Below are 144,179 nucleotides of genomic sequence, written 5' to 3' on the forward strand. Positions count from 1 at the left end.
AGGCCATACTTTTAATTTAAGAGTTGGAGCTTAATTTCTGTGTGATTAAATCTTTTTACTCGAGGCTCCCCATAAAAATTGGTATCGACAATTTTATTTTGTGTTTTAGATTAAACTGTTACGCAATACTTTGAGGTTTCATTTAGAAAAATATTTGGTAAAATGAATTCCCTGCGATCGTTTTGCGTAATGGCTATCACTTTGAAATTTGTCTCTGTTTCAGCTGGAGGCAAAAAGACATAATTTATACAAAATTAACAAATACATGTAAGAAAAAAAAAACAACAACGACACGGTAAAGTATTTAAAGATGAATCACAGTGCGAAAATATGTTAACTTCAGGACTGTTTCATATGGTGGCATATTTCTGCCAACCACATATCCACTTTTTCATCTCGAAATTTTTCTTTAAAATGTCACTTATTCAGTTATTATCTGGCAAGTGACAAAACTGCTTGTTATCCACTTAAACAGGATAAAACTGCTTGTTAGTGCCCACTACTGCCATCCACATATTCACTTACGTAAACTAGGTATCTTCATTTTTGTCAGTTAGTCATTTTTATTTTATGTTTTTCGGTGGTTTATCGAAATATAACGGTGAATTATATCCTGATAAACTCACTGGCCACTCAGTGAAAATTATCAAATCTGATACCCGGATTAACGTCAAAAAGTTTACCGAGCGTACTGAAAGCCGGAAACAATATGACGATGACGTCGTTGAAATGACGTCATCTTTGCGATGCTTCCTGATAAAATTTCCCGCAAATTTCGACATTTTATTGAAATAAACACAACAAAAGTAGAGTTTTAGACATAAAATAAACAGAAAAATTGTTGGTATCGATGTAATATCACGGTAATTTCACTCGTGAACACCAAAAGTTGTTATTTTCACTCGTGGCTGCGCCACTCGTGAAAATATCACTTTTGGTGCCCACTCGGTGAAATTATAACGTGATATTACACCGAAACCAACAATTATCCTCTATATGATTGGCAATATCCCGTAATCGTCCCTTATCATTACGACATAACTGAAAATACATAAAGGGGCATAACAAAACTCCGGGGCCTCGGAATACCGTTCCGATAATCTACGGACTGAGCTACCCGACCACCTACACATTTTCTCCTCGTTTCAATATTCAAGTTCTATACCGTGACATAATTCCCCACCATTTTGAAATTCGTCCTCGAATTTCAGCGGGTACTTTATAAATCAAGCAATTACAGGCGTCAGAGACTAATCAGTGTAATGCCGTCAGGGCCCCACGTAGGGCGCCAAATGTCACAGGATGAGAAAAATGTGCAGCCAGAACGGGACTCGAACCCGGGGCTTCGGAATACCGTTCCAATGCTGTACCGACTGAGCTACGCGGCCGACTACATTTTCTCCCCGTTTCCATATTCAAGTTCTATACAAGTGACAATTCCGTATAGGGGACGAAAAGTCTAACCGTTAATCGCCAATTTGGGTACGAATATTAACTGGATATCAAGAAAACTTTCACAATAACCACTTATTTATGTGAATATGTGGATGGCAGAAGTGGGCACTAACAGGCAGTTTTGTCCTGTTAACATAATTATCTGGATAACACGAAATTTTGCTACTTGCCAGATAATAACTGGATATGTGACATTTTTAGAGAAAACTGTCTACATAAATAAGTGGATATGTGGTTGGCAGAAATATGCCACCACAGTATCAAGTTAATGCGATTGTTAAACATTACCAATACCACTATCTTAATATATATCCTGAAAACAGTTGAAAACGTGTGTTTAAACAAAACTCACTTACATCTACGCCCCCATCCTTTAAGCACTTTTCACATTATATCTTTCAGTATTCGTCAGAATATTTAAAAGGAATTTAGTATAAAAATAGCCTATAAAAGGTATAATGTGGTCATTTGTTTCTTCTCACGTTACTGTGGCAATTCCACGCAGCGATTACGTCTCGTAGTACCTATAGCAAATGATCTGAAAGAAAAGATTCTTAAAACTTAAACCCTAAATATAAGACCTGACATAACTGATATCACTTTAAGTTCATTCTAATTGATATTTCATATTTCTTATTTTCCATGTTATGTCAGGTCGTCGAATAATGCGCAGTATAACTCATATCGACGATTGTTTCTCGGACCAGCGTTTGTTTAATTAGCTACTTATAGACCGGGGTCATAATCTATAACGAAGCGGTCAACAGTGTTGAGTTACGAAAAAGTTCCACTCATGCGGACATTTCATTCATAGAGGCGAATTAATTTACTATCATTATGTAATATTTTCTAATGTTATCTTTCAAGTATTTACCGTTAGAAAAAAAACAAAACATTATTATAATATGTTTGAGCAAATACATCTCTTGAAACAGGTAAGTTTAACAATCTTTATACAACTCTATGGCAAAACTGATAAACGTGGCGGACTATTTGAATTGCGCATGAAATTATTTTTTTGTGTTGTCAGTCTCGGCACCTGTTGAACTTTTTGGAAACTCGATATATGGTTATAATAGTCTGGCGAATATCGCCAGCCTAAAAATTCCAAACGCTTTGAAATACAGAAATATACTTCTAAAATACCCTGAAAAGATAAAACACGAAAAAGCCATATCTAATTTTGTGAAAAATGGCACGGCAGATCATTTTTGTTTTGTGTCAAGATGGCTGACGTGTTAGCAGATCTTCCTTAATGGTAATTTATACCCATTTTTAGCTAGAGATATATTCATTGACACACCCGATATTTCCACTGCATCAGGTGGCTCTACCTATCGTGTTGATACCCGCGCCAGAACGACAACACGGCAAATTATTTGTCGTGTTATGCCCCCGCTATCACAACAGCACGAAAACACAACATCACAAAGACATGACTAAATTAGAGCGACGTCGCAACAACTTTTTTTGTCGTGTTGGTGCCCTATTTTGCCGTGTCCTCGTGTCGGTGGAGGAGGGGGATGTTTGCTATGCGGCAACATTATGACATATCAAAATAGCTTTCTGTCGTTTTGTCGGTCTGTTGGGCTGGCGGGAAAACACAAGGACACAACAATTAATTCTAGTATCTTTGCGCCTTTAAGAAGCAAATACTCAGCTAATTAATTCTTCAGGCGTACAGCTCTATATTCATTTGCGTTTAAGGATTCACGTGAAGTTCAGAACCGTGCAAAGTGTTCCGTATCTTATCTGACTAGCTATAACTTTTGACTACTGCCAAATACATTGCAAGTTCAGAATACAAAAAAAATGTCACGGGGGTAGGTCTTCAGATAAGAAAGTTCACATACTAGACAGTGTGCGGTACCTCCACCATGAAACTTCAGCTTTTGCAATGCATCTTATTTGGATATACGATAGCTTTCACAGCCGCAAACTTTGATCAACGCAAAATTGATTACTTTCTAAATGCTGTAAGTAAATACTCAAATTTTCTTCTTTCCCATCAACTGACAGTGCCCCAACTCAAAAAGAAAATGTTTAGATATCAGAAAATTATTGCTATATTTCCTAAGAAGGCCTTGTAAATTAGTCACTGACAGATTATTTTTCCATTCAAAATTGAAAAGTGTTTGTAAGTGGGTACAAGATGTAAACTGCCCTTGTCATAAAATTTTATATTGTAGTTTATAAATGACGACCGTGTATAGAGACTTACCCTAAGGTAGCAAGGTACACTTAGATATGAAAATGTTGGGCACGGACGGTCTTACATGTAGCGAGTCGCAATATTGCACTTCCCCTATGAGCAAAATTTGGGTGGCTATTTTATAAATTGCGTGCATGTTTTGTGCTTTTAATTAATGGCAAGATCAGGATTCTCATACAAGAATAAAGAAAGTTATCAAAGCGAAAGGTTTACATCATCCATGAAAAATAGCGTGCCAAAATCATCAATTTTGCACCTTTTGAACAGTCTACAATGAACCCGCTGCAAGATTACTGTCCAATTTTATTGCATTTCTTAATTTAATAGTCCTTACTGAACGTCAGGACATAAACGGAATGGGGGCCCATCCAGCTCGTTTTTTCGGAAAATAACGAAAATGTTCCTGAGTATCAATCAACAAGCACAGAACCCTTCCGTGAATTGAATTTTTCCGCGAAATGGTGTCTCATTGACCATACAAAGCTACCAGCAGTTAGTTTTCCAACTGACATCAGAATTTTACATGTATCGGCTGTATAAATTTTCTAAAGAATTAATAATCATTATCTCTCACCTTAATTTACAGACATCCAAAATCACGATGTTCTCTTTATAACAAATATTGAAGGGGGCCAAAATTCGAAAGTGTACCCTGCTACCTAAGCCCTCTTTACACAAGGGAAACAATCTGTTTATATAGTGAAATTGTTGAGTGAACACCGTTTGTTAATCCTAATCCTGTCCATGTTATATCAGTGCAATGGAAAAGTAATCTATCTATGTTAATTGCTATGCATGATAAGACAGTCATGCATCTAACAGTGCTGAAATTGATTTCTTTGATTTTCTCATATTTCTAGATGTTTTTCCCATACTTTGACGCATATATAATTATGGATAGCAGAGATTGTTCTCTTTCCAGCAGTAGCCTTTTCAACATATTTTACTTTGTGAAATTCTGTGGGTTTTGACTTTTCAAAATAATCGTCTGTTTGTTGACAAATTTCACCACAGAAAATGTCACACTTTCCCCAGGGCATTAACTTATTTGATCTTTACACAGTTTCCTATTCAGATTGTTAATCTTTGTGACAATTATGCATAATTATGCATGCTTTTTCCCTGCGTAGAGATAAAAAGTGCTTAGTTTGCATGGGGTACTAGGTCAATAGCCACCTAAGCCTACAGTAAAGTCATAACGGAGTTGTCTCCATTTTTTTCCAAATATTTTACCCGGGATCATTTTTATGCCCCCAGCATCTACTGATGCGGGAGGCATATAGTGATTGTCCTGTCCGTTCGTTCGTCCGTTCGTCCGTCCGTCCGTACGAGGTTAACCAAATGGGACTGTTTCGTCTAGCATCAATACCCCTTACTAGAATGACGTGATACTAATGCAGATGTCACCTGTGACCATTCCTCATCTTCAGACATCACCTGACCTCAGTTTGACCTTGACCTCATTTTGGACTTAGGGTGCTTTATATGGGTCATCTCTTGGTTAACCAAATGGGACCGTTTCGTCTAGCATCAATACCCCTTACAAGAATGAATTGATACTAATACAGATGTAAACTGTGACCATTCCTCATCTTCAAACATCACCTGACCTCAGTTTGACCTTGACCTTGACCTCGTTTTGGACTTAGGTGCAAAATCTATCGACAAGGATGCCACTGGGAGCATCAAGCGTTTATTGAACGCAGCTCCTTGTTTTTAGCTCAAATAACTTTTTTTCCGAAAATGATATCTAAAATATTTTTTTTCGGTCTAAATACTTTGATGCAGTTGGCTACACATATATCTAGAATAGATAGTTCCTACTTGAAGTTTGTATTTTTAGTTACACTGCGTACCTTGTAGAACGTTTTCCTCCGTGGTGTCGCTGCGTTCCCGACTCGGTCATGTCTTTTTTCTTTTATTTATTATTTATATTTTTATTTGATTTGGCATTTTTTAAGAATTGTTCATAATATGACCAAACTTCAATTTTAAAGAAAGATCATTTTAGCCAAAGTCTTAGGTCAGTCTATTACGAAAGAAAAACGTTGAACAGCAGTATTTTATAATGTTAAAAAATTCTTAAGTTGCATTTTCTTTTAACACATGTTTTACTGGCCCTTTTTGAATCTAAAGACGTACATAATTTGCGACCTATACTTTCAGTAAACAAGATAAGGGAACCTCCGCGAGAATTACGTTCTGAAAACAAAATCGTTTTATTTAGGTATATACATAAATGACAATGCAATATTTTATTTCTATTTAAGCTTTGTTAATGAAATTCATCAATGTGGAAATATCACGAATTCCTTTTTATGTTTTGGGAGGTTGGATTCCTAGTAGTACGTGGTCTGGCTTGTAATAACTATCATAAAACTGAACAAGCTCGAAATATTCTTAAATTATATTTATTATTATTGTTTGTTTGTTTGTTTGTTTGTTTGATTGATTGATTGATTGACTGTTTGTTTGTTTGTTTGTTTGATTGTTTGAATGATTGATTGATTGATTGATTGATGGAGGATGGATGGTTCGTTCGTTTGTTTTAAGGAAAACAATTTTGTTTGATTAGAAGGTACAATGTCTACATGTCAAGATCAAGCTTAGGCTTGAAAACGTCTCTATTGACGTAGCATTTCATTTTCTTCTATTGGTACCGAATGCCCAAAAGAAAAAAGTATGTACACTTTCTATAAAAGGATTGTAACAGAGCTGCTTCAAATCTTAAGCTGTTTACTACATTTATGAATTTCTAGGCTCTAAGTAGTATATAACGAGGCGTTTCACAGAGTTGGGGCAATGGTGCAATGGTGCAATGGGGCAATAATCCGACTTAATCCCTAAGCCGACATAATCCCTAATCCGGTTTAATCCCCTCCTATTCGGGGCATTGGGGCAGCAGGGGCAGCGGTGCAGCGCTGCATTTTAATCCGACTTAATTCCTAAGCCGACGACCCTATTACGGTCTTTATTTATAAGCAAACCGTATTGACAGCGAGGAGCATTCTGCAAAACGTTTCCGAGACGAAAAGATAAACCATTTTCCTTTTAATTTATATCGTGATTTATTGAGGACTTAAATTATGAAGACAACGCGGTCTTGAAAAAAGTACAACACGGATTATTTTGTATAATACAAACGAAAGCGGTAAGCACATTTTACTTTGTTATTATTTGCACGTTTATCATTATCTTATTTATTTCCCATAATTTTAAATAACTGAAAGAAAAACATACTCCGACGGACCGTCTGCGATTTTCTTTTTAGGTTTTCCTGTCTAAGAACTTATAAAATCTAACACAAAATTACAAAGTCATTTACTGCATAATATAGTACAAACAATAGCAGTCAAAATGAAATAATTAACAATAATCTGTAACATTAGAAGACGAAAACATTTTATATTATGGCGCTGTTCAAGGTTATTACGTACGATATTTTCAGCGTTTAGAAAGCTTACTTAAAACATAACACCCTCAGCCGGTTTTACAAATAAAAGGTGATGTTTATATCATTTTCTTTTCATTTTACGACTATGATACAGAGAACTACCATACGCACTTATTCTTCAACAATATCGAATCAACCGGTGCAAATTTAAAAATTAATTCGAAAGTTGAATGTTCAAAACTCAGATAAAGCAAATGTCTGTTTAGATGAAATACATAATTACACTAACAGAAAATCTCTACCCACAATATCACGCATGAACGTTTTAGTTATAGCGATAAAGGGAGGTAATCACAAAAATAGATTCACTAATATTTTCCACTCTGAAAACAACATTCAGATCTTTGGCAGCTTCATCAGAAAAGGTTGGTTCTGTTCCGTTCCGTTAAGTAAACATTTGACTTTCCATGTACATATTTTTCATTATTTTCAACCAGCACTTTATTCATCTTTCTGTGGCTATAGTAGACAACGGAAATATTCCTAATTCACCATAAACTGCACAAGTCGGCGTTTGTTTCCGGTCCCCTCGTACATATTTGTAAAATCTTAAATGTAGTTTAACAACATCTTTATAATTATAGATAACCAATATTTCAGATCCGTACAATAACAAGGAACATCCAGAGAATCAAACAATAAAAGTTTTGTTTTCATATTCTATTTTATAAATACAAGGGCTTTTGTTTTATTTGCATTTATTTTAAGATACTTGATCAACTTCAATGCGCAATCGTTGACAATCGGGATTGTAAAGTAAAAAGCGCCACCTGAGTAACGAAAACCAACCTGTACTGTAGAAAAACAATAAGTGACATTCTATTATAGGATGATGCACTACCTCTATTGTAACGTTAATCGCAAGTAATAACACCAACATATATGGGAGAACGAAATTATGTATTAGTATTACACTAACACAAAACGAAAACATTAAATAATAATTACGAAATATTCTGTATTATACAAACGAGATATAGCGATAAGCGCATTTTACTTTATTATTATTTACACGTTTATCATTATCTTATTTATTCCCCATAATTTTAAGTAGCTGAAAAGAACCTACCTCCGATTGACCTATGTTTTTTTTTTTTCTTGGTTTTCCTGTCTAAGAATTTATAAAATCTAACACAAAGTTTCAAAGTCATTTAATGCATAATATAGTACAAATGATAACAGTTAAATACCTATATGAAATCTTAAATATAGTTTAACAACATCTTTATACTTATAGGTAACCAATATCTCTGATCCGTACAATAATACGATAACCACCAGAGAATCAAACAATAAAAGTTTTGTTTTCATATTCTATTTTATAAATACACGGGTTTTTGTTTTATTTGCTTTTATTCTAAGATACTTAGTCAACTTCAATGCGCAATCGTTGACAAACGGGATTAAAGTAAAAAGTGCCACCGGAGTAACGTAAAACTAATCTCTATTATAGGAAAAACAACAATAAGTAACATTCTATTATAGGATGATACACTACCAATGTCGTAACGTTAATCGTAAAGAATAACACCAACGTTAATATATAATATAGTGTAACTGCAACATTAAAACACGAATGGTGGATAGGATAATCTTGTTAGGCATTTAATCTAGTAAACGAAGATATATTTTGACTTGTTCGTCTCATAGAGGGGAGCAAAGTGTAAATGCGAGTAAAAAACTTTACAAAGTTATTACTGTAGAACAAAATTATGTATGTATTAGTATTATACTAAAACAAAACGAAAAGTTTTAATAATAAAAGCGTTGAAGAGTACTAGATTAACTGAAAATGTAATACGTTAAAAAATCAAAGCGCTAAACGTACTGAAGTAATTTAAAGGTACGTTAAAATTAATGTTCTTAAAATTGTAAAACTAAAACGTTGACTGGTTGTAATCAAAGCGTTGAAAGTACTTTTATCATTTCAGTCGGGGAAGTCTATCCTCGTTATTCATGGGAAGATCATTTTAATCAGCTCGGTGCCCTTCGTCGCCCTAATTGTAATCCCGAATACCGGTAGAATTGCCTAAACTATTGACTGGTTTTAAAAACATGGAATCCGTAATTCACGCTCTGCTACGGGAGGGTGTAAGCGTAGATGAATTTTACAGTTTCGTCACCGAGAACGGAATCCAAGAAGACCCCTTTATTCAGGAGATACTCCATCAGTTGTTGATTGAACAAGTAACCTTAAATCCCGGATCTCCCAGACAATGGACTACGGATGACGCAGATGATTTATTGGAATTATTAAAATCCCCAGAAAAGTCTTCTGATCGTCAAAATGAACGCGCTTTGTAAGTTCATTCATTCATTCATTCGTTCGTTCGTTCGTTCGTTCGTTCATTCATTCATTTAAATCATAAACTGAATCGTTTACGTTAAGTTTATAACATCATTTATCTATTTCAGGAGGGAGATACACTCCAATGTTCTGCCTGGAAGTTCGGGAGGACAAATCGGGGCGGGTAAACAAACCCCTTTTATTTGCGTCCAGTGCGGAAAACAGTTTAGCCAACAATACAATTTAAATCAGCACATGAAAGGCGTACACGAAAAAGCGTTACTTTCGTGCCGCAAATGCGGTAAAACCTTTACCAGAAACACCAAGCGACTAGAGCACGAGTCGAAATGTCAAGGGTCTGTGGCCTTCTCTAGCGGCAAGTGTCCCGAAGTATTGTCCGGAACTCCCTTCTGATCACCAAAATAAACGCGCTTTGTAAGTTCATTCATTCATTCATTCATTCATTCATTCATTCATTTTATTTTCTAAGCATAAAACTTAATCTTTTCCCTCAAGTTTATAACATCATTTATCTATTTCAGGAGTGAGATAGACCCCAATATTCTGTCTGGAACTTCGGGAGGTCAAATTGGTGCGGGTAAACAAACCCCCTTTATCTGTGTCTGCGTAAAACCTTTACCAGAAACACTAAGCGCCTAGAGCATGAGTCAAAATGTCGCGGGTCTGTGGCCTTCCCTTGCGACAAGTGTTCCGAAGTATTGAACACGGCCAGGCAACTAGAGTTTCACCAAAAACTTAAACATAAAGTCAAACCGACCGCTCGAAAAACAACAACAACTGGAAGCCCTCAGACGGGAGCTTCTACTTACAACTGTCGGCGCTGCGACGCCAAATTCCAGCACAAGAAACAATTACAAGCGCATAACGCCAGGCAGCACGGCGGCGGTCCATCAGCTGGTGGCTCGAATCCCAAAGCCGGACCCAGTACCTATAAATGCCGTCGATGTCCCGCCCAGTTTCCGGATCGTCGGGCCTTGCACGCTCATACGATGGAACGACATTACCAAGTTGGCGCCGGCTTGCACCCGGAACCGTTTGCCGAAGGTCGGGAACCCTGGATACACGAGGACGGGAGTATCGACGAAGGGCTTCGGGACTGCTACCGTACCAATAGAGCACTAATCTTGGAGCGGTACAGGGAAGGTCCCGTGGACTCCGTCTACAATATACCCATGTTTCCCGGGATGTCCATGGGTGATATCGGTGAGGCCCTGCAGGGAATCTACGACCGTCAACGGCACTCCTTTAAAGTCAACCTGTCCTTCGGATTCATTATGAGGCACGTGGAGACGGGACGTCACAGGTACTTCCGGCCGTACGACAACGTCAACGTGTTCGACGCCCCGATTTTGATTTCACGCCGATCCGATATTGGCAAAATATTGAAAAAATTAAAAGCGTTAGATATTATGGCGGAAATGTCGAAAAATAGATCCGATACCAAATGGAGACTCGTACTCCTGACCAATATTAGGGTCAAAGTCTTCAACACCAACTTTCCACTGGGCGCCATTAAAAATGCTGCGATTCCGGTTTATATTACCAGAAACATGTCAATCGTCCCACTAGACAAGGACCCCGTCACATTTCACCCCTACACAGACAACTTATGCCTTTTCCGGTGTCTGTGTCTACACCGCTACGGGTCAATGGACAAAGCCAAAGTGTTAGAGCTTTATAACCAGTGGGAAAAGTTGCATAATCAAAGAGAATACCAAGAATTTCTAGGAGGTCGAACTTCGGTCCAGATAACTCCGGCCTCACAATTTAAAGGATTTCAACTTCGAGACCTACCTGAGTTCGAGCAGCGTTTCGAGTTGAACGTACACATGTACTGTTTGCACGAAGACGGGGTCGTAGTGCCAGTGTTCAAGTCTACGGATAGGTACGCGGACACGATGTACGTGAACCAGTACGAAAACCACTGCTCGTACGTTACGCAATTCGCCAACTATGCCAAGACATTTCAGTGCGAATTGTGCGACCGGATGTTTGATGATAATTGGAATTTCAAGTGACATGCCAAATTATGCGACAAAAAGACTGAGTTCGAATACCCTGGTGGGTTTTACAAGGAACAGCGCACCGTGTTCGATGAACTGGCGGAGATCGGTATCAACGTACCCCAAGACGATCGTACGTATCCGTGGTTCGCCGTATTCGATTTCGAATCCATGCTACTTAAACTAAAAGGTGACGCCACGGAGAAACTTGAATGGACCCACCAGCATGTTCCCATCAGTGTCAGCGTCTGCTCCAACGTCCCCTTTCACAAGGAACCCGTGTGTATCGTCAACGCGGAGCAAGATGAATTACTAAATGAAATGGTGGACACCTTAACCAGAATACAAACAGCGGCCGCTACGTACGCCGGTGAAAAATGGGGCCAGTATTTAGAAAAACTGAAAAAGTATTTGGATTCTCTGAATGAAGACGGCGAGGAATGCACAAAAGAAGTCGAAAAGACAAAACTTCTTTATGGCAAATTGAAAGCGTACATGTCGACGTTGCCCGTACTCAGCTTTAACAGGTAACTATTCATTAGCTTAATTAAAGTACTGAAAACATTTTTTAAATTCAATCGTAAAAGTCGCCAGAAACCGAAAATTTTATAAATTTTTACTATATAATCAAAGTACCGAAAGTACTTAAAACATGTAGGTCTTTAATTCTAAAAATCAAAGTACCGAAAGTACTTATACCACGTAGGTCTTTATTTAAAAACCAAAGCACCGAAAGCATTTGTAAAATTATTTACTAGTTGTAACATTTAGGACTATAATTACTCAACTGATTATTTTCAGCGCCAAATACGACTTGAATTTAGTAAAACAAAAGCTGGCCAAACATCTGCGCATGCATGAGCAACAGTACGGGTTCGTGGTCAAAAAAGCCAATTCGTATGCCTGTCTGACGACCGACCGCTTCCGGTTTCTGGATATTAGCCACTTTTTGGCTCCTGGGACATCTTACGCCGGGTTCCTGAAAGCCTATAGGGTCGAGGAAACTAAAGGTTTCTTCCCCTACGAATGGCTCGATGACCCGGCCAAGCTAGAGCATACGAAGTTACCTCCTCACGAGGCCTTTTACAGCGCCCTTAAAAATGAGAATATCTCAGAGGAGGCATATACCTTTTGCCAGAAAGTGTGGACGGAACTAAACATGTCCACATTTAAAGATTTTGTTGTCTGGTATAATAACCTGGATGTGGGTCCCTTCGTCACGGCAGTGGAACGTCTACAGAAGTTTTATTTCGATAAAGGCATCGACGTGCTCAAGACGGCCATTAGCGTGCCAGGTATAGCCCGACAGCTGCTTTTTAAATCGGCGACAGAAAAGGGTGCCGAATTTTCATTGATCGATCGGAAGAACGCCGACCTCCATGCCACCATCAAAGATAACATCGTCGGAGGTAGGTTTATTTATTTATTCATTTATTTATTTATTTATTTATCTATTTATTTATTTATTTATTTATTTATTTATTTATTTATTTATTTTCTATTATTGTTGTTGGTATTCTTTCTTGTTTAATAATATATTTATTGTATCATTCTAGGTCCTTCCATCATTTTCACCCGTCACCACCAGTCAGGAAAGACGAAAATCAGGGGAGGTAAGACTTGTGAAAAGGTGGTGGGGTACGACGCTAATGCCTTGTACCTGTGGGCAATTGGACAGGCTATGCCAGAAGGCGCGTTCGTGCGTCGTAGAGTCGAAAACGCTTTCAAACCGGAACATAGGGATCAGTATATGCAGGCGTTTAACTGGTTGAATTATTTAAACAAGTACGAAGGGACCCATATCCTCCACCAAAGGAATCACGGCAAGGAGATCCGCTTCGGAAAATACCCAGTAGATGGTTATGACTCCGAGACCAAGACCATCTACGAATTTCAGGTAAATACCCTTTATTATTATTATCTCTATTATAATAATTATTTATATTACCATGCATAGTAATAACACTTTTCATTATCATAATTATCTCCCCTCTAATTACCTCCCCTCTTATCTCCCCTTAGGGGTGTTATCACCACGGACACCAATGCGTCGTCACCAAAAACGTCACCAACGAAAGGTGGCATCAAATCAAAGACGCCCTGATGGAGAGGACGGAAGAAAAGGTGGCTCAACTGCGCCGTATGGGCTTCAACGTCGTGGAGATGTGGGAGTGCGAGTTCCGGGACTATTGTAAAACCCATCCCAAAATCTACTGGATTCGGGATCAGTGTCGCCCTATATTTTGTCAAAAACACCGCGGCAAAGTGACCGAAAACCAAATTTTAAACGGGGTTCGAACTGGTGAGCTTTTTGGCATGGTAGAGTGCGACATCGAGGTCCCGGAAGAATGGGGTTGCGAAAAGTCTCACATATCTTTATCTCCCCAGCAATATTTCGAGGAAATGTGCCCCATTTTCTGCAATACGGAAGTTGGGTTTGACGATATCGGGGAGCATATGAGAGCCCACGTCTGGGAATACCAGTTGAGTGACAAACCAAGACGACTTCTTGTGGGTGGTACTAAAGCTCGCCAAATCCTGCTCGCAACACCTCTCCTTAAATGGTACTTGGATCATGGACTTTAAGTGACTAAAATCTATCAGGTGGTTGAGTACAGAAAGAAAGCTTGCTTCGAGAGTTTCGTGGAGGAAGTCAGCGACGCCAGACGTGCCGGGGATGCTTGTAAAGACATGGCCATCATCGCCGACACCATGAAGCTCATAGGCAATAGCGGGTAAGTGTATCTATTTATTCCTTTATTTTGTTTGCTAGTTACTTTTCAAGGTAATTTATTTGTATTTTTATCTATATAATTTTAATGATTTTTATTATTATTATTTATTTAAAACTTTATTTACATATTATTTTCTAATCATTTATTTAATGTTTTCAGTTATGGTTCAATGATAATGGATAAAACCAAACACCGCAATGTGTTTTACGTGGAAGGGGAGAACAGGGCGTGCTTTGAGGTCAACAAACCGCAGTTCAGACAAACCATGTGTCTGGACGATGACGATCAATATTACGAAGTGGAGGCGGCTAAACAAAGAATCAAACTCGACCTTCCTGTGCAATTGGGTTTCTTTATTCTGCAGTACGCCAAACTAAGGATGCTGCAGTTTTATTACGACCTTTTGGACAAATACGTGGACCGCTCCGACTTTGAATATATGGAGATGGACACGGTGAGTTAATGTTTCGTTTTAAATTATAAAAAAATTTCAATCGATACGATTCGTTAGGTATATGAACGCAAAATGTTATTGTTTCGATTCGTTTCACGGATAATTATTTTCTCATTTCAGGACTCTGCGTACATGGCTATATCAGCGTCGAGTCTCCAGGAGGTCGTAAAGTCCGAAAAGCTGGCGGAATACTGGCATGGACTCACGGGACTGTGCTACGATAAGTACAATCCCGTTGGAGACCGCTGGTTTCCCCGCGAATGCTGCGACAAGCACGCCAAATATGACAAAAGAGTGCCCGGACTCTTCAAAACGGAATATGAAGGCGAGGAGATGATAGGTCTCTGCTCTAAGACCTACATCGTAAAAAGCACAGAACAGGATTATAAATTCAGTTCTAAGGGTGTGTCTAAGCGCCTGGTTGAAGAACCTCTAAATATCTTTAAAGAGGTGCTGCGTACCGCAAAGCCCGCATCCGGTAAAAACAAGGGGTTCCGCGTAAGAAATAACGGGGTGTATTCTTATCAACAGACCAGGTGCGGATTCTCGTACTTTTATTGTAAGCGGAGAGTCCTTGACGATGGTATTCACACAGTACCTTTAGACATTGTTCTGTGCCCTAGAAAAGAGAAAACGTCTAACGGTCCAGAACCCATGGAGGTAGAGGATTTGATAGACGAACTTTCGGAACAGGATTTAGGGGACATGTTATCATAAAATGTATAGTGAAATTTGTATTTCAGTTTGGATATGTGTATTTCATTCAAAATGTTGTATAAAGTTTAAAACTTATTTTGGAAAGGTTTTGAATTCATTTTGAAAATTTATATTTGACAATTATCTGGTTCGAACCACAGTTTTGAAAAAAAAATGTTTATTTTGAACTTTGTGCTTTGTATCATTTTTGATTTTGTATTTCTTTTTTATATTTTTTAATTTGTATATTTGAAATAATTTGTTAATTATTTTAAAGATTGTAAATGTTTTATCGCTTGAAATGTTTTGTAAATATATATGAAATGTTTTGTATTAATTTGGAAACTTTATTTATTTGACGCGTATAATAAACATGAATACCTTTATCTGAATTCTCGTCTTATTATTATTATTATTATTTTTATTATTATTATTATTATTATTGCAATATATCAGTTCTATATAAGAAACGGATTTAAGGTAATTTCTAAAAGATCCAAAATATAAAAAAAGTTTCAAACCGTGCTGAAAAAAAGTCAGGCGTATCATCAACTTAGTATCCATATAATTATATCTAAGAGCCAAATGTATGTTTTTTTTTGTTTTGTTAAGGTAATAAGCATTTTCTGTGGCGTTCGGGTAAGTTTTTGTAAACGCTAATCAACTTTTTGTATAACCTAAGTAAGTTTTTGTAAAGACTAATGATGTTTTTGCGCGAACAGCTTCAAAAAATGTTAAATCCCGTTAAATTATATAGTGTTAAAAATCGAGTTTTTGTTTAGTTCGGGTAAGTTTTTGTCAGTGTCGATCGATTTTTTGTATTAACCGAATCAATTTTTGTAAACTCTCAGGAAGTTTTTGTTAAAGGTAATGGCATATTTTGTTGCTTTCGGATAAGTTTTTGTAAACGCTAATCAACTTTTTGTATAACCTAAGTAGGTTTTGGTAAAGACTAATGATATTTTTGCGCGAACACCCACAAGAAATGTTAAACCCCGTTAAATTATATAGTGTTAAAAATCGAGTTTTTGTTTAGTTCGGGTAAGTTTTTGTCAATGTCGATCGATTTTTTGTATTAACCGAATCAATTTTTGTAAACTCTCAGGAAGTTTTTGTTAAAGGTAATGGCATATTTTGTTGCATTCGGGTTTTTGTAGTTTAAATACAGCGTTCTTACACTATATGTGCTTGATATAAATGCGTAAGAAGGCACTCTGACCCACTTGAAATTCATCATAATGACTGACATGGAAAGAAATGTCGCTGAAAGGGATAGTTTAATTGATTTTCCCAAATCTGATTCTGATATTCGCTCAAACGGAGACAAATGGAACTTATTAGGTACTAAAGTACCACAAGCGGAAATCGTCTTTTTTTCTCAAATGATTATAGTGTACGCCATCATACTTACGTCTATCATCAACTTGTCAATACAAAACGGATCAACGGAGCTGTGGATTAGTCTTCTCAGCAGTTGTATTGGACTCGCACTTCCTTCACCGAAACTAAGGAAGAAGTAATGTCCTTACTACCTTTTGAACCATGTTCTTCCATATGCGTATGCGCGCAGACGGGTGCTGGAAAGAGCAGATGGGTGTACAGATTCTTGACGCACGTGCACGACATGTATTCCAGAGAGCCTCCGGAACACGTGCTGTATTGCTACGGTATATATCAACCTCTATACGATGAGATGGAACGGACAATACCTAACTTAACATGTAAATTTGGACTACCTACGACCGAGGAATTGGACGACTTTACCAGGGATCGCAAACACAAGCTCATCATCATAGATGATTTGATACACGAGGTCGTGCAGCATAAAGAGATGGAGCTGCTCTTCAGCCAGGGAACGCATCATAGACGCATAAGCGTGATACTGCTTTCGCAAAACCTCTACCCAAGGGGTAAACATGCGCGAACAATAGCCTTAAATACGTGGTACCTCGTCCTGATGAAAAATCTAAGAGACGTTTCCCAAGTCAACGTTTTAGCGAGACAGCTGTACCCCGGTAAATCTCAGGGTTTCAACAAAGCCTATCAGGACGCATTATCCCAAAGATTCGGTTACCTAGTCGTGGATATGAGCCCTCATTCGGACGACAAATATCGTTTGAGAACCTGTGTATTTCCCGGAGAGGACCCCGTTGTTTATAAACTAACGTAAGAGAGACAGACAGACAGAGAGTTGTAAGAGCGAGTGAAGAGTCATGGATCTAATGAAGAGACAGCGTTATTTTCTACATCTTTATTTGCGAACGTCACCGGCGCAGAGGAAGGCTTTACTAAACACTATCAGTGACCAGCAAATCAAGGCGCTCAGTCAAATAGCCTACAACGTAATTAAGTCAACCATTCGTATCCAGGAAGACGAAAAGAGGAGGCTTAAAAGGGACAAGAGAATTGTGCATTTACTGGGGACTAAACGAGTTAGCTACGACAAGAAAAGGGAGATAATTCGTAATAAACCTAAACTGGTGCTGACCCTCGTGTCTTTGGCTCTGAGCTACTTTAAACAGACGCTAAATTAGATGGAGAAATCCATTCTCGTACCGTACGATAAATATCGACGTATGTTGGAAGCCATGAAACAAAATGGCGGTAGCGGCGGCGAAAGTGATGGAGAGAAGACTCCGGCAAAATCCGAGCATCAAACTATCGAACGGGCGGACGAAGGTGAAACTCAAAAGCGTGAGACCGATAATGTTACCCGAAGTAAAAAAGGGATAAAGCGAAAGAAGAAATCGTATCCACAACCCCCGGGACAACGCCTTCAAAAAGGTGGTGGTGGTAGAAAGAAAACATGTGACACTGAACAGACGTTAGAATTGAAGTGGCTGACCTTTTAGCAAGATTTCTATGGACATTATACTTACAACAAAAATATTTCTTTTGAAATACAAAATTTTATTAACTTCATACAAAATATTCAATTACGTTCACTGTACACTTGTTGAATAAATTTTACTAAAATGAACATTTATTTATCTTGAATATATAGCTTAAAAGTCTGTCGTTTATTTCCCGGTCAATCGCGTCAAATGGCCGCACAATATTGTCCATAGTCTCTCCCGAGTGTCTATACACGACATAATAAATGCAATACATTCCGCACAATTCAGATTCAGAGTGTTGAATTTGATCTCGGAGCATTATGTACGACTTCGATGTCAAACTTCTCGGAAATCCGTAGTAAGCCGGCGTATGTCCCATTGAATCAAAAAATTCGTTCGGGCCTCTTCTTGGAAAGTAGAATGTTACCCAGTGTTTTCCCGGTGCTCCGGTAACGTCCGTGTTTGCAACGTAAAACCAATTTTGCTGATTTCCCACGGTGTCCGCCGAACATACGGTCGCTGGTAGTTCCCTTAATATGATTGATAATTGAAGATTATTCATTGAAGATTTACGCTTCTGGTCTTGTCTATGTACATAACCTCTGGAAAGCTGGCGTATATAATGAGATTCAAACTCTCTGGCACGGCTTTGGCAAATTTCAAGTCCAAACGGCAGTGTCCTCTTCTTTTGACGTCAAAAGTGACGTAGGGGTTGACGTCTATAACGTACAAACAATATCCTTTGGTATAATCGTTTAGATCTATGTCCAAGTCTTCGCCAAATGTTCCAAGCGTCCTGTAACAGCTCACGTAGTTCTTTTGGTCGTAATTGGGCTGCAGCGGTTTGCTAGGTATCGACTGACCGTCAACGTAAAGGGCAACGAAGTTGCAATCGAACGGGAGAAAATTCAAGGGATTCTTCTTATGATCTCCGGAAAAGGCGCTACTTTTTACCAAACCGAGAACGAGTCGATTAGGAACGAGGCCCTGGAAAACGTCATCGGCCGTTACGTTATAATTTCCCTGCGGTACGGATAACGTTTTGATGACGCTACGTTGATACGGGTATAGGGCGTGTCTGTCCGAAAAAAGCTTTTCGTGAGCCACGATTATGGCCGGATTTAAGCGTTGAACGCAGAGTTTGAAGCTGGCGTCCACTATCTGTAGTTTCACTGACGCGTCCTCGGACATGATGCGGAAGGCGTCGTAATTTGGCCATAGTTTTAGCGTGAGTGCCACACCGTTGACGATAAGTCTCTGTTGTTGAAAAATGTCTAATAGCAGCGGTCCTTCCATGTCGACTATCTTCCCGCCTTTAAGACGTTGATGACGTAGGAAGAGTCCGAGATTATCACCATTTGCGTCCGTTTCGTCCATATTTCCGGTCTCTTTGAAGAACATTTGACTGTTACTGAGAATGGTGCGGTCTTTCACGTTACCTCGAAGAATGGTATCTATGTAGCTCTTGTAGGCGTAGTACTCTTCCGGTTTCGTTAATGGCGTCTGTTGAAAACTGACATCAATCTGTCGGAACATGGTGTGAAATGGCATATTAATTGTACTGGCGTTCACGTCCTCTTTAATAGGCACGCCCGACGAGTCGACGAGTCGTATCTTCAAGTGGAGTAAGCTTCTTTTCAAGTCCATATACATAGAGGTCTGAGCAGGAATGTTGAACTCGAGACTCCCCGAGTTAACCGAGTTGGCTGGCAAATATTCTATCCATTCTCTACTTTGCAGCGAAGTGTCAGTTGGAAATGTGTTGAAAATTGATATTTCCTCGGCGTGAGTATGATCCTCCATGGTTCTATCCGTCCAGTTGAGATTCGTTAAAATGAAACCTGGATCTCTTTGGTTTGCTCGGCTTGGTCGCCTTCTTACGTTTTTTGTTATCGGGCTTCTTACGCCATGTCGGCTTTGGAGAGTTTTGATTGGCTTCCGCCTTTAGTTCCGATTTTGCCATGTCTACGGCCTGCGCGAGAGGCGTGACCATCTTCACCAAGGGTCGATCATCGGATTTTTCCTGCTCTGAGAGTTTTCTATGGATGGCACCGCTACCCACAACATACCGACCGTTCTTGTTTGGCCTAGCGTAACCATCGGCAACATCTTTCAAGTGTCTGTACCACGTATCGAAATCGGCTACGTACGGTATCCATCTCTTCTCCTTCCAATCAAACACTTCTACGGAACCCATCTTCTCCTAAAGTGTAAAACCACGTAAAGTCGCTCAAGTCCAAGCTCTATGGTGTTACAATCAGATCCTATAAAGTAGAGTCTGAACTTTTCTGGTCTGCCCGGTCTAATAGAAACGTAATTCAATCGATGATACTCGATGGACGTCGTTTTTCTAGTATCAACGCTAGTCAACACCTGTTGCCGTTGTTCGTTCACGTAGGACTCTTCAAGCAGGTCGCAACACAAAAACACCATGCGACTGTCGGGTTTCTTTTTAAAAACTATATCCAATTCTGAAATGGCGCACTCCCACAGCTTGTCGTTAGAAATGATATGCGGTAGAGTAACGCTGAACTCCCTCTTACGCTCTTTCACGGAGAGGTCAAAGTACACGTAGCAAGACTGATTCATGTTTGGATATGCTGACTCACACGTCCGTTCTTACGCTTTTTGTAGCTCGTCACTTTACTTTTATGTATCCAGCTGTTGTACTTATCGCTCCATCCCATCCACTTCACCAGCACTCTATTGCCAGATCTCTTCAAAACCTTCTCTAATCTGAATGTCGTCGTTTTGTCCACTATAATTTTTGTCAACTCGTTAGAGTAGAAACTGCCTTTTATCTCATCGCCCTGCAGGTCTTTCAATTTGTAAAACGGAATTCCGGCCTTTTTGCCTCTCTCAGCAACGATGAAATACTCCATGGTCCATCTTTCGTCGTATTCTCGCTGAAATGGCCTTTTTAAATGGGACAAGCGTACAGTATCCCCAGTTTTGAACCGATATGCGGAGCTGCTGACTACACGGACGTCCCTTTTCCCTTTCCTTAGTTGATTATAGCTAGTATTCCAAAGTTCCGCTTCGTTGCTCTTGGTCACACTCGCCGGACTCCTCTTTATACTCCTGTGGTACGTGTTGTTGTAACTGTCTGTTACTTTAGATAAAATATCGATCCAACGATGAGTCTGATACCTGGTCATGTAACGAGCGATCCTGGACTTGATGGACTTCAACGCCCGTTCGGCAAAGGCGCATTTGCTCTCGTTGAGGGAGTAAAAGTGCTGGATGCCCTGAGACTTTAACCACTTTTGGAAGAGTTTACTCTTAAACTCAGATCCGGAGTCCGTTCTAAGTTTCTCGCAACGGCGGTTTTGGATCGTCTTAAAGGCCTTCAACACCTCCTCGCCGCGTACTCTGCGTACGGGAAATGTCCATACAAACTTAGAAAATCCGTCGATGATGAGTAGAAAATAGCTAATGCCGTCGTTATCATTGACATAGGTGTTCATATATCCGGTGTCAGCCTCCCACATATAGTCTATATACGGAACTACGATCTTCTGACGTTTGAATTTTCGAATCACGCCTTTATGAAGAGTATATGTCTCCTGTTTCATCAACCATTTCCTAATTTTGGCTCTGTCCAGAACAAATTTTCCATCCTTTTTAACGCTTCTGTAGAGTTTGTCTAAGCCGGAATACGAAGCCGGGTGAGCAGGATCGTAGTATATCTTTTCTAAATAGCGTTGGTACTTCATGTCAATGTTCATTTCATGATGATGCCAGAGTAGGTTCTTCTTCCTGACGAAATTCAGTCCTCCCTGGAACGTAGCTCGTTAGAAATGACGAAACGTAGATAGTGTCTCCTTAGTAATCTAGGTAAGATGTTGTGCCTGTCTAGTAGGAGTCGTTTCTTACGGTTAAATGATACTCGATCGCTCGCCACCGACCTCAGCAGTAATCTGTATCTGCTAAAATAATCCGAATCTCTGTCCAGTATAGGTACCCGTCCTTCTACGATGTTCTTGGCTATCAACTGTATGCATTCCATTTGACCAGGAATCATAGCCCTGAGCATTATTTGTCGATCCCGAGCATTCGATTTTCCCAACTCTTGTAGAAAGTGAATCCTGATATATATTCTTGAGCGCTCCATATTCGGCATATTCCCGTTCTGTGCTGCTTCTTACGTCGTAAAGTATTCTAACTCTAACAGAGTAGGATACACGATGTCTTCTATCGTCTCGGTTGACTTTATTCCGGTGATTATTACTTTGCCCGTGTGAAAACAACTCATTGCTACGGACTCTCTTCTCAGCACGGCTGCTGGGAATATTTCCGGATCGTAGCCACACCCTGTGTCTCGAGCTAGACGCTCCAAGTCTAAAAAACCGCTCATTTCGTGACAGGCGGAAATGGTCAAAACACGGGAACGAACTACGGCAACAGGTGTTGACTAGCGTTGATACTAGAAAAACGACGTCCATCGAGTATCATCGATTGAATTACGTTTCTATTAGACCGGGCAGACCAGAAAAGTTCAGACTCTACTTTATAGGATCTGATTGTAACACCATAGAGCTTGGACTTGAGCGACTTTACGTGGTTTTACACTTTAGGAGAAGATGGGTTCCGTAGAAGTGTTTGATTGGAAGGAGAAGAGATGGATACCGTACGTAGCCGATTTCGATACGTGGTACAGACACTTGAAAGATGTTGCCGATGGTTACGCTAGGCCAAACAAGAACGGTCGGTATGTTGTGGGTAGCGGTGCCATCCATAGAAAACTCTCAGAGCAGGAAAAATCCGATGATCGACCCTTGGTGAAGATGGTCACGCCTCTCGCGCAGGCCGTAGACATGGCAAAATCGGAACTAAAGGCGGAAGCCAATCAAAACTCTCCAAAGCCGACATGGCGTAAGAAGCCCGATAACAAAAAACGTAAGAAGGCGACCAAGCCGAGCAAACCAAAGAGATCCAGACTTGTGGCACTTCTTACTTTAATCCCAATTGTCAACGAGTGCGCATTGAAGTGGATTAAGTATCTTAGAATAAAAGCAAATAAAACCAAAATTTGTGTATAAGTAAAATTGAATATAAAAACTCGAGTTTGACTCTCTATTGGTTTCCGTACTATTGTACGGATCTGAGATATTAGGTATCTTTAATCATAAAGATGTTGTTAAACTACATTTAAGATTTTGTAAATATGTATAAGGGGACCGGAAATATATAGATATTTGTAAAACCGGCTGAGGGTGTTATGTTTTAGGTAAGCTTTCTAAACACTGAAAATATCGTACGTAATTACCTTGAACAACGTAATATAAAATGTTTTCGTCTTCTAATGTTACAGATTGTTGTTAATTATTTCATTTTGACTGCTATTGTTTGTACTATATTATGCAGTAAATGACTTTGTAATTTTGTGTTAGATTTTATAAGTTCTTAGACAGGAAAACCAAAAAGAAAAGAAATCGCAGACGGCCCGTCGGAGGTAAGTTCTTTTCAGTCACTTAAAATAATGGGAAATAAATAAGATAATGATAAACGTGTAAATAATAATCAAACTTGTCATAGAATTCGGGGACCAGACTAGCAAGTACGGATTCTCATGACAGTTGTTAAGATGTAGTAAAACTCAGAAGTTTGACATAAAACATTTAACCATATATTGCACTTATTCGCCCATATATGTCGGTGTTATTCTTTACGATTAATGTTACAATAGAGGTAGTGTATCATCCTATAATAGAATGCCACTTATTGTTTTTCTACAATAGAGATTAGTTTTCGGTACTAATTCGGTGGCGTTTTTTACTTTAATCCCGATTGTCAACGATTGCGCGTTGAAGGGGATTAAGTATCTTGAAATGAATGCAAATAAAACAAAAACCCTTGTATTTATAAAACTGAATATGAAAACAAAACTTTTATCGTTTGTCTATCTGGATGTTTCCTTATTATTGTACGGATCTGAGATATTGGGTATCCATAGTCATAAAGATTCTGTTAAATTAATCAACACAATTCAGCAACAAGCTATTTCTGTTTAAATAAAATTAAGATATTAAAAAATGTGATATTTTATTAACCTGTCAAATGTGCATATATTACACGTTCTGTGCGTTCGATATTATAATATTCGGCCAAAGTTCGGTGTTATTCCTTTGTTTTCCTGAGATAAATGTTGGTCGAGTGTCTAAATATCATTATAAGTATTGGAAGAGAAATGCAAAATATGTACATGGAAAGTCAAACGTTTACTTTTCTGATGAAGCAGCCAAAGATTTGAATGTTGTTTACATAGTGGAAAATATTAGTGAATTTATTGTTTGTGATTACCTCCCTTTATCGCTATAACTAAATGTATAAATTCTTAGACAGGAAAACCAAAAAAAAAAAGAAATCGCAGACGGCCTGTCGGAGGTAAGTTCTTTTCAGTCATTTATTGTATAAGGTGACGTATCAGTTTATTATAATAGAACAAAGGGCCGCAGCACCTTAGGTTGTAGTTATACAATTTTGCCTGAATTAAACATATTCTATATTATTGCTATATAGATCTTGAAATTTCGGACCACACTCCACAACGTTTACGCTTTGAAGGTGATTAAGCCGGATTATTTGCTGCCCCAATTACGAGGGGATTAAGCCGGATTAGGGATTATGTCGGCTTAGGGATTAAGTCGGATTAAAATGCCCCATTGCACCATTGCCCCATTGCACCATTGCCCCAACTCTGTGAAACACCTCGTTATATACTACTGCTCTATCATGTCGTCAGAATAAGAATCCCGGTCTTACAGTATCCGTGGTGAAAGATGGAAAAGTCCAGTTTGCGAAGGGTTACGGAATTGCTGAGCTCGGTACTAGCCGTAGAGTGACCAACAGAACCCTCTTTGGTATAGCCTCAATATCAAAGGCATTTACAGCTACTTTGATGATAAAACTATTACATGACAGAAAGTAAGAACAATATTGTATACATTGTAACGTAATGTTAAAAACTTTACTTTTTTATGGCATGCATTCCAGTATAATATGCTGTAATTAGTTTATACTAGTTTATTTAAGGTCGATTGTGAAGCAAATTCTACAACTTATATTAATCACTCTCGACACCACATTCCTGATGGAATCCATCGCTACGAGGGTTTGAGAGAAGAGAAGCCAGTTTTCCTTTTAATGCTGAGTGCCAAGCAAGGGAACTTCTGGTACCATTGCTCACGTCTTTGGTATGACGCAGCCATGGATTGAACCCACGTCCTCCCGCACTCGAAGTGGACGCTCTACCACTAGGCTATCGAGGCTGTAATTGATCCGAAGTGTTACTGATATACTTGTATAAAGGGAAGATGAGAGACTGACCATTTTTTGCTAGAATGTATTGCTTTACTGTGTAGGGTTTGTGTATTTTTGTTCAAGGTATAACATATGTTTAATACCGAAAGGATGGTTGGTGTCAAACCCCTAGTGAGGGTACCAACGTATCTCAGTGACTATCCACTAATGCTTTTCTAAAATAAAACGCGAAAAAGGCAACTTGTTTTAATATGCATTATAGGGCTGTTGATATACTCACGTTTCGCTTTGGAGCACGCATGAATAAAAAGATTTATTTTATGCTCTGCAGTGAAATACTGAAATTTATCTGTGAAATAAAATTGATATTCTCACTGTTTCAAACAGTGAAAATATCATTTTTATTTTTCACTGGTACGGAATTACACTTGAATGCGAAAGAATATGAATTACAAATAAAAGAAAATTCCTCCCAGATATACTCCAATAAAGATATAGATGTATAAAAATACTAACAGGATCATATAAATATAAATGTATACATTCTATCATAATAAAATAATATTATAAACAAACTTGTCTAAAAAAACCTATAGTGAGTTTACAACAGTTGATTCTAAAACTTCCGCAGTTACAGGATATTGTCATTTGCTGGTATATGCAAAAAGCAAAAGCTACCTATCTGTACTAACTTTAATCTGTACGAAAGCATTTTGGTCCTTTGATTTCATGATAATAAGTGGCAACTTTTGCGCAACATAATATGTTTTCCAACAGGGAAATGATTAAAACCTATTAACTGTAAACAAGTTTGCCGAAGAGGAAATGATATTTCCGGGTAGAAGGCGTTTGACATAACGTGCCTGCACGTTAATTTGGAAGATCCTATACGTAAAAACGTAAATACTACTGAATACTAATCCCATTTATGATTTAGCACGTCTATCTACACGAAACCCGGTGATGTTCTGGCTGAAGGTTTCGCCTTCAATACTATAGAATTTACCAGTTACGCTACCATACGTGACATGATAACACGCTGCCTTGGTGTTCCAAACAACCAGATGATGAGGCTGGATACAACACTGACAAGGAAAGAAGCCGCTAGGTGAGACACTCACAGAATTATTGCACGTGTGTGATACATACAAAAATAAAAAGCATGATGGACGTGTAAACAAAGAGCTTCCTAGGATATGGTATATATTTGATAATTATCATACTTATGCAGTATACAATGACGACTGAACCGTTAAAGCTGAATCTTTATATAAATGGTACATGTTTATCAAGTATCTCGCATCTGCCAAAAGAACTACACATTTGTGGTAACTTGGTATCGATCTTACCGATTTTCGTCGCGAAAATTAGGATCGATCCCTCCACGGTAACATGTGATATATACCGAATGAGATATACTACCGAATTAAAAAATGTGTCCTTCCGGCACGTGCACAGAGCGTTTGACTTCGAATATTTTGGAAGAATACGTCTTTTCCTTGTGCGTATTAAGCGTCCACATAACTTGTCCGAACCGCAACGTCTTGCACATCAGTACAAATATGTGCATTATTGTTTTTGGTGGCTGCTGCCACCAGTGTCAAAAAGAATACTCCGTTTGAGAAATCTTGTCAGTTCTTAAGACCATCCTAACAACACAACCAAAAATAGTTCCAGGCTTTCCAGGTAAACAATTATCTACACTACGTGCATAATATGCAAAGCTATAATATATGCCTTAATACCATTTTTAATGTAAATTCGGCGAGTAAAATCAATACAAACTGAAGTCAACGTTTTAATTAAAACAACCACGTGTATGAATACAAATATGCAAATTTATGGTCACGTGAATAAACGATGACCTCATGTCACCTGAACTGGAGCTATGATATTGATTAGCTATTGCATAGTACTGCCCCAGAGGTCACGTAGCTTATAACGTAGAAAAGGTAGCTTATATATATAGAAACCTAGCCTGGGAACCCAGACTGACAATTCAAAAATGTTTTCTAACCGCAGTGTCACATGTATAACTCCCGAAATTTAAGGCTTTATTTGATAAAGAACAATGACTTCTGCTAGCAATAATCCGCGGCTAAAAATAGAAACGGAATTTCAACGGAAAAGTTTCCAAACATTTCCGGTCCATAGACAATACCAGTTTGTACCTCCGATAGCTTTTCCAGCAAGTTGTAACACTTTTCAAATATGTCAGAACAAACTTAAATGTTCGTCATAGCTATCAAATTGTAAGATATTATATTAATGCAACCCTAGTGATCTAAGAATGTTACTGAATTTTCGACTGCATTGTCTCGTTTTCGTTTCAAGCACGCAAAAATATGACCACACGTTAATTAGGCTATTAATAGAAAATCGATAATCAGCAGTGATACGGATTTCCTCAGGCGTTGATACTGCCAATTAACAATAATTAGCGCAAATTTAGTAAGATGATTTATGAACAGGACAGTACTCTATTGATATAACTTGAACATGTACAGTTCATCGTTACAAGAACAAAATATACTAAAACATGCATAGCAATACGAGAGTGAACAAAAATAAAAGAACATTCAGTTAAAATTCATTCGATATTGTTTGCAATGTGACCTGCCGTGAGAATCAAAGACATGTATGTTTCCTAAATAATATTCCCCCCACGGATAATCTTCCTTCAGCAAATGTACAATATAAGTTACTATATGTATGCATAGATACACATGTATTCGGTATAATTTCGTCTAACAAAACACGAATTATCAACGTGGAAACCCACAGGTCGCCCAAGCTGAGAAGTGTTGCAAGCTCGCTTTGACTAAGTGGTGCTACTGTATCACGATTTCATCAACTTGTAAGCCCGTGAAAGTGGGCACAGCGATGATACTAATACTCGCCTTTTTGAAACAGCAATTTGTCAGACTGTAGCAAGTCGTCGGATAGCAGATTTGACCAACTTAAAGATTGAATTGTTTCAAGACAGATTCTGCTCACTCCAGCTAAATTCATTCAAGTCGCACCATGAGAAAAACAACATAGTGCAATTGTGACCAGCATGGACCCAGATCAAACTGCGGATCCGCACACCACTCTGGTCAGGATCCTTGCTGTTCGCTTAAGGTTTCTCAAGTTGCAATAGGCTTTGAAAGCTAACAGCATGGATTCTGATGCGGATGCACAGGCTGGTCTGGATCTATGCTGGTCGCAAACGCACTACGTTGGTTTTCTCATACGCGTCTCATTATATCTGGATACAAATATATGTATAAAAATTAAAACGGTTTCGTTTCGCCAGTTACATATTTTCGACTTTTTTCTCGGTCTGACTAAAATTGTAAGTTTGTCTGACTTTTCGTCACAAATAATCAAAAAGGATCAAAACTATTCGTTAAAGACTGAACCAGTGTGTATGTAAACAATGACTGGCAGTGAAAAAGGATTAATTTTGAAACCAAAGCCGAATATTAAAAAAAAATGCAAAAAAAAAGTTCTTATGGTTTATATTAACAATTCCTCAGTTGTCGCGTAATATTTTAAACATTGATTAGCAGCCACCATCAGCGCTTTGAGCGCTTTGATTTTATTCCAAAATCTACCTTTAAATTGATACAAACGCATATTTCTGGGCAAGCTGATAGACTGTAACGATTCCCGATTGAGGCAGTGCCTTCTATCATATTATTATTATAAATGTCTTCAATATAAATAATAACCGATGAAAGTTTACAGATTTGCGATTTTACAAAAGTTATTTGACTTTGTGTTGCCTAAAATATATTCCAGGCGTATCCGTTACTTCCCCCCTCTGTACAAGTTTCGCATACATTATCTATACAACAGTATGCACTATGCTATCATTTCGTACCTCAGCGAGGTGATAGGTGGGAAACCGTGAGAGGAGCTCATTCAGCAATATATCTACACACCGTTAGGTACTCATTCTTATTGTAAAAGCGCATGCATCAGTATCTCTACACACCGTTAGGTACTCATTCTTATTGTAGTAGTTTATACAGCAGTATCTCTACACAGCGTTAGGTACTCATTCTTATTGTAAAAGCGCATGCAGCAGTATCTCTACACAGCGTTAGGTACTCATTCTTATTGTTAAAGCGCATGCAGCAGTATCTCTACACAACGTTAGGTACTCATTCTTATTGTTAAAGCGCATGCAGCAGTATCTCTGCACATCGTTAGGTATTATTCTTATTGTAAAATCGCATGCAGCTGTCTCTCTACACATCGTTAGGTACACATTCTTATTGTAAAAGCGCATGCAGCAGTATCTCTACACATCGTTAGGTACTATTCTTATTGTAAAATCGCATGCAGCTGTCTCTCTACACATCGTTAGGTACACATTCTTATTGTAAAAGCGCATGCAGCAGTATCTTTTCACAGCGTTAGGTACTCATTCTTATTGTAAAAGTTCCTACAGCAATATCTCTACACAGCGTTAGGTACTCATTCTTATTGTAGTAGTTTATACAGCAGTATCTCTACACAGCGTTAGGTACTCATTGTTAAAGCGCATGCAGCAGTATCTCTGCACATCGTTAGGTACTATTCTTATTGTAAAATCGCATGCAGCTGTCTCTCTACACATCGTTAGGTACACATTCTTATTGTAAAAGCGCATGCAGCAGTATCTCTACACATCGTTAGGTACTATTCTTATTGTAAAATCGCATGCAGCTGTCTCTCTACACATCGTTAGGTACACATTCTTATTGTAAAAGCGCATGCAGCAGTATCTTTTCACAGCGTTAGGTACTCATTCTTATTGTAAAAGTTCCTACAGCAATATCTCTACACAGCGTTAGGTACTCATTCTTATTGTAAAAGCGCATGCAGCAGTATCTCTATACAGCGTTAAGTACTCATTCTTATTGTAAAGCGCAAGCAACAGTATCTCTACACAGCGTTAGGTACTCATTCTTATTGTAAAAGCGCATGCAGCAGTATCTCTGCACAGCGTTAGGAACTCATTCTTATCATAAAAGCGCATGCATGTCAGAATAATTTGTATGTTTGATGTATTGATAACGTAACACATAAGCACAGATAGTGCTTGACTCCCTTATCATGTTGCCATAGCTATAATTTTTATTGAATTGCTGTAATTAATAGAATTTGGGTCATTTATGGTTGATTTGGGTTCATTATATGGATAGCTGGGTCCCAGCTTCGCACATTATACCATATACAAAGGTTAAAGGGAACCAGATATTTGATAGAGCAAGTACTCGTTGTAAAACGTTATGTTTAAATTTGGACCAATCAGAAACAAGTTCTAAAAATAGCACGTCTGCTGGGGTATAAATAGGTAGATGAATGATAGAGAGCTCATTCGGTATCCAGCGGTTAAAGAAGACACATCGAGGATTCAACTTATAATTTATCCCAGTACCTTGAGAAGGAGACTATTGCAGTCACCCTGTCAGGGCGGATAAATTATTAAAAAAAAAGGCTTTGGAAGTTCTTTGACTAAAGAAGAGTAGCAGAATTTCGATAAGGTTTCGAGCTATAGGGCCAGCGCAAAGGAGTTTTACCTTAAAGGTAATTGAATGCTATAGACGATAGCATATATAGGCTGAGCATCGGGAAGCTGAGACAGAGACCCAGAGTTTGGTAATCTACTGAGATAGTAGGAGAGTTCCAGCTTATAGACGGTTCAGCATTATTGGCGAAGTACAGCCAAGGCATCGGGGATAATACCTATATGGTAGTTGAATGCTACATATGATAGCATATAGGCGCTGAGCATCCAGGAGTCAGGGCAATCATATAGAGTTTGAGAGGACAGAGGCCGAGCATCTATGCGATAGGACTCGTATGTTGTTGATTCAAAGACATTGTCTGACGGGAACTTCAACAAAAAGACCAGTCAAGTATAGAGTCTCCAGCCTATAGGAGTTTGAGCTAATCATTTTTAATTAAAGATTGTTAGTTTGAAACATTTAGTGATTTGCCTGATCCCTGAAATTGTCTAGCTCATAATAGAAATCATTTACGAATCATTGGTACACGAATCATTTAGGCAAGGTAGCCAGAGGAAAATTCTATATCTGAGATATTTGGTCTCACCAGCTTTACGTTTAAACAAAGGACATTCTACATTCGTTTGTCAGCTAGTCTAAGACATAGTCACCTTAGTGATTGGACCCAAACCATTGTTCAAGATACTAAAGGCGTAGGCACTTCCCTGGGTCATATAACGAGTATCCTGACAATGCAGCAGTATCTCTACACACCGTTCGGTACTCATTCTTATTGTAAAAGTTCCTACAGTAATATTTCTACGCACCGTTAGGTACTATTCTCTATTGTACAAGTTCGTACATAAAAATCTCTACATACCGCGTTAGTTACTAATGCTTAATGTATAAGCTTATAAAGCAGTTTATCTTCACACTGTTAGGTGCTAATGCTTATTATACAGGCTAAAACAGCAATATAGCTACACACTGTTAGGTACGAACGGTTATTGTTCAGGCTCATACAGCAGTACATCTACAAACGGTTAAGTAGTAATTCTTATTGTACATGCTCATACAGCAATATATCTACACACCGTTAGGTACTAACGCTTATTGTACGGCTCATACGGCAGTATCTCTACACACCGTTAAGTACTCATTCTTATTGTACATACTCATACAGCAGTATATCTACACACCGTTAGGTACTCATTCTTATTATGTAAAAGCGCATACAGCAGTATCTCTACACACCGTTAGCGGTACACATTCTTATTGTAAAAGCGCATGCAGTAGTATCTCTACACACCGTTAGGTACTATTCTTATTGTACAAGCTCATGCAGCATTATCTCTACACAGCGTTAGGTACTCATTCTTGTTATAAAGCGCATGCATCAGTATCTCTACACAGCGTTAGGTACTCATTCTTATTGTAAAATCACATGCAGCTGTATCTCTACACAGCGTTAGGTACTCATTCTTATTGTAAAAGCGCATGCAGCAGTATCTCTACACAGCGTTAGGTACTCATTCTTATTGTAAAATCACATGCAGCTGTATCTCTACACAGCGTTAGGTACTCATTCTTATTGTAAAAGCGCATGCAGCAGTATCTCTACTCACCGTTAGGCACTCATTCTTATTGTACTTTAAGCTCACACAGCACTATATCTACACAGCGTTAGGTACTCATTCTTTTTGTAAAGCGCATGCAGCAGTATCTCTACACAGCGTTAGGTACTCATTCTTATTTTAATTTAAGCGCATGCAGCAGTATCTCTACACAGCTTAGGTACTCACTCTTATTGTAATTTAAGCTCATACAGCACTATATCTACACAGCGTTAGGTACTCATTCTTATTGTAAAGCGCATGCAGCAGTATCTCTACACATCATTACGTACTCATTCTTATTGTAATTTAAGCTCATACAACAGTATATCTACACAGCGTTAGGTACTCATTATTATTGTAAAAGCGCATGCAGCAGTATCTCTACACAGCGTTAGGTACACATTCTTATTGTAAAAGCGCATGCAACAGTATCTCTACACAGCATTAGGTACTCATTCTTATTGTAAAAGCGCATGCAGCAGTATCTCTATACAGCGTTAGGTACTAATTCTTATTGTAAAGCGCATGCAGCAGTATCTCTACACAGCGTTAGGTACTCATTCTTATTGTAAAAGCGCATGCAGCAGTATCTCTTCACAGCGTTAGGTACTCATTCTTATTGTAAAAGTTCCTACAACAATATCTCTACACAGTGTTAGGAACTCATTCTTATTGTAAAAGCGCATGCAGCAGTATCTCTTCACAGCGTTAGGAATTCATTCTTATTGTAAAAGCGCATGCAGCAGTATCTCTACACACCGTTAGGTACTCATTCTTATTGTAAAAGTTCCTACAGTAATATATCTACGCACCGTTAGGTACTATTCTCTATTGTACAGGTTCGTACATAAAAATCTCTACATACCGCGATAGTAACTATTGCTTAATGTATAGGCTTATAAAGCAGTTTATCTTCGCACTGTTAGGTACTAATGCTTATTATACAGGCTTAAACAGCAATATAGCTACATACCGTTAGGTACGAACGCTTATTGTTCAGGCTCATACAGCAGTACATCTACACACGGTTAAGTAGTAATTCTTATTGTACAGGCTCATACAGCAATATATCTACACACCGTTAGGTACTAACGCTTATTGTACGGCTCATACGGCAGTATCTCTACACACCGTTAGATACTCATTCTTATTGTACATACGCATACAGCAGTATATCTACACACCGTTAGGTACTCATTCTTATTATGTAAAAGCGCATGCAGCAGTATCTGTCCACACCGTTATCGGTACTTATTCTTATTGTAAAAGCGCATGTAGTAGTATCTCTACACACCGTTAGGTACTATTCTTATTGTAAAAGCTCATGCAGCATTATCTCTACACAGCGTTAGGTACTCATTCTTGTTGTAAAGCGCATGCAGCAGTATCTCTACACACTGTTAGGTACTCATTCTTATTGTAAAATCGCATGCAGCAGTATCTCTACACAGCGTTAGGTACTCATTCTTATTGTATAAGCGCATGCAGCACTATCTCTTCACAGCGTTAGGTACTCATTCTTATTGTAAAAGTTCCTACAACAATATCTCTACACAGTGTTAGGAACTCATTCTTATTGTAAAAGCGCATGCAGCAGTATCTCTACACAGCGTTAGGAACTCATTCTTATTGTAAAAGCGCATGCAGCAGTATCTCTACACACCGTTAGGTACTCATTCTTATTGTAAAAGTTCCTACAGTAATATCTCTACGCACCGTTAGGTACTATTCTCTATTGTACAGGTTCGTACATAAAAATCTCTACATACCGCGTTAGTTACTAATGCTTAATGTATAGTCTTATAAAGCAGTTTATCTTCACACTGTTAGGTACTAATGCTTATTATACAGGCTAAAACAGCAATTTAGCTACACACCGTTAGGTACGAACGCTTATTGTTCAGGCTCATACAGCAGTACATCTACACACGGTTAAGTAGTAATTCTTATTGTACAGGCTCATACAGCAGTATATCTACACACCGTTAGGTACTAACGCTTATTGTACGGCTCATACGGCAGTATCTCTACACACCGTTAGATACTCATTCTTATTGTACATACGCATACAGCAGTATATCTACACACCGTTAGGTACTCATTCTTATTATGTAAAAGCGCATGCAGCAGTATCTCTATACACCGTTATCGGTACTTATTCTTATTGTAAAAGCGCATGCAGTAGTATCTCTACACACAGTTAGGTACTATTCTTATTGTAAAAGCTCATGCAGCATTATCTCTACACAGCGTTAGGTACTCATTCTTGTTGTAAAGCGCATGCATCAGTATCTCTACACACTGTTAGGTACTCATTCTTATTGTAAAATCGCATGCAGCTGTATCTCTACACAGCGTTAGGTACTCATTCTTATTGTAAAAGCGCATGCAGCAGTATCTCTACTCACCGTTAGGTACTCATTCTTATTGTAAAAGTTCCTACAGCAATATCTCTACACACCGTTAGGTATTATTCTTATTGTACAGGCCCATACATAAATATCTCTTCATACCGCGTTAGGTACTAATGCTTAATGTATAGGCTGATACAGCAGTTTATCTTCACACTGTTGTTACTAATGCTTATTATACAGGCTAAAACAGCAATATAGCTACACACTGTTAGGTACGAACGCTTATTGTTCAGGCACATACAACAGTACATCTACACACGGTTAAGTAGTAATTCTTATTGTACAGGCTCATACAGCAATGTATCTACACACCGTTAGGTACTAACGCTTATTGTACAGGCTCATACGGCAGTATCTCTATACACCGTTAGGTACTATACTTATTGTACTGGCTCATACAGCAATATATCTACAGACTGTTAGGCACTCATTTTTATTGTAAAAGCGCATGCAGCAGTATCTCTACACAGCGTTAGGTACTCATTCTTATTGTAAAAGCACATGCAGCAGTATTTCTACACAGCGTTAGATACTCATTCTTATTGTTCAGGCGCAAACTGCAGTATCTCTACACAGCGTTAGGTACTCATTCTTATGGTATAGGCTCCTAAAGCAGTATCTCTACACACCGTTAGGTACTAACGCTTATTGTTCAGGCTCATACAGCAGTATCTCCACACACTGTCAGGTACTAATTCTAAGTGTACAGGCTCCTACAGCTATATCTCTACACACCGTTTGGTACTAACACTTATTGTTCAGGCCCACACAGCAGTATTTCTACACACTGTTATGTACTATTCTTATTGTACAGACTCGTAAAGCTATATCTCTACACACCGTTAGGTACTTACGCTTATTGTTCAGGCCCATACAGCAGTATCTCTACACACCGTTAGGTACTATAAATGTTTACCCTACAGGCCCATACAGCAGTATCTCTACACACCGTTAGGTACTCATTCTTATTGTTCAGGCTCATACAGCTATATCTCTACATACCGTAAGGTACTATAAATGTTTACCCTACAGGCTCAGACAAGAGTATCTCTACACACCGTTAGGTACTATAAATGTTTACCCTACAGGTTCATACAGCAGTATCTCTACACACCGTTAGGTACTATAAATGTTTACCCTACAGGCTCAAACAGCAGCATGTCTGCACACGTATTTGTATTAATGCATATTAAATACGTTCATATAGCGGTATATCTGCAGGACTATTTTGCAACTGAAAAGTGTAGGCTGAGACTAATGTCTACTGCAATGAAGAAGAAAACTGTATATAAGGTTTTTTTTCTTTCTTTCATAAAAATGAAATAGAATCAGCTGCATTTACGATGTTACACGGTTTGTTTTTGCAACTTCAGCATAGAGAGGGCTTTGATAATTGTTCATCATATCCTAAGCAGGAAGTGGAAATGGAAAACTTTGGCACATGGTACCGTTTGATAATTTGACTTTAATAAATAGAATCTGAAAAATTGCCAATGGCTTCGCCTAATTTCTTCATCAACATTAGTTTTTTTTTTATCTATAATATATCGTCGAAGTTTAATCATTTCTGATGAAAAATGTAAAATATTAAATATTTTATTGTATCTTGAAGGTATGAACGATTCCGACTTCTTGCTGACGGCTGACAGAACAAAGAAAGACGTTGCCCAGGGTTACGCAGATGATGAAGTGCATGGGGGGGGGGGGGGGGGGGGGCTTGTGACGGTTCCAGAAGAAGTAAATAAGTAAGTCCTTTGAAAAAAAACCCATATAATACGGTTTAAACAAATTACTAAAAACAATTTTCGTTTACAATTCTGGTTTTTATATACATGTATAAAAAAAGCGTTAAACCTTGATCCCGCTATACCTCGGTGACATGCAAGATGTTATAGATGTCACCCTAAACACTAATCAAAGAACCCGCGAACTCAAGGTAGCCGGCATCTTTATTTCATAAAGATAGTTATTACGTAGCTGTACGTAATGGCAAAATACTCTTCACCAATCCGAAATAAAGCCGAAAATAAAATGGGCAAAAAGATCGCATTTGCTACATTATATTTATTTCAGACAAGCATATATTTCAGCTTGCGCATTAAAATTACAATTTTATGAAATTTTAATATCTCCCTTTCTAAGGCAAGTTTTTCAAAATAATTTATGTACAATCTTGTATAAATTCTTGCGCTGTGGTTAAACGTCACTTACGTCGGGCTGAAATACCAAATTAAGAACCGGATAAAAAAGGCATTTTAGTTCTGAAAACCCTTTTTAATCGCAAATAACCAATTTGTTCACATTTTACACTATACAGACAGTGGGGCGTGTACGGGGGATCCACGGGTCTGATGAGTTCCTCGGCAGATATTGCTAAATGGATGCTGATGCAGCTGAACGGCGGTAAAATGAGAATGGTGATGTGGTTATAGATCCAGCCGACCTCGCCCAGACCCACTCACCACAGACAGCATTAAGATCGTCTACCGTGGAGAGAAACTTCCATAAACCAAAGGCGCCTTTCACAGTCACGGACACAACTTACGCTTTTGGATGGAAAAACGGATTTTATAAAGGTTTATTTCATTTTTAATTTTTCGTCATAACCTGCAATGTAAGTTTCAAGTTGAGCTCCAGCGTCCGACATGAAAAATTAAAATTCATCTTTTTTTGTGGATCAGATTTATCGTCTCAGTTTTAAAATGATAAAGAGAACACGAACTTATGTGACTGTCCGTTACATTCAGTGCTCCATCGTAAAAATCAATTAAAAAGTGACTAATAAAAAGAAATAATTTAAAAAAACTTCTTCAAGGCCCACATCTTTATCCACAAATTTTGCTCAGATTGATGTGATACTAATTCTGCGATAACCGAAGAACTACATGTAGATAGAAATAAATTATAAGAATTAAAGGTTAAATGAATCACACTTTTCTAGAATACAAGATGTTACGGCATACTGGAACAACATACGGGTACTCCTCCTTAATAACTCTACTGCCGGATGCAAACCTTGGTGTGTTCATAAGCATGACAGGGGAAAATGAAGGTTATATAACCCGTACTCTTAAACACAGGTAAATCATGTTTCAGCATTGGGTTTGTGTTTCTTCTGCGTACATAGATTCGGGTACTGACCAAAAATGTTCCGATCCTAGGCATTTGCAAGACTCATTTATGCCTCTCTGCTTCGCGGCCAAGTACAGACCCTCGTTAATTTAATATTTTTATTGACAAGAACAGTAAATTTATTATTTATAATTGTGTTCTTCTTTGCATACCTAGTCAATGGTAAATGCCTCTACATGAACACAGGATGGAAATTAGATGGTAAAGTCGACGGAAGGATAAATCTTATAATAAAATGAAATAAACAAGAAATATCTGTAAAAAAGATACACGGTCACATTAATCAATGCACACTTCAAGCTGCGAAACGTGCATGCACTCTGCACTTTTACATTCGATTGGGTATTTATAAATCTTATTCTAAAATGAAATAAACAAGAAATATCTGTAAAAAAGATACACGGTCACATTAATCAATGCACACTTCAAGCTGCGAAACGTGCATGCACTCTGCACTTTTACATTCGATCGGGTATTTATAAAGCGACATCATGACATGTCATGCCATTCTAAGTAATAGATGTCTCTATGCATTTCAGTTAATAAATATCTTAAGTTAAGGTTTAGCAGTATATCACAAAACAACATATTTTTTTTAGCGAATGAACATTATCTTGACACACAACTTATCTGTCCAATACATGTTTTACTATTCTGTCCCACGGAGTTGGATACCTAAAATATTCTAAATGAGTTGTCCCCCTTTAAATAAGAATGCCATTTGTAAAGAAATAAATGTAAACAATTGTCAAAACGATGTTATACCTAGTTATGTAAAGTTTAAACACTCGCACGATGTTGCAAACGCATCAAAACGAAGACATGTAACAGCTTTTTAAAAATGGTGAGTTTTTAAAGGCGATGGACTGTCCAGAAGTGTGGCGCCTTCTTCATGTAGTCCCTTTTCGGAATTCAATACATATATGAATAAATTGACAATGGTTTTGTACAGTAATATAAATGTTTTATATGCTATTATATTTTCATGTAAAACAATGCTTTCTTTCTATGATTTGATGACGTTCGAACTTTTTTCTCCGAAACATGGACCTATACCTTAATACCTGTCTTTCTTGAAGTTATCTTTTGGACACGTTTCTCGGCGTAGAGCCCACAATTAATGTGACAACAGTTTGTACATACCCCGAGCCCTGGTACAGAAGTAGTCATTCCTTGAGGGCGCCGATAGACAAGACTATACAACCAACAAGGTCACTTACAGACTATGTGGGATCGTATCACCAAATAGCGTATGGTGACATAGTGATCAGAATGAATGCAACTGTGAACCAGTTACAGGTTTGTTCACGTTATTCTCTCGCTTTGTGTCTCCTTAACCCTTACTCTGCTAAATTTCTATAATGAACTCGTCCATCTTTCAATTTGGACAGTACCATTAACTGTTAAAGGGGGTGCTTACCAAAAAATACTGACTGAATGGCGAACAGTGCAGATCATGATCGGACTGCACGGATTTGCAGGCTGGTCATGATCTACACTGGTCGCAAAGGCAGAACCAGTCGTGTTTAGCTTGATAAGGGTTAAGATTTTCTTTTATATAAACAAAGAAGGATTTTACCGTTTATTGTCTTGTCGATTAAAACACGTTTTCGTAAAGCGCCAAGGGAAGTAATATGGCCATTTACTCCTAAATAAGGATTCCAGATTAGTATCCCTTCCTGGTGTAATTCGAACGATGGCTTTCTTGGCAAATAAAACACGACTTTTCGTTCAGATGCGTCGTAGTTAATCACTCGAGCCTTCGGCCTTTGTGATTAGATTACGGCGCATCTGAACCGGGTTTTTTTTTGCCAACAAATCACGTATTTCCCAAATATATGTTTGGGCAAGTTATTCTCTCGCTTTGTGTCTCCTTAAACTTCCAGATTCTGTATTATGTGCGAATGTAAATAATCAAGCAATATCATATTTCATATTTTCTTTGTGTTTAAATGAAGAATCAGGCTAACTAAGCTACATGTGGAGAAGTTGTGTTCATTCCTACTAAGCAGCTTCTCAATTTTTCATTTCTATTTCAAAAATATTATACAGCTAAAATGCATGCAAACTCATTACAACATTATGGATGGGGGGGGGGGGGGGGTGTAAGGGGACTCCGCGGCCGAGTGGTTAAGGTTTCTGACTTCAATTCAAATCACTAGCCCCTCATCTATGTGGGTTCGAGCCTCACTCGGGGCGTTGAATTCTTCATGTGAGGTAGCCATCAAGCTGGCTTACAGAAGGTCGGTAGTTCTACCCAGGTGCCCGCTCGTGATGAAATAATACATGGAGGGGCATCTGGGGTCTTCCTCCACCATCAAAGCTGGAAAATCGCCATTTGACCTATAATTGTGTCGGTGCGATGTTAAACGCAACAAATGCCAAGTATGAAATCTTAGTTAGTATAACTTGATTCATGACTGTAAAAACTTGCGTGTAGTGATAAGAATGGACTAATGTCACTGTCATATGTCAATGTCCCTTTTTCAAACGCCAAAGTTAAGTCGACGGTACGGTTCAAGATGTGTTATTGTAAAGAATGACCAACGCAGCATTCTTACTATAAGTATATATGTTTATGATATGAGTGTGCGTTAACAACTGCTGAAGCAGATATCCCAAACTGGGTGTAGAAATTATACGCATGCGCTGTTAGTATACTACATCATCTACATAATGATACACGAGGTAACGACGGTACGGCATGAATCCACTACGGCACGTGTCTAATCGTTTGTATGTCGCGTTTCGTATCATACTTACGGTCATGCATATTATTCTTAGTCGACAACACATGACAGCACAGTCAATAGGACACCTCATGTATATGCTACGAGATCATAACACCGCATTGTAATGTCGCGGTCGCGGTGTTCTGCCTTAATGTCGTGGTCGCGTTGTCCTGTCGTCATGCCATGGTCGTGGTGTCCTGTTGTACCGTCGTGATCTCGTAAGGTTCCGTCGTATTCTTCGGCAAAACATTCAAAAGGACGACAGTTCCCATGACAGACTTTCTTAAAAATGCTTAAACTGTGTTGTCTAGTATATCCACAGATGGACTGTGGGATAGGCCATTGGATTTTGTATCCCGAAAACACTCATGACACGTTTGCTGGCGAAGCGTTTGGTCTAATGTACAAGTTGGTTGATCTGAGTCACGTGAAGTTCCACGTACATTCGCACTCTGTAGTCAGTGTTGAAATTCCAGGGTTTGAATCTAAAGCGCCACCTGTGTTCGTAAAAGGAAAAGGGACAGGCGCACATGGAGGACCGGGAATCGTCGGATAAACTTCTCTATGTCGTGATTTACCAGTATCAGTAACTTTATTTAAATGAAATAAATTATGAAGTTTATTGTTATCTGGCTTATACACAAACTTGTAGAATTGATATATACTGGAAGTGTTCCACAGAACAATTAATAAAGCTTTTAAGTATACAGTACTTAATTTTAGACATCTGTAATATGTGTACGACATTAATCCGCCAATCATTAAACCATGGATCTTCTTCACAGCTACATTTTTCATCAATGTATCCTTCTCTACAATGTTACACCACCATTTCATGAGCTTCAATGATCCATTTTATACAGGGCAGCTCTGCATTTCCATTCTCTTTACTATACAACATCATTCTTTATTTTATCATACCTCTTAGTCTAAAACTAAAGGTAAAGGTAAAGGTAAATTTTATTTACCGTCGTTTTGTGAAACAAAGAACATAAGCTCTGAAAGCATTGAAATTTTTATGCCCCCACACCCCCACTTTTTTTTTTTTGGGGGGGGGGGGGGGGGGGGTGGAGGGCGGAGGCACTTAGAGTTGCCCGTGCGAATTTGCGTTGGGCATATCTCGAAAAGTGTTTGACTCAGAGTCATTGCTATTCAGCACGGGAAGGTATGCACATGGTGTTTTAATTGGGATCTCACACTCGCAGACCAGAGTTATTGCCACTGACGTAGTCAAAAATATACATAAAAAGGGCCTAAGTTGTGTCGCGTGTGTCTCAGAAAGTATTCGACCCAGGATTATGAAACATTGCAGGAATGTTGTGCACCTGGGGTTTTGTTAGAGATATCATTCAGTCAGTCCAGAGTTATGGCCTTTGACTTTGGCAAAAATATGCATAAAAATGCGTGAAAGTTTGTGTCGCACATATCTAAAAAAGTATTTGACATAGGGTCATGAAACACCATACGAATATCATTTAGTATGTGAAGTTGTGCACCTGGGATTTTGTTCCGTATTTCTGTCAGTCAGACCAGAGTTATGGCCCTTGATTGTCAAAAACATGCATAAAGGGGATACAGGTTTGTGTCGCATGTATCTCAAAAAGTATTAGGCTTAGAGTCATAAAACATAAGGGGATTGTTATATAGCATTTGAAGATATGCACCTGGTGTTCTGTTTGGGATTTCACTCAACCTGACCAGAGTGATGGTCCTTGAGTTAGTGAAAAATACACATAAAGTGCTTAAAAGTTTGTGTTATATATATCTTAAAACAATATTTCACCTAGAGTCATAAAACTATTTAGGAATATTATCCAGCATGTGAATTTATGCGCGTGATTTATTTTGTATTTCACTTTGCAAGACCAGAGTTATGGCCCTTGACTTAGTGAAAAAATAAACGTTTGTGTCCCGTGGATCTCAAAATGTACTTGACCTAGAGTCATAAAACTCTAGAGGATTGTTATATAGCATGTGAAGTTGTGCACCTGGTGTTCTCTCTGGGATTTCACTCAGCCAGGCCAGAGTTATGGTCCTTCACTTAGAGAAAAATACACAGAAAGTGCTTAAAAGTTGTGTTGCATATACCTGAAAAAATATTTCACCTTTAGAGTCATGAAACAATGTATAGTGACAGGAGGGGTGCATCTGTGTCATATTGACACGCATCTAGTTATTCATTGCATTTTCTTCAATTTTACTGAGAACAGTTGTTTTTACATTTGTACATTTGTGATATGTGTAGTTTATAATAAGAAAATTATTAGCTTTGCATTGACAAATATGCTCTGGTCCTTCGTTACTGAATTCGTGTAGTGTCTCCAAGGCAGAACTCGTGCATATCAATACAAAGTTAATAACCTAAAAGATCTTGCCTATTGCATTGTTTCAGACAGTGAGATTTTTCATGGAGCGGAAAAATAGTTAAGACCAGCTGAACACTATTCATTTCACGAAGACAAAAATATACTATATTTGGGCGAAGGCAATGGCACATAAAGACAAAATAACGAAACTCCATAAGCGAGCACACGAAATATTATTATCGAGAAACTGTTGTATAGGCGGGTATTATAATTATGCCTTGTAAACATTAAATTACTATGTCTTATGCGCCCCCACTCCCAACCCTCCCCCCAACACGCACATGCAAACTAAGTGTTACATGAGAAACGACTTTATTTATTTAAAAGGCAACAATATTTCCTGAGGAATTAGAATTTTACATTGTTAAGTCACGCAATATAGTTCCTGAAAATTCCCTTGAACGTGCGTGTCTTGCCCTATATTCCAATGATATAATTGGCTATTTTGCTAGAAACAAATAATTATTACTAATTTAGTTGAGTTATTTTACTTTATAATATGGCTTCATAGAGTAAACATGTTGGTTCTGGTTGCTTAAGTGAGCACCAATTACAAAAATATTACTTTGTTGTATAAATGGTTCATCCAAAAGCTCAGGGTGAGTTAAAACAACGTTTTGATAAACCGTTGCTTTAAAAAAAATCAAATTTAAAAACATGTCATCCATGCATTTTTTTGAATGTGTCAATGCATTTTTTGAATGTGTCATATGACAATCGAAATGCTCGAAACTTTGGAACGCTCATTAAGATTAAAAACTAAATTTTACACGAACTCGTAACTTATCATCATTATTTTCATAGGAGGTACACACTGTACCCAATATTGTAACAGCGTTGCCATTTATCCCCAACCACAAGAATAATCCGTCATTAGAAAAATAATAGAATTCGACTGGTAGCGTACTAAATTTCATACGAGATTACGAAAATACAGTGTGAGACACTTGGAATAATTATCAGGTACTCAAAACAAAACAAAACCAAAACAGAAGAAAAAAAAACAACAGAATGTGAGAACGCATCTAAAACCATTCAACGAAAACTATACCACCACTTTAACCCTTAGCCTGCTGCAGGCGGATTTAACAGCCTTTGCAAACAGCTTGGAGCCAGATCAGACGCCGATGATCAGGTTCCAAGCTGTTTGCTACTCTGACAATATTTCTTCCAATTTTGGAGCAAATTGAATGAACTTTACAATTTAAGCAGAGGACATTTCCAGCAGACGACAATTTATCTAGCATGCTAAAGGTTAAACAAGATACATTTAAACGGAATAGTAAGGATATCAATATTAAAATGTGTATCAAATCGGAATCGGGTGGACGGGAATTGGGGGTGAAGGGCTGAGGGTGTTTGATTCGGTGTCACACTTCGGACATAAAAAACTTCAGACTTCAGGTATAGGTCCATGTTTCAGAGAAAAAAGTTCGAACGTCATCAAATCATGGAAAGAAAGCATTGTTTTACTTGAAAATTTGACAGCATATAAAACATTTATATTATTCTACAAAACCATTATCAATTTACTGATACATGTATTGAATTCCGGAAAGGGACTGCATGAAGGGGCCACACTTCTGGACAGTTCAGCGCCTTTAAAAACTCACCATTTTTTAAAAGCTGTTTTCACATCTTCGTTTTGATGCATTTGCAACATCGTGCGAGTGTTTAAACTTTACATAACTAGGTAAAACATCGTTTTTGACAATTGTTTACATTTTTTCTTTACAAATGGCATTCTTATTTAAAGGGGGACAACTCATTAAGAATATTTTAAGTATCCAACTCTGTGGGACAGAACAGTAAAACATGTACTGGACAGATAAATTGTGTGTCAAGATGCTGTTCATTCCTTAAAAAAATCTGTTGTTTTGTGATATACTGCTAAACCTTCAGGCAGAACATGTACTATAAAACAGATAAACCCACATTGAAGATAAGAGATTGTCAAATTAGTGACAAACATTTGCAATATACTTGTATACGTTTTCTGTTTATACTTAAAATATATAGTGCTCTTGCGAATAATTACATGTAATGTTTTGTTCTCATTTTTACTGTATAAACTACTAGGCATATTTTTCTAGAGTATTATCAGCTGGTGTTGAAGACATATTATGTTGATATCAGCACCTTATTGTCATTTAACAAGGATGACTATTCTGTTGATATGTCTTATTGCTACTACGCAATCATGTCAGTGAGTTATTTGCGTTGATATCAGCACAAAATTCTCAATGAATAATGATGACTATTCTGTTGATATGTCCCATTGCTACTAAGCAATCATGTCAATGAAGTTATCTTCGTTGATATCTCTACAAAATTCTCATTTAATAATGGTGATTATTCTGTTGATAAATTTCATTGCTTTAAGCAATCATGTCATTGTTGACAAATGTATTAGGTAAATCAGACTTGAACAAAACAGTTCATCCTCAGTTTGACAAAGCATACACAGAAATGCAAATCATTTTAATACACATACTTAAAACATAATTTTACATACAGCGAGAGTGGAAACATACTTCTCAGATAATGATAATATCTAAGTTACATAAAGCATATTTAACAGTCATTTTGTGTAAACTTATAGCTTCAGCTTTCACTAAATTTTACTACAGATCGTCCGAACTGTTTAAGAAAGATAATACTAACCATAAAACACTTTTAAAACTGGGTTTTACACACCCGGAATACTACTGAATTAAAAATAGTCCTTATTTTAATCAGATATCTGTAAAATGCGTTAAAAAGTTTATCAAAAGAGGATACAATGCGAAAATCGTGAAGCATAGTGCATGTTTAGTGATTGACCCCTCCAGAGTTAATCGCTACTCACTCCTAGATGACTCATGAAGTGTAAGACTCCTTGATACTTTTCTCCTAAATCCTACATAAAACGGACGGAGGGAGTGAAATTTTGTCTTGCAGCTTTCTTAGTCGTGCCCTTAAAATTTAGGCTGTTGGTGCTCTGACTTCAGACAAGTTATTGAGTACATTGTTGTAATTATACCTTAAATTTACCATAATTTTATGTTTTGTGATCTGGTATTTTTCACTAACGTTAGAGCCTTTATCAGCGGGGAATGATTTTATTTACATTGTGTTGTCTAACTTGTTGAAAATAGGGTAAGTGCGAGGTTGGCATGCGCTAAACGCGTTTAAAAATATAGGTTACTGACCGTTCCAAGGCGGTGCCAATTTTTTTACTTGTTTTCTGTCCGTCTTGTATTTTGTGTTGCGTATGTTGTCTTGTTTGTTGTTAGCGTTCCTTCCCTCTTTCTCCTCACTTCCCTATCGCCCCCATCCCATCCTTTCCCCTTGCATTTGCGCTCCTTTGCTTTGGCATCCCCTCTCCTTTTACTATGAATAAGTTATCGTGCCCACCTTATATCCTTAGGCGGTGCCCGATTGTTGTTTTTTCATGCTTGTGTGTGTGCGTATGTGTGCTTGTGCGTCAGTGTGTCTTGGGCGGTGCATTACAGTGTCGTTATATCTTACTTGTGTGTTTGTTTATCTATGTAAGTTTATGTGTGTGTTTCCTTTTTGAATATTCATCCTTGTTCCATTTTCCCCTTCAACCCCCCACATCTACCCCCTACCCCTTCATCCCCCTTTTTCTATATTTTGCATAAAATTAAAATGTACTTGTTGGATTTTTGAAGCAACCCGTCTATAATATTTTTCTGTTACAGCTTCTTTTTGTTGTGGGCCTACTTTGCAAATGCGTGACTCTGAGGCTGTGTTTGTGGTGCTCTGTGCTTCCGAGAAATATACCCTTACCTATTTTCTTTTCTTTAATTTATTACATTTTGCCTGTTTGAAATATTTATACATTATAAAGTTTCTTTAAAATATTGACATTTTAAATAAACATACTTAGGTGTTTTAGTTCAACATCTGAGTGATTCAGTTCTTTGTGTATTTGTTAGATTTACATGAAAATAGGATAGTTTAAATAGTCTTCCGTCAATGTAGTGCATTGTCTTCACGTATTGCATTTAAAAGCGTTAGATTGCACATGTTTACTTTTCTTTTGTGTACACTATTTATATTAAATATGAAAAAGAATGAAATGAACAGAAATAGATACTTTGACAGATATATAGCAACAATAACTAAAGTAAGTGTACACTAAATAAAAAGTGAATGCTGGTGGTATTAACAAAGGGGGTGGGGGTATGGGGCGGGGTTGGGGGCTGGGGTATGGGGTAGGGGGCATAAAAGAGCGGGCTGGGGATGAAACAAATGGAACAAAGAATGGGGATGGGTGAATGGGAACTACATAACTTAAATTCAAGACAATATATCTTGCATATAAAACGAAACGGACAAAAAGCAAATTGAAAACAGGGGTACCGCTTTAATTAGAAAGATCAATAAAAATATGTTTCAGGTGTAAAACAGCCACCGGAATTCAACATCTGATAGAGATATCATAACCAAACAAAACAGACTTCAGGTACAAAACTTCGAACGGAATTCAACACCTGATAGACGTTTAAATTCAGATAGAAAGAGGACCGGAATTCATTATGAAAAAGACATATGAGCCGTGCCATGAGAAAACCAACATAGTGGGTTTGCAACCAGCATGGATCCAGACCAGCCTGCGCATCCGCACAGTCTGGTCAGGATCCTTGCTGTTCGCTTTCAAAGCCTATTGGAATTAGAGAAACTGTTAGCGAACAGCATGGATCCTGACCAGACTGCGCGGATGCGCAGGCTGGTCTGGATCCATGCTGGTCGCAAACCCACTATGTTGGTTTTCTCATGGCACGGCTCAATTATATCTTCAAGTATACAACGGCGCCTATGAGATACAGATATAAATACCCTAAAGAGGTTTCAGCAGGCAAGAAACATGAGATTTGTTGCATTAAGTCTAACTTGATCAATATAATTTCCACTAAAGAATACTTGAATCTCTGACATTTGATTTGCGTGACAATGAAATCCTAATACCAGTAGTGCTTGTGTTTGTATAATTGAAACTCTTGCAAAATTACCCCCTTTTATCTAAAGATTCACTTAATCTATAAACAAATAATTTACCTTCGCATCAGATGGTTATAATAATGTTAAGTAAAGAGCAGGGTGGTCCACATCTACGATTATTTTTTATGAACACATTTGATTTGTTGTGCCTCAAACGGAACAATAATTGATGTTGTTTGAATTTTAATTAAGCGAAGTAGCTATTCTGTAGCATCTAGCATTTACTTTAGTAATAATTCTTTGCAGGATTCTAATTGCTGTTCACAAATAATTCACATGGACCTTTCAAAATTTTATTTCTTTTTTTGTCAAGAACTTAATGTGTTTCTATGTCGTTTTACAATTATGTAGGGTGAGAAGGCTGAAGATATTTAACCATATTATGATCAACAACGTATTTCTAATAGGAAAATTATTGTTTTTTAAAATCTCGATACTTTCCAAGATCATATAAGAGTCACTCCTGTCACTTTTTAGAAAATTGAATATATGGTAAACTAGTTCCTTATCGCAATACCATGAGTCACTCATGCTAATATCCCAATTGAATTTTGGAATTTAAACCCATCAGATATATTCCCTTACATGTCTTCATAATATTTCTATTTTATTTTCTCGCTATCCTGATTCAAAATAGGCACTAGGTCATCATTGAGTTTACGTCAGACGAATAATTCGGATTACGTCTTCTTTTGTAGTCACCCACTATGATGAAAAAGCCCTGTGAAATACAAAAACAAAACAAGAGATGTTCAAACATGCATGTCCTTCTTCATGAGCAGTCAGTAATGGGTTTGACGAAGCAATAGCGAGTAATTAATGAGAAACCATTTTAGGGAGCACAAGAGTCATCTGCACATTAAGCCCAGTCATGCTATCAAATCAAGTGGTTCTTCAGTAACTATTAGAAATACGTTTCGAAGTTCAGATCCATGTGACTATGACCTTTGATTTATTGCGCCCAAAACAATAGGGATAATCTACTTCAAGTTTGAAGCGTTCTCAAGGCGTTTATAGTTTTAGGCCCCTGTGACATTGACTTTTGACTTGCTGACCCCAAAACAATAGGGATCAACTACTTCATAAACCCAATCATGTTTTTAAGTTTGAAGGTTTGGGTCAAGTGGTTCTCAAGTTATGTAGAACATACTGTTCGCTCTACAGACATAATACGAACCGACCGACCAACAGACGCGACCAACACGTTCTTCCACAATCCTCAGCCCCTCCCCCACCGTCGGAAGTGATTTTCCTGTGGAGTGACCCCAAACAATTGTACTTACATGTTGATTTTATGCTGACAAAATTCCAATGAGAGGTCATTGACAAAATGAATTCAAAGTTGTATAAAAATCAAATACAAAAGAATAAAAAATTGTGTCTAAGCAAAAATAATATGCCCTACAAAAGAACTACGTCTTAGATGGTCGAACAAAAAACTCCATCAAGTTATATGTGACAATAAACTTTTTTAAATTGCTTGTTTTAAGTCGTTTAGAGTGATAAATTATATCAAGCTGACCATGTATAGATCATTAACCTCTTTGACTAAGTACAAACTAATATGTTCTCCCTAAAACAGAAATGGAAAATCCAATAAGTGTCTGTAATCGTAGGAGTATGGAACAAAATTGGCATCGTTACATTAACATTTGTCTTTAAAGAAGTTAATGGGATTTCAGAGGAAGTCAAAGTTTAGAGAAGGATAATTTATGTATAACATGACAAGAAATACCAGGAGGTATATAAATGGCACACTTTATGCACCTGTCAATATTTTGCCCGTCCGAGTGGGGGAGGGGGGGGGGGGGGGGGGGGGGGGGGGGGGGGGGGGGGGCGGGCTGACCCAGGGGAATTCGACATTTCAAAAATTTTGTTGTCTAAATCCCCACCCCAGAGACAACCTTTTTTGTCTAAATCCCACCCTAGAGCCTGGTTGGTACATCAAATGTTTGTCAAATTCCCGCCTGTCGGGAATGGTCTTCTGTCTAAAGTCCCGTGTATGCCCACCGCTCCCCCGGGCGGGCAAAATATCGACAGGTGCATTATGTGTACTGCTTTGTGATCTCACTATATTTAAGGTAATTTCATCCGCGTCATTTTAGGAATGAAACATGGGCTTTGAGGCAACAGTATTTATTGTCGAATCATTTTTCATTTTACATGCTTTTCTATATTTTATATGCACAGCCTCAAAATTTTTTGAATTCCACTCGTAGTGTCAGTCTTGGTATGTGGGATGAGTAGTGTAAATCTTTATTCTAAAACCACCAGATTGATTTGCCTATTAAACAAAGTCGACTGAAACTGCGTGTTACTATGCAACAAAATCATTTTTGTACCAGACAATTATTACGCGACTGGGTCAAAAGTCAGGGCGGCGCGCTGGAGAAGCAACCCACACAAAACATACAAATATTTAGTCAATGTCGTCAAAGATAAAGATAATAAAAAGTACTTGATATTGTGTTCGATCTCAAACAGTGACTTTCTCTTGAAAAAATTCATTGTCGTTCAGCTGCGTTTATTTATATCACTTGAGCTGCGCTCTCGTGATATAATTCCTTATCATCTTAACTCTATACAAAGATTTTATTCAACGATAATCACTGTTTGGAATAAATTATTTCTTAAGTTCGATTTGTTCCACGTTACTTGATGTTTTGTTTTTCATCCGCTCTTACCAATGAGGAATCTCTAAACAGTTTTTCTTTTATGTAGGGTCTTACAATAATTTGACAGTCTGTGTATTTTAGTACAATGCTTTTAGAGAAATTATGTGGGATTACAAAACGTTTGAATTAGCTGATATGATTGTTTTACGACATTCCAGCATGCAAACAATAAAATTTCTGAATTGTTTGATGCAATTTAGTACTCTGAATAGCATTATTATTGAGTTATTTGTATCGGTCACTTGTAAAACGGATTAAGATACCTTAAATAATTCAAAGTTTAACTAATCTGAACATCCAATAAGCAACCACAGATTTTTCAAATTTTGGGTTTATTATGTCAGGATATGCATTACCTATTAAATGAAGCCATTAAGTAGATCATTTTGGGGGGTAAATATGACAGTTGCTTATGGTTACCTACAGGTTTACATGTTAAACTACAAATAGGCTATAGACCTTCTAAACTTCGCTGCTATCCTTCGTTGCAAAACTTAATTTCATTCATTTGACGGCCAAAGAATGATCAATAAGCTATATTTCATCTTTTTCATATTTGTATCCGCCTTAAACCGGTTTAAGCTTCCTTTTGGTGGTTTTGCCATTGACCGTTCCAAGTCGGTGCCCCACTGTTTTCCTTTGTTTGTTTTGTCCTTGTGTGTGTGCGCGCGCGCGCGTGTGTGTGTGTGTGTGTGTGTGTTGGTCGTGTGCGCGTCCGCGTGCTGGGTTTACGTTTGGGGAGGCTACGTTTTTAGAACGTGGCTTTCCCTGTTGGATATTCATCCTTGTTATTCTACTTGTTTAAGTTATAGATCATTTACTGACCTTTTAATGAAAAAGAAGTTCTGTTGTTATTGTTTAAACCTGCAGGCCATGGATCACTGGCAAATAGTCACAACAGTTATTTTCATTTCGGAAAATGTTCCGCTTTGTATCTCAAAAAAGAACGTGCTTTAAAACATTTAAAGTTAAGACAGTACGAAATCAGAAATAAACTGGAACAACCTTTCTGATGACATACAGACAATCTATTTTTTATTTCAACATTATACTTAAATTTCTGAGTTAACACGCTTGTCGAAAACTAACCGGACTAAAAATTGCCAACATTTTTATTTTTTTTTAATACTATCTTAGTAATGAGGATATCTAAAGCCACATTACTAAACGTGAAGACCATCATTTGGTTAGGTTTCCGTATGTTAAGTTATTATCAATTCGATAAGTTCCATAAGGTTTTTAATTTTATATCAGAAAAACATATAAAGCAGCTGTCCAAATAGATGTTATACAGAGTTACATTGTTGGAAAAACAGTACTTTCAATAATACACATTAATGTATACTGTTAGGGCCGTAAAGGGAAGAAACAAAAATATATAAGAGAAAATAATTTTGATAAAATTAGTATGTATTATGTTCATAACAAAAACAAATGTGGCAACCACATTATAATGAAAGGCATTATAAATCTTTACGCTAACCTGCGTTGGCTCAGAAGATATAAGTTTGTATAATTACTTCCTTTTGAAGCTTAATATACAAAGATAAAATAATATGATTGAATCTTTTGAAGATGGTAAAAGCTATTTAACGTTTTAGACATATGCAGATGTTAAAGTTGATTTAAAGGCACAGGCGACGTAAAATCAAAGATATCTTTTAGTATTCTTTTTTCTTTTCTTTCTTTTCAACAACGACAATTTCAAATAGTCCTTTTTCTAAATTAAATCACTGTGCATGTCTATATTCCACATTAGAATAAACTAATGAAAATGTTAAGAATCAGTGTAATGTAATTCAAAATGGCAAGGTACCGAAGGTCTGACAGAGAAGTAGTCCGCTTCTGTATTTTGAAATACCTTGTGAGTGTATTTTCCTTCTGACGCACAAACAAAGTCTTGCACCTTTAAACAATGTCATACATCTTCATCATTCAGAATGTTTGGTAAAATGCCGCTAAATGATGTCTATTCTATAAACTGACTAGAGATTTTTTGTTACTTCACCTTAATGAAAATAATTGAAAATTTCATAGAAATATGCACGACAAATTAAAAGCCTTTGATGTTGATGAAAGAAAACATTGATAATTTCCAGTTGCAATCATCCGTTAAATAACTATAAAATATATTCAGAAATAACATTTCGATATCAGAGTGCGTAGCATGAATATTAACCTGATTTTCTTTACCCTTAATTATCATTTAGGTTAGACAATGCTATGGATTTCCTCGTGGCAAACAACTCCTGAAAGATTTATTGATCACCAAGGTGTATTGGTGTATAATTCATAGCCTAAATACAACAAAAGCTCACTTCTACCATCTGTCTGACAGGTTGTGGTGAAATTCCCACTAAAACTGACTTAAAGATAGTAAACTCATCATTTCCGTCATATCCTACTCGGCATTCTACGCCGGTAACAAGCACATGGCAATGCCTAGGTCCTCTTCCATTTGCAATATCAAAATCTGTACATGAGTACTAAATAAACTTTCTGACAACAATAATCAAATAAATAAAGATTGGCATCATTTTTAGATTTATATTTACATCCAATAAGTTAGCCAGCTTTGTTAGCATTCCCCAGGGCCTCCGTGACTGTATGGTAAAGGTCACTGAATCACTTGCCGTTCGCTGCTGTGAGATTGAATCTTTTGATGTAGAATTCATTCAGATGAAGAAGGCATCCAGTTGGCATACGGAAAGTCGGTGATTCTACCTAAGTGTTCGCTCGTGCCTGACATAATGAACGAATGGGCACCTGGGTCTTTACCATCAAACGCTGGAAAATTGCAATATGACGTATACTTGTATCGGTTTGACGTTAACCCCCACCCTACCAGCCCAAGCCTCCCCTCCAAAAATGTCAGCATTCGTCACACTCTAATTAAATAAGAATTACTGTCTTTGCTTTGTTGTATGTATGGCAGACGTGCGTAAAATGAGAGGGGACATTTTATTGACCTTACTGGCATCAGATAAAATGTTGTTCTTATGAAATACCACAAGGGCGTTAGCCTGGTGGTAAACTTTGGAGGAATGTTGTAGGTTTCTCGTTTAACCAGTATCACATTTCAATCTGTCACAATATTCTGAAAATTGAAGGCTGGTAAAAGGATAGATATTCTTAACAACTTGCTACTCGGTTGTGTGAATGCGCGCTATTATATTACATTCGGACACGTGTAGCAACGGATGACGTCATTGGTTGACGGTGACAAAACTGAAAATAGCTACACAATATCAATATCAGTATCATTTTTTATCATGGAAGTATACACAGATTTTCGTGTTTTAAAGATTTACTTGTTAATTTCCATTTCAAATCTTTTGCTTGAACTCTATTTTATTGGAAATATTAATTGCTTGTTTACAGTTCAGGTAAATGTTAAGTACTATTAAGTACTGAAATCTCGCAGGTTATTGTTTTCATCCTGTATAAGGAGTGTTATTCATTAGTAAAACATCCCCAGAGACGTAATAAAAATTGTATTGCACTATACTATTTCAATGGGAATGTTTTGAAATAGACATTTTTGAATGTTTGCAATTCTAAAATGGTGTATTAATGATGGATAACTTTTACTTTTAAGGTGGCTTTAGTTCTGCTTTAATATCACCACTTGTTCGTTCGTTGTTCAGTCACCCGTTGTTATATCGCCCGTTGTAATGTCATCCGTTGTTCAGTCACCCGTTGTTATATCGCCTGTTGTAATGTCCTCCGTTGTTCTGTTTGTTTGTTTTCGGTTTAACGCCGTTTTTCAACAGTATTTCAGTCATGTAACGGCGGGCAGTTAACCTAACCAGTGTTCCTGGATTATGTACCAGTACAAACCTTTTCTCCGCAAGTAACTGCCAACTTCCCTACATGAATTATCAGAGGGGGAGGACGAATGATTTCAGACACAATGTCTTTTATCAAATTATCACGGAGAACATACGCCCTCCGTTGTTCTGTAGCTCGCTGTTAGATTAGTCGTTCCGATACAGACATGTCTAGCATATTTGTTTGTTTCAGTTTAAAATTGAAATATCTTTCACGAGTGAACACAAGGTGCAATATTTTCAGGAGTGGCATAGCCACGGGTGAAAGTGTAAGATATGGTGTTCGTGAGTAAAATATATTTTGATCTTACATGCAAAGCAAACAAGTTTTCTTTTTTATGTTTTGGCTAAATGTACTCAATTTATAGATTCTTACCGGTGAAAAATATGTTTGATTTTTTCACTGTCAAAATACCAGATATAATTCACCCTAATAATTGAATAATTTGCTCAAAAACATGTTATAAAACTTTCTAACTCTTAAAAAACGGTGTAATTAAAACCATATTTTTAGGAATTCCTTTATTCTATGTATTAAAGGCAAAGACGTTAAAAACGTTACGCCGCCCAATAACATTAAGGTACATTCTATAGCCAAAATATCGACATTTTAGTGCTTGTCTTTACAACCATTTTGCGAATTTTTACTGAAGAATTACAAAATTTGATGAATGAAATGCCTATTGAAAATGATTTAGCTCTCCTTTGAAGTATATATCTTGAAAAACAAATGCCAACTTGTACCCGAAAATCCGGACAGAAGACAGAAAAAAATATTTTTAGGTGATCATATTTTTTCAAAATCGACAGCTGCTACATTCAAGCATTATTCTGCCTAAAATTGTGACCAAAACATACCTAGATAATATATCTACTTCCTGCGAGCAATCAATTTTTAAATAAATTTGATGAAAGTGCCTTTTAGAGTCAATAATTTCAGATAATTTTTATTTTCTCTTTTTCTTTCATGCAGACATCATCATTTCACAACTAATTTGAGATAAACATGCGTATCTATGACAAAAATCCATAATATCATTACAAGGGCAATACACATAAAAGTCAGATGTGTCAATTTTATTTTTAGAAACGGTTGCAGTCACAAAGTAATTGACAGAATAAAATGTAAATTTCAGCATATTTATTCACACAAAAATGTGTTAGTGCGTAGAAATGTGATTAGGCTGAGCACATGCTCTTATGGATTTCATAATTTTCGGCGCTTAACGTGAAAACAGTTAAAGCACAGGATTCACAAACATTAAATTTATGCTTAAATCTATATGCGATACATTATCTTTATCCTTACAGCTTTAAAGACACCATATGATTTTATTGTTTTATAAATCTACTTTCTCAGAATCTTCATATATGTCTATACACCCAAAAATGTCCCTTGTAAATATTCTTTGAATAAAATGGGGTTTTAATTTATTTCCCTCTAAATGGAAGTTACAATGGTTACAAAAGCAGCTTTCAGCTTCACATATTAAGCCAAAGTGATGTCCCCTGTGCACATTTTTTGACATTCATCAGTTATCATAGCATTTATACTGTAATATGTTGTGGCAGTCCTATATTCTTAGCAGTGTGTAAGTTAATTGCAGGCATTACTTGATAATTAAGCATTATATAAGAATCTCAGGACAATTTAAATTTTATTTTTTTGCATTTTTCTCAAGTTGGCAATTTTCAGGTTTAAAAGGGGAAACATCAATTTTAATTAAAGTTTACCTACATATGTAAATATTCAGTAGCGAGTATTGTGTAGTTGAAAGAATTTTACTTACTATGAACATATTCCATGAATATATATTTTGCTGCCATTTGTCCCCTGTGCATCTTCTTAAAATTAGTAGCATTATAAAGTATGTATGAATTTTACCATTCCATTTTACCATGCATGGCATTTTGTCATTTTTCTACTCTGAATAAGCAGTGCATGTAAACTAAATGATTTCAATGTGTTAATTGTGTTTAAAGTCACTTATTTTTCATTTAAAGCATTACATGCTGCTGAATTTCCATGTTTGTGTTGTGAAAATTTTCAGTTTTGTAGTAATATTTTGTGAAATAAACTAATTGTTCAATAGACTTTTGTCTTAAGATGATCACCATTAATCTTGTTTTGAACAGAAAAACTAATACTTAATGAATATTACACTGATTTTTAGTATGTGTCCCCTGTGCATCTCTTAAATAACTCAATTTTGAGTTGACAATTTTAGAAATTAAAATCACCAGACATTTTTGAAATTTGGAATGTGGTTTATAAACCTGCAAAATGTGAGAAAAAAAGGTTTTATAATAATATGTTAATTATTTTTCATTCAGCAACAACATTTCTAGGTAAAATTTTATTTTTTTATGTCAGATTTGTGCAGAAAGGGTGGTTTTAAAAACCAAAGTCCACAAACATTTATTAAATAAGTTTCAAACTATACACAAACACCTATTCATATATGTTGAAAAAAATTTACTGTTATACATAATTCCTTGTCATAAAACACTGCAATATTTATCACCCATCTTACTGGAAATTCTCTGAACTTATGAACTGAAGGCCGTTCAAAATATTACCTGATTGGTATTTCTCAACACTTTCCCAAAGTTGTATATTTCCTTGAAATTTGAATTATTTGCTATCATAAAAAATAGGTGACCACCAAAAGAAATAGGTTTGAATTTCCAACCCCTATGTCACACTTTTGCTTCATTACTTTGAAAACCACCAATATGTTTCCTCATAGTTTTTTTTTTATAATTTACCATACTTATTTCAGATGAAGATATAAATTTATTCAAAGAAATAATGGGACAATGAATGCTAAAATTGCCAAGAAGAAGACTGCCAATTTACACACCATTTTATACAGGTATGTGTTTAAAAGTGTTTTGAAAATAGATAGGGCATTCAGCACTTATTTTACAAACTATAATTACGGATTTTAGAATTATGTACATTGTACTTTTAAATTGTTTTTAATGTGAAGTGTCAGCAATGGAAATTTATAGAGAAATCACAGTTAATTGTGAAAGAAAAATTTATGGATATATAAATGTACATGTTTGGCTTTGTTTTAGTTACAGTATGATATGGTGAACAAAAAGCCCTCAATGCAGCCAGTTCTGGAGCTTTGGCTAGACTATGAACAGTAGACATCAAAAGGTACAGGATAGTTTAGAGCTGCATTTATTAATTTTTAGCTCGACTATTCATAGAATAGTAGAGCTATTGGACTCGCCCATGCGTCGGCGTCCGCGTCGGCGTCTGCGTCGGCGTCCGCGTCCGCGTCCGCGTCCCGATTTGGTTTAGTTTTTGTATGTAAGCTGGTATCTCAGCAACCACTTGTGGGAATGGATTGAAACTTCACACACTTATTCACTGTGATAAACTGACTTACATAGCACAGGTTCCATAACTCTATTTTGCTTTTTTACAAAATTATGCCCCTTTTTTGACTTAGAAATTTTTGGTTAAGGTTTTGTATGTAAGCTTGTATCTCAGCAACCACTCGTGGGAATGGATTGAAACTTCACACACTTATTCACTGTGATAAACTGACTTACATTGCACAGGTGCCATAACTCTATTTTGCTTTTTTACAAAATTATGCCCCTTTTTCGACTTAGACATTTTTGGTTAAGGTTTTGTATGTAAGCTGGTATCTCAGTACTCACTAATTGGAATGGATTGAAACTTCACACACTTGTTCACTGTCATGATCTGACATACACAAAGCAGGTTCCATAACTCTGTTTTGCTTTTTTACAAAATTATGCCCCTTTTTTCGACTTAGAATTTTTTGGTTAAGGTTTTGTATGTAAGCTGGTATCTCAGTATCCACTAATGGGAAAGGATTGAAACTTCACACACTTGTTCACTGTCATGATATGACATGCAGTGCAAAGGGTCAATAACTCAACTTTGCATTTTACAAAATTATGCCCCTTTTTAAACTTAGGAGTTTTGGGTTAAATTCTTATATGTAAGCTGGTATCTCAGTACCCACTAATGGGAATTGATTGAAACTTCACACACTTGTCCACTGTCATGAGCTGATAAGCACTATGCAGGTTCCATAACCCTATTTTGCTTTTTTTAAATTATGCCCCTTTTTCGACTTTCGTATTCATTCAGTCGACAAGGCTGTTGAATAGTCGAGCGTTGCTGTCCTCCGACAGCTCTTGTTTTTTATGTAATTACTATTTATCAGTTTAAATGAAACTTGGTACATCAGCATGAAGTGGACAGGCACATATTGTCAGGACTATCAAATTTGATTATTTGTTTCTTCAGTTATGTAATTTTCTTTTTCAAATTGTCATATCATAGCTTCCTTCATACCTTTTGCATTAAAACTCTCTTTCTGCAGATTCCATCATATTCAAATGGATCATGGTATACTTCATGGCCAAGCAGCAGAATTATACACAAACTATAGTGGATTTTACATCTGATGACAGTTTTCTAAAGTTATGGTCCTTTTAGAATCTTGAATTAAATGAAACAGTTACAGTTTCTTTTCTTTTGTTCTTTATGTACTCAGCTCCTGCCCCACTTTTTATCCAATGCCCTTGAAACTTGTAATACACTTTTACCTTAAATGTAAAAGCCTTTATCTATTTTAGCCTAAAATCTAAATTTGAAGTGTTATGCCCCTTTTTATGGCCCCGAAGGGAGGCATATAGTTTTTGAACCGTCTGTCCGTCTGTCAGTCCGTCCGCAATTTTCGTGTCCGGTCCATATCTTTGTCATCCATGGATGGATTTTCAAATAACTTAGCATGAATGTGTACCACAGTAAGACGACGTGTCGCGCGCAAGACCCAGGTCCGTAGCTCAAAGGTCAAGGTCACACTTAGACGTTAAAGGATAGTGCATTGATGGGCGTGTCCGGTCCATATCTTTGTCATCCATGGATGGATTTTCAAATAACTTGGCATGAATGTGTACCACAGTAAGACGACGTGTCGCGCGCAAGACCCAGGTCCGTAGTTCAAAGGTCAAGGTCACACTTAGACGTTAAAGGATAGTGCATTGATGGGCGTGTCCGGGCCATATCTTTGTCATCCATGGATGGATTTTCAAATAACTTGGCATGAATGTGTACCACAGTAAGACGACGTGTCGCGCGCCAGACACAGGTCCGTAGCTCAAAGGTCAAGGTCACACTTAGGTCATTTTTCATGATAGTGCATTGATGGGCGTGTCCGGTCCATATCTTTGTCATTCATGCATGGATTTTAAAATAACTACGCATGAATGTGTGGCACAGTAAGACAACGTGTCGCGCGCAAGACCCAGCTCCGTAGGTCAAAGGTCCTAAACTCTAACATCGGTCATAACTATTCATTCAAAGTGCCATCGGGGGCATGTGTCATCCTATGGAGACAGCTCTTGTTATATTATAAGAATTATATTTCATCTCCTCCTACAGTTTTCATACTGTGTCACAGTGCAAAAGTAAGTTGATATGAAATTATCAACATGAAGTAGGCTTGCACATATTGCAAGACTTCATTTCAGGTTACTTTTTATTGAATGATGTCCTTTAAAAAATCACAAATACACTTGTATATGGTGTATGCCTACTCACAGTTTCAAACAATTCATAAGAAATTTAGTATACATTATGGACATGAAGTGATCATGTGCCTATATATAGTGTTAGTTGAAAATGGAATGCATGAAGACACACAGACAAATATATATCATCTGTTTGAATTCAAAGCTGTATTTCTTAGTCTTTATTACTTGTGTAAGGTACTGTTTTTCCACTTCTTAATGACATTTTCTTGATAATGTCTGTCAGACTGATAATATTATAATTGTAAGATGTTACATTCTAAAATTTTGTGTTTTTATGAACATATAAAACATGTAAAGTTTATACTAGTGTAAAAATGGCTAAATTTGTCCATTTCAGATGATCATCTGAAGGGCCACAATTGTTTAAAGCACTGGTCAACAAAAACTGAACTATTTGATGGATCATACATGTGCAGAATGTACTACCATATTTCCAGAATCAGAGAAATAGAAATATCAAGTATTAGAGAGAAAGAAAAGTATGCATCATGTATGAAGAATTGCCTAAGAATAATTTGCAAAATACATTGAAATCTAACAATTGCTAATTGCATAATGCATATGGAAGTTAAGAAAGCTTCTCTTCTGGAAAATATGTGTTCAGTGCAACATTTTTTTTTCAATTTTGTGAGCATAATTCTACATAAAAATTGTAACATGGCTACAGGGATAATACAAAAGGTTTAATCTTATTTCCAAACACATTGGGGGAATCAGAGAAGAAATATCAAGAATTAGGGAAAAAGAAATAATTGTCATGAATGAAGAACTTGCTTTTTATTAATTTACAAAATACTTTTTAGCCTCACAACTGTTAATGATATTATGAATATGGAAGTTAAAAGTGTGGACTTTGATTAATCTTCAACTTCTCTGAGCATAGTTCTACATAAAAATTGTAACTTTATAAAATAGTCTTGTAGAAAAAGTGTAAGACTTTCATACTTGTTTTATAGAAAATGTTTCTGGATGTTTCAATGTAAGTTTGCTAGACACAGACTACTAGCCCTAAGTCAAGGAAACACTTAGATGTCAAAGGTTAAAAGGGTCTGTTTCTGTCTGGTCAGTAACTGCCATACATAAAGGGATTTCGGAATTACTCGGCATAAATGTTCACCATAAAGAGACAACGTGTTATGCGCAAGACCCATACCCTTGACCCAAGGTCAAGGTCACACTTAGAGGTCAAAGGTTAATAGAGTCTTTTTGGTGTCTGGTCAATAACTCTGCGATCCATGAAGGGACTTTTAGATAACTTGGCATAAATGTTCACCATAATGAAACAAGACCAAGACCCCTAGCTCGAAGGTCACACTTAGAGGCCAAAGATCAGATACAAAAATGACTGTCCGGAGCATTTCTTGTTCATGCATGGAGGGATTTTGATGTACAATGGCAAAAATTTTCATCATCATGAGATGGTGTGTCATGAGTAAGAAACAGGCCCCTAATCGTTTGCTGTTACTATAAATAGCTATTACTGTAAAGTTCTATTCTATTAATATTAGCCCTAGGAGAAATTTGGGACTACTTTTCTGTAGTACAACACGCATGTTACATCCAATTTTTGATGTATTTTGACCTAAGGCTACCTGATAAGCACTTTTGTGTGGACTTAGATTTTTTTCAGATTAACTTCTCTTTGTTGTCACTATAAACAATATATATATATATATATATATATATATGACAACTTTTTATAATTGACCGTAGGTAAAAATGAAGACCATTTTTCTGTGTTACTTTCAAATTTTAGGTGTATTTTAAGGTACCTCTTCCTGGTAAGGAGTTTTTTGTGGACTTAAAAAATCAAAACTTACTTCCCTTTGACAAAGGCTTTGTTGCTACTATATAAAACGATTATTCTTGAAGATTTTTATCCTGGTTGTTAGAATTGGATATTTCATTGTTTTGGCTTTCTGTCTACCAAACTTATAGTTTTGTACAGAAAATGTTTTATTATATCATCTACCTGACGAACATATATTTAACATCCTGGCACTCTTGTTTTATTTTGTTCATGCCAAGATGCTGTATTGGCTTACAGTATGTATGATGAAAATGTCCTTAGGCAGGGGACGTTGCTAACTCTGTTACAAATTCTTGTTGTTGTTTTTTCTGGAGTTGTTGCCCTATTTGATCTTGAACTAATTCATCACATCGTGAACTCGTGAACTAAAAGTCGAACAGATCCATCCAACTGAATTGAAACTAGGTATACATCAGAAGTATGAAATGAATATGTACATGTTGCCCTGACTTTTATGATCGATTATTTTGTCTGGAGTTGTGGCCCTTTATTAACGACGAATGACAACTACATTGTAGTTTCCTTCTCTTCATTTCAAATGAACCTTGATAAGCATCATAAACATTATGTAGACATGCGCATTTGTTTCTTGTTCAGTTGTTTAACTTCTATATATTTTTCCTTAATAACATTATTGACCCGTCGTTATTATAAATTATTGAATGAAACATTTTTGTCGACATCATTCTAGTTCGCTTTGCAACCTCCGTGAAGGAATATTGTCAAACTATACCGATAAGGGGAAGAGTTTGTTTCCTTTTGTAGCACAACTGTCTATGCATTATTGTGTCTTGCTCATATACATAACACTTTTATTTGTGTGAACATGCATGAATTTGTTATACTGCAAAATAAAACAGTCATCATTGATTATTTGTCGTCACTTTCATCCTTTTTATCGTAAATAGCACAGTCATACACAGAAGATGCTGTATACTAAACATATTTTCTCAAAATTCAGACCAAAAAATCTATCAGATGCCACCATTACATAACTATATTTCAAACTTTTGCAGGGGGAGAACACCCTGAGTCCTACTCACGCTGGGAGCTATGTGTCTCGCTGGTGACATTTTCTTTCTAAACTGTTGCCTCGCTGCATCAAATAAAGGTATTTCTGGATCCGGACTAGCCTGGGAAGCCGTTGACAATAATTGTCAGAAGAAATCTTACCTACATTAAAGATCCAACTTAAATTGTGCTAATTAATGTTAATTGGCATTCATCCGAGTTTCTGATATTGTCAATTTGCAGGTAGAAAAATGGTTAGAAATTGTCAGACTGGATTCCCAGGCTAGATCCGGACCTGCCCTTAAGTATGACAAAGGCCTTTAAGGTCGATGTCGGAAGAGGGATCTAGCAAAGTTTTACAACATTTAAGCTTATCAACGACGTCGGCAGAGATTACGAAGTTGTTCTGGCCTGTTGTCAGGCTTAAGATGCAGGTATACTTAAACTCCAAAACGACGGCCGTTTTTGTACAATAAAACTCCATCAAATTTGAATAAATAGTTCAAATGGTTATTAAATTTGTACAGTAATCATTTCTGCGTACAGATTGAAGTATTACCATTAGTGGATTCATAGCGGAGGTCGGAGGGGAGGGGGGTGGGGGGCACCGGGACGCTCCCGCCCCTAAAATCGCCGGAGCATAGGTAATTTGTCTTATGTCCTGGGTAAAATAATTGCAAAATATACATTTTTTCTCGCTCGCTACCCTTGGGTACATAAATTGTCTTTTATTCTGACTGAAGAATATGAAATATGCATTTTTTCTCGCTCGCTACGCTCGCACTAATAATTAATCTTATGTTCCGGCTGAAAAATATGCATATTTGTTCTCGCTTGCTACGCTCGAAAACTTAATTTGTCGTCTGTTCTGGGTTAAACATAAAAAATGCATTTTTATCTCTATCTCACAGGTAATTTGTCTCACTTTTTTTTGTTATTTTTTCTTTGTTTTGTTTTTTTATTGATGGAAAAAAATGCATTTTTCTCGCTCGCTATGCTGGCACATTTAAAATCTGACAGTTTGCTTGAGCTCCGAAGAAAACTTTTTATTTTAGTCCTAGGTAAACCCTCCCCATGAAAATCCTCAAAAAAACGAACGGCTAAGAAATTCCGAGATACTCGCGCAAGAATAAGTCTGACAATTCATAAGACGTGACTATAATCATGTTATTTGTGTTGATTTTGTCACAAAACCTGTCCTTTGTCAATAACAAATAAAGTATCCCAGAACGCCCAGAATGCACCAAATGGATCCATTATTTTCATAGTTTTCCGGGGAATCATACCCCCGGACCCCCCTATTTGCTGTAGTCTTCAAATATTTTACGCCCCCTCTTACACCAAATACTGTATCCGCCCCTGAGGTAGTCAAATTTTTTAAAAAACGTAATGGATGTAAGATTTTTTTTTACAAAGTTAGGAACGATAACGCTTTTATCATATTAAGTAGACCGTTTGAAAAAATGTTGGATAGTTCAATGAATCAGATATTCTAGATTTCATTTCAGGTTGTAGAATATTTTGAAAAAAAAAATATTGATTATTCTTCGAATTCTTTCTGACTGTACTATTAGAATAGTGTTATTGGATCTATAAAATATGCCGAGAATGATAATCGGGATAAAGAACTCTCCCTTCAAGTAAACGGCGTGAAGAACTATCCTTTATTATATTTGGCGGGAATCGAGCACGTTTTCACCGTGCAATATTAGTATTTATAGTAACAAAAAAGTAGTCCGTCATGTCAACAAAACACGATGAAAACAATCGTCTGAAGCATTTTAAAGTATATTTTCAATCGTAAATTGTCAGCCTTTTAGAAAAAGTTTGGGTAATTTAAAGGGTGGCAGGAACTAGATACATGTCTCGTCTGTCTATTAATACATTTTAAATGGACTCCGCATGTATTTTGAAGCAACCCTTGATTTTGAAAAAACATGACCAATTTTGTTATCAAAATCGTCGTCGTATGACTTATGAAAGAGTCGTAGTCGTAGTTTGATTATCTAGTCGTATACTTCGTTCCAAGACGAATCTATTGGTGTATACTTTTTATGACTTTTGTCCAGTAACAAACCCGCCAATCTAAATTATTTAGACCCACTCTTTTTCCGATAGAATGAACCTTAAGCAGGGTCGTGAGTTCGATCCCCGGGAGGGGCGTATGTTCTCCTTGACGGTTTGATAAAATACATTGCGTCTGTAATCATTCGTCATCGACCTCTGATTCATGTGGGGAAGTTGGCAGTTACTTGGGGAGAACAGATTTGTACTGGTACATAATCCAGGAACACTGGTTAGGTTAACTGCCCGCCGTTACATAACTGAAATACCGTTGAAAAACGGCGTTAAACCCAAAACAAACAAACAAACAAACAAACAAAACAATTACATTAAAGATGAACTAAAGACTTTCATTCTATGGCTTAATAATAATATATAATATAGAATGTTAAATCTAGCGAATTCTTGCCAAGAATTATACACTTAAACAAAACGTGAAGACAACTTGTGCTTTTCTTACACTATTTTATTGTATAAAATGTCTAGTAAATTCCATTTGTAGGTGTTTAAAAATCTGTTGCATGTAAATGTCTAATAGTCTTCCATAAATCATTTTTATTTTTCATTTAATTACGTACTTTCGTTTAGCAACTCGGCATTCTAGCTAAACACACACACACTCATGGTTTCCCGTAAAAAACAGAGAACGCCGAAATCGCGCATGAAGTTCACGTGATTTGCCGATTGATATAAAAACAGTTTAACATAATAATACACTTATTAAACGGCTTGCAAAAATATTTGCCTGATGTCCGAGGGACCGAGTGCCAATTTTCGAATCTAGGGCCTACAGATTTGACAATTGACAGGCAAGCCTATTAATAAGTGTTTTATTACATGACATCAACAATTAACTTTCACAGTTTTATTTTTAATTTTATGACTTATTATTCCAGTAAATATTTGTTGAACATACACAAGTCATATGCCAAAAAGTATTCACCGGCGATTTATATAAGAACACAGAAAAAGTGGAAACTCCAAAGGTCGCTAAACAAGACAAACACGAAAATGTTGCAGGTTCGGTTTGATTGAGCCTGTTCATGGACGATAGTGGAACTGCATGCTACCGTCCACGCCCTCTAGCCCCGGGTTGAGCAGAACTAAACATTTATACATGCTACAAGTACAAAAACAATTTAGAGACATCCGCAGATGTGTTCACACGACAGTGCACATGGAACTTTCAATGATACACTACTAAGAGTGTAATTCCATGAAAAGCGACGTATGGTCTCCAGTTAAAATAATGTGTTTGTCCTAAACGAGAAAACAGTGGACAGAAATAAACAAAAGTCACGAAATGTTAATTACTATTAGCTTAGAGCTTTGAATGCCAGTTTTATGGAATTACTTTGTACTTTTCCTCGACGTTAATAACAAAAATAAATATTTAATACGTTGCAATCTCCTCCGAATACATGGGACAAAACCGCCTACATTTCCGATGTGGTGACAAGAACTTATCAGCTTATAATTATCCAGATTATCCCAGTAAGAATTTTGTTTTAGATAATTACTTCACTGATAAAGCATGTTGCCCACAGAACAATTAATAGTTTACATTGAATACCTGCAAATATCAAATAAATGCTAAAGAGTTTTGGGACACAGTAAGTTGTTTTAAAGCGCCAAAGAAATTCTGACTTCATTACAGAATTATGGCTCAGACATATTTCCAGTATGGTTTCAATATAGAAGGTCATAAACTTATTCGAAGGCAGTCAGCCAGCCATTAACTATGATAAAAAGAACATTTGAGCCGTGCCATGAGAAAATCAACATAGTGGGTATGCGACCAGCATGGATCCAGACCAGCCTGCGCATCCGCGCAGTCTGGTCAGGATCCATGCTGTTCGCTAACGATTTCTCTAATTGCTATAGGCTTTTAAAGCGAACAGCATGGATCCTGACCAGACTGCGCGGATGCGCAGGCTGGTCTGGATCCATGCTGGTCGCAAACCCACTATGTTGGTTTTCTCATGGCACGGCTCATTTCTTTTATGTCTTTCCACATTGAACGCATTGCATTAATTGTATAAATTGATAAAATGCTCGATACAGCCATGTATTTGACCCTTTATTTAACTCTTTAATAAAGTTAATATAAAGAGACATTACACGACATATTTTGTTTAAGAAATAATATATCTCATCCAGTGATTTGTCGTTGAATAAATCATTGTTTAGAGTTCAGATGCGAAGGAATTATATCACGAGGGTGCAGCCCGAGTGATATAATAATACGCATCTGAACGACAAGCAATGATTTATTCAAAAGCAAATCACTAAATGAGATATATTATTTCGATTCTAACACGTTACCAAGGATTTTTAAGTACATCCTTGACGACATTCATTAAATATTTGCCCGTTTTCAGTTTTCGGTTTCTTTTCCAGCGCGCCGCTATGCCGTTTGACGCCATGGCGTAATAATTGTGACGTCAGAACAGTGATTTGTTGTATAATAATTCACTGTTTTCTGCCTTCTTGTTTAATAGGAAAATGAATCGAATCGTATTAGAATTCTTTATTATACACAGATAGCTGAAAATTGTTTGTTATTATGCAACAATGGACTGTTTGTACTTCATAACTAATAAGTAAGAGCCACAAACGTCCTAGCGGCGCGATGGAAGGGAAACCCGCACAAAACAGGCACATATTTGGAGTATGTGGTCAAGAATGTACATCATTATCCTTAATAATGTGTAAGAATCGAAAAGAATATAATAACAAACAGTGATTTGCTCTTGAATAAAATCATTAAGATGCGTATCATTATATCGTTCGGGCTGCACCGATGTGATATAATTCGTTCTTATACCTCTTGTATGTAAAAAAGAGACTGGAATAGTGATACACTATTTCTAGGCAAGTGTACGGTGCCAAACTGTATGAAGGTGTGACGTCAACGTTACTGTACTATAATAATATCAAAACACGGTGAGTGGTAACATGTCCCAACGAACAGTATGCATGGCTAGACGTCTAATGCATTATGCGCGCAAAATAATCAGTCCAGAGTATGCAAGAAATTGTAATACAGTTCTGTTATATAATGTAGATTTTAAAATATATTTTATCAAATTTGGTAGAATTCCCCCTCGGCACCTGTATGGTGCCAAATAATCTGTGACGCGACATCAACATTGTCATGTTTAATGGAAAACTGTTTTTTTCCATATAACACTTCCAGTTATAGATCATTGCCGCATGAAACGTCCATTAATCAGAAATGTAAACAACAATCTCAAGAAATACAGGCAAATGATTACTTAAGTCAATCTATAGTATAATCAGTTGTAGCAATGATGAAGTATTTATTATGCAAAATGATCCTTCTAAGGCATAGAATGTAAAACATACTCAGCTTCACTGAGTCTTTATAGGATATTTTGTCATGACATCTAGATGTTGTAATAGACAGTAACACATCTGTTTTGGGACTCCTGTCTTTTAATTTCTTTGACAAGTTTTGCCTTTGAAGACACTATATTTGTTTGTTATAAAGCCTAATGACATTGCGTCTGTAAAAGGTGCGTCTGTTTTTACGACGAACAGGTTTTTGTCTAATAAGGTTAAGTCGTTACACGTCAAATTATGGACAATTGTTATAGTTGAAAACACATCTTTATTACAATAATATTGCTGACCATTTATTCTTTACAGATTATAAGGAACTTTGCATACAGCAATTATTTAAGTACCTTGTAGCGGCCATAAAATGTCTCCCCGTGCTTGGATTCAGTGTTATATTTTTTGGTCCTCTGGGATCATGGAGTCCGCTCAATGTTCATGGGTAATAGAGTTCCGCTTAAGCCGTTGCTCGGGGACGTGAGGGAGTTTCACTTTCCACTATCTCTCATGAACAGACTCAGTCAAACCGAGTCTGCTATTATTTTGCTTGGTTGCATTCTATGCTTCCAAAGGATCTTATAGATTTAATAAAACAAATCAAATACATGTTACTAATTGTAACTTATGGAACTTTATCATTATTAAGAAGTTTAGGGAAAAACGGCGTATCAAATAAAACTATCTACGCAGGTATCTAATGTCCTCAAAGTTTTCAATGGAAAATATTTTTTTTTACTGATGTAAAAGTCAAACATTCCTGTGAAGGAATTGGGAGTTAAGTTACTAAACAAACTTAAAATCGCTGCCTCATCTTACAGTAATGTAATTGGTTGTTTTGTTAGCAAAAACAATAACTAATTCAAGCAAACTGCCTTATTCATATGGCTTCCTTAAATGGTAATTATAAAATTACTGAAGTGTGTTATCATTTCCAGAAGACAACAATTTATAGATGCTTATTACACAACACATATTATCTCCCTTCCTTTTCCCGCGAAATTGCCTTTATTGTTGCTACATATTTCTTTACATGTGTATATGATGATGACAAGTGTCCTTGGATCCTTATTATATTTTTGCAGAATTTGTGCACTATCTCTGTTAGATATTCAGAATTTTGACCTTAAAAATGGCTGCCAGTTATTTCAAGGGAGCAAAACTAGGGAACTATCTATATGATCCAGCCAAAGGCTTACTGCAGTTTGTGATATCAGTGGGTATTAATAGACAAATTCTATAAAAAGTAACCATTGTCTGACCAAAACTGTCCTTTAAAATACTGATCAGTTTCAAATGTCAAAACGCAACCTCGACCAAGTAACGAGCATAACATTCAATGAAAATATGGAAATATACGATTCAGAGGTGGAGGACGAAATGGCCACTGATATAATGTCTATTATCAAATTGCCACGGAGAACATTCGCCTCACTCAGGGTTCGAACTCACGAGCCTGCAATCAGTAGATCTGCGCTCTCCCTATAAAGCACAGTGATACTGTAAAATCATTTTAATATGGACAATATTATTGCATCCATAGGGATCCTGGTCACAGGAAGAAGTGAATTCTGACGACCGACGGTAACTGATTTGTGAGCAAAGAAACATGGTTTTTGGATCGGATACTGGTTTAGCTGCCGTCACCAAAAACGAAAGAAAGTTGGCTTTTTACAAAATTGATTTGTCTGAAAATTAAGTCTAATTTTGTTCCATGTTGCATAACAAGCAACTTTTTAATGTCACAGATTTCTGTTTACAGTCTGAAAGATATAATGACGGTAGTCTTTGGTCTTGAATACTACCTGGCTTTCTACTAATCCGCCATGGGGCATGACTTATCTTGGTTCACAGTTCTTCCTAAGCTTTAGATTGGTTGCTCTTCAAAATCCGTATGCAGGCATTTAGTAACGAAGATAACTTAACCATTTGGATATGTTATAATTCTGTATGCTACTTAGGCCAAGAAACCAACAGTTGTTTCAATGTTGAACTTTGTTATCAACGCATGGCGGTAGCATGGATTATGAACAATTTCGGTCGTTGTATAAATCTCTTTTACATTTTCTTTTTGTGAGCCTGGAGCTTTACACTTTCTTTGATAAAGTAGTTTTGGCTGGCTCACCATTTATATCTTCAGCTGTTACATGATACGTTTAGCTATTTATTCTCTGCTGCAAGACCACAGGACCAACTTTGCTTCTGATACCTTTGTACACGAAATTTGAAACTAGATGCATGGCCTGTACAGTCGAAAAGCATCCAGATTAAGATTAGTTTCTTAATTAGAAGTTTTTCTATTTTAATATTCAGGTTGTTTGATTTTTTGTTAGAAATTTCACCTTAAACAGTTGAACAAAAAAACGTACTATTTGTCATTGGAAATTGAGCCCAGTTTTGGTTAAAGTTCGGCTACCAACAAACAAAAATCCATTGCTTTCTATCTTATATTTGACTATGTCTGATGAACTTACATATTGCGAAGACAATATATGCATATGATTGTATATATATTTAATTATGACGTTTAAAACCAAGAATAATAGGTCAATGAATGTATATAATCGTTCGTATCTTTAAACCTTTGATAATTTGAAGAATAATACTGTCAATTTTCGTCCTCGATAGTTAAATGTCAAAATCAGCTTAGAAATCAAAGCAAAAGTTTAAATAGTGTAACTGTAAGATTCTTTTGCAGAAATAACAATAGCTCTTCGCAAATCCGCCGTATTTCGTGTCATTTTGCTGACAAATCTGTTCCGACAGTGGTAAGAAATCACCTTTTCGTATTGCCGTCGTATCAAATCTTCCTCGATTGTCATCAACTTAGATTTTTGACGTTGTATTTTTCCGAAGGATCGATTTTCTTGTTTCTTTAAGTTTAGGTGATCTTTAAAAAGAAGAATAACATCTAAATAGCAAAATATCAAACGTTATAGATTACTTTATATTTTGATCTATATGTTTCTTTTTCATCTGAATAATTGTATACACTTATTTGGTACATTTACGGATCGAAAGTCTGTATTTTAAAAGCTTTTTATCTAAGACAGTATAAATGGAAAAAAATGATTAGATATCTATCTGTGTATCGAATCTTGACTTTTGTAAAATGCTTTTAGAGATGTTGGGCGGGAATACAAGGAAATATAATTAGCTGATATGATTGTGTTACGACCTTCTAGCATGAAAACAATAAAATATCTTAATGGTTTGAGGCAATTATGTACTTTGTTTGACGGCATTAAAGGTATTTTTTTCAGTCATTTATACAACGGATTAGATGTAGTATGATATATCAATATTTCATCTACAAAGGGATATGTGTCGCACATTTTCATGCCCGTAGCCGTATTTAAGGGGTGTAAAGAATAGTTTTAAGCCTTGTAACATCATTGATTTCAACTCATTTAGATTTGAAGATTGAATACTGCTTAAGCCGGTGCTAGGGGGCGTGGGCAGTGTTGCATTTTCCATTACTGCCCATGAACAGACTCAATCAAACCGAGTCTGCAATTTTCACTGTTGCATTGTTCTCGATGCTTCCGAGGGATCTAATTTCCAGATTTTATTTACTTCACAACAGCGGGTGTTAAGTGCTGTGTGGCGGCCGTAAAAAGTCGCCCCGACTTCATCTCAGTGTTGTTATATTTTCTGGTCCTTCGGGATCATTGATTTCAACTCATTTAGATTTGAAGATTGAATACTGTTTAAGCCGGTGCTAGGGGGCGTGGGCAGTGTTGCATTTTCCATTACTGCCCATGAACAGACTCAATCAAACCGAGTCTGCAATTTTCATTGGTGCATTGTTCTCGATGCTTCCGAGGGATCTAATTTCCAGATTTTATTGATACCCCAATATTTTTGTAAATATCTAATTGAGCGTCCAAGAACGGGTACTCCAAATGGATATTTTCAGATTGCCTTCTAGCTAAATGAAATCTGATTTATGTTTATTTTTGTTGTAAAAATGTTAACATCTGTTTACATTTCCTAGTCAGCTAACCCTTATCATGCTGGGCACGATTGATTCTGCCTTTGCGACCAGTGTAGATCACAATCAGCCTGCACATCCGTGCAGTCTGATCATGATCTACACTGTTCGCCATGCAGTCAGTATCGTTTTGGTAAGCACCCCTTTTAACAGTTAATGGTACTGTCCAAATTGAAAGACCGACAAGTTTATCATAGAAATTTAACAGGGTAAGGGTTAAACATGTCTCTCGTCTTTTTTGTAAGGTTTAGAAACGTTCAAACTTTTCCTTCGTTTTCATCAGTTCTTTTAAAATTTATTAAGTGCACAAAATTGTTTTAAAAGCTAGTTGAACGCCAAGCTCCATAAATGTGCTTAAAATTAGACATGAATTTCTCAGAATGCTGTAAAATTATGTTTATTGATAGAGATATCGTCTTCAGTTGTTACGACAATATGTAATAATAACCTGTGTGAAGGATTTTATGTTATTATTATTGGTTTTCATTTTGTAAATCCTCTCCGTTTGATCCCCTAAAATGTCTAAACAATATTTTATGGGGAATAATTTTGCCAAAATTAGGATTTGTACCTTTGGCACACTTTTAACAGTACAAGTTTATTGCCTTGCTAATGCTTAAGAGAGAATGTATTCTAAAAGAAGACAACAAATTATAAATCGTTCAAATTTTTTAACTACATAAAGGACAAAAATATAGACAAATTTGACTCGTTTGAAGCAGTTAAAAAAAATTAGTCGTTTTAGTTTGGCAGATAATAACCTTACATAAAGTCACAGACAATGTGAAATAAAAGTTGAACTTTCGAGATTTCATTTCGTTGACTTTTCAGTAAGGTTGTATCAGTAAAAAACCGTTTTCTCGATACTTTGGGCTTTACAAAAAGATATGATAAATTGCAGCGTGATATTGATGGAATATCTATGCTTATTTGAACATTAGTTCACCACCCGGTTAACTAATTAATGAGAAGACGAGAACGCCTTTCTACAGTAACGAATTAGATCTGCGTTTGTCTGAAAACATTTCGTCCATCATCTTTTTTCGTCTTTGACTGTGCTAACAAGAGACCCAATTTGTTCCTGTAAGTATTTAGTTTGTCAGTTCTTTCTGCTGGTTATCTCAGTTATCTAACCATAGAACTGTATTATTGAGGCAGTGGAAATGATAAATATTTGAGCCGTGCCATGGGAAAACCAACATAGTGGGTGTGCGACCAGCATGGATCCAGACCAGCCTTCGCATCCGCGCAGTCTGGTCAGGATCCATGCTGTTCGCTAACAGTTTCTCCAATTCCAATAGGCTTTAAAAGCGAACAGCATGGAGCCTGACCAGACTGCGCGGATGCGCAGGCTGGTCTGGATCCATGCTGGTCGCACACCCACTATGTTGGTTTTCCCATGGCACGGCTCATTTACTGATTTATCACTAAGTTTATTTCTTCTGTATTACGATATATAAATGATTGTATGTTCAGGAATAAAATTGCGCGAAATGACGCAATGAACTAAGACATGCAAAACACGTCTCTTCAAGTATTAAATTATGTTGTTTCTTTGTTTGTTTTCGAACAAGAATTTGTGACGAAAAAAGCGATATTGAGATATTTGGTTTCAAAGTTTACTCGAAATTCATTGTAATCTTGTAGTGTAGTCTGTCCCTTGAGACATGTGCAGTGTATAAAGATAAGTTGTTTTGCGCTTCCTGCATTTTCATACGGAAAACTATGTGATCATTCAGGTACATTTAACCCATACCCTGATAAATGTCCATAATGAACTTGTCCAGCTTTCAATTTGGACACCACAGTCAACCGTTAAAAGGGGTGCTTACCCAAAAGATACTGACTGGCGATGTTATGTACAGGCTGATCATGATCTACACAAAAGCAAAGGCTGAACAAATCGTGTCCAGCATGATAAGGGTGTCGAATTACGTAACGGGAGAACGTAATCATATGGAAAAATGTCAATATGGGCCATAAACTTAATGGGAAAAAAACAATACAACACAACTGTATTGAATTCAAAAGATGTTTGCATTTTTAAAAAATGGTGAAAAGCAGTAATGAAGTTAAATTAGACATATTGCTAGGAAACAAAATATTTGGACACGACGGCTTACCATTCTATTAAAATTTGATATTGACTCGGGGAACAAACGTGTTAACAGAAAAGCATTAGACAGAAAGTAATGCTGCATGAGTTTGCTATTTTGAATTATAACTGATTCTCGTCATTTGCCTTATTGTTTAAGCGTGGTGTTGTCTAGTGTTTTTCCTCTGTTCAGACGACAGTCATTTACTCATCCACACTTAACCGATGTAGGGTTGGATTTCTTCGCGTTACTGTTATTTTGCGTAAACAAGTAATATAAACATTCGCGCTTCGCAGCTGATTATACTTTGATAGTAATGCCGATACACGAACGTCTTGACTTTGCGTGCACTACTGTTTGCGGTTATAAGGACAAATAAAGTATTTATGAATATTTCCCTATCTACCGTAATCAGCCTAGTACCGATCTTCCCTTTAAAGATAACCTTTGTTTTTATCACGGCCCGAGTGTGGTCCTTTTGGAATTATTAAATATCACCTGCTCCTAACGGCTTTTAGGTTTATACCTTTTTCGGAGTGTTTAACTCTTTAGTTAGCCAGCGTACGGAAGATCGTGATTTTACTAATGCTGGCGGCCAACTGTGTCTGGTTTAACGCCTGGAGGGACTCCTAGAGTCTTCCTACACCGTTGAAAATTTGCGAGTTGCCATGACATTTAAAGATGTCGATGTAACAAAAAAGTTGTTTTCTGGACGGTGGATTAGTATATGGTGTGGCAGTGTGTGTTGGCTAGGGGAGGCATCAGGAATGTTGCATATTGCATTCCTCCTCATATACTAAAGCAAATCTAGTCATCTATTATTTGGATTTATAGTTTTCCATTTCATGCTTCAAACGGTTCTTTTTACATATTTAATGTACATTGGACTGATTATCATAACCACTATTCTTTAATTTCTGTCACTAGTGATCGAGGTATTACGTTGAAGAAGATAAACGATTATTGCTTTCTTTTCAGCAGGGAAAATTTCAATTAATATTTTTCGGCGACGCCGTCTAAATTCGTTTTCGTTACCTATGCCACGTGCCTTCAGTTTGCAAATCAAACTACTTGATAACGCATTATAGATAATTTATCAAAATGGAAGATTTATGCAACACTCTGTCTGATTGGACGAGAGTGTCAATTTCTTTCACTCTGTTGATTGTGCTACGCTGAGTGAAATGTAGACAAAGCGTTTATCCTAAACGACGCTGTTCACAGTTTTAAAGCTAACTTTGGCTCAGTATATTTAGCAAGAATATTGATATATCTCAAAATGATAAGTAAGTTTAATAAATATGATAAAAACCTTTCAAATACCAACATATATCAAATTAAAGAAAGAGCTGAATACGGTGTTCGTATCACATGAATAAGGGTGTGATAAGAGTCTTTTATGTAGAGAAGTGCTTTTTAAAAAAAATTCCTTGTTATAATTGTCGTCTGTATATGAAAAGGTTTCTTGCTTTTTGACTTTTTCAGATTGCATATTAAAATGAATACTTGTTTGCTTTGATATATTTGTTATAAATCATTTAACTGATTTATTATATATGAATATTTTTCTTTAGTATGGTATGCAAATATTGAACTAAGTTGAAATCTGTTTCATTATATATATGCTATATAATGACAGAATCTCGTATACTGAAATGAAGGTACGCTGCATACAGTTTATCTATGTGATATCATATGACTACGGTCAAACTTTACTTATGAAACAGAAATATTGAAATAATTACAATGGTATGTTTTGCTTGTCCTTCACTTTTTTATAGGTGTGACGTCATTGTCCAAAGATTCATGAATAGCGAATATGCATTTGTTAAAGCGGGATCAGTTGGCCTGTTTTAGAAATAAATAAAAATAATAAATAAAAAAACCCTTTAATTGATTTCTTCTCATGTATTCTAATCAAACTTCATTTGTAGCATCTTTATTAGGCCCGCAGCCAACTTTGTTCAGCTGGGACATTTGACCCCTTTTAGGGGCTGCTAGAGCTAAAACTAGAAATGCCTTTATACAGCGTCTCATGAACAGCTTGGTGGATCTTTGTCATACTTGGTCTGGAGCATCATTATAAGGTCCTCTTCCAAATTTATTTATATAGGAACTTGGGCCCTATTAGGGACCACTATAGCTAAAAGTAGATATGCCTTTCTTCGCATTAACCACTAAAATGTAATGGATTTTTATCAAACTCGATGTGTAACAATATCGTAAGGTCTCCTGCTATTTTGTTACAAATGGGGATAGGGACCAATTTAGCTAAAAATATAAACACGTTTAATGACCTCTTCTCATGAACCGCTTCATGAATCTTCATCAAACTACTGCTGTAATTATTCGTCTAAGGATAAAGGAAACAAAATTGCACCCTACGAAACCTTTGCGAAAAATTAAAAGAGAGCCATTTAAATTGTTAAAGTGCGCTGTTTAGTTTTGCAATTTGAAAAATGTTAGATGAAAGATGAATGTTAGATGAAAAATTTATAAACTTCTTTCCTTATTACAATTCGCCGACCATCATTTTAAAGATATTTCTTGTTTCTAAATGGCATCACCCTGCATGTCTGTATTCCATATACTTAGTAAGCTTTAAAACCGCACGCGTGGTTGAAATAATAAAACCAGCTGTACACAGTTAGTTAAATACTGCTTAAAATGACAATGAGAGGAAGTTCTAAAATGAAAATTTGTTTTAACAGACTAGGATTCCACTAGGATATTAGATGAACTTTTCTTAGAAGTGTTTATTTTTCTTCTTGTAAGATGTAAAGGATGTCTACATCAACGGACAATATAAAACGCGTTACACAAAAGTATTACCAGTTCGTATTTCATGAAAACTTAAAACTTGCATAACAAATGAAAAGCTTTTGATATTGCTGAAAGTAAACTCTGATATTTTGAAAATGCAACCATCCGTTAAAATATATCAGAAATGAAACACCTTCCAAGAGAGAAATTCCCTTGATGTTTTGGATAGACAATTCTTTTGATTTCCAAATAATACCTCTGTTCAGTCACAATTATATGATTGAGGTTGAAAGATGGAGACGACTTTTGAAAAGAGTTATTCCTTAGTAAAGGTTGAACAAAGGTACATTTTAAATTACATATTTCCGTGCGTGATGGAATCAATACGCAGTCTTAAGTTATACTTTTAATCGTGATAAGTTGCCGATTTTACGCTGCAAGTAGAATTTTGAGTACTTTTCTATTTAACTAGTAGATTGTATATGCTTGAAACTTTAATAAGTTTATATTTACAGGAAAAAAATTTTCCACCTTTAAACAGCGGATGCATTCCTATTCAAAGGAAAGTAAATATAAGTCTATTCAATAGATGTGTAATAGAGTTCCGCTAAATCCAGTGCTAGGGAGCGTAAAAGGTGTTGCATATTTCATTACCTCTCATGAACAGACTCAGTCAAACTGTTATTAATATGCTTGGTTGAATTCTATGCTTCCAAAGGACCTTTTTATAGATTTTATTGGACCCAGAGGCGGAACAATAAAAACTACGACTGCGTTTACAAAAGAAATACCCTTATGACATTAAAAAAATGATTTTGAACTTTATTTATACATTTTGATACACGTCAAAATTTGAAACATGGTGTGTTTAAAAACGTGTCAGCTGCTGCTTATGGTTTGGAAACACTCTGGGACTCAATTCAAATTTCGCCGAGTTCGTCAGTCATAAAATAACATATTTTGTCCAAGACTGTGAATGAAAAATTTCAAAGTCAATAATTCTGTCAACGTCGTGGTAATTCTTAAAGCACCTTCGACTTAAAACAAATTTTCTTAAACGTTCGTTTTCTTTTATGGTTGTAGAAATTTGGAAAGACATACGTTACTCAATTAGAAATGCTATCACAATAAATTCATTTAAATATTTACTTAGAAATTTTCTTTCAATTAATACAGTGTAAAAATTCACTGTTAAGTTTATCTTCATTCCCAAGTCTGCTCTATGGAATAACTGTGACATTTTCATTTGTATGTGCAAATGGTTTTGTGTTTGTTAGAGAGCCTCATTAAAAATAAGAATTGTATGTTATGTATGAAACTTAATGAGTTTTACCCTCTTTAAATAAAGAATTTATTATTATTATTATTATTCTGTTTACGGTATAATCTGGCTTATGTATCGGCTTTGAAGAATTGATTTATAACGGGAAATACTACAGGTATATTCGAACTAAGGTAGCTATTTACGTAATGCGCACCTGCTGAATGTATTTCGTTGACACCAATTTCACGCGGTTTGAGCTCTGATAAGTCTTTTTGTGTGTTGTATAGACCATCAAAGCGCCCTGAACTATACACAACTTTTGAGATTACGTATGCAAAGGGACTTTTTTGCATAGACACTGTTTACACCTAACATAAAAATGTAGAAATGACCTACTTTTTTATCATACATTAAGACGTGTGTAAAACTGTTCACGAAGAAATATTTTGCTGTAAGAAAGCCGAAAACACTTCGTTATTACGTTATTCAAGTTACATGTTACTATATAGAAATCGAATGCCTTTAATGCTTCTAGTATAGTTTTGGATTTAAAATGTTATTCCACAAAAAAACATGACGTTACGCTTCAGATAACAAAATCTAAACTGAACTATTAGCTGTTTTTGCCTCTATGATACGTCATGACGTCATTTCCGTTTACATACGTAAATTTCCTGCGCTAACGTGAGGGTCATTACCTAGAATGGTCCTTGGGCTAATTATGATAATGCGAAAATGAATCAAGCAATACGATAACAGGAGAATTTCCAGCATGATATTTTTTACTCTTTATAGAGAGTCTAACGATATATTGAAATTCACTGTATAACCGATATATATTGTATCGTGAAACTAGCATATCATTACATCCCTAATTCATAGATACACAAGTAACATAACATTATCATAAATGGCCGAAACGCCATTTGAAGGCCAATTTTAATAATGGCATTGACGTAAGCAGTGAAAACTTACGTCCGTGCAAAGACATTAGAATGCGTGCAAAGACATATGTATGCTTTATAGACGACAAACGGTGTAAAAGGTCTGTTTCAATAAACTTATGTACTGGTGTTTTTCGCAAAATAAAGAGCAATACTTTCACCAAAAAAGTTCAACTATCTTTTCATAAATAATGTACAAACAATTAAAAGTAATACTAGAACTTTTGAATTCTACTAGCTTATAAAACAGGAAATTTTGAGGTCTGATATGCTGGTATGAAAATTTCATACTAAACTTGTCTTGTAATATTATTAGTTAACATGATGAAAAAAGCAAATACATGAGAGTGTTGTGCCTTTGAGTAATATTGCTTAACAGCCCTTAGGCTATTGTCACCTTTCTTGGGAAACCCGCTTTCTCGTTTAGGGGTCCAAGCACGTGGCCGTGTGGTTAAGCTCGCTGGCTTCTAATTACTTGATCCTGAAAGGTAACAAATGTTAAAAAAAAAACAACAACCCCCCCCCCCCAAAAAAAAAAACAAACTATTAATTGTAACCCGTTTGGTTTGAACTCACAGCTGGAAAAAACGATCTTTATTCCAGAGCTTTAAAGCAGTGGCCTCGGCAGTAAATTAATGAGTATTTAAAGGCTGTTTTCAGTCGCGATATTGCCACCTTCTGTCTGTCTAATGTTAAGGATCATGTAAAGCGTTTGAGACCACCCCTCGCATAAATTTTCATTTTGAAAATTATACCTGACAGACCCATACTATTTAAAACATAGATTTACGGAATTGTTCAGAAGAAGTAGCAGATACTTTCTTTAAAGGTCACCTTGTTCGGTAATAAGTATTTTGTCTTATGACACATGTACTTTGACTGTCCACATTCTATTTTGTAGAAAATACAAACTTCTTTTTCAAACATATTTTTTTCTCTAAATTTGTTCTCGTTGTGTGTCTTACATACTTATCTACGTACTCCGAAATGAAAAATAGTTAACATATATATCTTTTAAAACATTGCATTTTTTGGTCATTTTGACAGCTCTACTTTCACTTTCACTTTACAGTTTTTGCATTTTCTGAAATGTGCATGGTTTGTAACACTTTCAACTCCCGGAGTACCTGGAGAAATATGTTAGACACATAATAATCATAAAAGTAATGACAAAATACTTTTGAAAAAAGAAGCTTGATATCTTTTACAAAATAGAACGTGAACAGTCGAAGTACATATGATACAGGACACAATTTGATGTTCAATAGAGAATAACTTGTCTTGAAAGTTTTTTCTACTTATTATGAACAGTTTAGTATAACCTTTATGATAAACCAAGGAATATGTGGCGTAAAAATCTAGAACAAAAATAATAAGCTTCATGTAAAAATTTCTCCATGATGATGAAAAGGAGATATTCATATAACAAGAACATGATGAAAGATATCACATTCTGAAATGTGTTGCACTGTTTAGCAACGGATGACGTCATCGGCCACCGGCGCCAAAACGCACACGAGAAGATCTGCCGGAGAAAGCTATGTCATTGTTTCCATAAAAGGCAATAAGACGCTCTTTTGTTAACTGAAAAAGTAAAGATAACACACATGTTAGGAAATGTTGACATGAAACAAAATAATTTTATCATGTTCACTAATGTTGATTTAGATCTAGAAGGATCGCCCACTTTTGGAAAAATAAATTATCAACTCTGCCGGTTATTGAAGGAACCATTGTCCAATAGTCTTAACACTAGCATATACTTTGATAATTATTTCTGTAGATTGACACAAGGCACTAGTTGCATGTAAAATGGCCAGATAAAATCCACGAGAGCCAATTACATTCAAGATTACACTGCTGCAATAATTATCCCATTGCAATATAATTATTATATATAGCAACCTAATTTAAGTTTAATTGTCAAGTATGATTATACACTACTCTGAAACGAAGAACTTATTTTTAATGCATGAATATTAATGAAAGATGAATATGTACTGTTCGTATTTCCAAGCACAGGCATTTTAAAACTAGAGTGCTACATATTTTCAGGCACACGCAAAATACGGAAAGGGATTTAAACTAGTGTACGTACCTGGTATTTCGATTTTTCTCAGTTCGTACGTTCGTGTAAAAAAGAACAAAGATTTTAAAACTGAAAAAAACATGTTAGAAGAACTCGGCCCACAAATACAAATCTGTTTTTCACCACCGCCTGTAATAATAACCTTACAACATGTCTCGGTTGTTTACCATGTAAGGAGACTGCGTTTTAGGAACGTGGCTTTTCCTGTTGAATATTCATCCTTTCTTCACTTCCCCCCCAACACCCGACCCTTTCGTCTACCAATTACACCCCCCTACCGCCCCGTCTTTTTTTCTGTATTTTGCATATAATTAAAATGTACTTGTTGGATTTTTTAAGCAACCCGTCTACAATATATTTCCGTTTCAGCTTCTTTTGGTTTGGGCCTACCTTTTATCTTTTATACAAATCAACTTTATAAGTGATTGTATAGTTACACTTAAAAGTTACGTTTCATGGAATTGCAAGCATTTATATATTTTATTTACGGTTAATAGCAATCGTTAATTTGTTATATTTAAATTCCATTTCGTTACTTTGTAACTGCTTATTTTTCATGGAAGACTCAAAACGTAAAATTTAAAGTAAAGTATTTTCGTTGATTTTCCCAATTTCCCATCGAAATCTTTGAAAGTACGCCGATTTTAACAATTTTCAGTTCTTTTTGAAAACAAAATTATTTGACCACATACAAGCAAAACATTTTTTTTTCTGTAACGAAATTTCATTGTTCTGTCGAAAGTAGCTTTAACTAAATACATTTTCTTCAGTTACAAGACAATTTAAATGAACTTTCAAATTCAAGTTAACAATTTAATTATTTTTGCAGTTTTTTTTATACATATATTAACCATATAGATTCTGTCGAACCTCCAATAAACATATTAGTAATGCATTGTATATCAGCATTGGTGGCGGGTGTACACGCTACCCGAGATATATGCATTCGTGAATCTTTGTTTTAATCCTAACAACGCCCAAAAGAAGTTAATGCGCTACAGAATATAATTCCAATAATAAACATCATGGATAAAATGTCAATGATAAAGTATACATGACTGACATCATTCAAGCTGACCAGTTAGATAATGTAAGTAAAGTAGTCCAGCCTATGGTTACCTCACTGACTACATTGAAGCTGACCAAATAGGTTATACAAGTTTCAGATTCATTTGAGGTTGCATAGAGTTCAACTTAGATCTTAGAACTATTTGTTTCCCGTTTATTACTTATGATACCGTGGCAACACTGATTGCATTTTATTACAAATTGATCAGAAATATGAAAAGGGCAATTTATTAATGCGATATTCTTAAACATTTTCGCATAGACATAAGGATATATCATTATGAGGCTTTTAATCTTCTTTATTTTAAGAATTAAATAAGTCTGCTGTTTCTTTCCATGAGATACATTTTTTCCCCTGAAACGTTTTACTAAATTTGTTAACAGACAAATTGTTAATGTGCTAATTCGCGGCTTCACCTAACAAATCATTCCTGTTAATGATGTACGAGTGTTTTTTTCAGGATATCCGCTATTTTGAAAAATGTTTCTTCGAAAATATCTTTCTAACAACTTTTTTTGCCAAAATATAATGCTAAATAATTAAAATATGGCTAATAATGTACCATTTTACCAAACATGTTCTACTTGTTGCGATTTTTTACACCCTTTATTTTGGCTGGCATTTGCCTAAAATTGATGTAATATGTACAATGGGGTAGGGTTGGTAATTTCAAATATCATTGAAAGTAGATCAGGTTTGGTTCTGATATTTTTCTGACTGATATATATAATGCTAAGCTATATTAACTAAATTAAAAGTTTTCAAGATAGTTCTTTATATTTTCCAGGAAAAATATATTAAAACAAAAAGAACTAAAAATATAAAAATTCACCAGTTTTTAAACATTGTTTTTTAAATAAATCTCTTAGATGTACGGTGACCCCAACCTTTTCCTTTCCGTTTTGAGGGATTTTTGCGTGTCATTAAAGCTGCAAAATAATTAATCTTAATGTCAGATTTAATTGTAGAGTGAAATACGTTTATTCCATTGAAAATAAAATGGGTAGGGGTAATTATATGAGCATGTAAAAATGAAAAAGATTTGTCAGTGATATTTATGCTTATATAATACTGATATCACCTTGTATTCATAGTAACCGGTAAGACCTGAAATCCATATAACATTTAGTTGGATATCATATGTTTTATAAAGTATCACCAATTTTCCAATTCTACAAAATTCCAGAAATGCTTAACAGTGGGTATTTTGCCCTATAAAATTAAAATTAGTTCGGTGACCTGTGCTTTTTCCTCCCTTATTTGTCTTAAAAAAACTAATGTTCTTTAAGCTCACAGAGTATGAAAAAAATCTTAATGTTAGAAAAAAAGATGATCCTGCATCCTTGAACAAATCATCATCTCGCCAGTCCTCTCAAGGCTTTTAGTTTAGTTTTCCAATTGAAATGCATTTGTTTGGTTTAGTGCTATTAAATCACTGATACCCGAAGCCTGTTTTGTTAATTTGTTTATTTGGCTGGCGTTTAGCACCATTTTTCAACAGTATTTCGCTTATGTAACTGCAAGCAGTGTTACTGAATTATTCTATGCAAGTAACTGCAAAATTCCCCATATAAATCAGAGTGATCATGAATGATTTCAAACACAGTCCAATCCTTGGGAGCGGCGTATGCTCTCCGTGAAGATTGATACAACTCCTCGCCCGAGGATTGAACTCAACCAGTGAACGCTGTTTGAGGTATGCAATTATTTAGTGTAGGAAAAATGGCATACGATGTATTAGATAACACTTACATCATTTAGTTTGCAGTCTGATAAAGAAGTAGACATTTTGCGTTGCAAGTAATTCCCGATCTGATAAACACCAGACATGTTCTCGTTGACAAGAATTCGCGCTTTTTATACAGAACAAAGCAACTAACTTGCAAATAGCTTTTTTGAAAATATCTACAATATTACTGCAATTACCTCTTTGTTTAGACAAATATGTTATTAAAAGCATTTCAAAATTTCTACAAGTTATAAAAAAAATCATTGTGAAAAAATACTCATTTTACTTCTTCAATCCAGTTTTTGAGAAATCACAAAAAGATCATGAAATGTCTAGAATGTTGCAAAAAATATTAACACAACCAAACTAACATCGTTGTATTTCATGATAGAAAACAAACATTCATATTTGTATGATATTGTAGCACTCAAAATCTACATCCCTGTTTTCTTATCAATGATATTCACAAGTTTTTAAAGGCACAAAATGGACACAAAATCCTGGATAAGAACTTGGTGAAGGTTGATAAGAAGTATAAGCCAGAGGTACATCTGAAACGATATAGTGATATTCATAAAACATAAATGCAGATGTTTTATGTTTTTCCTTGTTTAGATGAGAACGTTTAGACTGCTCTGCAGGAATATAATTTTGCTTTGCGTCATACTAATATTTATTCCAACAATCTGCCATACAAGGGCTATAAATATAGATTTGTATGTCAATAGGGTAGTTAGGTGAAGACAACATACAATTAAAACATCTCAGGATATTGGAGAATGTTACATTTTTGTTTCATATGTACATAAGGTCAGCCAAAGGCAGTCAAAATAAGTTATAAACAGTAAATAACAACCTTCAAAGGAAATTCGGATCAAATAGAAATCAAACAATGAAAATCCGTCATTATAGAGAGTCATTTCTTACTAAAAACAAGGAGAATATCCAACAGGGAAAGCCACGTTCCAAAAACGCAGCCTCCCCAAACGCAAACCCAGCACGCGGACGCGCACACGATCAACACACACACACACACACACACACACACACACACACACACACACACAGAGCAAACACACAATGACAAAACAAACAAATAAAGGAACACAGTGGGGCACCGCCTTGGAACGGTCAGTGGCAAAACCACCACTGGGGAGCTTAAACCGGTTTATGGTGCACCTATCGTTACTCTTACCCCCACCGTGTTCCAAAGTCACAGGACAGTGTAAATAAAAGTTATCCCTGCCAGGTAAAACCCTAACATACGCAAAGGCAACAGAAGGCATATAATGTAAAACACAAAAAGTTAATGTGTGTTCGTAATTGTCATGAAATTGCTTACACGACCTACATCGTGCCTGTAAACTGATAAGGAATATTTCATATTGCCTGCAAAACTGGCAAGGAATATTTCATATTGCCTGCAAAACTGATATTTCATATTGCCTGCAAAACTGACAAGGAACATTTCATATTGCCTGCAAATCTGATATTTCAAATTGCCTGCAAAACTGACAAGGAATATTTCATATTGCCTGCAAAACTGACAAGGAATATTTCATATTGCCTGCCTGCAAAACTGACAAGGAATATTTCATATTGCCTGCAAAACTTCCAAAGAATATCACATACGACCTACATTTTTTTCCATCTTACTGATTTTTTTTATTTCTCTATACAATTTATAATAGATTGTGATGGTTGCAACATGATTTCACGACCGCGGATATTGTCAAACATTTATAGGATAATTTATAGGATAATTATTTCTCAAAATAATGTCTCTATCTCAATTTACTTAAGAGTAGCATAACAATACGTTTCAGGAAAACAATAAAACATTTAATAGAATTGCAATTCAAACAGGCTTTATATCTAAAGTTAGAAGTTGCCGTAAGTTTTTTCAACATTATCAAACGTTACTTTGTGTGCTTCACTTTTTTTCAGACAGGTTTCACTCATTGTAATGGTTTCACTTATTTTAATTTATCTAAAAATGGTTTATTTTAATGATGTAAAACGACTGAATTAAAAAGACATGAGCATCAAGTTATGTAAAACAAGAAAGTCCAAAAGATTTTGCAAACATTTTGTGACAAAAAAGCTAATCCGAATGAATCAAACTTTCGAAAAACAGAAATGAAATACATCATCTATTATGAAAAAAAAAGTTTTTATTTAGATCTGTTTGAACATGATTAATTAAAACATATTTCACACTTATAAAGGCATATTAATTGTTCATATCAAAATTATATTTTTGTAAAAGTGACTATAGAAAAATATCAATATCAAGTTTATTAAAGCATGTTATAGATTTGGTTGCATTTGGGAAACTGAGCGCATCCTAAACATTTAGGTTTCTGTGTTTGCCAACCTTTAATTGCTTTCAACTTTCAGGAAAATTCAATTTATCTTCTGTTAAGTAAATATTTACGTTTCTTGACATTCATTATAATGTCAACTTAATAAAACGCAATTAGCAATTGAATTCCCTTTACCAAAACGATATTTATGGAAAAGGTTTGAAATTCTGACATTTGCAAAGAAATGATCAATGATGACATTTGAAGTTGAATGCAGAACATCAATTGTTCTTCTAGCCGCCGCAAGCCTTTCTGTTTCAGCGGCAATTAACCACAAGTATCTTCATATTGATATACACTGCTTTTTTAAAACTAAAAGTGGACAAAGGTTTGCTTCGAAGTTATTGGATTAATTTTTAACAGAATGTTGGAAGTAAGTATAAATTGCATTATCTTTTCATGCTATTTAAGAGATGATTTTTTTCGGTGTTCATGCGTAATGAACGAAACAATATGATCGGCAAATTCACGAATTCATTTCGCATGAACACCGAAGAAATGAGTTTCATTTCTTATATTTACATTGTAATTCCTTTCCATTTGTAAAGAAGATTAAATCATATATTGCACTCATTTTGTTGCATTTAACATTAGAATAAGCTCCCCAGTCATTCTGTTCACTAGACAGAACAACTGCGATGTCATCTAAGAAACGTTCTCCCGAACTATATGCGGACGTCGTCAAAAAAGCGGCCCGTTATCACTAAGCAGCATTGATGTAACTTAGCGCCTTTCCTTTTGCTGTTCATACGAAATGAACGTCATAATATTCAATGGAAAATAATTGGGCGAATGTAAATATTTGTATGTATTCTTTACAGACAGATTCTGTCTTAAGAAAATATCAACGTAATCAAATCAAGACCCTTTGATATTATTTTTCTGCGGGTTTAGACTTTCCGCACCAGGAAGTATGAAGATCAGGTGGTTGTTTTAATTATGAAATATTTTACGTCTAGAATAATATATAAACCAAAGTACTCAGATTAAATGTCTACATAATTATAACAGAAATATGTTTTCTGAATAAACATTCACTAATTGACCATATAAGCATTTCTGATACATTTACGTATGCATATTTTGAATAAATAGACAGAGTAATGTACATGTATATGAGAGAGAGAGAGAGAGAGAGAGAGAGAGGGAGAGAGAGGGAGAGAGAGAGAGGTTTAAGAACCATTAATAAAATCTGTAACAAAATCCCTTGGAAGCATAGAATGCAACCCCAAAAAAGAATAATAGCAGACTCGGTTCGATTGAGTCTGTTCATAGAGGTAATAAAATGTGCAACACCTCTCACGCCCCCTAGCACCGGTATAAGCGGAACTCTATTACATATCTATTGAATGAACTCCATGATCCCTAAGGACCAGAAAACATAACTTTTGGTGAGAAGGGTGGTGGGATAATCATATTTTACATATAAAATACACCTGCTGTTCGAATACATCAATGTACTCTCAGATAAGAGATATGTTTAGAAAAGAAAGACGAAAGGGCTGATATTTAGGGCTAGTCAGACTACAATAGTATCACTATTCATTCATATTTCTGACCCTGTGACGATAAATACAAAGTAGTAGATAGTGCTGAACTGATGAGAAAATAAAACAACATGACACTGTAGTTAGGTACACATGAAATTCGCATTCGGGTACTTATATTTGACAAATGCACACTAATTTTCCAGTTCTCTAAAAACTTAAGCATCAGTATTCATTTTAGCAGTTAATAAAATATTGAATGGTTAAAACAACCACAGGTCCTTGTGACGATCATTTTGATAGAACTAGACAGATCACGACAGGAAACGAAAGGTTTAATCATGTTGCTTTTCCGAAGACCATGCGCGGGAAAACTATTAGGTCCTAAGGTGCTTTAAGCAAATAGAGACGGTTTATTGCTTTCTGTTGTATTTGCCGATAAATTCGCAGGCAATTACATCTCATAGATTAGAGGGTGTGATTGAGACTGTTTTCAATTATAGCATGGAAATCACGATATCTTCCTTTAAGGCCAAACTTGTCTGGTTCTGTAAACGATGATCATATAAAAATGACAAATCACTCAAACAAATTTTCACCCTCACATCTTAATCATCCCAACATAGTTTCATAAAAGAACATACAGGTTTATCACTGAAACCAAAGACTAAAATGAGTTCTTTTATAGACAAATATACGACATATTATCACTGCAACTTTTTTTTATATTAAATCCGCATTTTATGACCTTTACTATTTATATCGTTAATACCTATTCTGACATTTTATCTGTTTAAGCTATAACATCATTACATGTGGCAGGTTGGTGATTATTTCAAGGTAATCTCCCGCGCCTGGAGTAGTATATAAATGGCGGATACCCGGGGCCTTCGCAAGGAATTCAGATCTATAAGAGTGCTCTTGAGAACATAACAATTTAAAATCAGATTCTGCTTGACTATAGGAATTCATGACGGGTATTAAAATGTGTAAACACTTCACTTCTCCAAACACCAGCATCAACGGGACTCTGGTACATGTATAAGTTTACTTTGTGTCATTTCAGGGTCCTAAACGACCAGAAAATATCTAGGCTACTTCTTCGATCAACACAATGCACGTAAGACCGCGGTTGTGTACGATAATCCTTTGCATAAGAAGACCTCTTACAGCATAAAACACAGTTTAGTTTTTTTCGTTTGACCATGAGAGGCAAGAAATTTGCAACATCTGTCACATCCCCGTTATATAAATTTATGTTGCAAGCTATAGGAATTTGTTACCTGCGATTAAGAAAATATTTAAACTAAACTTGAGAGTATAAATACCAAGAATTAAAACTAGTGTTGAGTACTTGTTTGTATTATTGAAATTAAGGCAGACGACAACAAACGAGCATTAAAAACTTTCTAAGTTACACGATAACGTGATTTACAGAATTGGACAAAGCTAATGTTTTTTTTTGTACCGAAGATGAAGAAATTCTAGAAGGGTAAAATAATTTGTTTGTGTTTGCAGCCACAATATTCCATATGTTTTGTATAAATGCTGTAAAGTCTCTATTTGATAATTGTAAAGTACAGGAAATTTGTTTTTACTAATTAGAAGAAAACTCGTAAATGCGTAAAAACAGGGTTATTGACTGCGTGTCAAGAATACAATCGCGTAGTAAAGAAACTGCAGAAGAACATGTATAGTAGAAAGCAATGGATAAACAAACACGTAAAGGAAACAGTGGGACAAGAGCCATGGAGCGATTAGTAGCAAACCACCACGGGAAAGCTTAAATCAGTTTACTAAAGGTATGACAAAGTAAAAAATATTCTTAATCCTAACAATCTTTCAATGTTACATGACAGTGTTCATCAAGCAATGAATTTATTTTTTTCGGAGGTCATGGGAAATGAACAAGCCTATCGTCGGCAAATCCATAAATTATATAATTAATTCATGGTAAATTTTAAAATATTCCGCTCATATATCTATATAAATAAAGAAAACGTGTTCATATGTCATATTGAAATCCTTTTCCTCATACCTGCGAAAAAATGAATTATTTCAATATGAAAATTAGAACACTCCTGAGACCCACTATTCAGTTGTAACAATTAAAGTAACATATTTCTTGCATACCGGACATACGCCTCGGGATCGGGAGGTCGAAGGTTCGAGCCCCATGGGGATCGTTCGTCCGGGGGATGTTTGTCATGGGACTCGTTCCGAAATGGCTGGTTCATGAGCCGCGAGCTAGTTAAATGAATGGTTACCGACTTCTATCCGCCTGGCGCCTGGCATAGTGGTAGGAGTTGGGAGGTAATTGGTACGCACAATAAAGGTGTCTCATAAGCCAAATTGGCTGGCTCTTTCAGTAGGGGTGGCACTATAATAAACAAGACATTTACCTTTACCTTTTACTTTGATAATTCCTCTGTTTCCTCACAACACAAATTTCGTTTCAGAAAATCGGAAATATTACATTGTTACATTGTTTTTGTCTTTATAACCGTATGACGTTATTACTGTTCATGGCCTTAAAGTAACCGCTCTTTTTAATACGCTAATATAAGAACTACCAAACGATCAGAACCACCTTATCTTAGCTATGTATGGAACATCTCAAATGTAAAAAGATAGCTTTGTTTTTAATATTTAGCAAATGATATGCAGGTACTGCCTAAAGACTGTAGTTTCTGCCAAGTAAAATAATATATAAGGATAGAAACAAATGTTTTTAAAAGTAAAGTTAAAAGTTATTCTTCCGCGAACCATCAGGAAGTGAACGGACTTAAATAGGAAAGTTCTTTAAAACGATTCTGATAAAAGTGCCGCTAAGTCCTCAGAAGGTGGAGTGGATCATGATGTAATCTTCACTAAATACACTTTGATTTATGATTCTCTTTGAACCATAAAGAATTAAAGGCAATAAGATAGGAGTGAATATATAATGGACAAATCACTTGATCTTGATCTTTTAATTTACAATTATTTTATGTGGTGGTTATCAATAATGATATCCACTGCATGTAAATTCAACTCTGAACGATTATGGCGCTTCGCTTTTTAATAAAAAAAACATATATTTACTACATCTTTTATATTCTATGGATTTTGATCGGGAATATATACCGAACAGAAATAAAAGAATAAAGTATATTTAAAAGGACGCATTTTGTAACTTCTTAATACATTTTTGTACTTTGCATATCTTACGCAGGAACAATAAGAACATCCCCTAAACAAACAAAAAGAAAAACAAAGAACGGTAGGATACTCAAAAGATAATAGGTAAGGGTAAATTTGTTGTTAATAAAACAAAACTGTCAGTATCATTTTTTCTCTTGGTTTTGCTGTTCGTTCAGTTAAAAGACATCACATAAATAAAAGGTCAAATGTTATAACTGCAAAAGCCACATAAAAAACACAACCGCAATTACATCACACCTCACCCACACAAAAACATGGGCATGTGAAACTGTATACTCGTGCAAACCAACGAATGCAATAACAACAAAGTAGTAACAATCACAAACATGTATGATGAAGAAACACATTTTGTTGATGGCTATGTGAAGCACTCAGATGGTTAAAATTTACATTGCAGTTCCTGGGTCGCTTGATTTAAAATTATGCTGTCTCAGGTTACGTTTGATACTAAGTGCTTCAAGAGTTTCTACCCTTTTTTATTGTTTCACAGAGTCATATTAATACTTTAATTTCAATTAATGATGCAAATATATATCATAATGAACCTTATCTAGTTAAGGGTTGAACAGTCAATGTATTCCCTGTTTGTCTGGTAATATCTACTGTTCTATGATGTTCTGTGGCAACTATTTGTTTTGTTTTATCTTGTAATGGTCATTGTTCTACGACATTCGGTATCAAAACGTTTATTCTGTATTTATTGATCTGTGACGTTGTGTTGCATATTGTTTTTGTGTTTGTCTGGTAATGTTTATTGTCCTTTGTCATTCAGTGTCATTATATGTGTTCTGTATATGGTTTATTGTTTTTTGATGCTCTGTTGCAAATTGTTTGGTCTGTATCTGGGAATGTTTATTGTCCTTTGTCATTCAGTGTCGTTTTGTGTGTTCTTTATATTTATGGTAATGTTAATTGTTTTGTGATGTTCTGTTGCAAATTGTATGGTTTGTAAAGTTTATTGTACTATGCCGTTCAGTATCAAATAGTTTGTTGTGTGTTGCCTGGTTATGTTGATGTTCTGTTGCATATTGTTTGGTCTGTGATTGTCGGGTAATGTTTATAAACATTTGTCGTTTAATGTAAATTCGTGTGTTCTGTGTATGCCAGCTAGCGTCATTATGTTGTTCAAACCAATGACAATCTGTGTTCCTTGTTTGTTTTTGTTCTGTTTGTCAGGTAATGTGTTTATGTTCTTTTTTTCTGTTGCAGTTTGTGTGTTTCGTGTTTGGCAGGTAATGTTTAGCGTTCTCTGGCGAATTTTATACTTTCTGATGTTTTAAATAGATTCATAAATAAAATTCTTAATAAATGATAATGATCCTTTAAATCATTGTAAGAATGAAGTTTACCGAATATTTACTTTAAATAGATATATGGATTCTTTCTTTGACGATTTGGTACCACATTTTACGCTTTTTCAAACCTGACGTTTTTTTCTTTTTTTTATGCTGCCCATATTTACCACAAATACTCTGAGCAAAAATGTTTGATGGTCAAATTCTTGAATTCATATGATTTCATGATCTCACATATGGCTAAATAGCGACTACCAAAAGATTTAATTTGACAAAATGGCCTCTTTCTGTTTCATTTAATAACTTTAGCAAAATAGAATAAAGAAATAATAAATCTTTTTATTTACAAAATATCTGAGTATCCATTTAAGAGAGATTTACACTTCTCCAGAGTGAATCAATGTTTATCAAACCTGGAATCAGTAAGTTGCAAAACTTTTGTCATGGCGAAATCAAATTATGTTTTGCGTCACTTTCCCTTGACGGAAGCTTAATGCTAACGGATCACGTTTGGTATTGAATTACAAGGCTAAGCTAAATAGATTGAAAATGAGCCGTATTTGATGTCATCATTATTGTGAATTAACTGACGAATATTATCTGACGAATTTCCTTGTAATTAGAAGGAAAGATGCATTTTGTTACCATCCTAATTTATGATTGCCCATTCAGTATCTTATTTCGGGAAACAAATTAGAATTTTATGGTTTTTATAAATCACGGAATCACGGTGGTGAGTTTTAACAAAGCAAAATATCATTATCTGGTTCCTCCATTCAGAAATGCATTTCGAAACTTCTCAATTTCAAACTTTACTGAATTTTGCAAAGACATGATATGAATTCGTGTCACAATTTTGCGAAAAATTGTTTTCAGAAAAAGTAGGAGCGAGTAATAACTTTATTCGTTACTATGTATCAGTATTTAAAATTTTTTACGTGAAAACCATTCCAGTTAAAGCTAAAACTCGGGTCACATATGTATAATAATAATATTAATATACAACATTTCTCTACGTAACCATTCAGTATATACATATCTATGTATAAGTAAAATAAAGCATTCATCTTCACCTAGATGAAAGGCAAGATTGATGGATTAAACATTTTCAGCTTAAATGGTTCCTCTTATTAAGGAGATAGGTTACCTTGTTACCAGGGTAAATTCAAATTAGTTGAACCGCAGATTTTTTTTTGTATTTTGTGTAATTTAATGTATTAACTGCTACAATCTCAATTTCGTTTATCTCTGTCCCTTCAAGTATAATTTTTATCCAGGTTTGAAGTTTTATATTGAAAGAAGAAGGAAAATACAGATATTTAACACTTCTAAGTGTATTTTGGTTTCATTGTTATCCGTAGAAGTCTGCATAATTGATAATTTTACTAGTATGCGCGTTAGCTTTCTAATATTAGCTTAAAATGTATATGTCGCGGGGCTCGTGTTTCCATGGTAACGCATTTTCTCTCATTTTTAAACAACTATGTATGAAAATTGGTTTTTCTACGGCATCAGTGCCATTATGTTAATGACCAGCATGGAATATTTGGGTAATATTATTAGCAAAATACCAATCACTTTACATGGTACCCTATTTTTTAGTTTAAAGTAACCATGGCAACAGAGATGTTTAAAATAGCTTATGTCTTGTTTTTTATCGTAATTTCTTATAAAAAATATTAAATCAAATTATCTTTCTTGTTAATGTAGCTTTCAAACATCTTATTTCTAACGTAAGTAATATTTTCGTGTTATTTGCATTGATTTAAACAAATTTCACAGCTTAAAATACTTACAGCAGTATCCCTCGTCTGACATTTTTATGGAAAAATTGTTCCGCCTGCTGCTATTATTCTCATGAATATTGTTGAAATGCAAATAAAAAGCAGAAGCTGTGTCCCTTAGATAGACCAGTGTCAACGCTTTTGAATTTTACATTTAGATATATAGGTCACGGGCTTCGTTTCCATGGTAACATCAAATTAATTGACAACACCACAATTTTCTACTGAAATTTGAACAATTTTAGAGCTTAGCTTTAGTATATAAGTAGCAAATTATCAACGGAAACTAAAAATAAGTATTACAAATCAAACTGCCCACTTTTTATTTGAAAATGGCCATAATTAATTACATTTAATCCAATTATATTTCCAATAACATCAGTTAGCATCATCCATTTTCTTACATTCCGCACAACACTTCAATGTAAGAGCATAAAAGAAGCAAAATATTTATCATTATTCAGAGCGAAAGACTCGTAAAAAGTATTTCAGCAAATCATGGCTGTTTAAAAATAGTTAAAATAAAGAAAATGCACAGAATTACGTACTTTCAAAATAAAAACTGATAATTTTGCGCGGTAACTGACACGTAACGTCATGACGTCGATGACGTCATTTTAAGACAACAATGTTTTGAAGCGTTTCTGCGGCAATTTATTCATCATTTCTGCATTATTAAACCATGAAGCATCAGATCGGAGACAGGTTCATTATTTTTCTTCAGAAGAATGGATATATAAACACATTTAGTTTGTCGTAAACGTCGTCGTAAATCGTCACATTAGCTTCCGGTTGGGCATGCGCACATACAAATATTAAGGTAACCTACCTCCTTAATTTGCATTACAGACAAAATTTGCATCTTTACGGTTTGATCCCTCTTTAAAACTTTTATATGAAAAACTTTTTTCCAGATATTACGAAATGTTTATGTAAATGGTTTGCTCTTCACTGAGATATTGTCTAATTATCATATAAAGTAAGTGACAAATAAGTCAAAATAGCAGTTTTGCGAATTTTATGACCTGAAATGTTTAAAATAATAAATGGAATATGCTCTATCAAATTCGTGTATGATGACAATTTAAAAACTGCTCTCACCTTCTTCAAAATGTTTCACAAAATCAGTGTTTGATTCTATTTAGCTAAACGCGTCAATATTTAGTATTATAGCATGTCGTAAAAATAATAAAAAGGTCTGACTTTGTCATATACTTTCAATCAACTTCACATATTGAAATGCTTATATGAAGAAATTCGATATTGTTTCTTGTATGTAGAGCGCAAATGTTGTAGTTTCTATATTTTATTATCGCATTTGTATGAGTTTTATAGTTAGGTTTCATACTATGGTAACTCATATATCAGTTGATTTGAAAAATCTAGAAAAATTACCAAGAAAAATAGCACAGATGACTGCGTCATAAAGGCAATAAAAACAAATATAATAGAAATTATAGTATTCTTATTTAGTTTATAAAGATGACAATACTTAGTAGTACTCTCATAGCTTCACAATATTGAAAGTTTAGGTAAGTGTGGATATTTTTTCCCCAAACAAATCGACAAAACATGGAAGTTAACCGATTTGTGCTTGTTATAGTAAGTGACAACTTCTCCACATACATCATAGGTGGAGGACATATTATTTCAATGCCTCCTGTTATAATGATCCCGAAAACACTCGTGTCGTCAAGGTATCGAATTTAATAAGCTAACAGGATGGGCAAAACCTCTCAACTATTGCAATATAAATCAGTTGCATTTGAAAGAAATCTTGTATTTATATAGCAGATGCAGAATTTCGTTCGATGATCACAGCATATTAAGGAATATTTCGTAAAAGGGTATCAATTACAAGTGCATACAGATTTATTGAAAAATAAATATATTTATGCAAGTACGGGACGGTACGGGTTTTAATATTATTCAATTGCGGAGCACGAAAAGCTTACGCGCAAATTATCAACAACTTCAAACCCTCCCTCCCATCCCTGGTATGCTCAGTATACCTATAGTTGTAGATAGTTCAACATGTGTCAGTCAATTTTTGTTGTCTTGATAGATATGTCATTACAGTTTCATTGTAAAAATGAGGTTCAACATATGATAGTCATTGTTATAATAGATATTTCTCATACTTCTTAATTGTTAGCATGGCATTCAACATACATTTATAAATGCTGTATTGATACTTCACATGTAAATATAAATATATTGATATCATTACTTTTAACTGTAAGGCTGACATTCAGTGTGCTATTATTATTATGCTAGTTACTGTGCCATTACTTTTTGACTATAAGACTGACATTCAACATAATATTATACTGACCATTGTTAATTAATGGATATGTATTTTAGTATTTTCCTAGATGTAAGACTATCATTCATTGCTTATTGGCATAAAGGTTAGATCCCCACCTTTGATGAGGCATATCAACTGTTAATATTTGTCTTTTCTTGATAAAATTAGTCAACTATCACATATTATGTATGATGCTGTAACAGAACCATTTATTGTTAATTGTGTTTTTCAAATTCGTCATTTAGATATTAAATGACAGATTTCAGTCAAAGATACGTGTTGGGTTTTGATTTGATTTACTACATCATCAAACGTGAGTGTAAGATACATACCTTGGTTATATGGAGCTAATACTACGGAGCTTGCATAAATAACATTACAGTTTCCAGACACATGCAGCATTGTATCTCCCAGTTCTGATAGAATTTAATTATCATTATTTTTGTTTTTGCATCTCATCCCCTAAAAATCTGCTTTCCTAAACTCTAGTACTTCAAGCCGCCAAATTAGAGAAGAAAGAATGTATTAATAGAATAGAGCAAGTGTTACTTAAGCTTTTATCAATCTTTCCCTTTATTTACACGTTTCGTTTGAGATCAACCAAAGTGGACCACAAAGCATATGTCGTTAAATACCAACGGACTAGTGCGTTTCTTTGATAGTTCTCTAAATCAAATCGTTTTAGTGCTTTTTTCAAAATGTAGTTCTACCAAACCTTTTACACATTCATACTAACAAATCGAATGAAGTATGCTAGATCGTCAATAGTTACATGTCTAAAAATGATTTATATAGACATATCTTCGAAGCAAGGAGAAAAGAGTAGTATTCAATTTAAACAAAATATGCGACTTTGAACCAGTTAAACAATTGTAACAAGTAATAATCCTGTTATAACTGGTAAGTAGTTGATAGACTATAGAGAAGAAGTTTTGAATGACAAGCTCGCTTCAATTGAAGAAATGATGCCACATGCATATTTCTAACAAAATAGTAGATTAAACTAGTTCAACAACTACGATATTTATTCATTTTTATTCAAGTTTATGGACTAAGAAATAAGTCTAAAATTGTATGCTTATTCTGGATTTGTACAAGGAAAAACCTGTTTTCTGCAAGTAATTGCTAAAATCACGTGACTCAGAGACAAGGGACGATTGAATTCAGACACAATTTCTTTTATCCCATCGTCACTAAAAACATACGCCTCGCTCGGGTATAGGGTTCACGACCCAGCCATTAATAGATCTGCACTATCCCTACTGCCGATGCAAGCGTGTTTAGCACTAAGACCGACACAGAGCCCAGAAATAACAATGAGAAGATGCCATTTCGATCGGTGTTATGATATATTCACATCCGTTTGATCACATTTCGGGTCATAGGTCAATACACCAAACATTACATTGAATAACGGTGACTTATAACGCATCGGGAGCTGCTAAGCCATTAATATATACTTTTCTCAAAATAAGTTTAATTTCATATCCCTATTTGATGTATAAATTAACCGTTGTAAATCCCTAAAGGTTGTTAATGTCTTTTCCATCATAAATTGCTAATAAATCTAAATGCTATATAATACACTAACTGAATTTTCCCATACTCCCGTGTCAGTTAATCACAAGTGTGTGGTCCCATTCTTTCATATTTCATCCTATTTAGAACTAGGCTTCAGTGTGATCTTGGAAGTATGAAATCTGTAAAGGGAATGTGACGCCACACCCATTGTCAACTGTTATCACCAATACCAGTTGTAACTCATAACACATATGTCGGAGATTAATGTAACAGGTTTTCATACTTTAGGTGAATATTACTCTTTTTTGGGCTCTTAAAATCAAAATGTATCTTTTATCCTGCTATTCTGTTGGATAAAAGCAAGTTCAAAAGACCAACTTGAAAAGTCACAATCAAAGAACGAGCCGACTTCATTTTACTCCACACGGAAATACAGGTTCGTGCAATTATACAAGTTTGCGCTGGCTGAGCAGGAGAAATATGAATAAACACAACTAAATGCAATAAATAGTAAGAAAGATGCGTATGCAACAGAGATGAAGACGGCAGCAGGGCACCTCCTTTGAACGGACGGTTGCAAATTACTGACAATCATCAACCCACATAAAAAAGAAGTATCATGTTTAATACTTTGAACGTTGAGTAAATGTCATACATTCACATATCTTACTTGTAGGAGTATGTGTTTAATAAACTTGACACTGATATACTTCCGTAAATTGCTTTAAGTGGAATTTATGAGTAGAAAGTAGAATTGTTTGAAGTCTGATGCTCTGCCTTTTTCGAAAGCTTGCCATGATAAAATAGTAATTATAACCAAACAAAACAAAACAAAACAAAAGCATAGCATAGAATAGTGTTGACAAATGGTGAAGTTTATCATGATTACATTACACTAAATACATTTTTCTTGATGATCTTTTATTAGTCTTAAAGAATTACGACATCATAAACTTTTAAAATGGCTAAAAAAGGTTATGCAACGCTGCAGTATGAAAAATGGAAAAAATTATCTTAAACTGTTTAAGTATCAAATGTCAGTATTACTATACTTTTTGTCCTTCGGGATCTTGGGGCGATGAGTTGCGTATTGGGTGTTACTTATTTCATTGCAACTCACAAACAGACTCTCTCTCTAGTTTAAGTCCTCTTTTGGCACCTAGTTTCGTTCAATATACGAAGAATCTTTTGTAGATATTATAACGATTAAGTGAAGAAAAGGTAAACGTTCTTTTCTTTTATCTTTCATGCTTAAGTAATGGACCTATTAATAGCATACACAATGCTTTGAACCTAGGAAACCTCGAAAAGATTTCATGCTTGTTCTTTCCGTTATTGCCTTAAACTAATTCAAAACATTTTATTTCATGTGTTTTTGGACAATTTGAATTACAGAGTTTATAACTTCTTTTATTACTTCGTCTGAAATTGTATATATTCTTATTGTTCAAGTATCTCATATCACAACATGTTATTACCTAGAGCAAAAATAATAGCCTTAAGTACTATATCAACTGAATCCAAAGAAGTGTCCAATTAGAATCAAATCAAATACATTTGTTAGAAAGTTTATAAGCAGCTTTATTTTGTGAGAACAGTCCAAGAAAATTGGTTTAAGTATAATCATTTATACATAGGTAATCATTTTGCACTTGTTTCCTTTACAATTTATATCTATATTATATACGCCTACTATTACAATAATTGGAATTTTCAAATATTTTCTACTCTAATAGCATCGTTAATGGTACGAGTAAAACACAATCAACTTGTTTTCACCTCCTGAGCTCTTGTTATGGTTTAATACACTGTTGTAGCATAAACAGTCAGTACGTAAGTAAAATACAATTTTTACCGAGTAAGGTCCTTTGTTTGTATTTTACAAATTACCAAATTCAAATTTGTCTATCATTTTTGAAGTATACACAATTGTCAAAGTCAAACATTAATGATTAACTTTTCAGTGCAAATGAGATCATTACAATAGAGGGAATTAGCATGTTTGTTCTGCACAACAAAGTATAAGGAAATTTAGCATTACTGGCGTTAAATGTTTTTGAACATTTTGAATACCTTAACAAATTGATGATAAAATGCAGTATCTCTCAGTATTGGATAATGTAAATACAATATTTAACCTTTGAACTAAATGTTACATGTAAGCACATAAGATATATCACCGAATTAAACAGTAACTATTATTAAGTACACTACTTATGAACATACCAGAAAAACTAAATTTTCATTAGTTTTACTATCACAGCTACTGTTACCATTATAACTTGTATGCACCTGCATAATTAGCCATATATAGCAGCGTGTTGTAAATTTTTAAACGTATTGAAAATACCATCTTTTGTAAAACATCGTTGAAGAGGCGTTAATGTCCGCACCGTAATTTATTAGGAACTTAAAAATCGTATCCACGGAAGCCGGTGCCAGGGACAAGAGGGATGTTACACGTCACCACAGTAACCTTTCATGAACATAGTCAAAGTATGTCTTGCATTCCACATGCTTCAAAAGCACCTTCATGAAGATTTGAATACTAGACTGCAGTATTTATGACATCACACAGATAATTCTAATGCAATAGCTTCTTCAACTTGTTCGAATTTGTTAAAGCATTTTAAATATCTCGGATTTGTAAAAGATTATTTAAAATCTCACATTTAATGTGCAGCATTTTAAATTGCTGTAACTGAGATCCTAGACATACGTAAACGACTTATTTGATACATAATGATAGGCAATGCATTCAATTTCATGAATATCTAGTTGTAATTGTGACGCATGCAATAGATCTTTAAGTTTTTATGAATAAGTTACGAATCTACGTTTTCGTCTTGAAAAAGAAACAGAGTTCTATTTTCGGGTTAGCCGGCCACGTTAGGTATTGAATTACAAGGATATACCACATCGGTTGAAGATGAGCCGTGTTTGATGTCATCATTAATGCGAATTAACTGACAAATCTTCTTGTAATTAGATGAAAAGATGTCTTTTGTTTCCATTCTAATTTGCGATTGCTAATTCAGCATCTTATTTCGGAAACTAAAAGAGAATTTTATGGCATTTTGTATAATAATAGGGATTTATGGTGCTACAGTTTAACAAAACAAAATAAAATGCAAGCTAAGTTATTGCTAGTCTTACATAGGGCAGGAAATCAGAATAACCTTTATCTGCTTTACGCATATTTCATTTTCACGTAGGTTTTAATGTAAAATTATACATAAAATAACACAGGAAAAGCAGCGCAAGGAAAGGAATCCAAGTGATATTTGTCGAATTGCAAAAATGTAAGCACTATGACCTATACATTTAATGTGTTCATTTGATTGAAAAAACGTACGTAGGTCTACCACTATGAAATGTTTCATGAAAAATAACATTGTGGAACTTGTTCTTCACGCAAAAATGTCACCAAAAGTGCCACTTTCCTACGAAGCCCATTGTGAAAATTGACCGGAGAACCAGTATTTTTAAACTGGTCTAACAAAAGAACAAGCACACGACCCTGTCATTTCTATGAACTGATTTTTTTTTTCGGATGCAATGGTGCGTTGAAATATGGTTTTGTAAAATTCTACAGTTTGGATATTTTTTAAAACGTGCCGAAAAACTAAGATATCTTATCTCTTTACCTATCATCAGTTAGAAATATATCTATGGGGTCTAAATTACTCTAAATCCTCTCTTACAGATATTAACAGGTTTGCCATGACTGTTTGATCAGTAGCCAATTTGTCATATTTCTCTAACAAAGAACAAGGCTCTACTTTGAACATAAAATATGAAAACTAATATAATAGACAAAACTATCATTGCCTTATGTTATTCCCAGCTGTGGTCCCTACGCGTGATTGGCAGCCTCAGTTACCGCTAAATTGTAATAAATGTGTCGAGGAATAGTGATGGTGTTTTATAATTCATGGTGATATTACACTCCTTTCCTATGCCCTTTGCATTTTACCTCGAAGTCTTTTGTAACGTTCTATCCTGTTATTTGATAACAGTCCTCTCATTAATGTCAAAAGAAAAGATAACTGTCAACCTTTTATTTCTTTAACATGTTTTTGTGACAAAGTCAGAACATTTTCCTACGTAATTTGTATTAAAGTTGACTTTAAATTAGGACTGATTGCCACAACTTTTGTTTCACCAATTAATTTTAGAACATATACTTCAGAGATGTAAAAGGCATGACCAGGAGCGAGCTGCGACTTGGCCGATAGAAGAAACTGTATGGAGGCATTGCGGATCTGCGGCAAACCACAAGTTTCATCGAGGCTACTAGTCTGACAGTGTAGTCGCGAACAACAACAAAAAGAAGAAACGATGAATTGTGCACAAAACAATAAACCCTCACAGTTCATACCTACAAAGGCAAAAAGGTAAAGGGCAGTGTGATTCTACGTGTGTCACTAAACACCTTTAACAAAACATGTAGAAATTAAGTAAAGTTTGCTCCGTAAAATATTGTAAAATTGTCGTGTATCATTAATATGTAAACGACATCTTAATATTTAGAGACCTATTCTATTACAAAATTGACCATTGATTGTAAAACTATTGAAATGATTTGCAATAAAAGGGAATAAAAACAACATGTTGGATAATCAGATAAATTAAAATTACGTTAGTTCACTTTTACAACATACGTAACTTAGCACTGTAACCTCCCTGCATTTAATTGTTGTGATGAAACATTTCAATACATGAATGTCAAGAGGTCACATTCAAACAGGATTACTGCCCACTCTTTTCCTTAATACATCTATATCCTTAACATCATTCACGTTCTAGTATTTAAGATACGCAAATTAGATAACAATGCATGAGCCATTAAGCCTATTATACATGAAAGGTACACTAAGTGGTTATTTTGGACTTTTATTGTAACAACCATTAGCTAAATCAAATATTGTTAATACCACTTCGAGCGTTTATTGATCTGAATTGACCATCTAGAATATATCTACAGACTCTCCCTGTCTGTCTAACATCAACAAAACAAGGAACATTTACTAGATATGTCCAGTCTAAATTAGTTATTTTGATTTACATGCTCGCGTGTGTAAGGTTCTCCTTCGATTTTGTTTTATTCAGGACTGAATCACAGTTTCCACCAGTTTTATGTTTATTTGTTACAAGTTTATGTGACTTGTATAATTTAATCTAGACCATTAACAGCAGTTCCGGAGCATCTAAGCCATTCGACTTGAAAAGTTCTTCGATATTGACAGGCAAACTTTTGCGTTTGACAAAAATGTAGACGAACAGTCATAGCTTATAAAATCAAGGCTTTTATAGAAGTGTTAACGTGCGGGAGGTCGTGGGTACGATCCCTGGCCGCGCAATACCAAAGACGTAAAAAATGGTACTAGCAGTTTCCTCGCTTGGCGCTCAGCATTAACAGGATAGTACTAGGACTGGTCAGCCCAGTGTCAGTATCATGTGACTGGATGGGGTATCATGTCCCGTGTCTAGATATTCCAGTGAGGCAGCACTATATAGTTGTGCATTGTGCTCTATGCTACAAGTAGACACCGTCGTTTATATAACTGAAAATAGATTGAAAAAGACGTTAAACCCTAACATAAACAAAAACAAAGAGTTAACTTAAAACAATCTAAGCAGGGTTTCCAACATAAAACACATTTTTGTGTTAAAAAGTAACTAAATTTCACTTTCGCTTGCTATCTTTGAAACTTAGAAATAAACTAGCCCCAGATTATTTGGATGAATATTTCGTTCCCTAGGACTCTAAACTTACAGTACATGACTTTAATAAAAAAAGGTGGCTATTTTCTTCCAAAGGTCAAAGGTCCAGGTTCAAACTCTTTTAGTTTCATTGATGCTAAACTTTCGAACAGTCTTCCATTGGATACGACTAAAATTAATAGATTTCATTCATCTAAGGTAGCCAATAAAAGTCACTAAAAGTAAAGAATTTAATGATTATTTAATGCTTTTTTATAAATGTATATATTATGCAATTTTATTGTTTAATGTATACGTTTCGGCTCAAGAGTTTTCTATTTTTTTCATCTTATATAGGCACTAATTTTCGCCATGACATGCTCTTTCTTTTACAAATTTATCAGAACCGCCGTAAAAGTTTCGTTCCGTAAGACGAATTATTAGTATTTTTAATACTTTAAGTAACAGTGTGATGCAATTTGTAATATAGATGTAATTTTTCATTTATGTAATATCTTTTAACAATTGACCCTATATGTCATAGACGAAGTGGAAAACCACAGGTCGCGCAATACTATATAAATGGAAATGTTGCAAACACGGTTTGAGCCTGTTCATAAATTTCAGTGGTAATGCAAGCTACCGTCCACGCCCTCTGCTCCCGGGTTGAGCAGAACTCAACATGTACACATGTTAAAAGTACAAGAATATAATTTAGAGACACTTGCAGATATATTCATACGGCGGTGCACATTGAACCTGTAATGATACACAGAGTGCAATTCCATGAAAAGCGGCGTATGGTCCCTAGTTAAAGTAATGCTGTTGCCCTGTACGAAATAGCAATGAGCAGTACTGTACAAACTGGAATGTAGAGAGGGGATCTTATGTTATATTATTCGTTTTATATTCGTTAAAATGATTTAACAGATGTTCGATTTAAATACTAATAACTGTTTTTACAAGGTCCTGTAGATTCATGAAATGCAAAAATACGGAGATCTACGAACAATAATCATAGGTGCGCCTACACATGTCAGGTTGATACAGCTAGGAAATTTGTTAAAAGGATGTGTGACAGCGTTTTATGATTTATATTAATGCGGGTTAACCTACGAATCTTTCAGAAAGTTTCTAATTATTTAGTCCCTTAGGCTTATATTTTTGTGAACCTGTTACTTTTCAGACGACAATCATGAATGTCATGAATAACAGTAATTTATTTTACCACTATTACACCTTAAAACGTGTTCATTTCAACCCAATCGAAGAAACGCTTCATCTCTGGAGACATGAATTTTTTTGCCATTGAAATAAAAAGATCCCCCCTTTTCTATTACACTTTATCATTGATTTAGAACAATTTTCAACATTCTATCATGATACTTAATTGTGCAGCTAAAACTGTAAGTTAAGAGACTTTTAAAAATAAGTTTCCTAAATTCTATTTAATTTCACCACGTCATGGGACAAGCAATGACGATTGTGCATACTACGGACACAGTTTTTACTCGTATAGAATTAGAATATAGGGTCCATGTACATTAATTGTATGCAAAGAACTTTAATGTCAGTATTATTGATTTCTTGAACTTTCCGACGTAATATACAAAATAAATATTCATACTTGAAAGTCTTGTTCGAATACGTGACAAAGCTCCACTATTCCGATTGACAACTCGTATCAGCTATAATTACAAGATTATTCGGTAAGAATTTTGTTTGAGATTGTGTACCGCCTGATAAGATGTTACAGAAATAAATGGTTAACATTGAAATGCAATACCAATGCTAAATAATTTGGCATCGTAAGAGTTTTAAAGCCGGTAAAGGAAATTTTATTCAACAGACATATGTCCCAACAATCTAGTCATGAGATAATAGGTAACCAGCCCCTAGCCAAGCATTTGCAAATTAAGCCCACAAAAGTTTAAAGAAAGAAAATCTACAAGTAATTTTGATTTATCAAATATAGAAGGTTAGGTGGTAAAATTGTGTTGTGGAGGGAGGGGGTTAGATGGGTGATAGGAAAGTGAACAGCTGATATTAAAAAAGGATGATCCATAATCAAGTTACTACCGTAGCAGCGCAACACTCACGTACAAAGACAACACAAGGTCATAAATCTTTAGATATTTGTCAACATGATTATATAGTACACTTAATTGATTCAAGTTATATTTGATATATTTGCATCTGAAAAATAAATTATATACCTTTATTAAGAATATTTTCTTACCTTTAAAAAAACTTAAAAGGATAGTACAATTTTTTGACAATTATTGTTATGTTTAAAATATTATTTATTCTTACCTTGTAAGTTACACATAAATTCAAGAACACGCTTCAAATAATACAATGCTTGTTTTTTTTTTTTAATTTGTAAATTGTTGTTGTTCAACTAAATTCATTGAGTTTGAAATTTATCATAACACATTTGACGTCGAAGGAGTGAAATAAAGCCATTACATAATTTTGGAAATACACTAGTGTAACAAAGCTTTGGCTTTGATTGCGTTTCAAGTACGGGAGACGTTGGTCGTATTGACTTGGTCTTTCTTATTTAAAAAAGAAGGAGTTTTGATGTTTCAGCAGGATAATCTTAGATATTACAAAGGGAATGTTACATTTGTGTCTTTCCACTGGAACATACAGAATAAAATTGATAAAATGCTCGACAGCTCGGCATAGGCTCGAATTTTATTATTTTATTCAAGCTTTTAATAAATGCAATATGAAAATAAACTAAGGTAAAAGCATCAATGTTATAAGTGTTTGAAATATTTAAGAATCATTATAACAGGACACGATATGTTTCATTATGTAACATAGAATATTGAAAATTGGGTGTTGTTATGCAGCAGTTCCCTGTTTGTACGTCACAATTATTACATCTTAGCGGCGCGCTCAAAAAGAAATCAACATAAAACAGGCGAATATTTGGTGGATGTTGTCAGGAATGTACATCATAATCCTTGATAACGTGTTAGAATCGAAAAGATATATAGCAAACTATAATTTGCTCTTGAATAAAATCATTGTCATTTAGATGCGTATTATTATATCATTCGTGCTGAGCCCTCGTGATATAATTCTTTAAATCTGAACTCCATTTAGCGACAAAATTACTGGATATATTATTTTCTACTTTATGAATCATTTAAAAAATTGTCTGATAAATCTAAATAACATTTGACTTAATTTACGAAACCCATTCCAGTATTACACATAAAACGTAATAATATCAATACAATCATGTAAAATGTTTAAGGACTGTTTCTTTTATTACTGTCATTATCATTATTATTATTATTTTTATTATTATTACCCATAAAACTAAACTCACCATCGTACTAAAACTTTAGTTATATAAATCATGTTTAAAAGCGAGTTAGAAAGCTGATCAGATGAAACCCTCCTGTTGATTTACTGTGCTAATTACTTTGCATTAAGCAGGTTTTAAATAATACTGGCTAAGATAAATGTAGATAAGTATATTGTTGCTGTATGAAAGTTTCTTTATAGTTGTCACCGGTTACTCATATTGGAGACTCCGTCGGAAGTTTGTTACTAGTGGGAGGATAGTACAAGATACGGAAGACGCTCTAACTCCAGAAGCAACCCTGGTTCTTAAGCATATCAGGTGTAAAACACCTTTACACGAGATACTTATCCCACTTTTAAAAAAACATATTTGGAGGGGCAGGAGCTCTGTTTTGTAGTCAGACAGTTTTACCACTTGATCGCTGCGTCCACTCTACATACATGTATGTGTATTGGATTATGGTGACATTTACATAGTCGTAGATCATGGCCTTTAAATTTAGAGGCCATATTTTAATATATCTAAACACGAAGAAGAGGTAATATACATGTGGAATAATTTCATGAGTGCAAAGCCTGAGTGAATTACTTTCTGCAGCGTATAACCGAATGTTTAAATCTATTTAAACAGGGTTTTATATTATTTCGCTTCTTGTATGTCTTGTATGTAAAAAAGAGTGAAATGATGAAGAACTATTTTTAGGCACGTGCACGATACCAAACAGTAGGTATGTAATACGTCAACCTTAACGTGCTATAATGATATCAAAACACGGCCCGCGGAATACTTTAGGAATGCGTAGACCTATAATGAATCATCTTGCGCACCAAATAATCGTATGCGAAGAAGAAATTGTAACACATATATGTTATTTAATTTAGATGCTAAAATATTATTTTATCAAATTTTGGCAAAATTCCCTGTCGGGTTTGTATGGCGCCAAATAATTTGTAACGCGACGTCAATATTGTCATGTTTTAATGTAAAAGTGATTTTTCTAGATTAGACTTCCATTTAGACCTCACTGCCGCATGAAACACCAACTAATCAGAAAAGCAAAACAAAAGAAAAAACAGTCTCAAGAAATACAGGCAAATGATTATTTAAATCATTCAATAGTATAATCTCTTGTAGCAATGATGAAGTATTTATTATGCATATTAAATGCAATTCACTCTCGTGTGCAGTAGTTTTTCTATGTTTCATTTAGGTTAACTCTCTTAGTATTCAACATGTTGCAGATAGGCAAAATGGGTTTTATTTCAATATGACGATTGAATCGGGGTTGTTACGCCATTTCATTAGATGAGTTAATATCATTATTCATTATAACACTAAATTATTTGGAAAAACCTGTTTTGTTTACCCAGTCAAGCCTTTGCTTATAGATGGCACGAAGTAACTGACTAGGTTGCCTGGCAGTCATTTCGTAAATAATTGATTTTCAACAAAGTCAACGGCCCGAAGTAATCGGACAGACACAGTTGTTTGTCTCTTATTTGAGCAGCCCATTTCCATGTAATTTCTAGGCTAACCTTGGAGACATTTTGTTCCTTACAATACGTGGATATTCCTATGAAACACCTCTCATATTAGTTCTCTTTGGTCAGTAGCTAAGTAATGTCAGGCATGGTGAAATTTCCTGTTTTCTGTTTCTGGATAATGTTTATAAAAAAGGACAAAACTGAACCTGTTTTCCACCAAAACAATACAAAGTTCTACATTTCATGCAAACATGTCATCAATATTTGTTATGTTTTGTTTCTGAAATGTAATCGTTACTTACGGATCTTTATCATCATTAACAGATTTAGCAAGAAAAATTAAGTTCATATAAGTAAATCTACGCAACCGACTTATGTCCTCTAAGTTTTCCATCAAATCCCTAGATCTACGCTCCCACCGAGCTCAGCGATATGTCGTAAGGACTATCATGTTTATGTGGCACATTTTTACTGTAAAATCATTTTAATATGGACAATATTACTGCACCCAAGGGATCTTGGTCGCACGAAGAAGTTATTTCTGACGACCGGAGGTAATTGATTTGTGAACAGAGAGGCACGGTTTTCAGGCCGAATTATGTTTCAGCTGCCGTTACCAAAAAACGAAAGACGGCATTTTTTACAAACTTGATTTGCCTGTTTAATATCTAGATTATATCTGATAGTTTGATAGTTTAGTCTTTTTTTACTTCAAATAAATGACTACTTAAGGTTTAGGAGTATATCACCAAAACACAGAAATTTTTGATAAACGAACAACATCGTTACTAATCTTTTACCTGACCATTACATGTTCTGCCGTACTGTCCCGTACTTAATATTCTGAAAAAGTTGCCCCCCTTTGAAAATGAATGCCATTTGTAAAGAAATAAAAATAAACAATTGCTGAAAACTGTGTTCCACCTAGTTATGTGAAATTTCAACACTCGCACACTATTGCTAATGCATCAAAACAAACATGTGTAACAGTTCTTTGAAAATGGTGAGGTTTTGAAGGCCTTTGACTGTCCGGAAGTGGGGCCCCTGTAGGCAGTCCTTTTCCCGAACTCGATGTTTATAACAGTATACTGACACTTGCTTTGTAGTTTTTGTAATGATATGTGTATATTACTCTACAAAACAAGTGTCAGTATACTGATATAAACATTGAATTCCGGAAAAGGACTGTCTAAAGGGGCCCCACTTCCGGACAGTCAAACGCCTTTAAAAACTCACCATTTTCAAGGAACTGTTACACATGTTCGTTTTGATGCATTTGCAATAGCGTGCGAGTGTTGAAATTTTACATAACTAGATGGAACACAGTTTTCAGCAATTGTTTATTTTTATTTCTTTACAAATGGCATTCATTTTCAAAGGGGGACAACTTTTTCAGAATATTTTAAGTACGGGACAGTACGGCAGAACATGTAATGGTCAGGTAAAATATTGGTAACGATGTTGTTCGTTTATAAAATATTTCTGTGTTTTGGTGATATACTCCTAAACTTTAAGGTAAATAGCAACCTACACCTATTGTCATTTTCTTTTCTTTAATAGGTCCATGTTCCACGACGAGCACATTTTTAATGTTACGGATATCTGTTTATAGCCTGACAGGTATAATGACGTTAGTCTTTGGTGTAGAAATATGATTAAATTGCATATTTCTCTGACAGAATAGTACCTGACTTTCTATCAATCCGCTATGGAAAATGGGTTATTTTGTTACACAGTTCAACCTCAACTCCAGATTGGTTGCTTGTCAAAATTCATATGCAGGCATTTTGTAACGTAGATATCTTTAACACTTAGATATGTTATATTTCTGTATCTTTATTGCGTGTAATAAAGTGTTCAACTTGCTATCAACGCATTGCGGTGACAGGGATTATGAACACTTTTGGTAGTTGTATAAGTATTTTTTTTCATTTTCTTTATGCGAGTCTTGAGCTTACCAATATCTTTAATAAAGTATTTTGGCTGGATCACCACTATATCTTCCCCTGTTAAATGTTACGTTTTACATTGACATATAACTGAATATCCTCTGTTGTAAGCTCGCAGGAGAAACTTTGCTACACTTATTTAAGAATAAAGCTATGACCTATGCAGTCGTAAAACAATAGAATTGAGATTATATTCGACTTTAAAGTATATTTATGAATAAATTGTACTTTCAGATCTGCATTTTGATGCTATTTTGCGATTAATATTTCAGCTTGTTTATATTTTGTTGAAAATTTCATCTTAAACAGTCAGCCCTTTCGCAGAAAACACAATGATTCTTCACAAATTCGTCACATTCCGTGTCAATTTGCTGTTTCGGTAGTCGCATGAAATCACCTCTTCGTGAGGACGTCGCATCAAATTGTCCTCGGTTATCATCAACGTAGATTATTCTGTTGTAGGATCTTTTTTTTTTTTACTTTGTGTGACCTTTAAAAAGAAGAATAAAATCTGAATAGCAAATATTAAACGTCATATATAACCTCATATTTAATCTACATTATTGGTTTTTCATCTGAATAATTGTATACACTAATGAAGTAGTCTTAGGGATGAAAAGTCTATAAAGAGCTTTTTTATGCACAATAATGTAAATAAAAAATTGACAAATCCATCTCTTTATTGAACAATTATTTTTGTAGAATGCTTTTAGAGAAATTAGGTGGAAATACAAGAAGTTAGAATTAGCTTATATGATTGTGTTTCGACCTTCTAGCATTAAATATCTTAATAGTTTAAAGCAATAATGTACTTTTATTGACAGCATTAAAGTTTCTTTTTTTTAGTCACTTATACAACGGTTTAGATGTAGTGTCAACTATCAATATTTCATTTATAGAGGGATATGTGTCTTACATTGTCATGCTAGTTATAGCTTCAAGGGATGTAAAGAATAGTTTTAACATTGCCGGGAATAGGAAACTATAATATGTTCATTTATTTTTAGAGTGAATATTCAAGTAATTTGTCCTCCAATAAAAATAGAATACCTGATTTTAATTTGAAATACTTTTTGTTTGTTTGTTTTGGGTTTAACGCCGTTTTTCAACAGTATTTCAGTCATGTAACGGCGGGCAGTTAACCTAACCAGTGCTCCTGGATTCTGTACCAGTACAAACCTGTTCTCCGCAAGTAACTGCCAACTTCCCCACATGAATCAGAGGTGGAGGACTAATGATTTCAGACACAATGTCGTTTATCAAATAGTCACGGAGAACATACGCCCCGCCCGAGGATCGAACTCACGACCCCGCGATCCGTAGACCGACGCTCTACCTACTGAGCTAAGCGGGCGGGCAATTTGAAATACTATTATATCCAATAAGAATTATAATTCTTGTAATTTTAGCGTCGTAAAATGTGTTTCGGCTATTATTGTTCTTTTTGACATTTTGGTTGACGATTTGGAAAGATCTATTTCTAACGACACCGTTTTGTTATCTTTTTGTGAATAATCTTGCGGGAATGGTCGCCCTTGATGTTGTGTATAACGAAAATAAAATCTCTTTCTTTCTTTACAAAATACATAGCGATTGTAAATATTAAATAATAATAAAAGAACCCCCCAAAGTTCTGTAAACGTCACTGGTGAAGGTTTTAAATAGTTCAAAAGTTTCCCAAAGAGAACCACAAGCTGAACGTTGTTTGATTTTTTTTCAATTCATTAAGCCTTGAAATTATCTTCTGATGTAACATGTGTTGATTCACAAATATTTATTGTTACTGATAAAGAAGTATTTGGCTGAGCGTCCAAGAACGGGTAATGCCTGTATAAAATTCGAAATGGATATCTCCGGTTTGCCTGCTACCCAAATGACATCCGATTTTTGTGTTGTTTTTGTAAAATAAGGTAACATCGGATTAAATTTACCAGCCAGTTAAACATGTCCTTCACTGTTTCTCGTAACGAAAAACAAACACATTGTTGCCAATGTTCTAAACGTTATTTAAATAACCTGTGTATCTTTTAAGATAAATAAAATCTTATTACCAAACGAGAATTCATTCATTTGATGATGTACGTGTGTGTTAACTAATTCCCTACTTGTGTTAATCATCACATTAGTGTCTATCGGAAGTTACTTGCTGCCGGAAGTAATATGACTGGACAAGAAATCACCCTCGGTCACTACAAGCTTTTTTGTAAGATCTGGAAACTTTGAAAGTTTTCCTTCTTTTTCATCAATTTATTTCGTGCGCAAAATTGTTTTTAATGCTTCCAACTATTTTCTCGTTAATAATGAATATACCAAACTTGCTGAACGCCCAGCTCCAAACAGAAGCTTTTCACATGGTAGAGCATATCTTCCCTGGCCGCCATTTTTGAAGTAATGCCTGACATAAAAGTGCTACAAATTAGACAAGAATTTATCAAAATGCTGTGAAATTCTGTTTACTGGTAGAAATATTTTCTTCTGTTGTTGCTACAATATGTAATATACTCCTGTGTCAAGGATTATAACAAGTGTCTTTATGTTAATTTTTTTTCATTTTGTAAATTCTTCCCATTAGGTATCTAAAATTTATACCTCAAAATGGCTGCCATTTTTTCATGGGGAATAAATTTACCAAAATTAGGATTTATTGCCTTGATAATGCGTAAGAGAGACTTCGTGGTAAAAGAAAACAATCAATAATAATATTAGTACGTTCTAAAAATTTAACTACGTATATGACATAAAATATAGACATATTGGATTCGTTTGAACAAGTTAAAACAATCATTCGTTTTAGTTTATCAGATAATAACCTTATATATAAAGTCACAGACAATGTAAAATAAAAAACTTTCGAGATTTCATTTCGGTGACTGACTTTTCAGTAAAATTTTATCAGTAAAAAACTTTCTTCTATATTTTGGGCTTCGCAAAAAGTTATTATTTGAAAAACTATGCTTAAGTTCGCTTATGTGAACATCAATTCACCATCTGGTTAACTCAGCAATTAAAACCCGAGAAAGACTTTCTAGAGTTACGAATTCGATTCTGTTTGCGTTTGTCTGAAAACAGTTAGTCCTTCATCATTTTACATCTTTGGCAGTGCCGACAAGAGACTCAATTTGTTCCAGTAAGTATCCAGTGTGTCATCTCGTTGGTAAGTGTCTAACCACTGGCATTAAGTCATTGAACTGTATTACTCAGGCTGTTTATGCTCGTACGATTATAAATATTTATTGATTCATTATGACGTTTATTTTGTTTGTACTGCAACATTTAAATAACTCGATGTTCAGGAATAAAAATGTTCGAAATGACGTAATGAACTAAGATATGCACAGCATGTCTCTGCAAGTATCATATTGTTTTAGGTTTATAAACAAGTATTTGTGAAGACAAAAGCGATATTGATATCTTTGGTTTCAAAGTGCACACGCAATGAATTGTAATCTTGTATGGTAGTATGTCTCTTGCGAGCATGCAGTATATTAAGTATTTATTTCGACTACGAGTTCTCAACATTCTACTCCGGTATTATCAGTTTTCACTCGGAAAGCCATACGAGCGTTTGGCTGCATTTAAGTCCAAATCACATTACGGGATTATGTAATCAGACTTATATTTCCAAGTGTCATTACGGGTCCACACATTTGATAGGGAATGAGGACAAGATTATGCATTAACTTTAAGGAATTTTGCTTTTGAAAATGGCGAAAACTTGTAAACGGTTAATTACACATATTGCCAGTACAAAAACAAAATCATTGGACACGCTGGGTTTCCAGGCTATATAAATTTGATATTGACTGGGAAACAAACGTAATAACAGAACGGCATTTGACAGAAACATGCTGTTTGTGTTTGTTATTTTAAACCATAACTGATTTTCGTCATATGCCTTATTGCTAATCAAACTTGGTGATTTCTAGTATTTTACTCTCTATACTTTTCATTAATTCATCCACACATACACTGATGTTGGGTTTTCTTTTAGGGAGTCTGTGTCCAGGCGCTTGTTCTGTTAGACTGTAAGGTGCTAAATATTTTTTCTAAAGCTGATAGAGTTTTTTGATACCGCTGTTCGCGTGCATTCGTGAGATTAAAAAGACAAAATGAAAAGTGCTTCATTTCATAATAATCTAATACTTTTCTAAAAGTAGCAAAGGGGAATTCAAACTACATTTTATTAATTTGTTGACTTACGCGGGATAATTTTCTCGTTACTTTTATTTTGTGTGATAAACAGTTTTATAGACATTTGCGCTTCGTAGCTGAGTATACTTTGAAAATAATGCTGATACACGAATGACTTGACCTGACGTGCTTTACTGTTCGCGAGTATTTGTGCAAATACACTATTGATGAATATTTCCCTACCTACCGTAATAAGTTTAGTATCAAATTTTCTCTTCAAAGATTAATTTTAGTTTTAACGTACGTGGTCCGAGCTTGGTTAGTACTTCTGGTCCTTATGGTTTTATTAAGTATCACATGCTTCTAATTTCTATGTGGTTGAAACCTTTCTTGGAGTGTAGAACTCTTTCATTAGCCGGCGAATAGAAGGTCTACTAATTCAGGCGCCCAACCATGTCTGAAATAACGCCCGGAGGGTCTTCCCCTACCGTGGTAAATTTGCAAGTTGCCATATGGCATATAAAGGTGCCTGTGTAGCAAATAAACCGTTTGCTGGATGGAGGGAGTGTATGTGGTGGGGTAGGTATGAAGGTTGTTTCATTCCTGCTCTCATACTCAATCAATTAAGTCATCTATTATTTAGACTTATAGTTTTCCATCCCACGGATGCTTCCAACGGATATTTTTATACATTTAATTTACATTAGACATAATCACTATGTTAAAACTTCTGAAGAAAAGTACAATGAAGTTAAAAAAGATAAGCGGTTCACGCTTACTTAGCGTGGAAAGTATACATTTGTCCGAGCATGCGCCAGGGATAGATATTCCTGTCTTTCCCTAGGTAAAAACCTTGTCTAAAATAGCGTGCACTTACGTTAGACACATAGTACTGACACTATTATGACGTCATAAACTATAAAAAAATAATGCCAAGAAATACCCAAATCTATTTGTTACCACGATATATTGTGAACGTGATAGGCAAGAAAAATGATCTTACATGTCTGCCTGTGTAAGAAAGCTGTTTTCCCAACCCTCGGGACAGCTTGCATATCAAACCTTGCTAACGCTTGGTTTTTACAGTCCACACTTTCCCTAGCGTAGGAAAACCCGTCTTTCACAGGCAGGCATGTAAGATCCTTATAGTCTTGCTTTCTTTCCAGCAGGGTCGATTTCAATAAACACTCTTTGTAAATGGCATCACCCTTCGTATCTGTATTCCATATAAACCTAAAACCTACTCGTGATTGAAAAAAAAACCTAGCTGTATACATTTACTGCTTAAAATGACAATGACAGGAAGTGCAGAAATAATAATTTGTTTTAACAGACTAGGATACCATCCTACATTAGATGAACTTTTCTTAGAAGTGTATTTTTCTACGTGTAAAGGGTATCTACATCAACGGACAATATAAAACATAAAAGTATTACCAGTTCGTATTTCATGAAAAATTAGCATAACAAATGAAAAGCTTTTGGTATTGCTGAAAGTAAACTCTTTGATATTTTAAACTGTATTCATCCATTACAATGCATCAAAATTAAAACACTTTCCAAGAGAGACATTCCTTTTGATGTTTCGGATAGAAAATTCTTTTGTTTTCACAACAGTACCTCTTTTCAGCCACAATCATCTGATCACTATTGAGGTTGAAAAATGGAGAAGTTATACATTGGTAAAGATTGAACAAAGGGACATTTAAAAATACAAATTTCCATGCGTGATAGCTTGATAGAATCAATATGCATAATTGCACGTTATATTTATAGCCGTAATAAATTGCCAGTTTTATACTGAAAGTAGAACTTTATGGAAGCAGACGTTATCCGTGGATAGAGTTGGCTGAGTAATTTGTCATTTCAATCAACGACCTTACTTGGAGTTTTGTTGTTTTAATAACTTAAAAAATTATGTATCAGCCCTCGTGCTATTATCACCTTTCCAAGGAAAATCGCTTTCCCATTTAGGGCCGTGGGCCGTGTAGTTAAGCTCGCTGGCTTCTTATTACTTGCCCCACAAAGGTAACAAATGTGAACAAATAAATGTTTAATAGAAAAATCCGTTGGGTTTGAAGTCACGATTGGAAGAAACGATCTTCATTCCAGAGTTTTAAGCAGTGGACTCTGGAGTAAAGTAACGAGTATTTAAAGGCGGTTTTCATTTGAAGCCACAACATATTGCCACCTTCTGTCTGTCTAATGTTATAATAACACGCTCTCGTATCGTAGCTATATTAGTAATGGACATACTTTAAAAATCAAATAACTAGATATAACATATACGGTTCCATTCTGTTGTGCTTTATATTTTCATGTTGACACATCGAAATGGTAACAACAAATCTCACTATACCAAAAAAGAAAAAAAGCATAGACATAACTGTAACATAAACAGAGCAAGATAATGTAACACTGTAACGCTGTAATTTGGATTTATTTGTTCAAAACAGCTATTGGTCTTCCTTAAATTATAGTCCCTGTTATACCATTGGTGTGTCCATGCTGGTAACAATGTTTTTATATGATTTTTATTGAACCGTACATGGATGTAAATAACTGGTTCAATCGGCAGTTCTATTCAGTCTGTCATAATTAAGCTTCAAGTAAAATTGTTCTCCATGAATGAAAAAGGGAGATATTCATATAACAAGAAAATGATAAATGGTTATCTAAAGGCGCGCTGTTCTATATTACATTCTGAAATGTGTTGCACTGTTCAGCAACGGTTGACGTCATCGGCCGCCGGCGCCAAAACGCACATGAGAAGATCTGCCGGAGAAAGCTATGTCATTGTTTCCATATAAGGCAATAAGGCGTCTTAAAAGCTGGTTAAGGGTCGCTCGTTTGTTAACTGAAAAAGTAGAAATAGCACACATGTTAGGAAATTTTGACATTAAACAAACTGATTTTATCACGTCCACTAATGTAGACGTAGATGGATCGCCCACTTTTGGAAAAGAAATGACTGTGTGGGTTATTGAAGAAACCTTTCTCCAATATTCTTAACACTGGAATATAGTTTAATAATTATTTCTATAGACTATATGTTTGTTTGTTTGTTTTGGGTTTAACGCCGTTTTTCAGCAGTATTATCTCAGAATTTTTTTAAAAAACATCACTGACAGGATAAGTCTGTGGAACCAATTGCATTATTTGTTTAGCTGTTCCTCTACATAAACAAGTGCTGCTGAGAAGTCACGAAATCGCAACATTTATAAAAACTACCGACAACTGAAACTGAAAGTACTTTTTATCTGACTGCCTAGTTGTGTTCCTCTTTGTGAACTTGTAATACTTTGCATTTCTGTTTATTTATTTTGGGTTTAACGGCGTTTTTAACAGTATTTCAGTCATGTAATGGCGGGCAGTTAACCTATCCAGTGTTCCTGGATTCTGTACCAGTACAAACCTGTTCTCCGCAAGTAACTGTAAACTTCCCCACATGAATCAGAGTTGGAGGACGAATGATTTCAGACACAATGTCTTTTATCAAATCTTCACGAAGAACATACGGCCCGCCTTTGGATCGTACTCGCGACCCCGCGATCCATAGATCTGCGCTCTCCCTATTAAGCTAAGCCTGCGTGTAAGACTATATTGTTCTCATTGAATCACGGCCAACCTCCCAACATGAATCAGATGCGCAGGATATTTGATATCAAACACAATGCAATCCTCGGGAGAGGCGTATGCTCTCCGTGAAGATTGATAAAACTCCTCGCCCGAGGATTGAACTCACAACCAGTGAACGCTGTTTGAGGTATGCTTTCATTTAGTGCAGAAAAAAATAGCATACGATGTTTTGGATAACATTTTCGTAACTTTTAGTTCGCAGTCTGATAAAAATAGACATTTTCACGTTGCCAAGAATTTGCGATCTTCTAAACATCGGACAAATTCATTTGCCATGTATTCACGATCAGATAAACAAGAGATATTTTCGCGTTGCCAAGAATTCACGATCTGATATAATCATTAGATATACATGCGTTGCCAATTATTTGTGATCTGATAAACATTAAACATATCTGTGATGCAAAGAACTCGCGATCTGATAAGCGCCAGACATGTTCGATGTGCCAAAAATCATGTTTAGATAAACATTAGACATACTAGTATTCGTTTGGCGAAGAATTCGCGATCTGATAAAGGTCAGACATATTTGTGTTGCCAATGATTCGGGCTTTTTATACTGAACAAAGCAGCTAACTCGCCAATAGTTATTTTGAAAATATCTACAAGACTATAATTGTAGTTACCTCTACGTTTAGACAATTATGTTATTGAAGGAGTTTTCAACATTTCTACAAACTATACAAAAAACATTGTAAAAAACTCATTTTATGCCTGTAATCTATTTTCGAAAAATGACAAAAAATCACTGAAATGTCTAAACATGGTAACCAAACTAACATCGTTTTCTTTCCCGATCAAGCACAAAAGTTAATATTTGTATGATATATATAGGCGCTTTCAAGGGAAAAGTAAAAAATAAAAATCTACATCCCTGTTTTCTTATCAATGGGACTCATAGTTTTCTAAAAACAATTCTATGTATATTTTGCGCCTTTAAAATATGTTGTGGTTGTAAAATGAATGCATATTTCGATAGTTTTTAATTTTTGGTATGTTATTTGCATTACTTTTATCCTAATGTATGTTTAATTAAAAAAGGACTATTAGTTATTTTTAAGATAATGGCAAAATAGCAAATGACGGGTTAGCTGTTTTGATCAATATAGTTGGTTATACATCTGAATATTTACTGTAATGCTGATTACTATTCATGTGTGTTCTGAATTCAAAAAATGTAAATTTAGCGAAAATTACCAAAAAAAAAAAAAAAAACAGTTTCGAAACCAAAGCAATATTTAGAACAGTACATTTATTAATATTCGCTTTGGTTTTATATTTTCATGATAATCGCAAACGGACTGGCACGCAGATTCAAACTATTTATCCGGAATATTAAGTAGCAATATTCAAACAGAATAATCACCGACCAATTACAAATTAAAAGAAAACAACAAAAATGACTGAAGTCCAGCAAGTAAAAAATGTTGCAAAATTTATCTTATCCAGTACATTACTTTAAATCTTATTATATAGAAACATTACCTTTAACGTTGTGGTGTTTTTGGCGTTTTGAAAGTGCAAATCCTGGATACAAATTTGGTGATGGTTGGTAAGAAGTATAAGGCAGAAATACATCTGAAACGATAAAATGGTATTCATAAAAGCAGCTGTTTTGTGTTTTTAACCAGGTTTTCAAAAAACAAACTGGTTTTTATATTGGGGAATGTCGTTGGGCGGGTGCCTGGGTGGTCGGGCGGCATCCACTTTTTGTTTCCGCTCAATGACGTGAGTTAGGAGTGACCAATTCAGATTGTACTTGGTAAATACATAGCTTGCATAGAGACAATGTTTGGGATCGCATATGAGGTCACTAGAGGCAAGGTCAATGTCACTGTTGCTAAAAAAAAATAAAAAAAAATTTGTTTACGCTCAATAACTTTAGTTTGCATTGATGTACTGAAATAAAACTTGGCCTATAGGTAGCTTCATACTTAGAAATTTCCATCATGCGTCGGTGGTCTAGAGCGTTGGAACAAAACTATGTTTTGTGCTGTGGAACGGAAGGGCAGGGGTTACCTCTTGGTGTGATTCAAAATTTGAAAACCAGGTTTTCGTTGATTTTCCACGCTTCTTGTTTCTTTTTTGTTTAGATAAGGTTATTTAGTACGTTCCTACTCTGCAGGAATATAATTTTGCTTTGCGTCATTTTATTTATTCCAAGAATCTGCCATCGCAGGGCTATAAATATAAATTTGTGTGTCAATAGTGTAGTTAGTTGAAGACACAATACAATTAAAAACATCCCAGAATATTGGAGATTGCGACATTTCTTGTATATAAGGTCAGCCAAGAGCAGTCAAAATAGGTAATAAACAGTATATAACCACATTTACAGGCAATTCAGATCACACAGAAATCAAATGATGAAAATTCGTCATCATAGGAAGTAATTTCTTTCCAAGAGTGTTCGTTAATTACTTAACCTACATATTGTCTGCAAAACTTCCAAGGAATATCATATTTTATATTGCTTGCAAAACTGTCAAAGAATATCATATACTTCCTACATAATTTCTAAGAAATACTACATATTGCCTTCAAAAGTACCAGGGTATACTATATTTTGCCTGCAATATTGCAAAGGGACATAATTTCCATATTACAGATTTTATCACTCCTCTGTATGATATATAAAAGATTTTGATGGTTGCCACAATATATTTCAGCATTATCAAACATTATTTTATGTCCTTCACCTTGTTCTGACAGGCTTCACAAATTATAATTTATCTAAAATTGTTATATTTTCATGGTGTTAATCGACTGAATCAAAGAGAAAAAGAGCACTGCGAATTATATGAAAATAAGAAGCGCATTCAACACATTTACTGAAAACTACATCTAAGATTTGAAAGAACCACTAATCACGTGCTCGTTTGAAGAAATGAACGTAACAAATGAATTAAATTTTCGAAGAACAAAAATGAAATATTTCATCTCTTCTGAAAACAATCGTTTTTATTTAGATCAGTTTGAACATGATCAATCAAAACGTCTTTATCAAAATTATATGGTTATTATAACGAGAGTAGACAAAAAATATCAATATTAAATTTATTAAGCATGTTACAAATTTGATTGCATTTTGGAAACTGAGCGCATCCTAAACTTTTAGGTTTCTGTTTTTGCCGATCTTTAATTGCTTTCAACTTTAAGGAAAACTCAATTTATCTTCTGTTTAGTAAATATTTACGTTTCTTGACATTCATTATAATGTCAACTGAATAAAACGTAATTAGCAATTGAATTTCCTTTACACAGAGACGATATTAATGGAAAGGTCTGAAATTCTGACATTTGCAAATAAAATGATCAATAATGATATTTGAAATAGAATAAAGAGCATCAATTGTTCCTCTAGCCGCCTCAATCCTTTCTGTTTCAGCAGCAATTAACCATAATCTTCATATTGATATACACTGTTTTTTTTCTTTAAACTTGAAGTGAATAAAGGTTTGCTTCGAATGTATTGGATTAATTTTAGCAGAATGTAGGAAGTATGAAATTCATTATCTTTTCATACTGTTTTTACCTCATTCTATACAAACTGAATCTGTACTAAGAAAAAAAAAACAACAACAAAGAAATCAAATCAAGGACCTTAATATTATTTGTCTGTGGCATCAGGAAATATATGGTGGATCAGATGCTCTACAGTATATCAAGTTTTTAATGTTGAAATATGTTAAGTCTAGAATAATGTTTTAAACTGAAGTATTTAGGTTAAATGTATTATTACTACACATTATTATACATTATTATTACATCTTTTGAAAACTGAAATATTTTTTTCTGAATATACATTCATACGTTATCAATACAATCATTTTCTGATGCATTTGAGTCCGAATATTAAGAATAAATAGAGAGAGAGAGAGAGAGAGAGAGAGAGAGAGAGAGAGAGAGAGAGAGAGAGAGGGGGGGGGGAGAGAGAGAGAGAGAGAGAGAGAGAGAGAGAATAAATAAAACTTAACTTTGGGTGGGACGGGAGGTTGGATAATAATATTCTACATATAAAAATACACTTGCTTTTCAAATATATCAGTATATTCTCAGATAAGAGATACGTTTAGGAAAGAAAGACGAAAGTGTGTGTGTCCGGGTTTAACGTCTTTTTCAACAATTTTTCAGTCGAAAGGGCTGATATTAAGGGATCAAAAATATTACAATAGTATCACTATTCATTCATATTTCTGACACTTTGACAATAAGTTCTAATAAGTAGATACTGTCAAGATGACCAGAAAATTAATAATATGACACTGTAATTAGGTACACATAAAGTATGCATAAAGGTACTTATTTTTGACAAATGCACAATATTTTACCAGTTCTCTAAATAACCTTAAAATTCAGAATTCATTTTAGCTGATAAGATCGGAAAAGATTGTAAAGAAAAAAAATATGAATGGTTCCATATATGAAGCAGCCGTAGGTCCTTGTGTAACGATCGTTTAAACAGAGCAAGACAGATCACGACAGGAAACGAATGGTTTAATCATTTTGCTTTTTCAAAGACCGTGCGTGGGAAATATTAAGGCCCTAAGGCGTTTTAAACAAACAGAGGTAGTTTATTGCTTATTGTTGTATTCGCCAATAAAGTCGCAGACAAATACATCTCATAGATTAGAGGGTGTGATTGAGACTGTTTTCAATTATTGCACGGAAATCACGATAATATTACCTTCCTTTAAGGCCAAACCTGTCTGGTTCTATAAACGATGTTCATATAAAAATGACACATCACTCAAACTGTTTTCATCCTCTCGTCTTAATCGTCCCCCACATTTTCATAAAAAGCAAATAAATTCATCAATGAGACCAAGACTAAAATGAGACAAATATACTTATGAAAACTAACTGCAACTACATATTTATATCGGTATTTTATGACCTTTCCTATTTCTTTATCGTTAATACCTATTTCGACACATTAAATGTTTTAATTATAAATGTTGGTCGGTGTTTATACCAAAAATACCTCCAGCGCCTGAAATATATATGAGTGGCGGGCACCTTGGGCCTTCGCCAGAAAGTTAAATCCACAAGGAGTGCCCTTGAGGAAAAGGTAAATTAACATCAAATTCTGCTTGACTGAAGCCATTCATAAAAGTATTGAAATGTGTGAGTACACCAAGCTAAATCTGGACTCCGTTATGTCGACATTGACATGTATTAGGCAACTTCTTATATGCCCGACACAGTGAACGTAAGACCGCTGTCGTGAACGAAAATCATTTGCACAAGAAGACCCTTTGGAGCATAGAACACATCCACGCGCATAAAAACAGCCTCGATTTGAATTAGGTTTTGCTAGATCATGAGATGCATTAAAATTGCAACACCCCTCACATACTATCATAACCGTGTTCATGTTATTTGAGTTACCGGCTCTATGAATTTGCACAAAATTAGCTTTAAATAAACATTTGATCTCCGATTAAGGTTTAACTAAGCTTGAGAATATAGATACCAAAATTGAAACCAGCGCTGAGTGCTTGTTTGAATTCTTGAAATTAGGCTACTAAGGCAGACTACAACAAACTAAAACTAAAACTTTCTGGCTAATACGAAGACCTGATTTTCAGACTTAAATGAAGCAAACTGGAGTTTTTTTCTACTGAAGCAAAATTAAGAAATTCTAGAAGGAAGGGTAAAATAACTTGTTTGTGTTTAAAGCCAAATTATTCCATAATTATTGTATAAATTCTGTAAAGACTCTTTCCGATAATTGTAAAGTACAGAAAGTTTGTTTTTACTAATTACAAGAAAACTTGTAAATTTGTAAAAACAAGGATATTGACTTCGTTCCAAGAACACATATGATAAAGAAACTTTACAGAAGTGCATGTATTGATTTCACTGTGTGCTATAGTAGACAAAAATGGCAAAACAAATACGTAAAGGAAACCATGGGGCACAACCATGGAATGACTGGAAGCAAACCGCAACGGGAAAACTAAAATCGCTTTACACATGTATGTAGAAACCCCACTCGTAAACCTAGCCATAATTAAATGTTACAGGACAGTGTTTATAAAGAAACGAATTTTTTTCGGAGTTCATGGGAACAGAACAAGACTGTGATCGGTAAATCCTAAATTGCACTAAGTCTACCGATTGATGATTAATTTAAAGAACATATTCCGCTCATATACATAAAAAGAATATTTATTCATATAAATTGAAATATTTCGGACTTTTCCTCATACCTTTGAAAAAAAAAGAAAAGAATTATTTCAATGAGAATTTCAAGAACACTCCTGATGTCTACCATTCACTTTTAATAATTAAAGCAATTTCTTGCATACCGGACGAGTGTTTACGATATTTTCAGTTGTGACGTAAATCTGCATCTTACAAGATGACTCTTGTGCTGTAAATGACGCAAAACGAACTTCATCTATTGAGAAGATCTATTGAGAAGATTCGTGAAGTAAATATTGATTTCCATATAACTGTATATAAAACACATACCTTGATAGTTCCTCTTTCTTTTCCTTAAAACACATACATGTATTTTATTCAGAAAATCTAAAATATTACATTGCTTTTGTCGTTATAACATTATGACGTATTTCCTGTTTACAGAACTTTTTAATACACTACTGTAAGAATAAAAAGTTAAGAAAGTCATATGTTTGGCTTTATCTTTATCATTATCTGTTGAATATGACATGTAAGGAAATATTCTATGACAGACTGTATGTACAAATTGGAATACAATGTATTTGGCTCTCAAGTAACTTTAACACGGTAGGTCGGTAGCGCCTCGTAATCGTCTGAACATTTACCGCAAGCCAGATATTCCCACCTATACATACAACCAGAGAAGGAGTCGAACAATTTAAACAGCCAGTCATATATATTTGATTGCATTTAAATGCTAGTTTTATAAAAGATAACCTCAACTTATTTATTCAGTTTAGATCTAGTTTTTTTCTAAGCATTTCATGTTTTGTGTAAGAGGTATGAAAGAGAAGGACGTATATGCCCTTCAACAATATTTGTTATTTACAGAGAGTTAAGAAATACAGTAAGTTTTAAGTATTATGAATAAAGTCATTCAAATTTATTTTATACATCTCTTGTATGTCTAAGGGCATCTGTGAAGGTGGAAATTAAACGCATTTCACTATCTTAGCTATTTATGGAACATCTCAAATGTGAAACACAGTACAATGTATTTAAATGTTTACCTAATATTATGCAGATACTACATAAAATTTGTAGTTTCTGCCATGTAAAGTAATATATAAGGATAGAAACTAATGTTTTGAGAAGCAAAGCTGTTCTAACGCGAACCACCAGGAAGTGAACAGACTCGACGATAAGACTTACAGAAATCGTATATAAAAGCATTAATGTGAATAAAAAGGGAGTAAATGAAAATGACGACAGGACTTATTAATACTGGAAAAGTCGTATGTAAGAGGAATATTGTGGACTACGAATAAATGAACGAGCGCGACGGCAAGGTTTATTAAAACTTGGAAAGTCGTATGTAAGAGGAATATTGTGGACTACGAATAAATGAACGGACGCGACGGCAAGGTTTATTGAAACTTGAAAGTCATATGTATCAGGCATATTTAATTACAGTTTGTTATTATGTTGCGGCATCTTGTTAACTAAGACTGTAACGATAAAAGTGTTCTGATCCAAGTACCGCTAAATTCAAAGAAGGTGAAGTGAATAATGATTTAGTCTGGACTGAATACACTGAATTATGATATGATACATTGCAAGGTATTACTTTAAACACGTATTTTGTTGAGGACTATGTGAAGCACCTAGATGGTTTAAATTTCCGTTACAATGCATATTCATGAGTTTCATTTAAACTATGTTTCTCTGGTTGATATACCCAATGATATTGTAACTGCATTTAATATCACGCTATCTGGATGATATTCTTAATAAGGATAATCCGTTTTTTGGTCAATTGGTTGGTACTGTTTATCCTAGGGAGCTTCAGTTAATTAAAACTAACAGTTCGGATACTGATGCTTCATTTTTAGATTTACATCTCTCTATTTATGACAATATTATACATACCATGACAAGAGAGATTATTTTAATTTTAGTATTGTAAATTTCCCCCATTTGGATGGGGATGTACCTCAGACTACGTCTTATGGGGTATATATTTCTCAATTAATCCGGTTTGCCACAGCGTGTAGTCATGTCAAGCATTTCAATGAACGTAATCAATATATTACAAGTAAACTTCTTCAGCAAGGCTACCGTTATTACAAATGGCGTAAATATTTTGCTAAATTTTACTATCGTAATTCTGATTTAGTTTTAAAATTCAATAGTAATTCAAAGACACTTCTGCGAGAAGGTATTTCTAAACCCGTTTTTATGGGGATGTGTTTACAAACTTCGTAAGAGCTTGGGTCATGGTAATTTTCCAAATGTATTTGGTAAAATTATAAAACGTTTTATTAAAAGAGGTTAAGACTCAACTGTTTTGAGACATACCGCATGTTTAGTGTTCAACCCGTTTACAGTTTGACACTACGTTTCCCTGTTTGATTGTGTCTGACGGAAGAGGGGGAGGACTCTATGATAAGCAGTTTTTAAATCCTACCAGGACTGAACTGTTTTGATATCTGTCTTCTGGCCTCTTTCGTCGGGCCCTTAAGGGTGTTTCTCTTGTTGCTCTGTCTTCTGAAAAGGCATTGAGTACATACGTTTTTGGTTCTAAAGGTTTGCTTTTTATATATTTATACACGAGCATTTTTTGTGTGTTTTACATGTCATGCCCTTTTGTTTCCATTACGTGTGTTAGAGATTCAGCTGGAGGGGATTAATTTTATTTACACTGTCCCGTGTCTTTGGAACATGGTGGGGGTAAGAGTGAGGTTGGGTGCGCACCATAAACCGGTTTAAGCTCCCCAGTGGTGTTTTTGCCACTGACCGTTCCAAGGCGGTGCCCCACTGTGTTCCTTTGTTTGTTCCTTTTGTCCTCATGTGTTGGCTTTGTGCGTGCGCGCGTATATGTGTATATGTGTGTGTTTGTGGTGTGCACGTCTGCGTGCTGTAGGTTTCGTTTTGGGGAGGCTGCGTTTTTGGTACGTGGCATTCCCTGTTTGACATTTGTCTTTGTTTTTTTTTCAAGAGATTCTAACCTTAATTTTCATTCTGTTTAACAAAATGATCATTTTGTTTCTTTAGTTTAAACGAGTTTGCTGGCGCCAAACCTAAGTCTGTAGCCCCTACCATGTTGCTATATTAAAAGACAACGAAAATAGCATTATTATTATTCCCCACCAGATGACTCACTTACTCACGTAACCACTGGAATACATTGTAAATGTATAACACTAAACAGTTTTCTATGGTCAGTTATTGGATTGGGCGACTGTGGAAGGACCACGTTAATTATTACAAGGTATTTCTTTTAACAAGTATTTCGTTGAGCGCTATGTGAAGCATCTAGATGGTTTAAATTTCCATTACAATGCATATTCATGGGTTGTTTCATTTTAACTATGTGTCTCTGGTTAGTATACCCAAATGCTCCAAGAGATTCTAACCTTAACTTTCATTCTGTTTCATAAAATGTTAATTTTGTTTCTTTCATTTCAGTTAATGATATAAATACATTTACGTCTATCACAATGAACCTTATCTAGTTTAGGGTTGTTCAGTCAATGTGTGTATTCCGTGTTTGTTCTGCTTTTCTGGTAATGTTTATTGTTCCATGCCGTTCAGTATCAAATAGTGTGTTCTGTGTTTGTCTGGCAATGTTGATGTTGATGTTCTGTTGCATATTGTTTGGTCTGTGATTGTCAGGTAAGGTTTATTGTCATTTGTCGTTTAGTGTCAATTTGTGTGTTCTGTATGTGTCTCTTAGTGTTATTGTGTTGTTCTATACCAATGACAATCTGTATGCTCCTTTTTCGTTGCGTAGTATTTACTGTTTCGTGACGATTTTTTGTTCTTTGTTGTCAGGTAATTTTTTCTGTTCTTTGTTTTTCTGTTGCAGTTTGTGTGTTTCGTGTTTGTCCGGTAATTTTTCTCTGGCAAATTGTACACTTTCTGATGCTTTAAAGGGATCCAGAGATAAAATTCTAAATGAATGATTAAAATCCTTTAAATCATTGTAGAAACGGACTTGCATACTTACTTTAATTAGATTAATTTTATGAATTCTTTTATACTTTTACTAAACTGACATACGCATGCCAGGTTATAATACCACCTAAAATTGCTATAAGATAACTCTTTCGGTTTTTCTTTTTTTTGACACTGCTCATATTTACCACTAACAATGTGAGAAAATATAGTTTGATGGTCAAATTCTTAAATTCATATGTTTTCGCGGTCTCACATATGGTCAATTAGCGACTACCAAAACAAGATTTATTTTGACAATACAGCCTCTTTCTGTTTTATTTAGTTACTTTAGCAAAATAGAACGAAGAAACCATACATCTATTTCTTTACAAAAGTATATGAGTATCCATTTAAGAGAGATTTACATTTCTCCTAGCTAGATCAATGTTTATCAAACCTGCAATAAATGATTTACAAAACTTGCGTCATGGCAAAATCAAATTATGTTTTGCGTCACTTCCTCGTGGTGGAAGCTTAATGCTAACGGATCACGTTTGGTGATGGATTACAAGGCTATGCTAAACAGATTGAAAATGAGCCGTGTTTGATATCATCGGCATTGTGAATTAAAGGTCCAATACTAAGGAAAGTGAACATTTTAATTTCTTTTAAAAATCACAGAAACTATTTCATTTTATTGGAAAATGAAAGTTGGTATGTAGAAATTCGAAATAAATCGCAGTATACGTACAATTATTTTTCTATGAAGTATGAAGAAAGTTAAAAAGACCTGGGGGGGGGGGGGTCATTCTGTCGATTCATTGAAATTTCAACATAATACACATACATTTCTTTGAGTTCCAAAGACCTTCTGTAAATTTTGACCTGCCAATCTTCATTTTTTAGTGCCTTGCAGAAGTCTATGCACTGGCTATGAAAAAAATGCCTACTCACTTTCCCTAAGTAATGGACCTTTAACTGACGAATATTATTAGACGAATTTCCTTCTAATTAGAAGAAAAGATGCCTTTTGTTATCATCCTTATTTATGATTACCCATTCAGTATCTTATTTCGGGAAACAAATTAGAATTTTACGAGAGGAATCATGGTAGTAGGTTTTAACAAAGCAAAATATTATTATTTGATTCATCCATTTCAGAAAAGCGTTTCGAAACTTATTAATTTCAAACCTTACTGAATTTCGCAATGTCATGATATAATAAATACATTCGTGTAAATTGCGGGAAGAAATCAGAAAAGTAGGAGTAAATCATGACCACGTACCAAAATCGCAGCCTCTCCAAAACGAAACCTACAGCACGCAGACGTGCACACCACAAACACACACACACACACACACACACACATACACACACAAAGCCAACACACGAGGACAAAACGAACAAACAAAAGAACACAGTGGGGCACCGCCTTGGAACGGTCAGTGGCAAAAACACCACTGGGGAGCTTAAACCGGTTTATGGTGCGCACCCAACCTCACTCTTACCCCCACCATGTTCCAAAGACACGGGACAGGGTAAATAAAAGTAATCCCCTCCAGGTGAATCTCTAACACACGTAATGGAATCAAAAAGGCATGGCATGTAAAACACAAAAATGCTCGTGTATAAATATATAAAAAGCAAACCTTTAAAACTAAAAACGTATGTATTCAATGCCATTTCAGAAGACACAGCAACAAGAGAAACACCCTTAAGGGCCCGACGAAAGAGGCCAGAAGACATATATCAAAACAGTTCAGTCCTGGTAGGATTTAAAAACTGCTTATCATAGAGCCCTCCCCCTCTTCCGTCAGACACAATCAAACAGGAAAGCGTAGTGTCCAACTGTAAACGGGTTGAACACTAAACATGTGGTATGTCTCAAAACAGTTGGGTCGTAACCTCTTTTAATAAAACGTTTTATAATTTTACCAAATACATTGGAAAATTACCATGACTCAAGATCTTACGAAGTTTGTAAACCACATCCCCATAAAAAACGGGTTTAGAAATACCTTCTCGCAGAAGTGTCTTTAAATTACTATTGAATTTTAAAACTAAATCAGAATTACGATAGTAAAATTTAGCAAAATATTTACGCCATTTGTAATAACGGTAGCCTTGCTGAAGAAGTTTACTTGATATATATGGATTACGTTCATTGAAATGCTTGACATGACTACACGCTCTGGCAAACCGAATTAATTGAGAGATATATACCCCATAAGGTGTAGCCTGAGGTACAACCCCATCCAAATGGGGAAAATTTACAATACTTAAGTTAAAATCATCACTCTTGTCATAAATTTTGGTATGTATAATATTGTCATAAATAGAGAGATATAAATCTAAAAACGAAGCATCAGTATCCAAATTGTTAGTTTTAATTAACTGAAGCTCCCTAGGATAAAAAGTACCCACCAATTGACCAAAAAAAAAACGGATTATCCATATTAAGAATATCATCCAGATAGCGTGATGTATTATTAAATGCAGTTATAATATCTGCCTGCGTATCTGGAGAAAGGCTGAACATAAAGTCTCTTTCATAACAATATAAAAACAAATCAGCGACAAGGGGTGCACAATTTAGTCCCATGGGAATACCAACTACTTGTCTAAAAACTGCATTCCCAAACCTGATGTAAATATTGTTCAATAAAAAGGAAAGGGCTTAACAAACTTCGTCAGGTCCACATTATAAATTTGCATTATTCACAATTTAATCCCTCTTTAAAACTTATATATGAAAAACCTTTTTTGCCAAATGATATAAAATGTTTACGCAAACAAATTGCTTATTGCTTAAACAATAGTTCACTTAATAGCGTGTTTAAAATGAAATGTCACCTAACACAACCGTCTTGATACATTTACACACACACTGAAGTGGATAGTCGCTGTGCAGAATACTTCGCCATCATTTGCGCCGTAATGGAACTATTCCGCAAGGCGCAGGGTAACCATTTCCAGTCCTGACGTGTTTATACACGACAAAGGAGGATGACGACCTACCATTTGGCGCCATTTATGCGCGAAGAAACGGTTCTATCATATTTGATCTAATTTATACAATTAAAGACATATTAAATTTTTTTATAGCAAAACCGTGTTTAAACACTGTTTATACACTGCGGCACACTCGTGAAATTATCATGCCCGACGTATAACAGTCCATCATGTATAAAGAGTTAAAACACGGTTTTGCTAAACATAATTTCTTAATTATTCAACAGCTAAGATCTTAGTTCATAAGTTTATGGACTATCAAATGAATGTAAAATTGTATACTTATGGAACTATGCGTTGATGATGTCTACACCGCATTTTTAATCTGGCATATGAACCGTTCACAATAATATTAGTTTATTTTGGGGTTCCATATTACAACAGCATTTCATTTATGTAATGGCGGCAAGTTAACCTTACATGTGCTTCTGGATTTGTTCAAGTACTTACCTGTTTTCTGCAAGTATTTTCTAACTTCACGTGAATCAGAGGCAGGGGATGATTGAATTCAGACAAAATGTATTTTATCAAATTGTCACTGAGAACAGTTCAGTCCTGGTAGGATTTAAAAACTGCTTATCATAGAGTCCTCCCCCTCGTCCGTCAGACACAATCAAACAGGGAAGCGTAGTGTCCAACTGTAAACGGGTTGAACACTAAACATGTGGTATGTCTCAAAACAGTTGGGTCGTAACCTCTTTTAATAAAACGTTTTATAATTTTACCAAATACATTGGAAAATTACCATGACTCAAGATCTTACGAAGTTTGTAAACCACATCCCCATAAAAAACGGGTTTAGAAATACCTTCTCGCAGAGGTGTCTTTAAATTACTATTGAATTTTAAAACTAAATCAGAATTACGATAGTAAAATTTAGCAAAATATTTACGCCATTTGTAATAACGGTAGCCTTGCTGAAGACGTTTACTTGATATATATGGATTAAGTTCATTGAAATGCTTGACATGACTACACGCTCTGGCAAACCGAATTAATTGAGAGATATATACCCCATAAGGTGTAGCCTGAGGTACATCCACATCCAAATGGGGAAAATTTACAATACTAAAGTTAAAATCATCACTCTTGTCATAAATTTTGGTATGTATAATATTGTCATAAATAGAGAGATATTAATCTGAAAACGAAGCATCAGTATCCAAATTGTTAGTTTTAATTAACTGAAGCTCCCTAGGATAAAGAGTACCCACCAATTGACCAAAAAAAAAACGGATTATCCATATTAAGAATATCATCCAGATAGCGTGATGTATTATTAAATGCAGTTATAATATCTGCCTGCGTATCTGGAGAAAGGCTGAACATAAAGTCTCTTTCATAACAATATAAAAACAAATCAGCGACAAGGGGTGCACAATTTAGTCCCATGGGAATACCAACTACTTGTCTAAAAACTGCATTCCCAAACCTGATGTAAATATTGTTCAATAAAAAGGAAAGGGCTTAACAAACTTCGTCAGGTCCACATTATAAATTTGCATTATTCACAATTTAATCCCTCTTTAAAACTTATATATGAAAAACCTTTTTTGCCAAATGATATAAAATGTTTACGCAAACAAATTGCTTATTGCTTAAACAATAGTTCACTTAATAGCGTGTTTAAAATGAAATGTCACCTAACACAACCGTCTTGATACATTTACACACACACTGAAGTGGATAGTCGCTGTGCAGAATACTTCGCCATCATTTGCGCCGTAATGGAACTATTCCGCAAGGCGCAGGGTAACCATTTCCAGTCCTGACGTGTTTATACACGACAAAGGAGGATGACGACCTACCATTTGGCGCCATTTATGCGCGAAGAAACGGTTCTATCATATTTGATCTAATTTATACAATTAAAGACATATTAAATTTTTTTATAGCGAAACCGTGTTTTTACACTGTTTATACACTGCGGCACCCTCGTGAAATTATCATGCCCGACGTATAACTGTCCATCATGTATAAAGTGTTAAAACACGGTTTTGCTAAACATAATTTCTAATTATTCAACAGCTAAGATCTTAGTTCATAAGTTTATGGGCTATCAAATGAATGTAAAATTGTATACTTATGGAACTATGCGTTGATGATGTCTACACCGCATTTTTAATCTGGCATATGAACCGTTCACAATAATATTAGTTTATTTTGGGGTTCCATATTACAACAGCATTTCATTTATGTAATGGCGGCAAGTTAACCTTACATGTGCTTCTGGATTTGTTCAAGTACTTACCTGTTTTCTGCAAGTATTTTCTAACTTCACGTGAATCAGAGGCAGGGGATGATTGAATTCAGACAAAATGTATTTTATCAAATTGTCACTGAGAACAGTTCAGTCCTGGTAGGATTTAAAAACTGCTTATCATAGAGTCCTCCCCCTCGTCCGTCAGACACAATCAAACAGGGAAGCGTAGTGTCCAACTGTAAACGGGTTGAACACTAAACATGTGGTATGTCTCAAAACAGTTGGGTCGTAACCTCTTTTAATAAAACGTTTTATAATTTTACCAAATACATTGGAAAATTACCATGACTTAAGATCTTACGAAGTTTGTAAACCACATCCCCATAAAAAACGGGTTTAGAAATACCTTCTCGCAGAGGTGTCTTTAAATTACTATTGAATTTTAAAACTAAATCAGAATTACGATAGTAAAATTTAGCAAAATATTTACGCCATTTGTAATAACGGTAGCCTTGCTGAAGACGTTTACTTGATATATATGGATTAAGTTCATTGAAATGCTTGACATGACTACACGCTCTGGCAAACCGAATTAATTGAGAGATATATACCCCATAAGGTGTAGCCTGAGGTACATCCACATCCAAATGGGGAAAATTTACAATACTAAAGTTAAAATCATCACTCTTGTCATAAATTTTGGTATGTATAATATTGTCATAAATAGAGAGATATTAATCTGAAAACGAAGCATCAGTATCCAAATTGTTAGTTTTAATTAACTGAAGCTCCCTAGGATAAAGAGTACCCACCAATTGACCAAAAAAAACGGATTATCCATATTAAGAATATCATCCAGATAGCGTGATGTATTATTAAATGCAGTTATAATATCTGCCTGCGTATCTGGAGAAAGGCTGAACATAAAGTCTCTTTCATAACAATATAAAAACAAATCAGCGACAAGGGGTGCACAATTTAGTCCCATGGGAATACCAACTACTTGTCTAAAAACTGCATTCCCAAACCTGATGTAAATATTGTTCAATAAAAAGGAAAGGGCTTAACAAACTTCGTCAGGTCCACATTATAAATTTGCATTATTCACAATTTAATCCCTCTTTAAAACTTATATATGAAAAACCTTTTTTGCCAAATGATATAAAATGTTTACGCAAACAAATTGCTTATTGCTTAAACAATAGTTCACTTAATAGCGTGTTTAAAATGAAATGTCACGTAACACAACCGTCTTGATACATTTACACACACACTGAAGTGGATAGTCGCTGTGCAGAATACTTCGCCATCATTTGCGCCGTAATGGAACTATTCCGCAAGGCGCAGGGTAACCATTTCCAGTCCTGACGTGTTTATACACGACAAAGGAGGATGACGACCTACCATTTGGCGCCATTTATGCGCGAAGAAACGGTTCTATCATATTTGATCTAATTTATACAATTAAAGACATATTAAATTTTTTTTATAGCAAAACCGTGTTTTTACACTGTTTATACACTGCGGCACCCTCGTGAAATTATCATGCCCGACGTATAACTGTCCATCATGTATAAAGTGTTAAAACACGGTTTTGCTAAACATAATTTCTTAATTATTCAACAGCTAAGATCTTAGTTCATAAGTTTATGGACTATCAAATGAATGTAAAATTGTATACTTATGGAACTATGCGTTGATGATGTCTACACCGCATTTTTAATCTGGCATATGAACCGTTCACAATAATATTAGTTTATTTTGGGGTTCCATATTACAACAGCATTTCATTTATGTAATGGCGGCAAGTTAACCTTACATGTGCTTCTGGATTTGTTCAAGTACTTACCTGTTTTCTGCAAGTATTTTCTAACTTCACGTGAATCAGAGGCAGGGGATGATTGAATTCAGACAAAATGTATTTTATCAAATTGTCACTGAGAACAGTTCAGTCCTGGTAGGATTTAAAAACTGCTTATCATAGAGTCCTCCCCCTCGTCCGTCAGACACAATCAAACAGGGAAGCGTAGTGTCCAACTGTAAACGGGTTGAACACTAAACATGTGGTATGTCTCAAAACAGTTGGGTCGTAACCTCTTTTAATAAAACGTTTTATAATTTTACCAAATACATTGGAAAATTACCATGACTCAAGATCTTACGAAGTTTGTAAACCACATCCCCATAAAAAACGGGTTTAGAAATACCTTCTCGCAGAAGTGTCTTTAAATTACTATTGAATTTTAAAACTAAATCAGAATTACGATAGTAAAATTTAGCAAAATATTTACGCCATTTGTAATAACGGTAGCCTTGCTGAAGAAGTTTACTTGATATATATGGATTAAGTTCATTGAAATGCTTGACATGACTACACGCTCTGGCAAACCGAATTAATTGAGAGATATATACCCCATAAGGTGTAGCCTGAGGTACATCCCCATCCAAATGGGGAAAATTTACAATACTAAAGTTAAAATCATCACTCTTGTCATAAATTTTGGTATGTATAATATTGTCATAAATAGAGAGATATAAATCTAAAAACGAAGCATCAGTATCCAAATTGTTAGTTTTAATTAACTGAAGCTCCCTAGGATAAAGAGTACCCACCAATTGACCAAAAAAAAAACCGAATTATCCATATTAAGAATATCATCCAGATAGCGTGATGTATTATTAAATGCAGTTATAATATCTGCCTGCGTATCTGGAGAAAGGCTCAACATAAAGTCTCTTTCATAACAATATAAAAACAAATCAGCGACAAGGGGTGCACAATTTAGTCCCATGGGAATACCAACATCTGTTATGGAACAGTTTATTAGCATTTATATGAAATATTAAATTAAAAATTAATAAAAAAGACTTATACCTTTAGTGTTTCAAACTATACTGAACTAAATTATATGTTGTTTCTGAAAAATGATTATAACCTTTTTCTGTCCGTAAAAATCCATATATGAGACAAATCAATGCTTCCAAAACCAGAACTACGTTTAGAACCATGAACATCAGAAAAAAAGAATGATCGTGACGAAATGGGAAAAATCAAGGACAGAAGTCAGTCAGGAAATGTTGCATTTAAAGAACGCAGTCACCGATTAAGCACCGCGTATACACACAAATTAAAGATGAATAGAACAATAAAAAGCCAAGATTTAACAAACAGACACGAAGAAAGAACGGCCAGAGACAAGAACCATCACTGCAGGGTTATATAGTGTTAATTTGCACAGAGCCGTAATCTTGACCATCACAACATGTTCAAGCAGTGTACGATTCGTATGTAAGGAGCAGGTTATTGAACTAAATTTGAAGTAAGTTAAATGGTCTTTGATCAACTGCATCAGGTTTATTGAACTATATTTGAAATAAGGTAAGTGGTTCTATAGCAAATAGACCAGGGTTATTGAACTATATTTGCAATCTTGATAAAGTGGACAAGGTGAATTGAATAACTGGATTGCTGAAGTATATTTACAATAAGATAAGTGTTCATGAACAACTGGACCAGGTTCACTGAATATATTTACAATAAGGTAAGTGTTCATGAGCAACTGGACCAGGTATACTAAGTTTTATTTGCTGTAAGGTAGGTTTCCATGAACAACTGGACCAGGTTTACTAAACTTTATTTGCAACAAGACAGGTGGTCCATGAACAACTGGACCAGGTTTATTGAACTATATTTTTGCAATTAGGTAAGTGGTACTTGGAAAAACTGGACCAGATTTATCTAACTATATTTTATTTAAGTCAAATTATCCTTGAACAACTGAACAAGGTTTTCTGAACTATTTTTCCATCAAGGTAAATAATACTTGAACAAATGGACAATCTTTACTGAACTGTATTTATGGTAAAGTAAGTGGTCTTTGAAAAACTGGACCATGTTTACTGAGCTATGTTTACAATAAATGGTTCTTGAAAAAAAAAACTGAACTTTATATGTACTCTGATCTGAAAGTCGTCAAAAGGTAAAGTTTATCATCAATACATTACACTTAATGATCTTTCATTAGTCTTAAAGAGTTACGACATCATATAATTTTAAAATGGCTAAAACGGTAATGCAACGCTGGCGTACTAAAATTTGGAAAAAAATCCTGATTTTTTTTGAATATCAAATATCAGTATTACTATATTTCCGTGTCCTCCGGAATCAAGGGGTGATGTGGGACGTAATGGGTGTTACTTATTTCATTACAACTCACGAACAGACTCGCCCTAATTAAATCGTCTTTTTATGCGTAGATGTCTTCAACGCACGAAGAATCTTTTGTACATATAATTATAACGATAAAAAGGAATGATAGGTAAACCTTCTTTTGTTTTATCTTTCATACTTTAGTAAGAGACGTATCAATTATAGCAAACACAATGCTTTGAACCTAGGAAGCTATAAAAATACTTCCTGCTTGTCCTTTCCATTATTGCCTTAAAATCAATTAAAACCTTTTGGTTCAGGTGCTTGCGATAATTTAAATAGCAGAATTTATAACTTCAATTGCTTCGTTTGAAACTGTGCTATATTGTCTATTGTTCAAGTATTTCCTATCACAACATATTATCTAGAACAAAATCAATAACCTTAAGTACTATATCAACTGAATCCCAAGAAATGTCCATTTAGAATCATATCAAATACAGCTGTCAGAAAGTTTGTAAACAGCTTTATATTTGGAGAAAAGTCCGAGCAAATTGGTTTAAGTATAATTCATTTATACGTAGGCAATTATTTTGCACTTGTTTCCTTAACAATTTATACCTATATGATATACGTCTACTATAACAGTAATTGGAATTTTCAAATATTTTCTACTGTAATAGCATCGTTAATGGTACGGGTAAAACCCAATCAACTTGTTTTCACCACCTGCGCTCTTCTTATGGGTTTAATAAACTTTTGTAGCATAAGTTGTCAGCATGTAAATAAGATGCAATCTTAACCGAGTTACGCCCTTTGTTTGTATTTAGAAATCACCAAATTCAAATTTGTCAAAGTGAAGTATACACGATTGTCAAAGTCAAACATTAATGATGGAATATTCAGTGTAAATGAGATTATTACAATAGAGAAAATAAACGAAAAGAATTAGCATGTTTGTTCTGCACAACTAAGACACATCTAAGTATAAGCGAATTTTACATTCTGGCTCTAATCATTTGTGAACATTGACTAAAAAGATTTTAACAAGTTGATGAGAAAATGCAGTATCTCTCAGTATTGGTTAATGCAAGTACAATATTTAACTTTGAACAAAATGTTACATGTAAGTACATATGATATATCACTGAATGAATCTGTAGAGGTCTAACTATTTCAAATTAAGTACGATACTTATGAATGTATCAGAAAAAACTAAACTTTCATTAATTTTACCATCACAGTTACTGTTACCATTATACCTTCTATACACCTGCACAATTAACTATATATAGCAGCGTGTTGTAAATGTTCAAACATGTTGAAAACATTATCTTTTGTAAAACATCGTTGAAGTGGCTTTGATGTTAGCTCCGTAATTTATTAAGAACTTAAAAGTCGTATCCACGGAAGCCGACTTATGTCTTGCATTTAGACTGGCTCCCGTCCCTATGTTTGTTCTACATATATATGTTTATTCATTAAGAGGGAAGTAACTCCAGCAGGTTGTTTCTACATTGACTTTTTTTATTGCCCCTGGCTCCGAACATAGGGACTGGTGGAAGTTGGCTTACAGTGTCTCACAAATTTGTGAGACAAATTCCCATTAATTTCTTTTAGTGATAATCAGCTGCTATCACTGTGACATGTTATCTAAGGGTTTCATGTGCTAGCCACTATTTAATGAGCCGAAGCTAATTTACAGATTTATGGCCTGCCCTCAGCTTGTAATGGCTTATCAGGCAACAAGAATGTGCTTTCATACAAAAGGGTGCATATTTAACAGAGGATTTGTGATCTATTTTCAAGAATTAGATCATTATAAACTATTCCTTTAATAGAGAAATGGGTGAAGCTATACTTAAAGGTCTAAAAAATTGTAGGTGTAAAGGCAGTGTATTTACAGGATATATACAAAGGAAAAAATGAAGTAAAATATATATTACAGTTACATGAATGCAAAGCCAATATGATTTTTGCTAGTCCAGGGTCACTGATCTGTCAAAGAACAGGGCCCTTAAAGCAATGTTCAGGGATGAAGCACACTTCACAAAGAAGTTTGAATGAAATTATTTATATCATTTTGTCACAAAGTTTAGCTAAATTGAATAAATAATGGAAAAAAGATAACTCTGGCATGTATTTTAAGCAAATTATGCCCCCTTTAGGACTTAGAAAATCCTGGTTAAAGTTTTACAAGTTACTATCTCCAAAACTAATGCAAATATTGAATTTAAACTTTACCTGTGTCTTCGGGGTTATAAAACTAATTGATAGCATCAAGTCTCATAACTCTGACCTGTATTTTGGCCAAATTATGCCCCCTTTTGGAGTTAGAAAAACCTGGTTAAAGTTTTGTGTGCAAGTACATTACAGCAATTACTAAAAGGCATATAGCTTTGAAACCTTTTTTTCTTTTTCTAGATCAAATACCAACCTCACTGGGTCAAGTCCCTTAACCTGACATGTATTTTGGGCAAATTATGCCCCCTTTTGGACTTAATTTTTGCTAGTCCAGGGTCACTGATCTGCCAAAGAACAGGGCCCTTAAAGCAATGTTCAGGGATGAAGCACACTTCACAAAGAAGTTTGAATGAAATTATTTATATCATTTTGTCACAAAGTTCAGCTAAATTGAATAAATAATGGAAAAAAGATAACTCTGTCATGTATTTTAAGCAAATTATGCCCCCTTTAGGACTTAGAAAATCCTGGTTAACGTTTTACATGCAAGTTACTATCTCAAAAACTAATGCAGATATTGAATTGAAACTTCAAATGTGTCTTCAGGGTTATAAAATTAGCTGATAGCATCAAGTCCCATAACTCTGACCTGCATTTTAGCCAAATTATGCTTTGGACTTAGAAAATCCTGGTTAAAGTTTTGCATGCAAGTACATACTTGCTAGCTATTACTTAAAGGCATATAATAACATTATGTTTAAAACTTATTTTTTATTTTTCTAGATCAATTACCAACCTCACTGGGTCAAGTCCCATAACTCTGACATGTATTTTGGGCAAATTATGCCCCCTTTAGATTTAGAAAAATCTGGTTTAAGTTTTGCGTGCAAGTTACTATCTGCAGAATAAATGCAGCTTCCGGGTTATAAAACTAGTTCATTGCATCACGTTCCATAACTTTGACATGCATTTTGGTCAAATTATGCCCCCTTTTGAACATAAAACTTCTGGTTAAAGTTTTGCATGCAAGTTACTATCTCCAAAAATGATGCCGATACAGGATTGAAACTCTAAATATATTTTGACATTAAGGGTAACATTTTCCTGCTTCTGGGACAATACTTTGAATAGTCGAGCATTGGTTGTCTTACGGGCAGCTCTTGCTATTTCAGTTATTTGTTTATTTAAATATTTTCACAATTTTCCAATATATGCCCCATATAAATGTACTTTAAAAAAAAACACTATAGGATATGCAACGCGCGAGTCATACGTAGTCGAGTCATTAGCACAATTTCTACTGCAAATTTCGCTGTACTCATCTTTCGAAATATTAATACCCAAACTCGCTCAATTATGTACCACAAGTCTGTTTTTTCTTGACCATGAAACAAGCGCTGTCTTTCTTTTCCGTTTTCTTTCATTTCTGCACATAGAATACATTTGAATATTTTTTTGATGTAAGGGTTAATTTTACCATAACTCTTTAGGTGGAAATTCCCAAATTAACAATTAATAAAACCTTAAATTCATAAAAAAAGATCCTGAGTTTATGTTAATTCCAACTAATTATCCACATACAATATTTTCACACTTACATTTACTATTAAATCTTTGAATCATGAATGGGCTCAATATTATACTTTTCCAGAAAATAACAACATCTTGGATGTTTTCTCAAATGACCCTTATCAAATTGGTAAGGAGAACTTGTCATTAGGTAGGATGGTTAATTGCCTTACAATTTATAGGGTTCTCAGTAGTTAACAGTTTACAGGGGTCATGAAGGGTTACTTTGGCCAACTTTCACCAGGCTGTATGGTTCAGCCATCAGATAAAATGTGCTATTTTAGAGGCTAAAGATTTTCTTATTTTGCTTGCAGTATTTATATAAAAAGAATAACCATGCAGCCAGGGAGCCAGGCTATCTTGCATTCTACATGCTCCAAAAGCACCTTCATGAAGATTTGAATACCAGACTGCAGTATTTATGACATCACACAGATAATTCTAATGCAATAGCTTCTTCAGCTTGTTCGAATTTGATAACGCATTTTAAATCTCTCGGATTTGGAAAAGATTATTTAAAATATTACAGTTACCGTGAAACATTTTGAATTGCTGTAATCGAGTTCCTAAATGACTTATTTGATAGATAATGTAGTTATTGCGAATGGCAGTGAATTGAATTTTTTAGTTGTAATTGTGAGACATGCAATAGATCTTTAACTTTTTTATGAATAAGTTACGGATCTCCGCTTTCGTCGTGAAAAAGAAACAGAATTCTATTTTCGGGAAAGCTTGGCGTTAGCCGGTCACGTTTGGTATTAAATTACAAGGATATACCACATGGGTTGAGGATGAGCCGTGTTTGATGTCATCATTAATGTGAATTAACTGAAAAATCTTCTTGTAATTAGAAGGAAAGATGTCTTTAGTTTTTAGCATCTTTTTTTTTTGAAAGGTAATGAGAATCTTATGGCATTTTGCATAATAATGGGGATTTATTGTGCTTCAGTTTAACAAAACAAAACAAAATGTAAGCCAAGTTATTGCTCACTCCTTGCAATAGTCTTACATATGGCGGAAAATCAGAAATAACCTTTATCTGCTTTACACAGATTTCTTTTTTTCCCATAGGTTTTAATGTAAATTATACATAAGAATAACATTAGATAAGCAGCAAGGTAAGGAATCCAACTGATATTTGGCAAATTGTGAAAAGGTAAGCATAAGGACCTGTACATTTAATTTGGTCATTTGATTGAAAATACGTAGATCTACCACTATGAAAAGTTTCATGAAAATTAACATAGTTGCACTTGTTCTTCACGCAAAAATGTCACTAAAAGTGCCACTTTCCTATGAAGCCCATTGTGAAAATTGACCGGAGAACCAATATTTTCAAACTGGTCTAACAAAAAAATCAAGCACACGACCCTATCTTTTCTATAAACTGAAGTTTCTTCGGATACAATGATGCGTTGAAATATGGTTTTGTAAAATTCTACAGTTTGGAATATTTTTTTTTCAAACGTGCCGAAAAACTTAGATATCTTATCTCTTTACCTATCATCAGTTAGAAATATATCTATGGGGTCTGCTGATTACTCTAAACTCTCTGTTACATGTAGATGTTACCAGGTTTCCCATGACTGTTAGTTAGATCGGTAGCCAATTTGTCATATTTCTCTTACAAAGAACAAGGCTTTACTTTGGAAATAAAATGTGAAAACTAATATAATAGTCAGACAAAAGTATCTTTGCCTTCTGTTTTCCCCAGCTGTGGTGCCTACGCGTGCTTGGCAGCCAGAGTTCCCGCTAAATTGTAATAAATGTGATGGTGTTTCATAATTCATGGTGATATTACACTTTTTTCCTATGCCCTTTTCATTTTACCTCGAAGTCTTTTGTAACGTTCTATCCTGTTATTTTATAACAGTCCTCTCATTAATGTCAAAAGAAAAGATAAAGATAAATGCCAACCTTTTATTACTTTAAGATGTTTTTGTGACAAAGTCAAAACATTTTCCTACGTAATTTGTATTAAAGTGGAGTTTCCACTTTTTCTATTTGCTTGTCACAACTTGTGTTTCATCAATTAATGTTAGAACTTACATACACAGTAGGGTGGAAATCATGCTTTGGTTTGTTTCTGTACTAATTTGATACAGTGTAATATTTTAAGGTATATTAGACCAAAATTTCCTATTTGAAATCTGAACAATAACTACATAAAGTTTACCTTAACTTAAAATTAACAACTTTATCAAGTGTATCAACAGTACTTTGCATTAGGCTTAAAATATTACACACTGAATACATGTATAATAAAACCCAATGTACCGCCACAATAAAAAAACTGGAAGTTTTTTTAACAATGGATTGTATCTGCATGACATTTA

General features: G+C 35.1%; 3 protein-coding genes and 2 long non-coding RNA genes across 5 annotated transcripts; 3 read left to right on the forward strand and 2 right to left on the reverse strand.

Moving 5' to 3' along the window:
• Positions 1 to 11,580: 11,580 nt before the first annotated feature.
• LOC123552074 (uncharacterized) lies at positions 11,581 to 15,447 on the forward strand. Its single transcript, XM_053549343.1, has 6 exons — positions 11,581 to 11,959; positions 12,234 to 12,841; positions 12,989 to 13,329; positions 13,455 to 14,167; positions 14,327 to 14,621; positions 14,742 to 15,447. Exons 1-4 carry the CDS (start codon positions 11,604 to 11,606, stop codon positions 14,016 to 14,018), a joined length of 1,869 nt encoding a protein of 622 aa, XP_053405318.1. The 5' UTR covers positions 11,581 to 11,603; the 3' UTR covers positions 14,019 to 14,167; positions 14,327 to 14,621; positions 14,742 to 15,447.
• A 3,265-nt stretch (positions 15,448 to 18,712) lies between these two features.
• On the reverse strand, positions 18,713 to 19,957 carry LOC123560683 (uncharacterized protein F54H12.2-like). Its single transcript, XM_045352849.2, has one exon. It carries the CDS (start codon positions 19,955 to 19,957, stop codon positions 18,713 to 18,715), a length of 1,245 nt encoding a protein of 414 aa, XP_045208784.2.
• A 782-nt stretch (positions 19,958 to 20,739) lies between these two features.
• LOC123560684 (uncharacterized) lies at positions 20,740 to 21,870 on the reverse strand. Its single transcript, XM_045352850.2, has one exon. The coding sequence runs from the start codon at positions 21,868 to 21,870 to the stop codon at positions 20,740 to 20,742; it is 1,131 nt and encodes a 376-aa protein (XP_045208785.2).
• A 15,399-nt stretch (positions 21,871 to 37,269) lies between these two features.
• Positions 37,270 to 39,838, forward strand: LOC123565876 (uncharacterized). The gene is made up of 3 exons (XR_006689265.2): positions 37,270 to 37,506; positions 37,872 to 38,010; positions 39,142 to 39,838. It is a non-coding gene; the product is annotated as an uncharacterized LOC123565876 (long non-coding RNA).
• Positions 39,839 to 57,453: 17,615 nt separating this feature from the next.
• On the forward strand, positions 57,454 to 60,833 carry LOC128558943 (uncharacterized). The gene is made up of 3 exons (XR_008371971.1): positions 57,454 to 57,548; positions 57,757 to 57,841; positions 60,602 to 60,833. It is a non-coding gene; the product is annotated as an uncharacterized LOC128558943 (long non-coding RNA).
• The last annotated feature ends 83,346 nt before the right edge of the window (positions 60,834 to 144,179 follow it).

Source organism: Mercenaria mercenaria, chromosome 8, assembly GCF_021730395.1.
Source record: "Mercenaria mercenaria strain notata chromosome 8, MADL_Memer_1, whole genome shotgun sequence".
Classification (NCBI taxonomy): domain Eukaryota; kingdom Metazoa; phylum Mollusca; class Bivalvia; order Venerida; family Veneridae; genus Mercenaria; species Mercenaria mercenaria.

What these genes read in the sequence shown, in the direction of transcription:
- LOC123560684 (XM_045352850.2), bottom strand. Translation starts at nt 21,870, where the DNA reads ATGAAGTACCAACGCTATTTAGAAAAGATATACTACGATCCTGCTCAC.
- LOC123552074 (XM_053549343.1), top strand. Translation starts at nt 11,604, where the DNA reads ATGCTACTTAAACTAAAAGGTGACGCCACGGAGAAACTTGAATGGACC. An exon ending in CCCGTACTCAGCTTTAACAG is followed by an intron (nt 11,960 to 12,233) that starts GTAACTATTCAT and finishes GATTATTTTCAG; the next exon opens with CGCCAAATACGACTTGAATT. An exon ending in AGACCATCTACGAATTTCAG is followed by an intron (nt 13,330 to 13,454) that starts GTAAATACCCTT and finishes ATCTCCCCTTAG; the next exon opens with GGGTGTTATCACCACGGACA.
- LOC123560683 (XM_045352849.2), bottom strand. Translation starts at nt 19,957, where the DNA reads ATGGAGGATCATACTCACGCCGAGGAAATATCAATTTTCAACACATTT.